This window comes from Drosophila rhopaloa, unplaced genomic scaffold, assembly GCF_018152115.1.
Source record: "Drosophila rhopaloa isolate 14029-0021.01 unplaced genomic scaffold, ASM1815211v1 contig_3, whole genome shotgun sequence".
In the NCBI taxonomy this organism is placed as follows: Eukaryota; Metazoa; Arthropoda; class Insecta; order Diptera; family Drosophilidae; genus Drosophila; species Drosophila rhopaloa.
Window position 1 is genome coordinate 21,580,277 of NW_025335123.1, and position 144,179 is coordinate 21,724,455.

Below are 144,179 nucleotides of genomic sequence, written 5' to 3' on the forward strand. Positions count from 1 at the left end.
AAAGTGCGTGTGTGCAGGTGCCATGTGGTGACATGTGGCCAGCAGGAGGAGCAAAACAGGAGCGGGATCCAAGTCCTCTGGTGTGTTGCCATTGAAGCTTTTAATTTGATTTTCGTTCAAGTGTCGTTTTCTGTGGTTCTCTGTCCTCGTCTCTTTCTCCCCGCCCTCTGTCCGTCTCTTTCTACGGACCTCCTGCCATCTCTTTCGCCGCTTGTGCGTTTGACCATGTTGATTGTAGCAAACTTGAGCCTTTGGCCAGACTGAAAGTTCTACTCCACTTTGGGCCGGGATTTCACTTGGGTTCCTGTATCGGTTGAGGTCTCCGTTTCTGATTCTCCTAATGAGGCATTCCTTTGCTCCCGAAAGTCCTCTAATTAAAGGCATGCCAGGGGGAATCGGTACTTTAAGCCTTTTGGGAAAAGTTCAAAATGGTAAGATAACTTTTATAATATTACTATAGCATACAAATATTTTGCTTCAAATCATAATAATATAATACGGTAAGTACTGAAACCTTGTTAATTATTTCTTGCCTTAAGCTATTTATAACCTTTTTATAGATTCTCTACAACAATCAAAATGAAACGGATTAATAAAGTCAATTTAAAAATGTTGAACAGAAAGATATTAGAGTCCTCAAATTAAATACAAATATTAAGTATTTATATAAATACTAACATGCACCTTAAAATTACTTTACTAAACTCAATAAATAATTCTCTTTCAAATTGAAAGTCAAAGGTTAAAAACCACAACAATTCAGCTTGTTCAGTGTCAACGCAGTGAAGTAAGTGACATTAAATAAACAAATTATTTAATTTACCAAATGGCAATGGCTATGGATAAGTAGAAGTACCAAGGACTTGGAATTCAGTGTGGTTTCAGCCGAAGATGCGAGTGCCACGTAATCGCCAGCAGGCTCTTTTTTGGAGCCAACAAAAACGCCCAAAGCCGCAACCAAAAACTATCCGCATTTCGCTGGCCACTTGGCGCCGAATCCTGTCCAGAAATACGGATGAGTTCTGTCGCAATACCACCATTCATGGATTGAAGTACATTAACAACAGCAAATTACGGAACAGTGATAGGTAAAAGGGAAAACTATGCAAGGAATTAAAGCTTAAATAATTTTAAATAATAAAAAGGAATTCAATCAACTAGAAATTTAATTTCAAAGTCCTTAAAAGCGTTTTAATCGTTTAAAACACCTATGCAAACCTACGTTGTATTGTACTTCGGTTCTCACATTCTTTAATTAATGGTCTAAAATAGATTAATATGAACATTTTTTATAACGTACATTTAAAATACCAGTTTACTTCTTACTGCTTTAATTTATTGCAGTAGAAATGCAATATATTTATGTTTATATGAACCTATAAAAATTACTATCAATTAAACACTGTGTTACAAAACTATGTTATAGCCAAATTATAATAGTACTCACTGATTTAATTTGTACTTAAAGGTTGTTTTTCGGCATAGCCCTGCTGGCGGTGCTTTCCTTCGCCATTTACCTGATACAGGACGCCTTCGATAAGTGGAACACCACTCCGGTGATAGTGGGCATCGATCCGGAGCTAACTTCCATTGCCAACGAGCCCTTTCCGGCGGTAACCATTTGCAATTTAAATCAGGCCCTGGCCCAAAAAGTCCAACACTTGGCCAACGATTCCATTGAGTTTGCCATGCTGCAGTTGCTCTGCCGACGTACGGTGGATGTCCAAATGGTGAATGGAAATGATCCCAACTGGGAGGAGTTTATACTCAATGTATGTAATATTTTATAATCACTTTGATTGTATATACATAATTTTATATTCTTCATCATTGAGGAAGAAAATCCTTAAAAACTGGTTGAATCTATTTACTTTTATCAAGTCTTTTCGATCTTTCTATAGTTCACCTCTATATATTTTGAACAAACAGATCTCACAACCCTGCAAGTCAATGGTGATTAACTGTCGTTTTGGCGCCGATGATTACGAATGTGGGCGTTTATTCCACCCAATTGTGACCGATGAGGGTCTATGTTGTGTTTTCAATATGCTGCATCCCAGGTTTATGTACCGGAAAAGGTGCGAAACTATTTCTTAACTTTTATCTTAAGGCTTTAAAATACCTAGTTTTTATTATAACCAACAGCCAAAGCTTTTGAAAAAGCCACAGATTTTGGTAAGAGCCTACATTAAAATGTATGAGAAAGACTTTTAGTCAATCGTGAAACCCAAAGCTTTGTACTTTTATTAAAAAAAAAGCGACATCCCTTTAAATATACTTTAGTTTAAGAGTTTTTAGCCAGGATAAATTGGCTTTAAGCCAAGTTAAAAAAAGCTCTATCTAAGAATACATCCTTGTCTCAGCTTAAAACCTACTCTAAGCTTATTAAAAGAAGGGCCTAAACGTTTTTTAAAAAAATACATAAAAGATACTAGGTTTTAACTATTTTGTGGGATATTATTTTTTTCTTTTTCCTCGAAAGCGTTCCCTACTCACATCGCAATATAAGCCTGCCCGATGGATTCCAGTCAGTCAACTGGCACGCGGAGTCGGGATATCGCAAGCGGGGCTCCCAGCAGGATGCGGATAGTCCGCTGTACCCACGACGAGCCCAAGGAACTGGGGAGTCGCTCGGATTATCGCTGACTCTGGATGTCCAGGCGGACGCCTACTACTGCTCCTCGTCCAGCAGCATTGGCTTCAAGATCGCCCTGCATAGCCCCAATGAATCACCTAATGTGCGCGAGACCGGAGTCCTTTTGGCACCCGGAATGGAGACCAAACTGCGGATAGATCCGGCGAAAATCCTGACGGAGAAGCACCTGCGCAACGTGGACCGCCAGAGCAGGCGCTGTTTATTCCGCAACGAGCTGAAACTGCGATGGTTTGCCCACTACACTCAGAGAAATTGCGTGGCCGAGTGCCTGTCCGGCTGGCTAATCCGCCACTGCGGCTGCGTGACCTTCTATATGCCCCGACTGAACAGGAACGACACTATTTGTTCGCTTCGCAAGCGGGACTGTGTGGAGCTGATCCGATTCAGGACCATTGTGGCAATGGAATCCTGCCTGGATGAATGCCTGCCCTCGTGCTTCGATCTCACCTTCAGTGCGATTGCCTACTCAACGAGGATCTCGCACGAAGGCTTCAAGCAAACGCCCTCGAACAGCGGCTGGAACTTTTCCGATTCCTATGTGGAGCGCAGCGTGGCGGTGGTGAATATGTACTTTAAGGATCCCACATTTAGGGCCAACAAGCAGACTGAGTTCATTGGCGTCTCCGATTTTTTGTGTGAGTTAATTACCCAATCGCCCGGGAGAAAAAAATGTAAGCTCGTAAACCATTTTTGCAGCTGCCGTGGGCGGACTCATGGGTTTGTTCTTGGGCTTCAGCTTTCTCTCCATTGCCGAGTGCGTGTACTTCGCCCTGATACGTCCCTGTCGCACTTGCTCGGAGATCCGACAGCTCAACCAGCAAACGCAGCAGGAAAATAACACAAAGATGGTCCTGCCACCAGCAGAAATCAGATACATTTCACCAGCCAATTGGTTTCGGGCCGAGTTGGGCCATCAGCAGCCACACAGGCCGCACTTTAATCCTGCTTAAACTTAGCATATTAAAACACTAATCTAGATGAACTCCCAGTACTTGGTGACGAACTCGTTTTTGGGCAGGGCCAAGTTGGCGGGTCGCTCATAGTTCAGGGCAAACTGCTTGGCCTTCGATTGCAATTCGTCGTCGAAAATCTGGCGGGGGAACAATAGTTATATATTAAGTAAAGTAATAAGGGTTAATAGAAACAATTTTCCGCCACTTACGTTGCACTCTTTCCTGTCCAAAAGCGGTCCCAAATCGAATTCCATGATGGGCAGCGAGGAGTTGATGAACCGGGCAGCATTGGCCACCTCCGGAACAACGTGCTTCTGCAGCAGCGTAATCTCCCACAGCGAACTATTGATGGCCTCGGATTTCACGGGATCCGTTTCCGAGTCGTTGTAAGGATCGCTGACTTCATCGATCGCGTGACTGGCGCGAATCAATTTCTGGAGCCCCGTGTGCCGCAATAATAGATTGCAAACGAAGCGGATCATAATCACGGCATCTTCGGTGGGCGACTGCAGGGCCAAACGGGCGAGGCGCTTCACAAATGCCGCCACCAGATTCTCCGGCAAGTGAGTGGAGGTCAGGAAGATGTCGGCCAGGTAAAACAGACGAGCCTTGTACTTGTTGAAGAACATCCGGGGATAGAACATATTGTACAGCTTCTCGTACACATCCGGATAGGTGATGTTCTGCTTTTGCATCAGCGTGAAGATGCCTTGGAGAGCTAGCAGGGCGATGGGGCCATCTGAAAGGAATGGAAATTGGCTTGTAAGTATGCAGAAGACTGGCTATGGTAAATACCAACCAAACTGATGCAGCGAGTCCATGAGAAAGTCAGTCAGCTGGATGGGATCGTTCAGGTGGTTGATGACGCGCTCTAGCAGAACCACCAATATTTGGCGGTGCAGCTTCTCTTCCACTTCGCTGCCTTTCGTCATTATAGCCAGCCAGAGGTTGTTTAATCTCTTCTGGTTTTGCTCCAAATTAAAAGCATGGGATTTCGCGCTTTCCACATGATAATCCGCAGTGCTTAGCACCGTTTTTCCAAAATCCAGAAGATTTACAATGGACAGGAAGTTCATTGCCTTCACCGGGATGTCCTTAAAGTCATCCTTGGGCACTAGCTCCAGTATTTGCTTGAGAGTAATCTCCAATACATCCAAATTTTTGCAGTATTTCCCGTAGTTTGCGAGCGCATTTGTGGGTGTTTCCTCGGAATTCAAGAGGGTGTCCAGAATTTCCCGGATCCTGTGGGTGGGCCAACCTTTTCTGGGTGCAATTGGATGTTTGGCCTCCACTTTGATGAGTTGCATGCACACTTTCAGGGCCACGGCACCCTCTGAATCCACTAGAAGGTTCTCCCTCAAGAGCAACCAGGTTTCCTCGTATAATTTGTGGATTTTCAGGGCCTGTTTTTCATCACCCTCGCGTGTTATTCGTTTAAGCAGGTTCTTGAATATCACCTCCAGGACATTCATCACTTCTCCAGCTGGCACACCATTATCAGGGCTATCCTTCTGCAGGGTAATACGTTTTGGGTTTGCATACATTTCATTAATAATTATAGCATTTAACTAAATTACCAGCAGTTTAACGAATCCCTCGAGCGTTTTGATGTCCACATTTTTGGCATTTAGCAGGGAATTCGCCTTGGCTTGCAGTCGCTTTTTGGCCAAGGGCTCCGCGATGTCCTCGTCCTTCTTTCCGGCTAATCGCTTCATTTCCAATTCCTTAAATGTATTTTTAAACAATTTGATTGCAAAGCAAAACAAATAATAAATGAAAACATGCGGCGTGCTCTTAGGGAGTTGCCAGACCGATGGGAAAAGATGGTTCAAGCGCTGCCACCTTTTGCCTAGCAATAATTATCGAATGCTATGGTCTCACTGTTTGCGCAGACTTATCGATATATCGCAGTCACTTGTAATTTGAAAAGTGTCATCTATTACGCGGCAAAAATTTAATTTATCCTCGTCAATTTTAAAATAAAATTAAGATTTCACTGTTAAAAAAGATACAAAGATGAGGAACCAAAAATAAGTGCAGTCATTAAATTGTATTATTATAAATTTAAGATCTTACCGGCCACTTTCCATTTCATTCATAAAAAATGCCACTCAAATTGAGATTCCACTCAAGTTCAACCATCCGGCTTATTTTGAGTTCGGGTTTTCTGCTTCTGCGCTCAATTTCGCTTTGTTTACAAATACTTTTATTCCCTTTGGGAATTTGCATGCGCGCCTGTTGCGTTCTTTTCGCTATCGATAAGAAAATGCTTAAACGGAGCTGTGCCTTTTTTCCAAAACATAACATTTAAAAGTAAACAAACCAGTTGTATAAACAAGAATAAAATATTTGCTTATTTTTTTCCAAATAACGGATTATAAAATAAAATTATAAAACATAAAATTATAAAATTTTTTCTATTTAAAAGTGTAAATAAAAATATTTGCCTTGATAAAAAGGATTTTATTAATTCATTTAATTTTTATCTCATGCCCATCTTAAAATAATATTATTTGCAAAAATTGGCGTCCTTAAGTTTTTATGGTCGATTTGAATTTGTCGATTAAGTTGCGGATAAAAAAAAAAATTTTGTGGAAAGACCAACTTTCAAAATATTTTTTAATAGTCCATACGTTTATTCGTATTTATATAGGTAAGGAATAATTAAATATTTTATATTCTCCTTTAATATTTTTTTATTTAAATTGTTGTACTGTATTTATGTGTATTGCATTTTTGTTTTGCCGTTGCATAATATAATTTTAAGTTAAAAAGTTTAAAAATATATCTCGCAGCATTTAGTCAAATGTTTCAGTATAACATTTTGAGTGCTTTTCGCAGGCGGCAAAACGCTCGAGTCGAGACGCATCCTTCGGATCCCTTGGATCCTTCGGCTCGGCCGTGTGTTTTGGTTTGTGCCCACTTGGCGACTGTTTCGCTTTGGATGGCGCGTAGTTCGCTGGCGAATGTCCTGACCGACGGTTGTGTGGCGGACCAAACTCGGGCTTAGGAAACCGTTTCAATTCAAAACAAATTTCAGTTCGAAATTGGTAGTTTTCAAGAGTGTACAAACCAGTTAACAATTTTTCTTTTTTTTTTACTGTGCGCACGAAAAGAACAACAATTTATCCCATTAATATAAACCAAGAAAAGGGAAAAAACGAATTATTAAAACAGATTTAAGGTGAAAGCGAAACCGTTTGAAAAACTTTTTTTTGTGCCAAAGTTTTCCCAAGTGTTTTTTCCGGTTTCTCCTTTATTTTTTTTTTAAGTTTCACGCTGACCAGCGACTTTAAAGTGTCAAATCAGGTGAGTGGAAGCTTCTGGCGGCGGAAATTGAGTCAAGAAGCCGGTAATTGAATTAAAACCACATCTCGGAATTGGGGATTTTATCCGTACAAGAAACGTTTAATTGGGCTAGGGATTTTCGCACTTTTCCTTCTAATGAACACCCACATCCGGACTGGGCTTAAATTCACTGGCCAGCGGTTTCTGTTCGACAATTGATTAATGAAACTTAAAAGGATTTTCAAGTAAAGAGAAAATGTTTAAAAACCGTAAAAGAACCAGTGAAAGTGGCAGATTTTCAGTGTTTTTCTCGGTGCTTTCTAAAAAAGTTTAATTATAAATTAATAAACATTAAGTAAAATGTGTGGGAAAAAAATTATAGAGTTATCAATGTTAAATTACACCAATAATTACTAAAATCGCAAATTGTTATATTATTTTGGCTCTTAAAATATGTATGACACATATTGAAAATTAAGTAATACAAATACTCTAAAATACAATATTGATTACCTTAAAAAAATAGTAAATTATAATTAAAATAATAAACTCAATAGTAAATAAATGTTACCCAACTAAGGTTTGAAGTTTATTAATGTAATTTTGAAAGTTTCATTATTGTAAATGGTGTGGAAAATCATATGCAAATTCAGCTTTATTAGCTTGACACTAGAACATCCACTCTTATAACTTTCCCACAGCAGTTAATTCAATTGTTTCCGTGACAGCATTGCACTTGCCACTTAACCCGCGAATTAAATATCCTTTTTTGTTGAGGGTGCGGCTAGTGCATCCGCTTAATCCGAAACCAAATCCAAATCAAAATCAAAATCCAGGTGATATCTGGCTTAAACACGCGATGCGCCGCATGCGACATGCATTTAATTTCAATTTCAGCTGACCGCCCAATTTACACATTTAATGTGTGTAATTTGCAGCTAAATTTAATTGGCCTAATTAGGTGCGACACGGCCGTGAATCTCGTGGGTTTTGGGGGGTATGAAATGCCAGGATGGTATGGGTTCGCCATTAAGTGTTTGGCTAAGGACCTGGCTCAAAGCAAACGGCAGTCGCGTCAATTCACGCGAAATCAACTGAAATAATTGCGACCTTCAATTGTCAAATTGCAATGGTTTGCACCTAAGGTATTTGACATAATTGCATCACTTACAAGGGGCTGAAAGAAAATTGTTTTGAACTAGGGAAATAAAAAATGCAGACAAGAATATACAAAATAATCATTATTTTTCTCTGATTAAAATCAACGAGAATTTTGAAAAACAAAAAAAAATCGTTCTTTATAAAAAATGTATCAACAACTTTGAAACTGGTAATTAAGTTTGTAAAATGTGTATTTCTAATGCATTACATATTACTATAGAAATGAATGAAATGAAATGAAATATTACTATAGAATGTCTATTCTTGTTTTTAATATTCTTTTTATAAAACATTTTTATAGCTCAGAATATTAAAAGGGTTTTTGAACATGATGAAAGTATTAAATTATATTGACATGCCCTCATTTAAAGCTTTCCTTTGGCAACCCTGAAAAAATCCAAGAGGCCTATAGGGAGAGATTTCTCTGGCTGAATTCTTTTTAAAGTGCAAAAGAATGGTGCAAAAAAGTTTTCCATAATATTTTAACAAGAATTTAACGCTGCAGGCAAGGGCAAGGCACACAAGTCCTGAAGTCTTGCAGATCCCACCCACTTTTTCACCCAGCAAACATTGTCCAAGAGACCAAGATGTGGCATTAAAAATGAAAAAGCAACTCAAAATTCTCTGTCTCGCAAATGGGAACGCAGCAGTAAAAATACCAAAACGCATAGTCACAAGACAAGGGGGGGCGGGAAAAAGTGGGTAGGGAAAAGTGGGGTAGTAGCTGGTTGGGTTAGATGTAACTGAAACCTTTGGCTATTTTCCCTTTTTCCAGGGGTCCAGGCCTCGACTCATCTGAGGCATGCAAAATGAACCATAAAGTGCAGTCAGTCAAGATGTTTTCAAGCCCTTTTTCCCCCCCAAACCCCTTTTTGCACCGCCCCTGAACTGATAAGCACTTGACTCGAAGGCTTTGACCACATTGGCCCCCCCTTTTCTCGGACATAGCCCCTCCCTCCCATCCTCCCCCCTCCTCCAAAGGAAAAATAAAGCCGGATAGCCCGGCGACGGGTTCATAAAGTCGGACTCATATCTCCCCTTTCAAAAAGGGACTCACAAATGGTCCCTCTCTGCGGGAAAATATTTCGAAATTATGTTACGTTTGAGGTGCAATTTGGCCAGATAGAAGCAGCCACATTTTCAGTCTCTGCCAAGGACAATTTGTAAATAAGAACGTTAAAGGCGAAATGGGGACAAATTTTTTGAGTAATTAAGCCCCATTTAAAAATGCATAGAAGACAGTTCACTCGTGTCAAAAAGCAATATGCATTGAAAGTGGGAAACAAAATATTGAAACAGCTAGTGAGAGGCTTAATCCTGAAGAGAATTTTAAATTATTTTTACACAGAAAAATTAGTATACAACTTGAAAGTAATTTAATACACAAGAACACTTTTTGTAATTTTAGAGTCCTTTTTTTTATTTTGTTATTTAGTCCTGAAAGTAAAAAACTATTTTCAGTGCTGCTTAAAATTCAAACAAAATCAGCAGTACCTTTAAAAAAAAACATTCAAAGTTCAAGAAGTTATAACCTACCTAAAATGTACAAATTTCGTTTGGACTTTGTCGCATCAAAATTCGCTAGATTTTCTAATGCCAATTGGCAGTAAGCAATTGCTAGAGTACTCGGAAAAGCCCCATTGTTTTTACCGACTAATCAGTTGAGCCATAAACATTTAGCTGGTTTCATTTGCTCTTAAAAGTCGACTAAATGAAATGCAGCAATTCCGGCAGTAATAATAATGCTTGCCATAAAGCTTAGGAATTACACCTCAGCCAAATGCAAATGTTATTGTGTTGTGCCTCGGTTCCCCAGTTTTCTTATTTTTTATTTTTTTTTTGCATTTACCGCCCAGCTTATCCTGCTGCCCCGCCCACTTTTCCACACACTTTCCCGCCCATCTAACCACTCATAAGCTTACTTTACACACACACAGAGACCAAAAAGACAGGGGCAAAACAAGATAAACACGTTTACAAATTTCTGCCGAAGCTTTTACGCAGAGGGAAAATCGGAGGGAAATGGGGAAAGGCAACAGAGCGACACACGCGAGTATCATGAAAAATGTACAAGGCGCCGCCACTGGGTTTTCCCAGCCTCCGTTATTTTTTTCCTCCTTTTTCCTGGTGTGTAAATTTAATTGATTGACATCACTTAAGCGTAAGGACAACAGCCCAAATAAAAGAGGAAAACAAGGCGAAAAACAAGGACGAGGGCGTGTAAACAAATGATTTGTGAATTGCCTGCCAAGCAAAAATGATAATAGAAAAAAACAAACGCACGTCTTAATTTGTTTTCAATGCAAATATTTGTCAAAACCGAAACGTTCTGTTGACTGTCGTTCCGCCGACTGAATTCGCCACTTAAACCCGGATTAGATGCCACTTCAAAAGTTAAGAGTGTGCGAAAACAGGACGTTTTCATCGCAAATTCATTTAAAATAAATTCAATTCATTGGCTGAAATTGTGGTTGGTCTGGGGAAAATTCTTTTCACCTGGAAGCTTGGAAAACTGAGATGAAATTCTGGGAAATGTTATTTAAGAACCTCCTGAAACTGAACCATAAAAATTGAAATGCATACTTTTCAAAATAAATACAAGGTTTTAAAATTGTATTGAAATGAATACGTTGAAGGTGAAAAATTAATCTATAAAAATAAGCAATAAGCTCATTAAACATTTTTCTTTAAGATTATATCTTAATAAAGCTAAATGTATACTCACGATTAAACTAGGAGAAAAACTAGACTTTTAAATTTGTCAAACAATAGGAACCTTCAACAATGCCTATAAGTTTTAAAAATTAAGAAACTAATCTTAAAAACTATTTAAATAATATTTACTTAGTATTTATAGAGGTTTTCACATGGTATTAAATTACCTTGGTGTATCTTAAAGGCAACCCAATTAACTTGACAACAATGAGGACTGCCGTTGAGGTTCACTTAACACACGGCAAATTCCAGGGAAATAGTTTGAGGAAATGCCTTTTGGCAGTCCTTTAAAGCAAAGTGCTATTCCCTGGAAATAGTTTAGCTGGTCCTTTGGGTGAAAATATGAAATGTGGCAAGGAGGCAAGGAGGGGGCGGTTTTCAAGAATGCCTTCCTCACAATTAGCTAATTAAGTTAAATTCGCGTTGTCGCTGGCACATCGGGCGTCATCTTGGCTGCTCATCAGGGTTATCAAGATGAAAGCACCCGGCCCGGCGTTTCTGGTTTCCAAGAAGTAAATGGATTCGAGGGGCCCTGGAGTTACTTTGAAGTGCTCATCCACTCCACACATCTCTGTTTTCGGTGTTTCTGGTAATTCTGGAGCTGCTGCTGTTCTGATGTTCTGCTGTTCTGTGGCTTTCGGCGATTGCTGTTGCATGCTAATCGAGTGAGATTCCGAAGTGCCTCCGCACTCGTAAATAATTGATTAATAAATTACAAACAGTTTCGCATCTAACACATGCTGTAATTAAAGCCTAATACCATATATATATATATATCCTGACTGAAAGCGAAAGTTTCGCCTGGTTCACATTTACAATTCAAATTTCGGGGCTTATTTACTTTATACCCGGGAATTTGTTTGGCAATATAATAACAAGGCAGCACATTTTAATTCCCAGGCTTTTTTCCAGCCCTTTTGAAACAACTTTGTATATTTTATAGCGGATCCACTTTAAAAATTTAATAAATAAATCTAAGCATAACATTTCGTTTGAACAATATTCAGTGTGTTATTTTAACGTTATATGTTTTGAAAATATGTTAAGCCTCAAACGAAAATTATTCAATATGTATGTTGAAATATCAAATATATAACATTTTGTAACATTTAATTTCCCCCTAAAACTCACACCAAATTTAAGCTCGTTTAAGTCAAATCTTCAATCGAAATCGAAAATGTACAAAATGTTCAGAAACTGACAACTATTTACATTAGACTGATATAATCTTGGGCATTCATCGAGAATCAAATTCAAATTCAATACGAGTCCAATTCATTTCAATTCCAACACATTCCAATTAGCTGCGATTCATTCTAATTTGAACACAACCCGGTTGCCACTCCGTTGCCATTTGCCACTTACCACTTACCACTTACCATTTTACCATTTTACCACTCACTTTTCATCCAACCGTGGCCATGAGTTTCCCGGCACTGGGGACCCGAAAATATAGTTGCTTCTCTTCTCGGCTGTCTGTTTGCCCAATGCGAAATTGCGCACATTCATTTCCGGAATCCTAAGAATTTTCTGCGGACAGTGTCCGTCGGGAGATAGAGATCCTGGTTAACTGGCGGGCCGGAGAACTATATAAGCCGAGGAGACCCGAAAACACAGCGACAGTTTTGGGATGGTATGGTGTCGGGGAATTGGGGGAATCGAGGAATTCCGGGGGCCAGCAGGAAGTCCATGATGTGTAGTTAGCCACTTGGGCACTTAATGAACTTTGCGGATTTTCTTGGCCGTCCCACAAATCGATGGACTCAAAAGTTGCATTCTAAAAAAGCAGTTTGTTAAATGGGAAATCCATGATTGTTGTTTCAGGAGATTTAAGAGCAAAACTTTTGGCGCCAAAAGTATGTACTAAAATGTTTCAAAGTATAGACAACATTATTAAGGACCTCTAAAGTTTGATTTTTGCAAAATTTATGGTTTTTATACCCTTGCAGAGGGTATTATAATTTCAGTCAAAAGTTTGCAACGCAGTGAAGGAGACATTTCCGACCCTATAAAGTATATATATTCTTGATCAGCATCACCAGGAGAGTCGATCTAGCCATGTCCGTCTGTCCGTCCGTCTGTCCGTCTGTCCGTCCGTCCGTTTCTACGCAAACTAGTCCCTCAGTTTTAAAGCTATCTGCTTGAAACTTTCCCAAAAGTTGTATTTCTATTGCAGGTAGTATATAAGTCGGAACGAGCCGGATCGGGCCACTATATCATATAGCTGCCATATAACTGAACGATCGGAAATGCCATAACTTTGATGTTTTTAAAGTTAGGAAGTTGGGATTTTCTATGGGTTTTATTTTTGGCCAATCAATCCGACCTGCCAAATTTCATAAGGATCGGCCGACTATATCCTATAACTGCCATATAACTGAACGATTGGAAATGACATAACTTTGGTGTTTTTAAAGTTAGGAAGTTGGGATTTTTTACGAGTATTAAGAATGCATCATATGAATAACCGATCCGGTTTTGAAGAATATAATTTACAGAATATTCTGCAAGGGTATATCAACTTCGGCTGCACCCGAAGTTAGCTTTCTTTCTTGTTTTTTACTGTTGTCATTAAGAACACAAAATTTGAAAGCGTAAAAGCTGCATTGAAACAACATCATAAATAACTGCTTAACCATAAAGGTTTTTATTTAAACCTCTGGAGATTAAGGTGTTTGCATAATTGAAAATATTCAATTTAATTTTGCAAAAGAAAAATGTTAGCCACTTGCTTGCCACTTTTAAGCTTCAATCAGGTATTCCATTAAACTTTGTTTTCCCACTCACATAACTGGCAGAAGTGAAATCAAATCCTAGCTTAAGAGGGGAATTTATTATGAGAAACAACAGTAAAGCTTTTCCTTTTTCACAAATATTTTCATTGAAAAAAAATTTCCATGTGAGTTGTTTTCCCTTTAGTTATCTTTGTTTTTCAATAGATTTTTCTTTTTTTGTTTTGCCATTTAGATGGCTATTACAATAATTCTCATTTAATAATATTCATAAAAAACTTCAGATATATTCTAAAAAAACGTAACAAATGAATACCATCATTTTTTAAGTCTCTGCAAACTACCTCTTGTGGGACGTAAATTAAAAATACCACAATTTCCAACGGACATATTATATTTTTTATGCGCCTTAAAAACTCTGAAAAGCGTCCCCTTTACTAATTTTTAACAACTTAATTTAAGCACTACTGGCTCATCATTTTTCGGCGAAGTTCCTAGACTTGATGTGCTGCGAATTTGTGGCTAATATAAAGTTTTATTTTGCCAGTCAACTATGAATTGCGACTCCATCACACATGATTAACCACGACTCAAGATAAGGCTTAGCATTAACGTGCGGCCCCATGTTTGCTTATTAAAATTTATGATCAATGTTCGTTGACTTCCTCCTTCCTTTTGCGGCTAAAAAGTTTTACAACTTTTGCCGAAAATTATAATTTTTGTGCGCCACCCAAGTAATAAAACTTTTACGCCCGCAAGTATGCAATGTGCATGTTACAGTAGTCAAACATGTCCTTCTCTGCAACTGTGTGGGTATGTCTGTGTGTGTATCTGTGTGCGGGGGTGAGCTAGTGTGGGTGTGTGCGTGTGACGAGTCAAATGTCACAAAGGATTGCTGGTTGCTTGAGCAACAACAAGGAAAAGCAGGGGAAAACCAGGGGAAAACCAAGGAAAGGTGGGGGATATGTTGAACAAAAGAAATGTGAAAATATGCCAGCGGGCTAAGCAGCAGCCGCCTTCTATCCTTCGGTTAGTGGGCGTGGTCCTGGCATTAAATTATGAAGTCAACAATGCATGTGTCGTGTATGTGTAGGTGTGTGTGTATGGGTGCGGGGGCGGTGGGGGCGTGGCTGGCCCAACGTAATTGTGGGTGTGTCTAACAACCAAGAACTTGGCTATTTCGGTTACATTTTTGCGTTCTGCAAGGGGAAAACTCTGGAAAATTGCAAAATTTGTTGGCATACCAAGTATATATTCCAGCTTGATTTAAATTGAAAATGTTTTTGCATGAGAAAATGATTTAATTAGAAATGTATGCTTATAATTAATATACAAATATGTGGTTTTTCTTTAGAAGTTCCTTTTTTAATGTTACTAGTCCATAAAATAAAATTTAGGAAAATACTTTAAATGTATTAGTGCACTCTTTTTTGTACCATTAAATAAAATGTAACTATTATTTATAAAAAAAAAAACTTTCTAGAGAAAAGTGTGTTTAGTGAGCGCTACTATGCTCTTCAGAAATACTTAGGTGATTTTCACTTTCTTATTCCTTAGAAATGTGTTATATATTTTTGGCGAATTCACTTGGCAGAAAGCCCCGCGAATAGTTGAATGCCACGCCCCCGCCCTCTCGTTAAACATAACTCCTGCTTAAATACTAAGTAGTTCTGCCCATAGAGAAGATTAATTTGATTTTATTAATGAAATCGTTAGTGGGGCAAAGGTAACGTAAGGGCAAAGGAAACGGAACGGAACGGAAAAGTCCACGAAAACCCGGGCGGCGGTTGAAGTTAATGTGGCATGTGAATGCCCGTAACTTCCCCCCTATAATTTTCCCTCCGATTTTCCCGGCCTCCAAGTTTTCTCGCTTTCATTCATTTGGAGGGTTTTGCGTGCCGGTTTTTTATACCCTTGCAGAGGGTATTATAATTTTGGTCAAAAGTGTGCAACGCAGTGAAGGAGACATCTCCGACCCTATAAAGTATATATATTCTTGATCAGGATCACCTCCTGAGTTGATATAGCCATGTCCGTCTGTCCGTCTGTCCGTCTGTCCGTCTGTCTGTCCGTCTGTCCGTCTGTCTGTTTCTACGCAAACTAGTCTCTCAGTTTTAAAGCTATCGAATTGAAACTTTGCACACACCCTTCTTTCCTTTGCACGCAGTATATAAGTCGGAACGGCCGAGATCGGCCGACTATATCCTATAGCTGCCATATAACTGATTGATCGGAAATGCCATAACTTTGCCGTTTGTAAAGTTAGGAAGTTGGGATTTTCTATGCGTGTTATATTTGGCCAATCAATCCGACCTACCAAATTTCATAAGGATCGGCCGACTATATCCTATAGCTGCCATATAACTGATTGATCGGAAATGCCATAACTTTGGTGTTTGTAAAGTTAGGAAGTTGGGATTTTCTATGGGTTTTATATTTGGTTAATCAATCCGACCTACCAAATTTCATAAGGATCGGCCGACTATATCCTATAGCTGCCATTTAACTGAACGATTGGAAATACCATAACTTTGGTGTTTGTAAAGTTAGGAAGCTGGGATTTTCTATGGGTTTTATATTTGGTTAATCAATCCGACCTACCAAATTTCATAAGGATCGGCCGACTATATCCTATAGCTGCCATTTAACTGAACGATTGGAAATGCCATAACTTTGGTGTTTTTAAAGTTAGGAAGTTGGGATTTTTTATGAGTATTAAGAATGCATCATTTGAATAATTTTGGAGAATATAATGTACATAATATTCTGCAAGGGTATATCAACTTCGGCTCCGCCCGAAGTTAGCTTTCCTTTCTTGTTTCTCTTTTTTTTTGTCATGCCGAGCGGCCATTTCATTCATTTTCGGGGGCCTGAACTTCCGACCCGCATGTGTTGACCACCGAGGACCTAACGGTAAACAAATGCACTGAGCGAATTAAAGTACAATTTAGTACAATACCAGTTTAACAACTATAAGAGCTTCGAAAAAATATTTAAAAAATGTATCGGTACATTTAACGCATCCTCGGGAATTGAAAAGTCTTAAGAGAAAATATTTTGTTTAACTAAACAAACAAATTAAAAATAATATTGTTACATATACAATTGTATATTTAATTGAGTAAATATTTCTTAAAGTTTTTAAAAAGTGCATGGGTTTGTCTTAAATTGAACGAATTTATTGGGCATTTATTTTATTTGAAAGCATCTTTGTATTTTTGCCACGTTTCAAAATGAACAAAAAAGTTCTATATAAATAGTTTTTGATGTATCAATTTAAGTGAAGGTTTATTTACATAGATGGCTTATTTTTATGAGTGTATAAGCGGTCTGCCAACGACAACGGATGTGGTCATTCACACAAATTAAATATTTGCTTACGCTGTTGTAAGTGAAGCGTCATCGCAGGACATCAACGACATGGACGACAAGGACTTTCACTTTCACTTTCGCTTTCTTTGACTCCCAACCCCCTGCCACGCCCCCTTATTCTGCGTTGAATTAATTGAAGCAAATTTCGAGTTTTACCTTCAGCTCGGGAAAGTCGAGCGGATGAAAAGAGACAACAGACAGCTGACAACGTGCCTCCCCCCGGAAACCCCCTTCTCCATTTCTCTAGCTGTTGCTTTAGGTCCTTTGATGGACCCGCTGAAAAGGATTCTCCTCTGGGTATTTCTTCGCCGGGCAAATATTCAAATTGACAGCCAATGAATGGAATTCAGTGTTCAAAGCCGATTTGAATCTATCGAGGAACTAGTTTCTATGCAATAAATATATATAAAATTGTGTCAAATGCTTAGAAAGGTAAAAAAGGAGCTTAAAGATAAAGATTAATGAATTGGGAAAAAGAAAATTTGATTAGCTTTGAACTCTTAATCAATTACAAGATGGGGAACCAAATTATACTAAAACAAATTTCAAATAACGTAAAATAAAGAAATGTTAAGGCAATCAATTGTGAATAATAATAAAATTATATCAAATAGAAAGATATTATTCTAGTACATATTGTGGAATACAAAAATACCATTTCTTAGTCTTTGATCTGTAATTCCTTTCTAATTACTGAAGAACTCGCCAGTTTACCAACTTTCAACTTGTCCATCAAATAAATGAACTCAATTGAGGCGAATTCTATCACTTGTTATCCCGTCGCACACTCCAATTCATTCAATTTCCTTTTACTTAGTTTTTTTTCTTCTTTTTTTTTGGGGATTTGGTAGGGTCGATTAAACTTTGATCTAAGCGCTTTCGAACTTTTCGGGTTGTATTTTTTTTCTCGGCGAGGCACACGTTTCTTTCAATCGAGTCCAAGCCTAGGGGCTAAACATTAAAATAGATTTTTTCTTGGTTTGCTTTGCTTTTCTGTCTTTGTCATTGAGTGGACACGAAAACCTCAAGGAACCATCAGGAATGGTGCCGTTTTGCTTTTCTTATTCAGCCTCCTTTGTGGCAAAAGGCTTATTGAGGGGCATGTAAATAGATTGGAACGCAACTGCGAAATACTTTTGTGTCCTGTTTGTTTGCCGCGTTGTTACCTATAGGCAAACAGATCTATCTATATGGTCTGCGGCCCACTGGAAATCAGCCAAGCGCGCATACATACATATACATACGTATACATATATCGTATATCGTCACCCACGCGGATTTCCCATCCATGCGAAACAAATCAAATGTGGCAAAGGCTGCGATATTGAGAAGCGTTGAGGCGCCAAACGTGCTGGCTAAATGTTAGTCCCCCCATCCGATAAATAACTAGATAAAGATACCGAAAAGCGGTAACGGTAAACGGGCTTTATCTCTTCCCCCCCAAACAAATATAAACCCCTCCCAGTGACGCCCCATTCAGAGCTGATTGCTCGATACTTGTGCAAACACTGAGAGAAAAATGTGACAAGCTAAATGGATTTGTATTTTATGCCTCAGATTCCCTCTACTCTACCTCATTCTTAATATGTGTCTTTATTTGGGTGTTTATATTATAGATAATACAAGTATTTTTTTTAATTAGTTTATTTCTTATATAAAGCTGGCCAAAATAGGTGCTTTAAAAATATTTCATATTGTTTCGATATTAAACTCATCATCACTTATGACTACCTATACTTTTGCTATACAAGACAGCTGTGAAATATCAAAATTTGTTTTACTATATTTTTGTTTTAAGTGTACGACTTCCGCTAAGACAATAACCGATGCTAATGTATTGTACGTGTCAATATGGCCTCGGCTTTTGACTGATATCTGTCTCCAAGAAGAACGAAATCGGTGGGAAGGAGATAGCCAGCCACTGTCGCTGTCGATTTGTGACAAATAGCATTTCGTCCTTGTCGTCGGAGTCCTTGCACAATGGGAAACAAAATTGCATGAGCCAACAAGTTGCCACGCCCCCACAGTAGCGCCCCTGCGGCCGGGACTCAGTGCTATCGATTAATCACGGCCTATCGATCGCCACTGGATTGATACCATTTGATGAAAAGACAAATGGCCGGCGTCTCGATTGGATTCTCCACAGCCATAAATTTACCGAAGGCTCGATTTTGCGAATTTGCTAGCCATAAAAATGGTGCTGGTTATCTAATAACCACTTTTGTCAATAAATCAAAGGGTTTTGCTACAACACAATTGAATATTCCCTGATTTAATTAATTAGGAAATATGTCTTCATATAGATTTTGGTAATACAGTATAAATTGGGTAAAAAACGAATTAAATTGCAGAGAAGTGAATTAATCTAAACACGATTATAAACCACAATTATATTATAAAAAAAAAAATTTTAAATTGCATAATCAAAATCTTTTTAAATAATACTAATTAAAGACGTAATTTTTTGTTTTGAAGTACTGGCTCTTCACCATTTTCACTGGTCTTAAGTTGACAAGTGACATTCTGAATCTCTGCCTATTTCACCACCCCCCACCCAACTTTATGTGCTCCTTTTTTGCACCCCCAGCCTTCCTTTTCCCCCCCTCCTGTTCACCCATCTTTTTGTGGCCCCCATTCTAAGCCTAAGTAAGAGATAAGCAAGTACATAGACACGTACATAGCCAGGATAGAGAGATATATGTGGTGATATATGGATATAGACACCTACGCAGGCAGGCAAACATTTATGGGCCTCCCCTATTTTGCATTATCCTTGTGTTCACATTTAAATTGAATCAAGGCTCCCTCGCTATATATATATGTTTGCCATTCTGCCGGGCCATAAGCCTTAATGAACCCGTTCCGGATTTAAGTGACACTTTCTCTATTTCACCCAACCAACTCTATATGTTTGATGCAATTTTCATAAAGTTGTCGAAAACTTGGTAGCGCCTTTCATTTGTGTTTATTTTTTATGCCGGTTTCATATACACCGCTTTTTTGGCACTGCCAAGTTTGTTTGGCATATAAAAAGCAAAAGTTTAAACAGTTTACAGCTTACAGCTGGCCTTTGGGGCAATTCGAGAAAAGGAGTTGGTGAAAAAAAGATGGTAAAATGGGGACCAAAAAAAAAAGGGGGGAGAGCACAAATTTATGTGGCCAACGCCCAGAAGGCGGCAACAGTTGTTGAAGGCCGAGGCCGAATGTTTGGCCACATCAAGCATACGCACTGTTGGGCGCCCCACTTTCCATTTCCATCGAATGTCAAAAATTAAACGAAGCAATAAATTATGGCCCTGTCGATGTGCGCGGGTGCGTGCGTGTGTGTGTGTGTGTGTGTGTGCTTAAATATCCCTTTATATATGCAGATTTCCCGAATCACTTGGCCACCATGTAAAGGGTTATCCGATACCCTGCCATGTGACCCCTGAACTCGGTTAACTTTGGGTGGATTAGGTTCGATGAGCGGATTGATTTGCCAACGCAGAGTTGTGGGCAAAAACGTGGGCATCAATCATTGGGACAGGTTTTCTGGTCCAGAGTATCGTTATCCTAACAGACCCTTAAATTGTCCTTAAATTCTTAAATGAATAGCCTAAGAATTTATTTGTTTCTTAAATGAGTGTCAAACTAAATAATTGTTTGGTTTATTTTTATTTTGAAAGTTTTCTAAACGTAACTACTTTATAATTTAATTTAGTATAGTAATATTAAATTTATCATCTTTGGTTGCTTTTAGTTAAGTCAAGAGTTAAGGTAATTCCAAGTCTTAACACTATTTTTCACTCAAACGATTTCCTTTTTTCTGGAATTCGATTTCCCCGATTTGCAACTATTTGGGAGCTGTGAAGAATGAGAGCTGCAAACTTTTGATAGTTTTGATAAATGGGTGGGAATGTTTAAGACTCCACCGCCCTTTGGCCATTTTTTATGGTGGTTTTGGGTTGACAAATTTCGGCTTGTTCAAAGGATTTGGCTTGATTAAATATTTGTCATAAATGCTTTGAGTGCACTGCCATTAAGGGCGGTGCTTTCCCCTTTTTTTATCAGACACACACTCGTGTTTGTCCTTATGTTAATGTCTTCATTTCATCCCCGATTGCCCCCCATATTCAAAACATAATTCGGTCTTGTTTAATGCGCATATTTATTCCACTCCCCCGTTTTGTTGTTTTTTCGGATTCTCATTTTTATTTTGTCGTGTATTAAGTTAATTAATGCGAGGCATAAGCCGTCGCTGCTGCCATTTAGCTCGTCGTCCTTGTTGTCCTTCGTCAAGTCAATCACATGATAACAGCGCTAACAAACATTTCTAATGTTTTCCCAACTTTATTTCGGTGCCGTTGTTTTTTTCGTTTTAATTAATTTTGCGAGGGATTTGTGTGCGGCTTATGAACTTAAAATATTTAACTTCGTTTTCTCTTTTCGACGGCAGCCCGAAAATGGAAAAAAGAACAGCGAAAAACCAGAGAGAAATCTGAAAAACAGAAGCAAAATGTCGAACCCAGGTGCTGTTGGTAGCAAATATCTGTAATATCACTCATACGACATGTTGAGCGATAAGGGTTGATCCAAATTAATTTTATTTTTGACAATCAAAAAAATGTCTAATTTGAAAGTATGCAGAAAACTTGTCTAGAAATTAGCTTAATATTTCTATTATTTAAAAGGCTAAGCAAAATATTATACGAGCGTTTTGAAAGAGAATGCAAAACACTATTTAACAAAACAATTAAGACTGCACTTTAATTATCTGCAACACTTCTATGTTATCATTCTAACCATCTTATAAGATGGCCTTTCGTATCAGAAATAAGAGCCACCGAGAGGGAAATACATTTTCTTGGCAAATGGAAGATTATCCGTGGCTTTTCTGCTTTGCATTTCCTTTCAACTTGCTTCCGTCTCTTCCGCCACCCGACTTTCTCCTCCTTTCTCCGCTTTTTGCCACCTCTTGCCACTCATTTCTTTCGCACCCACACATTGACAGCAAATGTATTCCACATATTAAAACACTGCCACTCAATAAAGCCAAGAATAAAGGCAAAAAATATGCAAAAACAAGAGGAATGTCCTGTTTCTTTGGCCAGCAGATATGTTGGGGAAAACAATAACAAATGTAAACAAATCACAATAAATAACAAATAGGCATTCGTCCTCGTTTTTTTTATATCCTGCACTTGACATCGTACGTGTGTGTGTGTGTTTATGTGAGTGGGCGTGGCTGGGGAAATTTTTTCAATTATATTGACAGCGGCAAAAGTTTTTCCCACACGCCGCCCCTTATGCATAAATTTTAAATCACAGAAAAGTTGGCTCTCTGTTTCTTTCCTTCTTTATTTTATACATATTTGTTACAAATGTGAGTAGGGGGCTGTGTGTTTGCGACATGTGTAAATTTGATGGGCGTGGCAAATGCTTAATTCAATACGCATCAACAAATAATTTATGAATTTTTATTGAAGTTGTGCTTCTGTGCTGATGATAAGAACGCAACCAAAAGAAATACGGATCATAAATTATCCGCACAAAAAAAAAATGAAGCACACGAAAATTCTGCAGACAGCATCAAGTATATATATATTTTTTGATGTTTCAGAGTTTTTTTTCAGGAGAGTGGGGTTCTCCTTGTTGATATTAATCCTGCCTGTCATTTTCTATCGCTTCCATTACCGCAAAACAAAAGATAAATTATTCCAAACACCTCAGAGACAAAAGAAGGAAAGCTTTAATAAGGTTCCATTGTTATCAATAGAAACAATCAAAAAAAAATAATAAGAGTCTACAAACTTGCAACAATCAAATCAAATAAAAAATAATTATAAAGAGTATACAAACTTGCAACCAAAAAATACCTATCAGTGTAAAATTAAACCTAATCTAAAAATAAATCCGAGGATAACCAAATTATAACTTCCCCTTTCCTTGAATTACACTTTTTTAATTGAATAGTTTTAGGAAATGTTCAATTAATATAATATATACAAAAATAACGGAGAATTTAATTACATAAGTCTCTAGCTTTTTCCCTTCTTCCTAAAGATATTTGTTCCGAGGTTAACATTTTATACAATAACAAGAAAGGAAAGCTAACTTCGGGCGGAGCCGAAGTTGATATACCCTTGCAGAATACTCTTGATATTATATTCTCCAAAATTATTCATATGATGCATTCTTAATACTTATAAAATATCCCAACTTCCTAACTTTAAGAACACCAAAGTTATGGCATTTCCGATCGTTCAGTTATATGGCAGCTTTAGGATATAGTCGGCCGATCCTTATGAAATTTGGTAGGTCGGATTGATTGGCCAAAAATAAAAGCCATTGAAAATCCCAACTTCCTAACTTAACAAACACCAAAGTTATGGCATATCCGATCAATCAGTTATATGGCAGCTATAGGATATAGTCGGCCGATCCTTATGAAATTTGGTAGGTCGGATTGATTGGCCAAATATAAAACCCATAGGAAATTCCAGCTTCCTAACTTTACAAACACCAAAGTTATGGCATATCCGATCAATCAGTTATATGGCAGCTATAGGATATAGTCGGCCGATCCTTATGAAATTTGGTAGGTCGGACTAATTGGCCAAATATAAAAGCCATAGAAAATCCCAGCTTCCTAACTTTACAAACACCAAAGTTATGGCATATCCGATCAATCAGTTATATGGCAGCTATAGGATATAGTCGGCCGATCCTTATGAAATTTGGTAGGTTGGATTGATTGGCCAAATATAAAACCCATAGGAAATTCCAGCTTCCTAACTTTACAAACACCAAAGTTATGGCATATCCGATCAATCAGTTATATGGCAGCTATAGGATATAGTCGGCCGATCCTTATGAAATTTGGTAGGTCGGACTAATTGGCCAAATATAAAAGCCATAGAAAATCCCAGCTTCCTAACTTTACAAACACCAAAATTATGGCATTTCCGATCAATCAGTTATATGGCAGCTATAGGATATAGTCGGCCGATCCCGGCCGTTCTGACATATATACTGCGTGCAAAGGAAAGAAGGGTGTGTGCAAAGTTTGAACTCGATAGCTTAAAAACTGAGAGACTAGTTCGCGTAGAAACAGACAGACGGACAGACAGACGGACAGACAGACGGACAGACGGACAGACGGACAGACGGACAGACGGACAGACGGACATGGCTATATCAACTCAGGAGGTGATCCTGATCAAGAATATATATACTTTATAGGGTCGGAGATGTCTCCTTCACTGCGTTGCACACTTTTGACCAAAATTATAATACCCTCTGCAAGGGTATAAAAAGGGTGATAGCTTCGTTGGCCCAATTCCTAATTCAAGGATAACAGAATATAATTAGAGTTGGTCTAGTTTTTTAATACGAGGCTAACATTGTTTGGCTACTTTTAATTATCACTTATTGCATCCCTTTTTCCTAATAATGATTTGGGATCAATTTCAAGTGAGTACAAGATGGGGCTCATTAAAATGGAAGGGGTTTAACAACGTTGTCCGCAAATCTTGACGAAAATAAAGCCATCAGAAGAATGAGGTCAGGGTCAGGACCTCGTAAATCCCGTAGGTCCGAAGGGCAATGAAGGGGATTTCTGAGGTCAGGCCGTGGCACAGTTGATTAATTCTCCATTTTATTTGGCATTTTTATGAGCAACTGCAGGCAAGCCGAAATCTTCACTCCTCCAAGAGCTCTGTTTTTATGCCACCTTCCCCTATTTATTTGCTTCTGCTCTCGGTTTCTGCTTTTCAAAATGTTGCGATTTCGTTTGCTTTGGTTTAGGGTTTCGCTTTTCGGTATGTTTTTATGCCACCTATCAAATTGCCACACGCAGCAATCAGGACACTGCTATAAATGTCCTTTTAATTTCAAACAATGAGGCTAATAAGCATTACTTTAGATTTTAGATAGCTTATAGATAGATTGTAATCTTAAATTGAAATTATTGATTTTATTTGAATTTTTTATTGTTCTTTTATAAAAAGTCTTCTTTTCTAAGACTAAATTATTTTTTGATTCCTTTTTTTTGTAATTATTATTATAATTTGTTTTTTTTTGATTAAAGTCTTACTTACTCGCCATGATTTGCCTGCCTTTAGATAAAATATTAATCAAAGTTCAGCATTTAATTCTTGCTATATGTTATCTTGATCTTTTTTTCTCCCAGTGTCTAGAATCCAGACTTGATTTGGTGGTGGGTTAAGGGTGGCCAGAGGTGGGTTACGCAGAGGTGGTTTTTCGGGGCCAAAACGATATTTTATTTCACCATTAATCGTAAAAATTGCTCGTTTTATTGCTTTGAAAGTGTTTTGCCGGGTGCCAGTCGCGAATTGAACTCATCTCCTTCCTTTGCCGAGAAACTTAGCATGTGCCCCTTCTATTGTTTTATTTTATTTTATTTATTCCGTTTCCAGAATGACAATGGAATACAAAACAAAAAAAAAACAAACAAACACAGAAAACAAAGCAAACATCGCCAGGTGGCGATATGAAGTTCGGGGGGTGGATTTGGATGGGTTCGTCCTGCCAAATGTTATGCATAAATCCTCGTATTTCTGTGGGCCGTGTATCCTTGTCCAGAGTATTCTATATGGGCCTTCGGCATCGCCTTTGACTTTGACTGATGGCTGACAGAAATATGGGAAAGGCAGCTGGTCCCATTTATATATATCATTTATTTTTATCATTCACTAAAAGCGGCTAGGTCTCATTTTAGGTGGTCCGTCGGAAAATTAAGCAATAACAAATAAGAATAAAAGTGGGAAATTCTAGCTAACACATCCATACCAATTTTAAATAAATGTTTATAAATATAAATAAATGCTTTTTAAGAAACACAATTTGAAAAATATTCAGTATTTATTTGTTAAACTAAAGCAGAAACCAAAAAACTCTTTTTTTGAAAAACAAATAATTAAATTCATTTAAAATGTTAGAAAAAATTTGATAAAGAAGAAAGGGCAGAAATTTAAAAACCCGAAGGAAGGAAAATCAATTTCCATAATTACGCACAAAATAGTGTTCGTAAAAAGTGCAAAATCAGATGTTGGCACTATGTAAATAAAGCTCCGCCCCATTTTCGCTGCCCGAAATTGAGGCAACAAATTTATTTATGCATTCAATTAGCATACAATAAGGGGCGTAATGTGCGGCAGGGGCGTGGCAAGTTCGGATTCGACCGGTGATTGAGAAATTACTTTAAAAAGCAAACAGCTGGCGTTGGAAAAGAAAAAAAATGCTGCTGTTCTTTTTGTTTTGTTTCCTTATTTTCCCGCCCCCTGAATTTCCACCCTAGGAACCTAAACAAATTTCATGGTGAGGTCTTTCTTAAGAATGTGGCCCCCAACTTCCACGTTTTTTTTTTTTTTTTGGCCTTATTGGAGTACTTGGCAGCCGCATTTATTACTCATTTACAGACATTTTCGTCTTTGCTCCCTGGTCCTTTTTTCCTTTTTTTTTTGTTGCTTTGTGTGGGCTCTACTTTTGTTATTTACTTTGGACTCTGAAATGAGCAAAAGTTTCAAATCTTTAAATGAATTTAATATGCACAAAGTATGAAAATATTTTCCAAGGGGAATTTTTTTCGGGGGCTGGTTGTGGATGGGCTCCTCATCATGGCCAACATCATCGTCTGACGGGTCGACGTATATATGATTTCTGGATTATGTTTATTAATATGTTGATATAATAACTTTGCACCCCCCCTTTTGCTCAGTGTGTGTGGGTGTGGGAGTGGGAGTGGGTGTGGCAGCTGCTATATGGCGTCGTCCTGACGGCAGCCACAAAAACCGCAGAAAGGGTTCTAGAACGGATATTGCAGGAATATGGGGTCCAATGGGGGCTTTAGGGGGTACAAGAGGAGGCCCGAAGGGGTTTTGGATTTTTTGAAACGCAGTTCTGAGGTCGCTTTGAGCTCCTCTGCCAAAGATACACCTCCAGTTCCCCCGTGACATGGGGATATTGATTGAGGGATTGCCGGATTGATGGCGAAGTCCCGACTGAGATTGCTTAGGCAAAAATGCTAAAATGTTATCTGTTTCAGATTTGGCTTACACTAGAGCCTAAGTAATTATTTTTAACAAGAGTTTTTAAATCTATTATGCTTTTTTTTTTAAAACATTACATTTTATGTTATACTCTGAACAAAAGGGATGCTTAGAATATTATTTGTGTAAGCCTTTAAGTCAATTATGCTTTTAACTGGCAAATATTTTAGATAATTTTTCAAGAGAAGTGGAAATGCATAAGTTAGTTGCTACTTTTTGCAATAGACTTAATAAGAAATAATAAAATTTAGTAGAAAAGGAAACCAAACTGATTAATATTGATCTTAGTTACTTGCCACTCTGCCGACTTTTGAAACGTGTCCGACTTGAAGGACTTGATTCTAATTTATTTCCCGTCCATGTTCGTCCCTTAGTGCTTTAAGCAACTTAACCTTTGACCCAGCCATTCTATGGCTCTATCATTTGCCTTGAGTCGTCGTCCTCGCGTTGAAGAACTTTCACATCACTGCGCATTAATAAGGCATTAAAACCAGATAGAGAGAGAAAAGGGACCAAGACGGGTATTATTGTCCAGATTTAACGAATTGTGAAAAGGCAATTCCAATGAAAATGAAATATTTATGGCATCCACCGTCTCCATCAATTCGGGGGCATATTTTATTCAACATTTTCACATGCGGCCACGTGGCGTATGAGCAATGCACACACACACACCCACACACACAGACGAATAGGTGGGCAGTTTGGTTACACGGAATGCTGTGGCTGCGATTACCAATCAACATTGAAATGCGAGTTATTTGGGGGACGGGGACACAAACATATCCCATAACAGGCCATGGCTAATCGAAGGAATGTTAATCTCCAGGCCGAAGGGAAGCTAATTTTATCCTGTGCAAAATAACACGGTTGACATTTGCAGAGCTTTAATTGAACATTCTTGCTTCCACTTTACAAACACTTTTGCCCCCTTTAAAAATGCAGTTCCTGAAATCGCATATTAGCTTGTTAGTTTGTCCTAATTTTGAAAATATTAAATAAAATCAAATGCAGGAAAGAAGTTTATGCAAGAATGTTTATGCATGAATGCCTTGAAAAGTGGTTCAATTGTCTTCAAATTGTATGAAATGTTTACTGTGCAAGGATGGACTTTGCCTTTGAAAGCGTATACGTGATTTGGACTCCATGTCAACTATATCACGTATACGCCACCAGCAGTTCACCGAAAGGTCTTTAGCATGCCTTTTTGCTCTCTTCACAATTTGACCATTTTGCGAAATGACTTTAGGAATTTTTCCCGTTTTCGCTTCGATTTGGAACTTTCTGTTTTTGGCGGATTTTTAATTGGCGAGATGAACTGCAAACGAGGCCCTTAAAAGTTCGGGAAAAAGGCTGCTGGGGAAATGTGTGAATGAAAAGCCGCAATTTGTTCCCATTTGTTCTCCCCATTAAAATTATTTCAGTCACTTTTAAGGCGGCCTTTTCTTACTTTCTCCTACTTTTCTCCATTTCCCTTCGCCAATCCCATCTCCATTTCAGCTTAGCCGCAGCCAAAGCCGCTTAGCAAATTATCAAACATAATTTGACATTTTGCCCAAAAACCCCACGCAATAATAAACCAAAAGAAAGAATAAAAGAAGCAAAGACGAGAAAAAAAATCAGTGAAACCCCCAGATTTTCTACGAATGTTGAGGGCAACATTTAAAGAATTAATAAAGACATTTGTCTCAGTTCTCTCAGTTTGTGCCGCCTAATTTATTTATTCTTTTCTTTTGGCCTCGCAAAAGCCGCTTTTCTGTGGATGTATTTTTGTGTGTTTGCTCCACTTGGCAGTTCATTTGGCTTGCTGCTCTTTGAATTTTAGTTCTAAAGGATATGGATGCGGGTATATTAGTTGAAGGTTTGTTTAATGGGTATTTTAAAGAATTACAAATAAATCAGAAAACTTTGTTAGCTATGTTGTTAATAAATCATTGCTGATTTAGATTGTTCTAATATATTATACACATCGTTAAAATTTTAAATAGTGTAAATTTATTAAAGACTCAGAAATACTAAGCATTTTAATGATTATAGTTAAAACTTTTTAAAAAATGGCGAAAAGGTAAAAATTGTTTTACAACTTTTTTTTTATCTATTTTACAAGTAATTTTTAAGCTATAAAATATTTAGTTTCTGTCTTAAACAGTATTTATGTAATAAGAATAGGGTTTTTTTTTTTTATATTATAAATATTATTTTAGGGACATTGCATATTATTATTATTTTTTCCATATGTCAATGCTCTTGCGGAAAATCGTGCAGTCCTTGAATAGCTGTTGAGCACTCTCGACTATTTGCTGGCAGCCTAAGTAGCTTTTACCCCCACACACGTACACTGAGGGAAAAGAGGCTGGAGAAAGGCCGGTTTGTCTGCCTTTCTCTTGCACGCTTTCTCCAGCTTTCTCTTGGCTGTTGATGTAGCCTAATGTGCTTGTATTTACTTAAACGCACAAACGACTTTCTCGCAGGACCTTCTCGTCCTTATTGTCCAGCATTAGCGCCCAGTTTTCCCTTTCTGAAAACTCCCACGGCTGATGAGCAGCAAATTGAATTTTATTGACTTGATTCGCGTTCGCTGACCATTTGTGAGTGTGTGTACACACTCAATAAATTGATTTCTGATTATCATTGCATAATAAAATGACAAAATCCGTGAGAAAAAATAAGCAGGGAAAAGCGCAAAGGAAACTGCGAAGGAAAGCGCGAAGAGCGCGCGTAGACAGAAGTTTTAATGAAGCGTATTAAAATTTAATTAAATAACAATTTGCACAAATGTAAATAAACATGGCGCTGCTTATGTAAAGCAGCCCAGGACCAAGCAGCTCCTGCAGGACACTCGCCTGCCAACTTAGAGCTGGCAAATGGCAACTGGCAACGCCCAGTGCGGCGAACTTTGGTCATTAAATTAAGTGCACGAGACGCCGCCGTCGATGGCGCGACTGAAGATGGTGGAAAATGGCCGGGAAATGCGGAAAATCGGAGGTGGAGTGGTGGTCCTGTGATGTGAAGACGGCGGCCACAGGTAAGCCAGGCAAATACGAGGGCAGTTTCATATATTAGTCTGCTTAACAGATGATGAATTCTTAAGGACTATACTTATACTATACAAAAAAAAGTGAGAACACAGATTTTTAGGGCCTTAAACCTCAATTATTTTGAGGTATGCCACTTTGAATTGGGATATCTGTAAGAAAAGTTATGGGCTAAGAACTGCAAGATTTTGACCACTTTTCAGCAAAGCCATTTTTTGAAAATTTTGTAAGGGGTTACATCATTAAAATGTCGAAAATATCGACCCAAAAAAACAAAAAAAAGTGGGAACACAGATTTTTAGGGAATTAAACCACAATCATTTTGAGGTATGCCACTTTGAATTCGGATATCTGTAAGAAAAGTTATGGGCTAAGAACTGCAAGATTTAGGTCACTTTTCAGCAAAGCCATTTTTGGTAAATTTGGAAATGTCGAAAATATCGACCCAAAAATAAAAACTAAAGTGAAAATTAAAGAATTAATCACAATCATTTGATGATGAATACCACATTGATATCGGATGTCTGTAAGAAAAGTTTTGGGCTCAGAAAAATCCCAAAAAAATCGACACAAAAATACATAACAATACTTAAACGCAGATATATCAAATAAAACATTTACTTTTATTATTTTTTTTCAAAACTCTTGGTCTTATTAATCTACATTTATATTTAAACCTTTTTGGCTACCTTCGCAGGTGCTGAATAAGTTTAGGAACACCGCTTCCTTTTATTTTTACACAGCATTTAATGTGATTTTTAATTTAGCAAACATTTTGTCATACACCGACACACAAGCAGGTTCAAAGGAGTGCCACGCCCCCGCCCATTTGTAACTGTGCCACCATCGGATCGCATCACTCATACGCAACGTTGAACGCGCGGTTTTTTCGCGATGCCTGTCTGTTGCTGTTCTGTGTGTATGTGAGTGTGTTTGGGCATAGGCGTGTATGGGCGTGGCAGGCAAGGTCTTAATTGAATTTACTTTTTTCCAGTTGCGTTGGCCAGGTAACCATCCCCCCACGCCTCTTCTTACCGAATTTTAACCCACCCTCGTTGCGATAAATTCCAACTGAGCCTACACATACGGCATTTTTGTTGTTAAATAAGAAAATTTATTAAATTTTATTTAATTTTCTTGGCTTACGCAATGTGTTCCGCTATTTTCGTAGTACATGGCATTTTTTATCGTGTACTACATATATATTTAAACGTTTTTCATTTATTTTTCAAAAGAAAGTATTTCAAGTGGAACTGCAAAGCGGCTTAAAATAAAATCAGAGTGCACAGTATTATTTCATCAATTTGGTATTTATTCGAGGGAAATATTGAGCTTCATTTAAATATTTTGTTTCTCATTTAACATTTATAATCGTTCATTTAAAAGTCTTATAACTTGACTTTATAGGCATTTTAACATAAAATCACTGTGGATTTTAATTGCATTTTGGAGAACCTTAATGGACAATCTTTATTCCTTTAAAAATAATGAATAATATTATTATCAAACGATTTGGAGAACTTTCCTTAAAGGGAAATTAAAAATGGTAGGCGAATTTTTTGCCATCTAAGCTTTTTTTTCGTTTTCTGTCTGCTGTGAAAAGCTCGTAAAAACGAAGAAACCAGCGAATTTTAAGCGGCTTGAGGTCAACTTTTTTATGGGTTACCTTTTGCTGTCACAGATTTTTCCCCTACAAGCCAATTTCTTATCAAATGTTTGCACTTTGTTTGGAACTTGACACCCTCTTGAAAAAAACCAAATAAACGTGGCTTAATTTCTATGCGATTTTGCTGTAAAATACATAAATAAAAAAATAACAAATAACAAATAGCATGCGTTTGGGCGATTTGTCATGAAAAAAAGAATAATCGCGTAACATTGGGAAAATCCCAACAAAATAATATTAACACGCTAATTTCATACGTAACCTTGGCAGTGTTTAAGTGTGTGTATGTGTTGGTTAATAGCCAACAAAAATGCCGATTAAATATGTTAAACTTCAGCGGGGTTTTTCCCCAGAAATTTTCATCCTTCGTTGAAAGCCCTACAAGTGGTTAAAAGTACTGAGTACATTCTCAACTGAGAGGCTCAGAGTGCTCTTAAACATTTTCTTAAAATATAATCAATAAATATAAAATATATTTAAAGTAAAAACTTTAAAAACTAATGTATTCACCTCCTCACTGATCCTGTAATGTTGATCCCGATTAGCTGACACTTGCAATCAGTCGGCGGTATATCAAGTGACACACGACTCAAAGGATTCTAGGCTAATGACTGTGTTTCGTGTTCATTAGACGGCCTAAGCCAAAAGATAACGACCACGTTAACTAAGGTGGCCAAAAAGGGGGGACGAAAAACCGCAGGAGCGGTGGAAATAAACGAACTTTCAACTTGTCGCCATGAAATGGAAATGGGCGAAATCCCTTTGGGTAATGGCTGGTAATTATCCTTAATTAGTTGTAGAATATTGAAGTGAAAGTATTTCGGTTTTTTGCCATTAGCAAAAACTTTTTTAGACCCTTTTCCATAATAATGATAATCATAATAATGGCATTATGCTTGGTTACAAAGTAAAAATGCGATTACATCTGCTCCTCAGCTTTCCATGATGAATAGTCCTTGTTTTTTTTTTTTTTGGAATTTCCATAATGTCATTTTTCACAAGTCGAAAATTAATTACCACACAAAATTTATTACGGGGATATAGTGTATAGTTAACATTGCTTTTAGCCTTAATGAATTTTGCCGGATAATCACCATCATCTGAAAACGCCATGGACCATTTTAACTTTCAGCTAAATTAAATTTGCTTTTAGTTAGTTAGCTGAAATAGATTGACAAAGTTTAATATTCTGCTTATTTAAGTGGTGAGCATAGTTTCGTTTTTTTATGATTCAACTATTTTCTTGTTTAATTAGGTCCCAAAGTAGAATACCAAATTTAACATCAAAGTTATTATTTTGACTTTGTTAAAAACGATTTATTTTTTATATCTTTTAGTTTATTTTGTGTGTTTTTTTACTATAATCTTGTATTAACCAAATTTGGACAAGTTGTTTATGGTGGAAAGCGTTGACCGGAACAAAGTAGTTCCGCTTTATTTTTTTGGCGCGTTTCCCGAAGCTCTCTCATAAATTTAATTAACGATAATATCCACGCCCGCTAACGCTAACGGGCAATGTTTTTGGTCACAGGACACGCAAGTGGGTGGTTCCTGGGTGGCTGTTGGGTGGTTTTTGGGTGGCGATCCAGGTGGTTGGGTGGGTGTGGTCTGCCAGAGTCAACCTGCTTAAGTGACATGCAAAAACAAGAAGAAAGTGCGGGGAAAGTGGTGCAAAAGAAAGCGTGGCATGCTTTTAGGAGAGAGTCACGCGTTGAGTGGGTTCCGTTTGTATCCCCCTCACTACATTGAACAAAATAACGTACACCTGATGTTGGGTTTATAATTTAAAAATAAAATTTATATTTATTTGCATACAAATGTAATGAGTTGTTATAAAGTTTATGTGAAAATTAGTGAGAAATTATGGTTAAGGAGGGATACTTATCTTTCATTATTTTGAGACTAACTTAAAAACAACCTAGGCTAATTTTAATTTTGCATATTTTTATGGTGATTTTTTTCAGTGTGGTGCAAACCCATACTCTGGCTGTACGTCACTTGTTTAGCTGAACTTTTAGCCCAGCAGCTGCTTTTCCCGCCAACATGCTAAACGGGTGGGAAAGCGACAAAGGTTGGGGGTGGTGAGTGGTGCAGATAGCTGGCAGGCCGACGACATCATCGTCATCATCATCATCACAATCATTAGCATCTCGGCCAGCTTTTCCTCTTTTATTTTTTTTTTACTGCCTGAGCGACGGCTGCTAATTAAAATAGTATGCAGGCAGCATCAGCTTAAGTGCAGTTTTGCCAAGGAAAATGTTTTTCCTTCTGGCCAAAATGGGCCGCCACAAGTCAGCCGTGTGACAGGAAAAGCCGAGTGGAAAGTATTAAACGTTTTGTGAAAATAGATGTCATGGGGTGAACTCGCTGGATTTTATATGATTAGATTAAGTAAAATAATGTTGATAAATATATTAATTCTCTCTAATATTCAAATATTTAAAATAAATATATATATATATTAATATCTTTTAGAAAATTTAGGGAACTTATAAATCATGGAGCTATTATTTTATTATTTAGTTAGTTAAAATTAAAAGAATAAAATAATAATAAACAATAATAATGTATTCAAAAAATTGTAAATAATTTTTAAAAGGCAGTTAGTTTTGTTTGTGTTTTTAAGCGCCTTAAAAAAATGTTATTTTCAATTTATTTTCCCTTTTAAGCCCATTTCAAATTGCGTACTTCATGCCTTGATTTCAGGGAATCTCAGGTGCTTGTGGTCATTTCCCAGCTGACTGTTTTCTCCATTTTCCGTGAGAGGCTTGTGACTTGCCTTAATTGCATTTTCTTGTAGTTCAGTTTTATCATCCGCTTTTGTGCCTGCCACTTTTTGCCATTGTTTTTCGGGCCGAGAACTAATGCCAACTTAATTTTCCAATTTGCACGAGAGCCGAACAATGGGGAAAACAGTTGGCGGGGAAAGTGAGAATGTCTGCATAATTTGTTAAACGAAAGGGAAGTTCGCCAGAGGGGAATGCTAATATATTTTAATTTAACCAGGGGGCTTTTTTATTTTGTTCCCCTTCTTTTTTCCTTTTTTCTCACAAGTGCACGTGACGACTTCCGTCTGCATTTATTATTACTACTTTGCCAAAAAGTCGTCTACTATTTTCTTGTTGCAGCTTTTCCTCTGGCTCTCCCATTTTCCTTGGCTGTGATTTGAGCAGAATGCACGCAACTTAGCTTAGCTGCGACAAATTTATTGTTCCGAGTGCATTACATTTCCCCAAGACCCCCGGAAAATTGCCAGCACTTAAATAAATTTATGAAAATATGCATTGTGCGGAGCGTGTTGCAGGCAATTCTCGGTTTTTCCCAGCCAATGAAAATGCAAATGCCGAAAAAATGGAGAGAGCAAAATCAGTTAAAGTGCCGGATTAGTTGGTCAGTGCTCGGTAGCAGTATGAATTTCAATTTTCTCTGGAAAATAAACGCAATCGAGTAAAATACAATAGCCAAGGGGTGGGCTTTCCGAAATTGCAGGATATTTATCACACTTTTTTGCCTTGATCAGGGGCTCAAATGTTGCAACTAAGTTCGTAATTAAGTTGTTTACCCTGCACTTGAAAAAATATCCGAGCTTAGAATTAGAGACTTACAATTTACAATTGCTAAAAAAAATTAGGCATACAAAATATGAACAGTTTTTCTAACTAAAAGTTGGCGAATATCCCAAAATGTAAACTTATTTCTTAAGCTAAAAGAAATCTGTTGCTAAAGACCTTTTTACCGCAAATTGTAAATGGTTTGTATTTTCTTAAGTCCCTTTATAAGTCAGCTTTAAGCTTTGACATTTTCCAGAACAAATGCCTACTTAAACATGATTTTTTTAACTCTAATTTAAACATGTGACGCAATTCGCATGCGTTGACTATTTTGCCAGCGAAAAGTCGCTATTTTTCATCAGCTTTTCCAGCCAATTGACTTGTTTGTTTGAACTTTGAACGTGCAAATTTTCCATTGTCATGTGTCAATGGCCCGCCGTCAGTGTTACCCAACACCGTTTTCCTCCAGCCCCATTTTCCACCCGATTTTCCGTCCCCTTCCCCTCGGTTTCCCCCTGACTTTTCCCCCTTTTTCTAAAGTCTTTGCTCTCTGCTGGAGCCTGAGCCAAATCACTTGCAATTTGACTAGACGATGTCGCGACAATTTTTGTTCTTCTAACGCTTTGTTTTTATTTGCTATTTTCTCTTTGTATTTTTTTTCGGTGACAAATTTCTACTGCTGCGTGCGGGTCACTTGACTGGATTTATTTTAAACTTTTCTCGGTTTTTCTTTTTCTGTTTTTTATTTTTCTGTTTTTTTTTTTTGGTGATCCCGACACCTGACAGTTTTCTTATTTATTTATTTCGCTGAAAAATTACATAGAAAAATGAGGGCTTTTCCGCCGCGGGGACCTTGTGCTTAGGTTAAGCCAACTTTATCAACTTAATTTGTATACAAATTCGGATATTTCATAATTTTTTTCCAGCGGCTTTCGGTTGGTTGTTTTTCATTTTTCACTGCCATTTATGGCCCGCGGAAAGTTTTGCGCTGTGCTGCTTGCTTTTGGAAAAATTGTATTTGAAACTTTTGTGAAAAGTGGCAAATGTTCTTTGTCAGTGGCGCTGGCACTTTTCCTGGAAAATGACGGTAAGGGGGCGTGGCATAGGCACGTGCCATAAGCCATTTGTCAACAAGAAAAACTGATTGGATTCCATGACTAAGTGCGGTTTTTGGCCCTCTAGTTTTGCCGGCAAAACGCTTAAAAGCAAAATGTAATCACACTTGGTTAACGCCGCCATTGAGCCAATTTGCCTGTAAGTAGAGCTCGGCAAATGAAAATGAAAATGAAGCCGGGAAAACCGGATAGACAGTTGGTCGGAAAACAAAAGAAAAAGCCAGGGGAAAGCCGTTAAAAGGAGAGCATTTCAATAATAATTGCATAGCCCCGAGAGTTGTTTAGGGAAACTTTGCCAATTAATGCGGAAAACGCCTAGGGTCAATCGAATCGTTTTCAACAGTGGCCCAGAAAAGTAGCTTAGAATAAAGCATACCTATCTTAATAAGGCTAAATTATGAAACAAAATGTTAAAATAGTATTCAATAAATGTATACATTTTATTTTTATACCATTTATTTTATAGATTTGCATTGCAAATGCATATCATTCAGGAAGAAGTATTTTTGAAAATTTATTTCATGCAATAAAGTTTATGATAGAAAATTAAATAATATTTTGATGAACCCAAAAGTTAGCTTGTGAGGATTAAAATAATTCAACAAATATCTTTATACAAATTCTATAAATACGAGTACCCCGCAATTACCAGGTATAATGATCTCAACTCTTATCGCATTGTTTGTTCCACTCAGTTTGAGTCGTTGCCTTTTAGCAAACATTGGCAAAAATAAATTTGTTTGGATTTGGAGCTGTGCAAAAAGTTCATCATTTTAAGCCTTTGTTTTTGATTTTCTTCCTTGGAGCAAGCGATTCGCTTTAATTAGCTTTTCCTCTTCCGCACAAAAGGGTTAAGGAATTGCGTAAGGAACAAGATTTTGGCAGTATGGGATTAAGTTGCTGCTTTGCATTGTTGGGAGGAATTAATTTAAGAAAGGCTTAGAGCTATAATAAAATGTAGAATAAATTGTAATTTAATATTTCAATCACTGGTTTTGATTTAAAAAATATGCAGTTTGTAGGTTAATACTTTAAAGAATTTTATTCTAATTTTATTAAACCATTAAAAATTAATTTACCATCACATAAATATGGTTATATAATTTACCTTGTGTTCTGCTGATTTACAATATTCTTTCAAGGAATTAAAAAAAGCCTGTTTAATGCTGGTAAACTGCCGTTAACATTTAATTGGATGCTGTTTACCATTATCAACCATTTACCAAGTCCTCTCATAATTTCTAGAAAGTAATCACACATGGATTACCTGCAGTGCCATATCGATTCAAAATGCCTTTTAATGAGCCACTCGGATTGCGAGGTCCTCAACTGGAAATGCAGGCCACACACATTAGCCAGAAGTTGGACTTCACTCCGTTTTGGGTCACCGAGTGGCATACGGGGCGTATGCATGATGTAACAGAGTCGAGTCCTTTGCAGCATTTGAATGCTGTTCTTTGCGTTTTTTTTTTTTTTTTGCTTCAACTGGGAATACACACGGTGAAGGGACTGGGGAAAGTGGGTACGCACTTTCCCCGAACGGTAAACAAGTGAAAAACATTTCCATTTAGTCCACACACACACATACACAAACACACACACGGGAGAGGAGGGAAAACACGACCGTGTATTTGCCATGTTTTTAATCCACTTGAAGGCACTTAAGGCAGATCACTGCCAAGCGTAAATGTGCCAAGTGCGATGGGTGGGGCGAAACAAATTGTACAAGTTTAGATAACTATGGAGCACCCACAACCCTCCTTTGGAGCTTGTTCAAATTCATAATTCCGATAAAAAACCGGGGAAGAAGCTGCGACAGCGCAGACAACAAATGAATGGTAAATGGAAAGCAGGAGGCCAAGGGTCAGCATAAATAATCGACCCGAGGGATACTCTAAAAAGGACTAAAAGATTTCAATCGCAAACATGTCGGAAAAAAACGTTTTAATGTGTGTGTTTTCAAGTATTATGGAAAACGCTCACATCAATGGAATTTCTAACCATTCACAGCTTATAAATATAACAGCATTTTTAAGAATATTATCTGACGAAAGTTAGCTTACAAAATTATTTTAAACTATTAATAATAGATTTACTAAAATTTAATTTCAATTTTGTTTTGTATTTCCAGGTAATGTTTTCATCCAAGACTTTTGTGAAACTCCAAAAGTTGAAAGGCAAGTTGCAAACATGTTCTATAAATAGTGGGCCCCATATGATTACTGATACCCTGTACTTTTGCCATGAATATAAAACAATGTATCATTCGGAAAATGCGTGTGTGTAAACTATAATAACAGTAATAACAACTAAACTCAATGGCAAATGACAGTTCTCAGTTCTCGCTGAAAAACCCCATTTCCCCAAACCCTCCCCACAGTTTTTCCCCTCCCCTCGCCACTGGATAGTGCATAGATTACGTTGCCATTTTCCCTTGCTGACTCAGCGGAAAAGGAGAAACAGCAAACTTCTGACAACGACACACGTCTAAGATTACAGTCGGAAAATGGGGGGTCGGAAAATCGGGGGCCGGGGGGGCGAAATTGCTTGCCCCTGATCGAAGGCATTTTCCATGAAGGGGAAAACGGAAAATGGCGGGGCACGTTCGCCGCTTCACTTAATTAAGCGCCTTTTTGTCTGCTGTAAGTTGATAATTGAGGTTTTGCCGGTTTTGCGGCAGGCAAAAGTTAATCCCTCCCACTCATCGAACGGCCTTTTCCCAGCCCATTTCCCATTTCCCGTTTTGCGCATTTCCCAGGCCCACAAACGAGAAAAGTAGTAACAAAAGGCGGTCAAAAGAAGCCGCCAAACTACGCTCAAATTGCCCACAAATAATAAAGAAATAATTCAATTTCAACTCTGCCTTTTCCCTAATTCTTTTTTGGCCATTTCAATTGAGCCTTTTTCCTAATTTTTCTTAGCATGGGAAAAGAATAAGAAAAAACGAGAAAATCAAGCTTTGTTAGAAATTGAAATACATTTAAAGTAATTACGATTTAAGTAAAATAAGATTTCAAATAAGTATTCATCTCACAATTACATGTAACTTATTTTTGAACTTATTAAAAGTAATATTCATATTTGCTTACATTTATTGCATCAATTTAAATCATAAATTGATATAAATTTGCACTGGTACCACAAAACCGTATTGTTTGAGCTAATATTTAATTATAATTTGGCCGTTTTCTATATTTATAAATGCAATTAAACAGTGGTACTTTTTCTAACTTACCCTAATACATAGAGTGCTTTCAGCAATCATTTCTAATTTAAAACTTTGTTTGCTTACAGTCAACAAATACTTCAAAATATCTCAAATTTGTTGTGGTACCACAAACACTTATTGTTTGAACAAACTATTATTAATCTAGTTGCTTTTTTCAATTATGGCTTAAATTTGCATACACTTTTGTACTATTTATATCTGCTTTTAAAAACTTTTACTGTTAGTACTTAAATCTAAATCATATTGTACTTTGAACCATTATTTATAAAATTCCCTTTGTTTAAAGCTTTAAATAACAATTTAATTCTAATTAAAACTTTGTTTGCTTGCAGTCAACAAATGCTTGAAAATATTTTACATTTTATTGTGGCAAAAAGTTTATTTCATGGCCAGGACACTACTCTTTATTATTTGTTAAAATTTTCGTTTAATTTTGTGGTCATGTGTGGGTGCTTTTAATAGAGGTATGTGTGTCTTGTTGGGCTTATATAAGCCGGGATTGGGATTTCCCGTTTATTCCACCTTCTCGCAGCTTAAGCGTACTGTCATTGTTACGTAACGGACACACAAACACACAAACACACGTGTGAGTGTTGGTTAAAAGCTTTATGTGGATTATGTTTTTATGGCGCCTGGTCAGGAGTGGAAATCCCGGCGATCCAGGTCGAACTTCTTGGCCCTCTCGACTCGGCAAATATTTGTATTTGCTGCCATTTTCTGCAATCTTCGGCTACCTATGCTCCATTTTCCCCATCCATTTTCCCCTCCTGGGAGACACAACAAATATGCCAAGAAGTCAGACTTGCCCAACTGAATTAAAGACTAAATTAAGTTTGCTGATCCAAATTTGATTACGGACCAGCAAGGCAAACACTTTAAATCTTTAATTCTTGGCAACTTTCGATGGCGGCCAAGTAACCATACACTGAATGTTTCAAATATTTATTGAGCTTAAGTATTGTTTAGCCAAAACTATGACAATTTATTAAAAGAATTTCAAGAATAAGCTGTTGTATAAAATAGAGGAAATAGAAATATATTTTAAAAATTTGTATATTGTGTAAATTGATAAATTAAATGTAATTTATATTTAAATTACTCTTAGCCCATATTGCTGGGTGAATTCATTAAAAAGCCACTTCAAATAACTAAACTAAAACTTCGCTCTGAATAAAATATTCGCATTTTTTACGGGTTATGCTTACACTTTTGCTCGCTTCAGTTTCTGTATATTCTTTTTGGGGCGCAACTTTACCAACTTCATTTTGGAGTCCAATAAACGAAAAGAGGAGTTGGAATTTTTTGTGTGAAGGGGGTTTTTGGGTTTCGCATTGATTGAGCTACGTGCCGATGGGCGATGGCACCTGATCGTTCCCCAGTTTTTCGATAAAGTGCGCAATTTTTTGGAACAAATATTTGCAAGACACTTTAATTTGGCCGACGCGCACTGAGCGAAAAAAATCGAAAAACCGAAACTAAATATGTTTTTTTTGGGCCATTTTTTGGTGGCAGATGAAGGGAAGCGGTCGGGATTGATGATGATGATGGCGGCAAGGGGCTTTTCATGCTCCGTGCGCCGTGAAACGAGATACGACACACTCACATGGGTCCAAGTATGTGGAAAATGAAACAAGTTTCGGAAAAGTCGGGGGAAAAGCGGAAAACGGGCGACAGCGTTGGCGAGGACAAAGTTACTCGAATGACACAGAAGCAAGCTGCCATTAAATATAGACAGCATACAGTTGTCTCAAGTACAGGCAAGGTTAAGAAAGCATTGTATTATTTCAAATTCCAACATTGCACAGACAATATTAAAAATTTTTGGAAAATTGTGCATTTTAAGGAGCACATTACAGAAATATTTGAAATTTAAAAGTGACACTTAAAATTTGACATCAAAATTAGTTACTTACACAATTTATATTTTGAATGAATTACATCCTTTTATTTATTTTCTTTGTTAACCATCCTACAACATTATTTTTGATTTTTATGATTTGTAATTGTTATTGAAATTGACGTTTGTTAAATGTATTAACTTACAAAAAATAAAAATATGTCCCTCTTAAAATGCCACTAACATGTTGACCTCGATTGTAGGCCCCATACAAACAGTGACATGTGTAACACCTTGTTGCCGGTTATAAAAACCACAACAGACTGAAACGCCACTCACAAATCGCCTTCGAGCGTGAGATCCTTGCACTCCCCGGAGTGTGAAGAAGTGCAACAGGGGTTAAGTGGGTGGTTTTAGGGGGCCGCTTAACCCTCAACAGCCCCCCCTTCCCCACCTCCCTTTTGTTGTTACAAATTAGCTTGACAACCGAGTTTTTCTTTCTTTTCTGTTTGATTTTTTCCAACCTGCGGTTTGCTTTTAACTTGACAGCCAACGGAGCAAAACAAGATAAAGGACAAATAAAACTTGTGACCACCCTCAGGTGTAAATTGTTTTATTGACATTTTGCGTTGAAAGCTTGTGTGCAATTTTTGCTTGTCTTGAGAATTTTAAATGGCTAATGAACTGAGTGGGTTAAGGTTAAACAACTTTGTCAAGGAGTGCAGATAATATATTAAGGATTTAATTGAGATATAATTAAAAATAAAATAGTCACTAAAATGGCAGTGCAAAAATACAAAATTGAATGCATAACTTACATATTTTTAGGGTAACCGCAGCAGAAATAATTTGTTGGGAGACTTTATTTGTCAGACCCTTTAAGTCACTATAAATATCAGAGAGCCAATAAGAATTCCGCTGCTACCCCGGCCAAATCGCACCCAAATCTTGCCTAACTAAATTATTCAGTGTTATTTTAGCCAAACGGAACGACAAGCTTGGAAAAGGGGGAAAACACATTGAAAATACGGCGATTTTCCAACTCCCTCGACTACAAACTTTGATATGGAAAACTTTGCCCGACATTTGCTGCTGTTGATGCTGTTCTTTACACACTTTACGTGCATATTTGGACTTCCCCCGAATATATTTTTATGCACTGATAGTGGCCCTTTAGTCCTCCTCCGCCAAAGAGTTGAAATTTCCAACTTTTTGCCTGACTGAACAGAAAGTTGTTTGCTGACTCTGATGCTGATGTTCCCTTCTGCATTTTATGAAAGAAAAATGTTTTGTTTCTGTCGATCCACTTTTTTTTGTTCTTGCAGCTGCCCGCTGTTTTGTGTGTTTTTGCTATTTTGTGTTTTTCTGCTTAATTAGATTTCGCATTTTGTAGCATAACAATAACTATATATAAAGCCCGTTGATAATTGTTGGTATAAATCATGCGGGCCACGCGGCGTATGCGCAACGTGTGAATGTGCAAAATGAAAATGAAACGAAGCAAACAGAAAAAGCCGCTTACAAATTGCGGGGATGGAGTTGGCCAAAGTATTAATAATAGTCTGGAGTTGGTCTCATCGCAATCTGTTTTCGTTGTTACAACCAACAAAAGGTGGCACATTGATTCGGGATCTATCGTAAAATAATAACAAAACGAATTTGTGAATTCGTAAATATTTTTGTTATTTGTTTTACTTGGTACCTTACATTTTTTTCAATTGTTCAACTAAGAGAAATCTTTATATTTTTTTAACATTAATATTTCCTTTATAAATTTTATATTTTCTTTTTTTGGTTAAATACATTCTTGTAATAATACAGCTATAAGTTACTTGTAAAATTGAATATAATTATACGAATTGGAATGAAACTTATAAACTTTTTTAGTTATGTTAGCCATGAGTTTTTAATGTTTAAGGCAAATGGATTTCGACCCACGGTTTCGTGTTGGTGGCTAATGAGCCTGAGTGCAAGCTCCGTTCATCGCCTGCTGTGATGCTTCGCTCTACTTTGCTTGGCTTTTTCCGCCGTAAACGCTTTTCCGGGCATTTTCGGTGGCTTTTGGCACCGCCTTGCTGGAAGAACACTGTTTACCATGGAGGGAGAAGGGGTCATAATTCATTTCCACATAATTTGACTTGCACACGCGCGCAGCGTCAATGGCAAAGATGCCAAAGAATGGATGACTGTCGCAGGGCACTAGGAAAAAATCTTTATAAAATGGTTCGTAATACACTTGTTCAGAAAAAAAATTAAATAATTAACTTAATATATTTTAAATATTTAGTGACAACATACTACCAAGAATAAGAGTAGGCTTTTATATTATCATTAATGCTCAATGAATTATGAAAAATATAAGAAACTGCTTTACGAACTTATTTAAATTGATGTCAATAAGCAAAGCTGTTGATTATTTTTTGGCTCAAACAATTAGTTTTTAATAAGGAAAACATAAAATTGTATATTAAGAAGTTAATTTTTTATCTTAAGATTGTGAAGTGAATGAAAATTTGAATGAAATGTGAATGTAATATTTTCCACAGTGCAAAAAAACGGTGGAGGGTGCCGTATACAGGGTGTGGTAAACACAGGGAGTGGTGTCCAGGGGGCGTGGCACCTGTTTCCCGCCCCCAGCGTTGCCGCAGACAGCTGTCACTTAAATTCACTTCTCGACTGACAACTGCGTCGAAGTGGCATCCTGCAGATCCTTCACAGGTTTTTCGCGGAGCAGGGGCGTGCGGATGGGTGACCCCCCTTTAAAAGGGGGCATTTCTTTTAGCAAAGGGTGCTCGTGAAATGTTAAAAGCTTTTCGCTTTCAATGAACGTTGACTAGGCGATTTTTCTTTATTTTTCTCATTTTCTGCTGGTGAATCAATATCAATATAACTAAGAGCAGTTCAAATTGAGGGATATTAAGAAAAACAAATGTAAAAGAAAATTTATAGACGCTTTATAAAAAAAATTAATAAAGAATATGAAATTTAAAATAAAATTATATAAATTATTATTATGAAAATTGTATAAATGTTCATTAAAACGGCAATCGGAAAATACTAAATTAAACTGCAGAGTAGAACAAAATGATACTTCCGTAGCTATGAAAAATAATTGTTGTGCTTATCAAAAGTATATCAATAGAAGGATTTAGTGCAGAACCAACTACTGGTTTAGGACTTACAACACTAGCTCTTCTGGGAATTTTCGCAAACCGTTTTGCCTCTCAAATCCTCACTCAATTTGCCTCAGTTTGCCTCTTCAATTCACAAATGGATATTTCTGCTCTGCATTTATATACATTTTTTGTGGGGCAATAGGATTGCATACAAATGTTGCATACTTAGCCCCCCTTTCCCCCCCCGCTTTTCCCGATTTTCCTCCCAACATTTTGCCATCCCCAAGTTTTTGATCCGTTTGCGTTGTGTGCGAAATTCCAGTGAATTTTCGCATTAAATGCTGTGCGTGCTCTCTTAACAAACGAAACAATTTAAATGGAAGCTCTGGTCGGAAAGAGATGGGACGATTGTGTCAGAAAGAGACGGAAATGCAGCGGACAAAAGAGACAGGGATAGGGTTGCATTTGGTGGGCATCATTGGAAGTGTCAGAAGACAAAGTGACTGCACAATTGACCATCTCTGGCTGTTCTTTGGATTTTTCTCATCACAGTTCACTCAATAAAATTCATGACTCGCCGTCGGCGATATTGCTAGAAAGGGCCAGACATCCGAGACCAGAAAGAGACAGACTGAGCCGTGAACAGTTTCAAAAGTCTCGCAACTTATCTATAAAAAAAAGCATGAATAAATGACACCAGCATATTAAATTATTATGCATTTGTCCCCTTATCCATCAACAGTTTTTGTGGCACTGCATTAAGGATAATGCTGATCATCAATATTTTTTATCGCTTTATGACTTGGACTCACCTGAATAATCAGTTTAATGACAGTCATAAACCACTGAAAATGAAAAATGGCGAATGAAAGTCATTAAATTATTCAATTCAAAATTACTGCCAGAAGTGACTTAAAATTATCTCATTAAAAATTAGAACTTAAAAAAAGAAGAACAATTTAATAGTAATAAGCTGCCCAACTTTGACCAATACTACCGAATCTCGAGTTTTGTAGTTCAAGTTATTTTAGATAATGCTTAAGAAAACATTATAATCTAATAACATTTAAATGTCATTCATTGCACACATTGCAATTAAGTTGGTAATTAAATTTTATTAAATATCATTCCGTTCTCGTGCAAAATTTCGAGGGCAGAAAAGTCAGTCCCTGTCGTCTTCTATTTTTCTCCAAGCTGTTGCCCCATACATATATATTATTCTTTTTCTCTATTTTCCCTGGGACCCATCGATCAAATAGTCCATCAGTCAGTCGACGAGTTTAGTTGAGTGAAGTTTTGGCTTTGGCCCGGGACATTAGTCAAAATGTTAACTAAATATGGCTTCAATTGTTTAACTGCTGCTGACAGCGGTTAGTTGAGGAAAATGGTGGAAAAAGGGGACAAGGAGCCGCATTTACTCATGATTGAATTTTGTGGAAAGCGAGGGAACACGAAGCGTTTATAAATCATCGGATTAAAATATAAAAAAGGGAAAACAGGGGAGGCTCACATTTATTGGCATTAGCCTCGAAGTTGTCGACGTCCGTGGCCAGCTCATTAATCTTAGTTAGCCAAAGGATGCTATATACTCCTTCTATATAAATATATATATATATATACCTGACCTTAACCCCTTAACACCCACCGCTTAACCCGCTCTCATCGCTCAAGAGACTCTCGCTCACAACTTTACACAATTTTAATTCATTTTAATTTGTTGCCTGTTTATCTTTGTGACTGAGCTTCACAGCCTGGTTAAAGGACCCTCCTTCTGGGTGTCCTTCACTTTTTAAGTTGGTTTAAGTAGCCGTAAGCTTTCCATTTTCGTCGAGTACCTTACTCTTGCGTCCTCTCGCTCCGACAGTCGCAGTATTAATGGGGCCAGACAGAGAGAAAAGGCACTTTGTAAATCATTCGCGAAATGATTTCTTAGCTGGCTGCTGTTGATCTCAATCATAAGTTTTTCGAGAAAAAGTGTAATAATAATTTTTCTTGCAAGCAACATTTTAAATTTGTTTGAAAAAATATCAAAAATTGTGAACATTATTGTAAGACTGCCTTTAAAAAAACAAAGAAAAAAAAATAGAAAACTGAATTTAATGGAAGCCAAACAAGAACAAAAGTCAGCCAAACACGAGGTAAAAAAATAAATGGAAAAATATTGGGATGAAGTAAACTAAGTAATTGGTATTTGTATTGTGTTAGCGGCACGTGTCCTGCGGAAGTTGGCTATCAATCAAACCATCAAAGTGGCTAATCAATGAAGCTGGTCAAAGTCAAGGACTCGTCACTAAAAAAACAGGGGAAAAATGTACATTCAAGTCAACATAATTTTCTAGTTCATTCAACTCAATCATTTTAATGAGTGTTTTTCTCCGAGTCCGATTCTATTAAAGATGTGGCCATTTTCCGCCTTCAAAATTTTGTTTATCAACTCCCGCAGATTGCAATTGTTTTGCAACTGGGAATAACTTTATCACTAAATTGGTTACCAAATCGCCTCCCTGTCTGGCCATATTTTTTGCTTGTTTTTTTTTTATACAATTTGGCAATTTTCCATTTGGGTTTTTGGGTTGCTTCTATTTTATTTGATTTTATTTTTGTTCATTTCCAGGGCTTATCATTTGTATGGGGATCAGAGAAAAAGCCAGAAGATTCGAGGGGGAGACGAGGAAAATCCTATAACGGAGGCTACTGCAATTTTTTTGTAATTATTTGTGGTCAGAAAGCCACCAGTTTCCTCCTCTTTTATCGCGCCAAAACAAAAAGTGCCCTCCTTTCATTTCGTACCCCGCTTCCCTTCGCCTTTCCGACTTTTTCTCTGCATTGGCAATATATTTTCTATTTTTAAGACTTGTCTGCTTTTGTCTTCATGCCGGCCAAGATAGACAATGGGTATATAAGGCTCAAAAGGTTAAGAAGTCCTTGAAACATTAAATAACCTAACGTCAAATAACTTAACTAATTGCATATAATCTTTGCAAATTATTCAGATATATAGTAATATTATTTACGGTTTAAATACAAAAGAATGCAATAAAATAGTTTAATTATTTTCGATTTAAAAAATACTTTAAGAACTATCAGATTTTTGTATAAAAATTTGAATCGAAATTTCTTAAAGAACCTATTTTTCTTACATATTAATATAATTTCCTAATATAAATTAATTAAGATTTATTGTACTTTAACTGTTAAAAAGAAAGAGGACATTCACATGTAAAATCATATTTCTAGCCACTCTGTTAGTGACCATTAAATGGCATGCGATTTTCGAATATTTTCTGTAATTCTTAAGCAAATATTTTAATTAAATTAGCAATTTCCGAGCAACGTTAAGCTGCGAAAACCATTCGAACGGGGAAACCCCTTGCTGTTTGCACCCTTTTCGATTTCCATTAAACTTAAGTTTATCGCTGGGAGGTCATCGGGCGAGTCGACTCCCGGGAAAACTTCTGTTGACTTTTCTTATCCCCGCGTCATCGTTTGCGGGGCATTAGCGGCACATATGTATGCTCTCCACATATCAAAACCCTCCTTTGTTTCTTCTATTGGGTTCGGGTTGGGTATTTGTATTTTATGGTTATGTCCGCATATTGAAGGCCATAAAAACGGGCCAAGGAACTAAACTAGAATAGAGATATGGCCCTTTGTCGAAGCAATTTACATTCCATTTTCGCTTAGTTTGTTGCGACAAATTAAAGCAGGGGGTGCTTAAGCGATATTAATCCGACAGTCAATTCATATTCAATTGAAGCCCTTTTTCCCCCTATCGATTGCTCATTTGCCTTTGGCCCGGATTTTCGCACTTCGATGTATCAATTGGAGTGGGAGGGAAGGGGGGTTTCATGGGGCTTTGGGAGGTTTCAGGGGGTAAAAATAACCCTGGGGACCCAGGTCCAACTCATTTATCCACACACATCCCCCATCGCACCCACTTTGAGTGGCTCAAGTGCCACTTGGAGCGAAAAAGGCGAATCGAAATGAAATGCGAATGCGACCAGTGGTGCCAATTTATCCTTGATCCAACAGATCTGAATTTTTGAAAGTCACTTGGCCCGAAAATATGTCAAACTTATCCTTATATTTGTTTCAAATATGAATACTGTGAAATAATTACCTTTTATTTTTTGTCACCTGCTTAATAATTGGAACCTTATATGTCATAATTAATATTTGATAAATATTATACCAAATACTTAAAATATTCAAATTTTTGTTTTGATTAATAATGAAAAATATTCTCTATTTTACTAAATGTTTTTTCCCCTAAAAGGTATCGTATTAATATTTTGTTGACAACACTGAGACACATGGGGCCAAGAATTCATTCCCCTTTTTGGCCATTTTCATCTGGCTCTCCCACAGCTCATCAGGAAAATATGGGAAACGGGCAAGAGTAGTCGCTTTGATTATTCAAATATATATAGAGACGTTCGACTGATTCGATTAGTCCACACTACAGACTCCAGACTCTGTTCGAAATGTGAGGGCATAAAAAATAATGAAACAGCCGATGAAGGGCCTGATTTTCCCTGTTCTATTCGCCTTTCTGATGACATAGGCAGAAATATTTTGTTACCTTTTGTGATATTAGGTAGGCCCATAAAACCTGGCAAGTACTTGATCGAAAATTGAATTTAAGTTGGAGAAAATTGTGTATGAAACCCATAATTGTGAGCTGTATATAATTCAGTGTTCAATCGAATACAAGTACACAAAAGTCTAACAAAAATAATAATTAATAACTAATAAATAAACTAGTAAGTAATTGAATAAAAGTATGGACCAAAACTATTGCTTTAAAGAATTTATACTCAAAGACCAAAGCTTTTAGTTATACTTTAAAAACAATATTTTTGCCTTCACCATTTATGTGCGACCCACTTTGGCCTTCACCCTCTTGGGTAAAATTTGTATTGCCAATTGCATTTTGTCACTTTTTCATCAGGCGCAAATATTTTGTTAAATATATTGAAAGCTTTCTGAAAATATACCCTCAAAAGGGGCGAAAAATGTAAAGTGAGAAGAGATGATGGGATCTAAAACGGGTATCAATGGGACCAACTTCCAAGTAAGCAAACAAAGACCGAGCAATTTTAATAACATTAGAGTGTCAGGGGCGAAAATGGAGGTCGGGGTGACTGGCAAAAAACTTTAGTATCCATGAGCTGCACAGAAAAAATACATTTAATTTTCAATTGCAATATTTATAAAAAATTAATATAAAAGGCGAACCAAAGCCGGTCTTTCAGAGACTCCACCCGCCATAGCCCGAATTAAAAACAAATTTGTAACATTTTTCTAAAAATAACCTGCATTGTTGGCAACTTTTTAATTATATTTTTATTTTCTGCCAGTGTAAAAGCGTGTGTGTAGCAGCTGCCACGCCCCTGCACTTTATCCTCCGGCCTTCATTATTGTCCGGCTCACTCGGACTCTACTTGTACGTGCACTCATATCTCACAGCTGCCACATTTTATTCTAATCATGGGGGGGTCCTGCCAGGATATGGGATAATTCACAGGACGACGTGTGCAAGTCATTCGACGGACATGGCCAAAAACACATTTTTAGGCAATTCTGCGCATCTTTGGCCAAGGCAACTTTCCCCATTGCGTTTCGTTTCGTTTTGTTTGAGTGGCTTTTGCCAGACTCGAGATTGTACATTATGAATTTGCCGCCTAATTGAAGCAACTACTTGCCAGCCACGCCCACAAAAAGCACCAGCAATCACAAACAGTTGTACTCAAAATTATATAGGCTATTTTAAGTTTTTAAAAAGGGTTAACATTTATTTATAAAATAGATTGTCATATATGCTGACTGAGAAAAATTAAATTAATATTAATAATGGTAGTTATAGAAAAATACTATTAAACAAAGGTTTTAAAGATTAAATTTCGGATTACTGATGGAAGTGCATACTATTTGTTTTTCATATTTTATTTTACTATCAGAAATTGTCGAACTTTATTTAATTTAAAATTTAAAAAAAAAGAAGTAGTAGATGTTCACTAATATTTTGAACATCACTGTGTGAGCACGCAGAAAATTGGCATTTCATTTGCATCCGTTGATGGAATTTTGCGGCTGCAACCTCCCACTTTCTCTCCATTCTAATGAGCTGCACAATCGTTACCATAGCCACAAAATGCGGCCAAGATTGTTGCCGTACATGTAGATACAAACATATATAATACCCACAGAGGCAAGAACACCAGTTAATTGTGGCTTAGTTTCGCTTAATTCCAACTTGCCATCTTTTGAGCCCACACACCAAACGCTATTGCGCATTTCATATTATTATTATTTGATATCATTGTGGTTGCATTTTAATGGCACTAAAACTATAGAGACAAATAGGACTTCTTGGAAGCAAAATTACTTATGAGCTGAGAGGATTTTCTACTTGGGTGCCTGGGAATGTTCCCCTCAATGCTTTTAAGTTAATGCAAGAGTTACTTAAAGACAAATCCAATTGTGTGCCAAATAGAAGTAGGATAAAGTTAAATACAAAGTAGCGACGTTTTCTTAATAGCAATAAGTAAATAGCTGTCGTATCATTTTCAGTCATTAAAGGATATGACCAGAATATAGTTCGTTTTCATTGTAACCGAGAAAATCGAAATGAATTTCTGCGCACTTTTCGCCGGGCCAATTTCAAAGAAAACTGCAATGACAACGAGCACAAATGGCTGTCATAACTGTCAATAAAAACATAAGCGAAAACAACATAAACAACAAGCTGCCAACAGCAACAACAAAATAAATAACAAACAATGGGCGGGCAAAAACAACAGCAACATTGCCAACCATGTGCTTTTGGATAATAAAACTCATAAAAATCAAGCAACGACCAAACAAAGCCAAGAAAAATGTTAACGATAATATGCCCCCAAGAAAAAGACTGAGAATGCGATAAACCAAAAATGAGAATCCGAATTTTTATGCCGAGAATCATAAAAAAAATAATATTAAATTCGCTGCTTAATTGTAATTTCTTTTTATTTGGGAGAAAGTTGGCTTCGCAAAACTTTATGGGGACCTGCAAAATAAAAATCAGTTTCACAATCAGTTATGCAAGTTATACTGGCAAAATTAAATTGATTCTTAAATATCAAAAACTATTATTTAAAGAAATATTTATATGTTTTTAAAAAATTTAATTGTGTAAAGTCTTTGCATAACACTTCATTAACTTTAAATTCGTTTATCCTATTTTAAAATCGTACTTTCTTTTTAACAAATTTAACTTATTCAACAAGAATATGCTCTGTAAATGATGTATTAAAAATAAAATATCTCAAACGGATTTTCAGTTTAGTTATTTATGACCAACTTCTCTTTTGGCACCTCAATTTCCGAAGTTCATTTAGTTGATGTATATCCACATGTTTGCCCACACTCGATTTGTTATTTAAGCCAGGTCATTATTCATTTACCAGACTCGATTTTTCACCCATTACCAACAAAACTATTGATGGTTTTTCACCCCGTTTTCCACCATCAATTATGATTGGCAAATGCTACGCGCAATTAAACGAAAATCAATTTTTCACAGACTTCATCAGCGATCTGGTAAATTTTTGATTGGCCGCGTTTATGAATAAATAAATGGCTTATAATTGTGGAAATGGTTCCAATTCTGATTACAGATACGTTTCTCATTTGGTGCCTGGAATCACGGATTTCGAATTAGGCGGTGAGTGAGCGAAACTAAACTCATTTTTTCCTGGGAAACTTGCTTGAATTCCATTGTTGTCCCTGCTCATTTAACACGGCCAAAACAAGGGAATTAAGCCGAGAAAAGGCAGGAAAAGCGGTAGCGGGAAAAAGGGGAAAATCCAGGTTGAGATGAGGACAAAGCCAAGAGGCATTTTATGGTTATCCTGCCTCCTGTCGCAAAGGTGTAAAACTTTGAACATGAAATGACATGCCGATTAAATTAATGTCCCTAACTGCGCAGAAGGGCGCTCAATTGGAGAGAGGGAGACAGGTAGACAGGGACAGAAAGAGAGGGCTAATAAAGCGGCCTTGGGTCCCATGAAAAAATATCATAAAAATAAAAATAAACAGGATACACCTGCTTAGAGCCCGAACACCTGATATCCTAGCTTCTCAAACAAATACAATATTTAAATTTTTAATTGCAAGTATAAAGGTAAAACTAAAAAAAATGTATTAGAAATTAACTCGTTAAACATTTTTATAATTACTTTCCTTTCGGTTTATTCATAAATCAAATAAATTTGTAGATATACCTTAAGAAATAACCAAAGTTGTAGGTCCTTTAAATTTATAACTAATCACATACAATATTTTAGCTTTTGATTATATATTATATTTTATTAAAAACTTACCGTGTTTCACCCATAGTTTCTTTTTTTCACAAGAGTAAAAAGCGCTAAGTTTAATTCCTCTTAATCCCTTTCAACTTATATAAGGGGAATATGGGAAAATCTGGATTGCAAAGGCCATTGACACCTGCAACGTGCAACAATGCGAGGGAGAAAGAGATGGAGGGAGGTCAGCAGAAAGAGAGGGGTTTACAGACGCCACATGGTGGTATCATTAGACAGGGACACCATGTGCACCATATAATCACAATAAATGACAATGGCCGACAACCTGGAATCGTTCCTCTGAAATAGGGAGAAGCTGTAAGAAGATATTTCCATTTAATCATGCCCCAACGACGATGACCCTTTAGCCTTATTCGTTATTCGGTGACAAGGTCAAAAAATGAGTGGCAACTGGGTGCTAATGCTCTTCGCTCTTTTCCCAACCCACATTTACAAAAAACTTGCTAATTAAATTAACTAGCACCCAGCTTTGAGTGCAAATTAAATTAAATATGCAACACTAAATATTTATAGTAAAATGATTCAGAAGGCAAAAATAATGCCTTAAAAAATTACATATTTACGAAACTGAAACTAATAATACCAAAAACCCTTTTAAATAACCTAGTTTTGTAAGGACTTAAACTAAAACCCCACCATGTAAGTGCTTAATTCTCGTGGTGTTATTGCAACCAGATTTTGTGGGGAGGCCAAAAGCCAGAATCCCGGCAAATAGAAATATCAAAACAAATTACATTTGCCCCAAACCGCAGAAATTGCAATCAACACAGGAATTGCATATGAAATGGTGACCTTCCGTTATGTTTTTCCACCCACCCAATCCCATCGACAATCCCCACCAAATTTTTGCGCCACATTTTTCCAGCAACTTTACAACGTCGTTTTAATATTTTTCCCGCACAAACTAAAAGCTGTCCAAATAGTTGGGCAGTTCAACGAGCTCCTTGCCACAAAAACATTGCCACATTAATGTCAACACTAAAATGAAAATTGAGCTTGCTCGTGTTTTAATTTCCCCAACATCCGATTTCAGACCAAACAGGTGAGGCATTAGAAAGCACTTTTAAAAATTTCTTGCCTTACCCTAAAATATATATAAAAATTTTATTTAACATAATTGCGTTTATTATTAAGAAATATATCATATTTTTAAATAATGATAGAACCTAAATTTTACAGTTTTTCTACTCCCTATCTTCTTTTTAATTAATGGTATTTAATAATATAAATTAACATAGACTAGAGTCTCCAAAGCATTTTTAAATCAAAACATTTGTAACTTATACCACATCATTTAGTATGTCACCAATTCTTTAAGTGTTCAACCTGTCACTGTTTTGCCATATAAATATGTTTTGAAAGTATTCAGATGGCACCTCTCCAGTACTTCCACATTTTCCTCTGCCGAAGATCCCATTCACCAAAAAAAACACACCAAATCCAATGCCAGGGTCAAAACCTTTCACCGAGGATTACGGAATATAAATAGACGGAATGAAAGGAAAATTTATAACCAAAGGCGAAAGAACTCAGCTGGCATTCTTTGAATGGATACTAATATAAAATGTTAAAAATATTCCAAAGCTGTCTGATGGGGATACCCGTTTTATATATATAACTCATTGAAGGCGGACAAGGATCTGGCAGAGATGCCGCTTTAATTAAAAACTCAATTCAAGATAAATATATATTTATGCATATATATATACGTAAATCAGGGTGTGTGAGGCTTTGGAATTCCCCAATCGAAGCCGAAAGCTTTCCCTCTTTAGATTTCGTATAAAGGAATTTTCCTAAATAAACTTGGCCACCGAAGGGACCAGAAACTTGTTGATGGCGGGGGAATCTCGTCCTTCTTTCTGGCAGGACAACAGCTGTTTGCAGCTTAGTCCAGCGTTTCTCTATTATTTAATGAAAGCACATGAAAAATTAAATACAAATACTTGGCATGTGCGACAAGTGGCTAAGCAAATTGTGGAAAGGAAAGCCATTAGCAAGGAGGGCCACAAACGGATGGAGTTGTGAGGCTGAGGAAAACATTTAGTTCCTCCTTTTAAATATGCAAATGGATACTCGAAAACTATTTTATTCACACACGCACATTACGCCCAGTTTCCCGGAAGACAACTTCTTATTTTTCTATATTTTGTGTATGTTTTTCTTTGCTGGCCTAGAACCCGCCCTTTAGCAGGCTCTTTAGTGTTATGTGCTGTTTACGAGGCCATAAAAGAGGGGAAAACGGGACGGGAAAGAGAGCTGGGAAAGCGCTTGGGGAAAATGGGGAAAGTCCTGAAAGTACTGAGTTTAAACTAACCGATGCTAGGCTTACCCTTCCAAAATGAATTGATTTTCCTTACATTTTTAAATTAATTTAATTCATCAATCAAATGTTTTGTCATTAATGCTTTTGTTTGTAGTGTTTCATAACACCCATATGAATATTACAAAATATAAAACTCCCTTTAAATTCTATACCATGGGCAATTAAAAAAATGTCCAATGCCAAATTAAGTGTAATAAATTGAGCTAGTCCTGGTTTTCCATTTGCCATATACAAAAACAGATTTCCCGCTTTTAAATGTTTACCCAAAAGCTGGTGAAACGATGGGCAGAGGAGGTGGAGAGTCGAAGGTCTTCTGTCTGACATTGCGAAAGCCTTTGTACTGGCATGAAAAAAATGAACCTGGCCACGCAGACAGACAGTAAAAAAAAGGAAACGAGAAGGAAGCCCTCGAACATGGACATTCCACATGAACACCATCGACATCATCGACAAGCTCTGACCAATAAGCCGCCTAGACTCGACCGGCTGCCAACCGTAACTGAACCCGGCTCAAATCATGTCAACTTAGGCCACCAATGCGAGAACTCGCCCACATGTTTTGATACCCTGGAAATAGGTATTTATGGGTTATTAGGTTTATTGAAAAACAGTTATTAATACATATTTATATAATAATATATTAACATTTAATACATCTGGAGGAAATATATATCTTGGGACAAGATAAACTAAATAAAAATAATTTCTACTTTAAAACATATAAAACCATAATTAAAGCAAATCTTAACCAAATCCTTTGGCAATCAAATTTACCACAGAAACCTATTTTCCGAGGTATTTGGACCTCCGATTCCGGTCACTTTACAATCCTTTTGCCCTCCGCCCCTGGATTTTCCCCTCCCTGCTCGCATATTTGCACAGGAAACGGAAAACGGAAACTGTTCTGTCCTGTCTGCCCGGGGATGTTATAGGGGCTATTTGGGGGTATGATATCTGGGCATCTGGGGTTATGGAGCCATGGATCTATGGGGCTACGGGGTCGGTTATCAGAAGTTCGGGTCTGAGTCGCATTCAAGCAGCGGAAATTATTTGCCTTCTTTTTCGCTTGGCCAAAGGTCGCGAAATCTTTTTGATTTTTGCAATTCAAAAAGAGATTTTTCCCATTCATTATTTATGCTTCGCTTTGGGGTTTTTTTCAGCTGTTTATGGTAATTGGATAAATACTTTAAGTCCACTCATTTATTCATTTGGTGGGCGAATCATTCAGCATCTTAAATGCACCTGAGTTGAGTTGAATGGAATGTTTGATTAAGGCTGAGAAAATTAGTTAATTTTTTCAGAATTTATGGATATTATAATAAAAAAAAGAAATATTTCTATGAAAACGGCAAACAGGTCGTTAAATACATTAACCAATCAACATTTTTATTATTATAAAAAAATAATAATGTTATTATTTCTGACAGTCATTAAAAATTGCCTTTTATTTACTTCCTCATTTAACGCGGCCATTGCATCGAATTTCTAACAAAAGCAACAAATTTTAATTTGAATTCTTTCCAAAACAAATTTTATATAATTTATTAGTTCCATAACATGAATTCCTTCCAAAGTCTGCTTTAGTTAGCTTTTCTTTTTCTTTTCTTTTCGTTGCTTTGATGTTTACTCTTTTAATTTGCTTTGATATAAACTAACGTCTTATATTACCGTAGCCTTGTCCCCACGTATTTAATTCTTAAATTTGAACTTTAGCTTTGAGTAAATAACAGACCAGAAAAATTAAACCAAAGCAAATAAAAACGACATTTTATTTGTTTCCCATATGTGCGGAGTTCTTTCTCCCTTTAACTTTTTTCCTCCCGTTTTCTGTTTGTTTTTATTGATGACACAAATGGGTCATTGGTTTCTTACTTCTGCTATCTTCTTCCACTAGGATTTCTTTTTTTTTTGACCAGGATAAAAGTGGAGATGGATGGGTCATTGCAGAGCCATAATAATAACGTGCGCTGTGTGTGAAAACAAGAAGCAAAAATTAAACAGGCCAAGAAGAGGTCGTCCATAAGCCGCGCCAACTTATCCGCAAATCCAATTGGTATATATAAAAATCTAGGCAATAATATCTGCGATGGGGGAGACATGGGGCTGCCTTATTAAAAAGCTTTCAGCCAAAACAAAAGGCGGAACAATCGTTGCCTTTCCTGTAATTTTCCAATGAAAGGAAGTGTGAAATTGTGCCGTTATTCATTATATATATGTACACACAGAGTCGAAACAGGCCTATATATAGCACATATATCCACGTAGCTGGCCATTTGGCCTAGACCAGGAAGGCGGCTCGTTTTGGCCCCGGTTTACCTCGCCTCGCTCATTGTAAAATTGAAATTGAAAACAAACAGTCGTAGCCCCACGGCACAGTGGGTCCAAAAAAAAAATAACTGCAAAGATAGCAGCTTCAATTTATGAATTTTTAAAGGCTTCTAGAATATCGGTTCAACCTTAAAAAGTAAGTTGATTTGAACCCATTTAATTTGCGAACTTTATTAGGTTGTCTTACGGAACTAACCCGAAATTGTCTTATTTTTGTTAAACATTTTATTTACATTTATATAAATAATTTAACAATTAAAAATAAAAAATAGACTAAACTTAGCATTGCTTAAAAAAAATGTATGGCTTTGGGGTACTTTTCAAATCATCTTATAAACAATATAAAGGGTTTTAAATAACGTTAAGCTAAGTAAATCTATTATAATACAATTACATAACATAAACAATATTTTTCAAATTCTTGTTTGATCTTGTTTGAATAAATTATAAATTTAAGAGATATATTTGTACAATTGCAGACCTTAAGTCACTGTGCTGAGTTACGTTAAACCAAAAAGACAGATGAGCCTGAGAGCTGCCGGCAATGAGGGGTGAGGGGGTTCAGTCGGGGGTGGCACTTCATGGGTGGTGAGCAAGGGGAGGGGGGTTGCCTGGGCTGCCAGGAAAAGAACGCCCCTGGCCGACTTTTGACTTGTGTTTTTGCAGCTGCTCAGCGTGCGCGTGTGTAGGTGTAACGCCTACCTACCGCCACCCACTTTCCAACCCCCCAACCCGCATCACCCACCACCAACCTCCAACACAATTTTCACCATTTTCTAGTGCGTTGGAAAATTTATATGCGTTGACAAGTTGAGCGCAAGGCCCACGAACTCGGAAAGGTGAAAACACTCAGCAGGAGACACAAAACGCTGAGTTTACACTGGGAAAAAATGCCTGCAATGTGTCAACAAAAGTTAGCTTTTTATGCCCAATATACATTTCAAATAAGAACCACCTTGAAATAAACAAATTAAGATAAGAGAGATGATAATTTCTAATAATATTTACACTTATATTTTTTCAAGGTGTATTTTATTGACCATTGCTTTGTGAATGTAAAGCCAAATTAAATAGTAAAATAAACACACAAATGGATAAACCACCACTTTTGATTTTGGCGAAATAGTTGTGTGGGTTTAATTTTCACTGATTTGACATTATCGCATAAATAAAAGAGAAGATTTACCAGCGAGGATGTTGTGTAAAAAGTTTTATGTCACCCAAAAAAACTTAGACCACTCGTACATAATCGAAAGTTCAATCAGCTTGATTGGTCATCACCTAGTTGAGAATTTGCTCTTAGTTTTCCTTTTTCACTATCCTCATCCTGCTCCTTAGCTTATTTTTCTAATATCTATCTCTGCTCGAACTTATGAACTTCATGTCGTATGCGTAATGTTAATATGCATAGAACTAAAAAGTTTTTAAAGCTGCTAAGTGTTTGTTGGTAAGAGAGATGGAGTGCGGTTAAAAAGGGCTGGAAAATAGAAGGGAGGGGGTGGAGGGTAAGAGGAAAACCGGGGTCATAGGTTGAGCTTGGAGAAGTGGGCAAGAAAAGGGCGATGAAAGTAAAACTTTCGGATTTCGTGGGCGACATCAATGTGGCCACAAAATTGTGTGGCGCCAAAGTCAGAGGGCCAGAACTAAAATCAGACGTTGCACGACACAGAAAGAAAATTCAATCATTTTAAATATGAGTTAAGAATTTTTATAACAAATTTTAGTACATCATACCATAGAAATATATGCAACAGGGAATAACCTACTTATTTTTATAGTTACACTAATACCCAAGACATTTATAATTAACTTAATTTTTACTTACATTTTTGTATGTAATCAAATATTATATAGTTTTAATCGTTTTACTGAATTTTTGTCTGTGGAATGGGCAAAGGTCTAGAGAAATGACAGTCGCATTTGGCCTCCTTTTGTTTGTTATTTCCGTTGAAGAAGAACATTTACCCCATCGCGTCACAAAAACCGCATCCTCGATTTTCACCCCGCATTTTCCTCTGCTCGTTTAGTTGCCATTTGATTTGTTACATTTAAGTGGGCAGACACAAAAAAAAACTTTTCCAATATAGCGGCACAATAGCCCCACAATTTCCACCCGATGCCCAAACATTTCCCCGCTTTTCCCCCGCCCTTTCCCCTCAACAGGTAACCGCAAAACTGTCAGCAGACAGAAAACTTTTCCATCTCCGCCTTTTTCGTAGTTGTCCGGTAAAGTTTTTTCGTGTTTTTCTCGTCTCCGCAATTGATTGAGTGTTGAGAACGTCATTCAACGTTTAACTGCAGGTCAAGAAAAAAATCGCTTTTCGGTTTATTTTTCTCAAATTTTTTTGGGAGAAACTTACGGTTTTTTTGACACTTTGCCTGACAGCTGAAAAAGTCGTTTAAAATCAAAGGGAATCGATAGGCAGACAGGTCAATTTATAGGCAATCGTTGACTATATTAAACCCAAAAAATACATTTTTAATTTTTTCAATATTAATATTGCTTTTTATTATTTCAATTTATAATAGTACATTTAAAAAAATTCATAAGAAAGCGCTACATTTTGTAATCAATATGTATTTAACAAGCAAAATGTTAAACTGAGTAGTAATCAATTATAAAATGTTACATAATTAGCATCTCTTTGAAATTCCCATTTTATTTTCTCTCAAGCTTGGGAAATTATTTCACAAAATATGTGATTGTCCAGTGACTTTTACTTTTGTCCAAAAGTTAATTTGCCAATTTCTAGTCACCGCACCTGCACCAAAAAAAAAGGACAATGGTCGAGAAATACATATCCGTTGTGATGGCATTTTACAATCAAAACTCCTTGCACGTTTTCGCCTTTCGGACACATTTTAGTCTTCGCCTTTTTACATTTTTTGGCCATTTTATCTGCACATTTCGTGGTCCATTGTCTGGCAAAAAAAAAAAAAGAAATGCCAGAGAACAGGGAACAAAGGCAGGTCCAAATTAAAATGCAGGCCAAAACCTAAGCTGCATGTGATGACATTTCTGCCAGGACTGCCAGGACATGTCCAGGATTCCCAGACACTGAATGACGAAAGACAGACAGGACTCCTCACGAGGGAATTGCGATTGAGCCAGGGAAATATAAGTGAAAAAGAATGAAAAAAAATTCATGGAAAATCAAACAAGTTCGCCGCAGCACTCGGAAATGCATTAAAAATAGAACACCCCGCCGCTCCTCGCTGAGAAACCAATTTTATTGAGCGATTGGGGTACGGAAAATTCCCACATGGAGTTGCCCATTCGACTGAAAAGGTCAAATTGATTTGGAACTAGGGGAGATATAGTTTAGGAGGCCATTAAATGGGATGCTTAATAATTTTGGTCAATGAAAATATCATACAAATAAACGACAAATACGCAATGTAATATTATTTTCTTAATTTGATTGAAAAACTCATAAATATTAAGTTCTTGAATAACTTCACTCTTAATTAAAATTCTAGGAATAAAACCAAATATTGGTGTGGATAAAATGTAAACTAACATAATAACAATATTTATCTATTATATTAATCTTTATATAAATAAATTAGATTTTAAACATAATTTGTGATAAGAAAAAAATCAAGCAAACCATGTTTATAACTATTTATTTAAGTAAATATATATATAATAACTTTTTCTGCAAGATAGTTGCCCACACTGTCATTATCGCTTCACAATACAAAACCAATTGGCCACATCTTGTGCGGATTGAAGGCCTTTGATTAACCGAAATGCAACCAATTGAAATGCAACCCAATAAATGGAATCCTTTTTATGGACTCCGGCCACTCAATATGAATAAGCCACATAAAAAAGCCGGCCAAGGAGTCGGAATATTGCGAAGACGAGCGATAAGTGCAAAAAGGATCTATATATATACATGGGGTAAAAATCAAAAGAAGGAAGACCGCCGCATCCATTCATCCTGCCATTCACGCACGACTGAGCACACACGACAACCCTGGAGCCTGGGGAGTAGGGTTACCATCCTAGCAGAAACTTTGATTTTCCCATCGCTCTTTCCCCGCTTTTCCCGCCACGTTTCCAATTCTGTTTGCCAGCGAAAGTGACTTTCCCCCAAAAGCCGTGCTAGCGAAAATTGGGCAAAGGAAAAAGGACACGTTCTCATCGCGTCTAACTTTTTCGGGACGAGTGCTCAACTTGGCAGATGTGTACCAAAAAAAAATATTAAATTGTAACCACAGCTTCCGCAGTTTGTAGTATTTAAGAGGAATATATTAAACTAAGTCTTCATCTTGGCTAAATTTGTGTTAATAACTCAACTTTACATCTCTAGATAAATCACACATTTCAAGATGAGAATATTCAATAAATATTACACCGTAATGTTTAATTATTATTATAAAATAAACATCCACATCAATAAAACGTTTTGTAAATAAGTCCTCATTGAACCTTTCAATAATTTACCCCAGAAACATATCCAAAAAGAGCGACTTCTCATCACGGCCATTAAGTTGATCCCCAATCGCCGAAGGCTTTATGGTTTTATGACAAGAGTCATATCCACATATTCAAACCAAAATCGTGAAAATGCGAAAAGCAGATGGAAGTGGGCAACTTTGAGGACCTCAACGACTCTTTATCATAACAATTAGGCAAAGTGCTTTGCAAATTTGTGCACTTTATAGGGGCTATCGCCCATGGTGGCTGCGGCGCATATGGCTGCCGTTATGAATGGACTCGACCACTCGACCACCCGCTTTTCCGCATTTCCGCCCGCTTTTCCTAACATTTTCCCTACAATTTTCCCAATGCTCACATGAGGGTGAGTGTGCTTTTGGTTGGCGGGTGTTTGTGCTGCGCTTTAACCAATTAGGAAATTACTTGTGTAAAGTGTTTGCCACAACAGCAGTAACACAAATACAAATAGGAACTTTGCCTTTTCCACCGGGAAAACGACAACGAAATGCCCGGCAAAACTCTGGGCTAAAACCCCCGGGCTTAAAGTTCAACCAACGATCATTAGCCATGTTGGCTTCAAGCGACTTTCCGTCTCCCCAAAATCAATGGAAATGCTTCAAACTTTCAGCCAGTTAAAACAAGAACTAATAAAAAATGTATATATATGTAAGCTAACAAACTATTGGGGGCAATTGCTCACTTAACCGCTGGGATTTTGAGATTTTAAATGGCAAAGCCATAAAGCTTATTATACTAGTTTACAGCTCCAGTTTTTGCAGAAAGTTTCCGCAAAGATATCGAACAGCTAAAGTAATTTAGGCATTAGTAATAACTTCGAAAACAAAAAGTATCTTGAGCTTTCTATTAATATTGGTTTTGATTAATAAATTACTTACATTTTTATAAACTATTTTTGACACATATTTTTATTAGTTTGAGAATTCTTAATTTATCACCTACGTTGAATTTAGTTTATTTTATTTAAAACATTATTTTCTTCATACCTCTGTTTTTTGAGTTTCCTATATGCGTTACTCACTTCATTAAATTTTTGCTCCACATTTAATAATCCCACTTGGGTTAATTCACTTACTTCCTCTGATTTTAATTATCCCATTTTTATTAATTACTCTATTTTTCGAACTTTTTCCTCTCAATTTAACAGCCACTGTAACTTTAGCCAGCGTAACACAAACTTACAGTTTATTTTAAAAGGCGAAGATGGAAATCCAAAATCAAAACCAGCGAAACCAACGACCGTTGGGAATTTGTTGCCATAGCCGAGAAGCAGATTAAGTTTTTTAATTAATTCTTTCCAGCATGGGCGGTGGTTTCTGGTTTTCTAAAGCGGGGGTTACCGGAGGGTTGTTGCCGCCTTTAAAGTCAATTAGTTTCATAAATCCGCGTTGACACATATTTGATTAAAAAGTTGTGCTCCCGGCAACCCAAAAACCAAGCCAATGCCGGAAAGAACCACGCTGACGGGTAAGAATTAAAGAGGGCCCAAATGAAAAGTATGTACACAAACAAAATTTGATTTTAATTACAGCTAGTTAAAAGTTTTCTTAAATCAAAACACCCGTTGCAGGACACACAAAAATAAAATTTTGCAGTAAGCTTGTGCATTTACTAATTTATTTTTAATGACTTTCCATAGGAGTATTGATTGGTAAAGAAAAAGAGGAATGAAAAATGGACTTACTGTAGATAAGTGAATTTTATACGTAATTTGTGTTTTAAATGGCAACTATTACGTATTTTTGGTAGCTAATTAATGCTACTGAGTTGGGCCATAAAAGAATGATTTAATATTTTAACAAACATTTCTGCTGACTGAAAATCAGTTTTCTCATTGCTTCTCTGACATTTAATTATGGAGAACATTACCAAAGCAAATTATGTAATCTGTTTGATCGGGATGAATATTAAGTGGGTGTTTGTGTGCCAACCTTGAATTGTTCTATTATTTTAATGAATTCAGTGGTTGCATATTATGGCTATCAGAGCGTTGGACTTTAATTTGTAATTACATTTTTGTGGCTTTTTGCCGTTGACCATTCCGTAGGCAATTTGATTGAAGCATCCTTTTGACAGTTGAACGGCAAATAAAGCCGGGGCTCCTCTCCGCACAAATTAAATACGGTCAATAATAACGATATCAAGCATACGCCATGAGAGCCCGCCCTTCGACAGACACCTTTCCGCTTTTCCCGTCCCGCCTTTTCCTGCAATTTCCCGCCTTTTCCTGCTCTTTCCCATCTATGCAAATAGCTCAATGACAAACATATTTAATTTATACACACACACACTGCACTGCACAAGCGATATTTTCCTCTAAATGCGAAATTGTTTGAAGGGCGAAGGGAAATGAGCAGTACGTGGTAAATATATTCGATATGGCGGGCAAATAAGGACAGGGAATGTCAATAGAAGAGGTAGCTTCTGCCATTTCACTGAGGTTATCAGACCAGCCAAAGCTTGAGTGCGGTATATTGTTTAAATTTAGTTATTTGTTGATCAAATAAATAAAAATAAAAAATATTTTTTCCTTTGTTGTACATTGCAATTTTATATTAAACTAAAGGGGTAAAATAGCTAAAGCTAATACAATCTGTTTCCCTTCTTAAATTTTAAAGTTGCTTTTCACTTAAAGTTTTAAAGATAAAGTAGTTTTTTCTATACCATATTTTCCATTTTTTTTGTTACCCTTAAATGGACTAAACATATTCGCCCAAGGAAAACAAACAAATTGCTGGGATTCATGTGCGTTACTCATACGCTACCAAATTTAAAATTGTTTTTTTTTTGGTTTTGTTTTGAACTTGGCTTGCTTCATCCGCTGCTTTTACCGAGAGTTAATTAATTATTAATATTTAATTTACGGCAGATGTTGCCTGTGTTTGGCTTCTAATTTAATGATGATGTTATTGTTTTGCCGCCTGCCTTCAGATGTTTTTGCTTGGCTGGCTTTTATGATTCGCACTCGGGCCATAAAAACGCAATTAGATTGAACGCCACATGAGCGGTGTCCCCCCTTTTCTTCTAATTGAAATAAATTGAATAATCAGCGGCTCACAAATAATTGACTCAAACCGGAATCGCAGCCGGGCGAAGGGAATTTGCATTTGTGGTGCACAACCATTGTGCGGAATTCCATGGCCAAAGGGGTGCTCTGCATGTAGATAACAACGTCGCGTATACGCACTCTCCGCAACGCTGCGTATACGTAATCTAAGTGAATCAGCAATGCAAGCGACTGACTTAACTTACCAAAATGAACACTGCATATATACATATATTAGATTATTAAATTTTAAATTGTTAAGCTTTATTTTTCGAATCAATATCAGAATAGATAACCGCTATTCGCTTTTTATTTTATACAGATCAAGAAAACAAAACAAATAATGTTTGTTACTTGACTTTATTTATTGTTTAAGGCCTGTTTACCAGGTTTTTTTAAACCAATAGTAAAAATGCAATTAATGCAATAAATTAATTATTTTTCCTTGTGTAACGATTGCATTCTGTTGCGATTTATGCAGAACCATAGGCTGTCATGAATCGACTGAAAAGGGATAATTGAAAAAGATCCCCATTTCCGCTGCGACAACGATTTCATTAACAAGTGATGGGTGATAAGTGGATTAAATGCAGCCACTACACTCACGAATATCAATTGAAGTTTGTGGATAATACAATTATGGTCTTGCCTTGTAAAATTAAATTCCTTTCTTTTATGACTGAACAGAAATAATTAAGTATATTTTCCTTTTTTCTGGGTGACTGCCAATTAATCAATACATTTTAAGTTTTTTTTCCATTGTCTTTACGAATATCAATCTCAAAATTTGATAAGCTGCTTAGTTTCCCCATCTAAAATAAAGTTACATATAATTTATGATAATAAATTGTAGTAGCCAACATATCTATAATAACAATAGTTAATAAAGCAGTGGTTCCCTTTTAAGTTTTTGTGTCGTTGCTAGAAATAACTAGACACTTTTCACTCGTGGAACTAACCAATTCAATTTCATGGCCTCTTGCCCTCGATGACTCAGCCCCGATTTCGGGCAACGGAAAAGCGAGAAAAAGCCGGGAAAATCTCAAGGAGGAGCCACTTCCGGTCGCTCTTTTATTTGCCTCTTAATCCGTAAACAGTTTGCCACAAAGCGAAATTTATCTGGAAAGCCGTAAATCAAAACAGCTTAGAATGCTCAACATAAATCGTGGAGTTTAAAAGACGTAAACCATTAAATCGCGTTTACCAGTCCATAATTCCCCATCACAGATTGAGTCGCCGAAAAATGAGTAATAATATCGCCGATAAGAAGAGACAAACAGTTCATAATTATTGCTTGATTTAATTAAAAGTACTGCGGAAATAATTCACCCAGTCGCAGGCAATTTGTGACAACAATCACAGAAGTGCCCCCGATATCATCTGCATAATTTATAGATGGCAATTTATTGGATGGGTCTGCCCTTCGCAAATTCGTATGCATACGATGCCAATTTGATGCCGTCTGCTATATTTATTTTTGTCTGCCACATATTCCGCCAACATCGTCTTTGGAATTTAATCCCAAGGAACAGAGTGTTCTCGCCACGAATTTCTGTGGAAACAACATTAGATTTCGATAGCTTTGTATAGCCTCAGAGTTAATCATTCATTCAAACCTATCACACATTTAATAATTTAGTTAAATTTTTGCTATTTTTTATATTAACATTTAATTTGCCAAATTAAGTACTTAATAATTTATTAACATGTTCCTGATATGATTTTTAGTAGGGTAACATTTGATTTCATAGTTTAACACAACTATCTTTTATGAAATTTATTTATTTATTTAATATTATCCTTACAGTTTTATTATAAAAGCAATCTTATTTATAAAGTTATAGAAGCACTTGACAGTTCCTGTCCCTGCTGTTTTCGGAGTTAAGGGTTTCTGGAACTCTGTCAACGGAATTCCTAGATCTTCAGACGCACTCAATTATGCCATTTCGTCCTTCTATGTCGTAACCGTTTGTCAATCCCCCAGCTTTTCCCTCTTTTTCTGCCCCTCTGCTCCTCTGTTCCTTAGATTGCTGAATTTTTTGTGTTGCTCGCTTAATAATATGTTAATTGACAGCTTAAGCCAACTGTCAGCGAAGGGTGCGTGCCATTTCAGACACGACATGACAGCACATATGTCTCCTCGATTAGTAGTTAAAGTGTAATGCTATTGGACAGCAACACAAAAAAAAAGAAACATGGAAAAAAAGCGAGTTACATGTTTACAAGTGTTATCCTTAGGCGACTAATTGATGCTGCGCACGTGGCGTATGCGCTATATCCCATCCAGGATGTTTGGCATCGATGTTATTTATTTAACTATGCAAATTTGATGAATTGCTACCAAGGTCCACTGTCTGTTTTCCGAAATTTTCCCCTTGTTTCCTTGTAATGGAATTAAATTAATTTTGCATAATTTGTACACGGTCATGCAGATGATGGACTATGGTACAGTGGAATTATTTGAGTACAAATATATTCTAAAGCTATTCAACAAGCAAAGTACCATTTTGTACCTTAAATTTCGGAATAAATAAAACCAAAATCTCTTTTAAGCAAACACAATATCTATGAGACAATAATACTATCAGAAAAAGAAAATGTTACAGTTTGGCTTGTGATTTGATTCTCTACTAATTTGATTTAATTCTCTACTTTCTGCTACTAATTTCTAGATTTCCGATGAGTTGTAAAAAGCTGACCCACAATTGGACTTCTCGAGTCCATAACTTTACCAAATTAAATCCGATCCCAAAGTGGCATACCTCTAAAGACTTGTGATTTGATTCTCTAAAAATCTGCATTTAAAATTTTCATTTCAGCGTTGGTCAAATTTTTGACCCGTTTTCATGTTACTTATTTCTAAGTTTCCGATAAGTTGTAAAAAGCTGACCCACAATTGGACTTCTCGAGTCCATAACTTTACCAAATTAAATCCGATCCCAAAGTAGCATACCTCTAAAGACTTGTGATTTGATTCTCCAAAAATCTGCATTCAAAATTTTCATTTTAGCGTTGGTCAAATTTTTGACCCTTTTTCATGTTACTTATTTCTAAGTTTCGGATAAGTTGTAAAAAGGTAACCCACAATTGGACTTCTCGAGTCCATAACTTTACCAAATTAAATCCGATCTCGAAGTGGCATACCTCTAAAGACTTGTGATTTGATTCTCTAAAAATCTGCATTCAAAATTTTCATTTTAGCGTTGCACATTGGGCCAGCGAGCCGATTTTTCGACGAAAATTCAAATTTTTCATAGCAAGTAAACATATTTTAATAATAAAATTTGAATAGTATATACTTTGACTAAAATTAATCAAAATATTTTAATTGTTTTAATGCATCCCTGAAATTTTGGCAGCCCTTCAAAGTCAGTTGTCTGATTGCATGCGCGCAAAACTAAAAAGCGCGGGAAAGATTTTGTTTACTTGCGAGCGTGCCAATATTGTTGTGGTTTAAGCAATTTTCACTAAAATTATGGAAACGAAAGACAAAGGTATATAGAATATTTGTATTAAAGAAAATTTTGTTCATGTTTGATAATGTGTTCTTTGTGTGCGTTTATTGGTGTTGTCCAAGAGTAGAAAAAAGCTAACCTGCTAACCCGTCTGTTGTGGATTATAACAAATTTTGTGCCAACTTGTGCCAAAAAGTAACTATATGTCATTAAAGTGCAAAGTGTATATAAACTAATTTTATTAAGCTTTTTTGCTCCATTTTGCACCGATATGTATAAATCCCACATATTGTAGCTGTTGTTGAGTTCGCCTATGAGCAACTGCTTGATATCTACATACAAAACAATCGTAGCTCATCTGTCGTTTCGAGTTGGATTTATGATGAACTGAAAGAATTCGACTTAAGCACAGAGAAAAAGGATGAAATCAACACCAAAGTGAGAAGCTTTCACCTTTACATACATAAGAACTTGGCAAAATGTAACAGAAGCATGACCAGATTTAAGACAAAGCATACCGAATGGCTTCTGTCCAATATGGCTATAACAGTAAGTTCATTCTTGTCTTCAAATCCAAAACCGTCAACATCAAGACCAGTTGGACGCCCACCCATTGGATATGTTAACGCCGGTCCCCGTCAGAAGAGAAAATTGGCATCCGATTTAGCTGTTAATCAGGGTCACAACACATCTCTTCTTGTGCATGCCGCCGCAGTTTCGGCCGAAAGAACGAACGAGAAACATACATTCCTTGTATTAAAAAATACATTTCTTACTCCGAGTGACCCCAATAAGGCTAGAAACCATTCTTTTACTCAGAAAAATGACTCGGTTCAACTAACGGAGGATGAAGCTTTAGCATATCTGCTTGAAAATTCATTGACTAAAAGTCAGTACAACAACTTTCGCGAGCTCAGCATTTCCAGATCTTGTCAACTTTTTCCTGCTTACAACAAAGTCAGAGAAGCTAAGTCAAAATGTAGACCTTTTCATATTAATGTAACCGAGTCAGTTGCTGAAGTTCCACTGCAAAGTCTTCTAGACCACACTAGTTGCCGTATAATTCAAATGCAAGAAGATATTTTTAACCAGCTTGGCAATACTTTAAGTCTGACCCTTATTGCAAGCTATGGATTTGACGGAACAACCGGACAAAGCAGCTATAAGCAACACTTTTTGGATGTGATTCTTTGCTTTCTGACGACTCGCTTTTTGCGACAACAATAATCCCCCTAAAATTAATGGACCATATGGGAAATGTATTTTGGATGAATCGTACTCCTCAGTCGATTAGATTTTGTAGACCAGTCAAGCTTGAGTTTGTTAAAGAGACAAAAGACCATATTCTGAATGAGAAAAAAAATTTGGATAGTCAAATAAAAAATTTGTCTTCATATGTCTGCTCCGTTGTAAATGGAAAATCAATTTCAGTTAAATATGATCTTCAAATGACACTTTTAGATGGAAAGGTGTTAAACATTTTGACTGAAACCAAATCTTGCCAACTGTGTCCGATATGTGGAGCGAGTCCAAAAGTCTTCATGGAAAATGCAAAAATAGACTCACCAAAATTTAAGCCAAGATATGAAGCATTAAAATATGGCATAAGTCCTCTACATGGTTGGATTCGATTTTTCGAATTCGTTCTTAAAATTGCATATAGACTGAAACTTAAAAAATGGCAAGTGAGAGATGAAAATGGAAAAAAAGAAATGGCGAAAAAAAAAAAGACGATTCAGATGCAGATGTGGAATGCTATGGCTTTACATGTGGATAAGCCTAAGCAGAATGGCAATGGAAATACCAACGACGGCAATACAGCAAGGAGGGCGTTTGCACAACCTAAGCTACTAGCTGAAATCTTAGGTCTTGATGAAATTCTCATTGCATATTTTAACAATATTTTAATTGCTATTTCTTGCCACCTACCAATTGATCCAACAAAATTTAAAAAATATTGTCAGAAAACCATATCACTATATATGGCCTTGTATCCATGGTTTCCAATGTCAGCATAATAGAAGCATCAATCCTTCCATTAGGTGTTCTCGGCGAGAACGCCTCAGAGGCTCGCAACAAATACTATAAGAGTGACAGAAGGTTACATGCTCGAAAGAGTACACGGCAGAACAACATGGCAGACGTTTTCCACAGAGCAATGGATTCCTCAGATCCTCTTGTGTCAAGCATTTATTTAACAAAAGATTGGGTCACCAAAATAAACTACCCCTACCAGCAGACGTAATCGAACTTTTGGAATCACCAAACTTGCTATATTCTTGTAACATGAACAATAATAACAATGTTCCCGATTTTGATGCTAGCAATAATGATAGTGATTCAAATTCTGACTCTGAAAATCCGTTTTCAATAGAAATTGATGTAGAAGACGACTGTAATTTTTAAATGTAAAATACCCATTGATAGTCACTTTGAATGCATTTTTATTTTTTACTTATTAATATTAAGGTTAAGTGTTGAAAAAATGAATTAAAAACATTTGTTGAATTTAACGAGTGCTATAGCATTATTTATTACCGTACAAGTATCAATAAGAGGAAACCTATCTCATATGGGCGGCTAGGGAAGGCGTGGTCAGATGAGTCTGAAACTTAGATATATTTTTATGTGCATCGACACTATCATATGTACCAAATTTGAAGAAGCTAGCTTTAATACTTTAATTTTCGTCGAAAAATCGGGTCGCTGGCCCAATGTGCGTTGGTCAAATTTTTAACCCATTTTCATGTTACTTATTTCTAAGTTTCCGATGAGTTGTAATAAGGTGACCCACAATTGGAATTCTCGAGTCCATAAATTTACCAAATTAAATCCGATCCCAAAGTAGCATACCTCTAAAGACTTGTGATTTGATTCTCCAAAAATCTGCATTCAAAATTTTCATTTTAGCGTTGGTCAAATTTTTGACCCATTTTCATGTTACTTATTTCTAAGTTTCGGATAAGTTGTAAAAAGGTAACCCACAATTGGACTTCTGGAGTCCATAACTTTACCAAATTAAATCCGATCTCAAAGTGACATACCTCTAAAGACTCGTGATTTGATTCTCTAAAAATCTGCATTCAAAATTTTCATTTTAGCGTTGGTCAAATTTTTAACCCATTTTCGTGTTACTTATTTCTAAGTTTCGGATAAGTTGTAAAAAGATGACCCACAGTTGGACTTCTCGAGTCCATAACTTTACCAAATTAAATCCGATCTCAAAGTGGCATACCTCTAAAGACTCGTGATTTGATTCTCTAAAAATCTTCATTCAAAATTTTCATTTTAGCGTTGGTAAAATTTTTGAACCATTTTCATGTTACTTATTTCTAAGTTTCGGATAAGTTGTAAAAAGGTAACCCACAATTGGACTTCTGGAGTCCATAACTTTACCAAATTAAATCCGATCTTAAAGTGGCATACCTCTAAAGACTTGTGATTTGATTCTCTAAAAATCTGCATTCAAAATTTTCATTTTAGCGGTGATCAACTTTTTGACCCATTTATATGTTACTTAAGTTTCCGTTCGGCTGTAAAAAGGTGACCTACGTTTGGACTTGTAGAGTTTGTTTGCATTCTTGTGTTTTACAAAGAAAATAAAATGTTTCCTTGCCCAACCTTATGTATATTTGCATAGGATTTTAAAGTTATTCGTTAGACTTAGCCCACTGTGCAACACTTTTTACTTTCCTTTATTGAGGCGAAACAAAAAGGAAAACTTGTCACAACGCCCACACATCGACGGCCTTGACTGTCCATCTATTTTGCGACGATATGGGGGCGATATGGATGTATATTTATTCACTGCCCTATGCCCACGTATCTGCATCTGCCAGTTCATATCTAAAATATTTATTACAGCACTTCAATTTGTCTTTTTCAGGGCGATATAACTCACGGATATGCAAATGCCGAGGTGGGCGTGGCCGTGGGCGTGCCGAAACAAATAATAGAAAGACAGCCAATTAAAAAGCCCCTACATAATCGAACAAGATATTGGAGGCATACAAATATATAAATATATATTTAATATATATATAAACGAATAGAAATATCTGCCAAGATGGCTGACCGTCGGTCGGTGGCTCTTCTGTTAGCCATGTTAATTAGCAGTTGGCCAAAAGCCTCCTTGGCAGCCACAGGAAATGCTAGTATTATGACCGCCAGCAACAGCAGTGGCAACAATTACGCATTCACCTCGGAACACTCTGACCACAACGCCAACGACTCCATGGAATACGATGCGGAGAGTGTGGCCCTCGAACGCATCGTTTCCACGATAGTTCCGGTCTTTTTCGGCATTATCGGCTTTGCCGGACTCCTGGGCAATGGACTAGTCATACTGGGTAAGTTTACCTCTAGGAAAAGTCTTAAAACTAAATAATAATTTCACCTCAAAAATACCTCTTAAAAGGGTACACAACGATATATAAACTATAACAATAAATGCCTTTTGACAATGTCCTATTTATTACAGCCTCTATAGATTTATGTGTTAATACCGATTTACAAACATATTTCCAAAAAAAAACACTTAAAAAAAAGTGTGAGGTCAAACCACTATTTTTAATAATATTGTACTTAGTCAGTAGAAGGCATATTCTAAACATCTTCTTTCTGAGAGTTACTTTGGAATAAAGCAAAAAATATAAATTGACCAAAAATAAAGTGTGTCAACGAATTCTACGTATTTTTACATATGTTAGAACGATTTTCTCCACAGTGTAGGCCCCCTTCTCGCCATAAAAACTCGGATTCGCATCCAGCGAAACGCTTTCATTAGCGACCTCTGGCAAATTATGCGTAATAATTGCAAATGAAGCTGCAAAGGACGAGGAGCCATAAGGATGAGGTGCTGGAGAGCCATAAAAACATAAAAACGCCTGCAAGTGCTGCGCATTCAGGCGGAAGCTAATTGATTTTTTATATCCCATTAAGGGACGGGGCAAATGGCGAGAGGTGTGAGGCTGGGATCGTTAAGATTGCAATTTGCAAGTATTGCAGAAATTTAATAGACGAGCAAAAGCAGAAAATCGCATATAGAACAGTGCGTTTCATTTATATTTAATTAACCAGAAGAAATATATTACTCATAAAATTATTTCAAAGAATTGAATTAGAAATAACAATTATGATATTCAATGCGCTGAATTATTGTTAAATAAATTATTTGATTTACTGATCATACAAAATAAATCGGGTGACTTAAGTACATCTTTCCTATTAAAAGTAGAAGAAGTATTCAATTATAACTGATTTCGAATAACTAGAAATTTCTTTTTCCCTCAAATAGTTTCTAAAAACAAAATAAAACGTTCAAAAAATTCTAAAATTGTATGTTTTAATACATATTATACAAAGAAAATGAGAATAACCTTATACTACTTGCCTTAAAATAAAGCTACGTTTTATGTCGTCTAATTTAATTGAATCATTTCTCAGCCCCAAAATGTAGGCAATGAAAGAATGTCAGGGAGCAAAATGGGTTAAGACAAAGAAGGAATTTTACCTCAAACACTTGAGTGCCTTTATGTGTGCGTGTGCTTGTGTGTGTGTGTGTGAGTGAGTGCACAAGTGTGTGTGCTCTATCACAGACGCAGCAGACTAAATCTCAACAGGCAAACTCATTTTGCATGCAATCTTTTTACTTTTTTTTCTACGCTTTGTTGTTTCCTCGTTGCAACCTTGGTGTGAAATTCTCAGAGGCCATCTTGCCTCACCTGGAATTTCCACAGGTGTGCATGTGTTGGTGTGTGTGCCCAGGTGTTGGCCACGCCCACCCGCTTCGCCCAGAAAACAAAGCAAAACAAAACAGGGAAACAAGCTCAAACAGCTCGAAGAAAAAAGCTAAAAATAAGAAAATCGCAAGGCAAAAAAAACCTAAAAAAAAAGAGGCGGCTGCTGTAAGTGTAGCGGTAAAACTAAACCCCTGACGTCAAGCACTAAGAATATAGTTTTTACACCAGCCACCTCTTGACTATAAGCTTCCGTTCAAGCCTTTCCCTTAAGCTCAGTTTCGCCATAAAAGTGAAAATGAAAACAACTTGCAGTGATAAAGATACGAAAACTCAATTAGAACGAACATAATTGTCTACCATAGAGTTCTGTAAATATTTAAGAATAAACTTGGGCCCTACAAAAAGGCTTAAAGATTTTGCAACACTTGTCATACCCTTCCCTTCTTTAAGTATTTCTGCACCAGTTTGTATTTATAAAATAAATAAGTAAATTTTACTCGATTGAATATATATATCTTTTTGCAATAAAAATCATTGAAGACATTAAATAAAAGTTGAAATATTAAGTTTTAATAATATAAAAATTTTAAAATTTACAAATTTTATCATCTAAAATGAAAATACTCATCTTATTTTCAAGTTGTAAGAAAGCCTCAAAAATTACTTAATATAAATTATAAGCATGTTAATTCAGGAAGAAACCTACATTTTTTTGGCAAAGTGTATACTTTAAGTTTGATTTTGATATACTCTTCTTTAGTTATCTTAGCTGGAATTGAATCTCAGGCGGAGACAAATATATCCGAGGACCCTTGAAAGTTATCCCAGAAACAAATGTGGGGGTCAAAGTGCAGGCGTTGGTTGGCCACGCCCACTCAGGCCGAGTGAAAAGTGTTTTCCATGTCGCTTTTCCCGGTTTCCTATCGCATTCTCGGCGCTGTCAGGCCAAAGGAAAAGTTTTATTAAAGTCGCAAGTGGCATCCAATTGCCCACGACAACCGCCCACAATTTCCCAGCATCCTCCTCAATTTTCCTCGGGAAAATGCTACTATGTGGAAAAGCCACTTTGTCAGCTGCGTTGGCGGCATTATGATAAATGATTTGTAAATGAACGTGTGGATTTTATGGCAAATTATGAAGGCGAAAATTAGAGCCACTCGAGTGGGAGAACTTAGTAGTTTGTCTAGTGCTGCAAGGACAACTCGAGTGCAAAACAAAGCCACAGGCTTCAAGGATATCCATACCCTGAAAGTTCTACATGATTTCGGGGATGTTTCTTGGATTTTAAGAGTTCGGAAGAAATACATGCAAGACCCATCGGATTTAACAATGCAATTGATATTTATTTAGAAAACTTTTTCTTATTAATATATACGAATTAGTTTCTAGATCTACCATTAAAACCATAAACCTTTAGTTTATTCTCTTTAATAAAAGATTATAAAAACAAGGTTCATTTTGATTACATAAATATTTTATTAAAATGTCAAATTATGTATAATTCAGTAGTGACTTCTTTTATTCAAATATTAATATCATTTATAATATTTCAATGGAAATGTTTAAAATGTTTTTAAAATGTTGTAAATTAAACATATAAGCTGGTGTTACAATATAATCGCAAAGAAATAAAATAAAGGTATATTTTTAGTTTCAAGCCTAAACTAGGTTTCTAATTTACACTCGATTCAATAGACCCGACAATCCAGAAGTGGCATCTTAAGATTTAGCTGCCTACGGTGCAAAGTGCAAACGTTTATTTATGGCTTATGGAAAGATAATTTGTCAAAATGCCATTACACATGGCCAGTTCAAAAAAAAAGGAAAGGCCGGCTGACATCATCATCATCGTGAGCATTATTATAACATTATCCATGTGAGAGATAAGGTGCTGCATTTTATGGCAGCTAAGTCAATTTTCACACCCAAACACACTTGACACATTGATAGATGAAGGGCTTTCCCTTCGTGGGCATTAAATTTAAATTTATTTAATAAGCATTGCCATCACCGCAAAACTATGGCAATTTCCCAGAACTCAAATGAAACAACACGATATTCGGCAAATATATGCATAAGTTTCCACAAACTCTGACACAAACTGTCAACAGCAATTTGTGTAAATCTGCCAAAGGCAACAAACCGCAACACGAATCCAAAACTCACAATCCTTTATGTTTAATTATAATTTATGCTTCAAGAATATTCGGGGGCCGCATTGTCACTTCAATTTGCATTGGCCTTTGTCAGAGAGCGGTTCCATTTGACAGCGTTTTTGCCACGATTTTAGGCCCCTCCACTGCTGGATTTAATCCAGCCGAGTGTCGAATATATATCCCTGTTTTTGGGGGCCGACAAATTCTGTTATAAAATTGTAATTGCCTAGACGAACAGAAACGTGACTCTGTTCCCCAAGCATTATCCTGTCTTTCTGATTCCCACTAGATGACCCGAAAGGCTATATGGAAAGTGAAGGAAAAAAATCTGTGTTTTAAAAAAAAAACTAGCAATGTACCTTAATAAAAAATTAAAAGTTTTTCATTTTTTATAACACAATTTAGTCGTTAAGGAAACTAAAATTTTTTAACTAATTTTAATGTCAAGTTTTTAAAATAAAATAATCATGTCTAAGGACAAATTGCTAACAGTTGTAGTGTTATTATTTGTAATACATTTTTTTTAATGGAAAAACTAAAACTATTTCCGATAATAGACATTTTTATATGAGCACATACAAGAATAGGTTTTTTTATTTTTTTCCTGAAATTGTATTTTTATTTGTAAAATACAGGATACATGTTAGTTGGAATGACCCCACTATAGTTTTGTTACTTCTTTTTTTCTGTTGTCCTGACGGGGACTGGCAAATTTGATTTGGTCCCAAACCCAAAACATGTTTCTCATTCAACGCAGTGTCCTTTTTTGTTTCGTTTCGCACCCCATCCTTTTTTGATTCGCCTAACGGACAGATGGAACCGCAAAATAAACTTAAATGAAAGCGTAATACAATTTCAGGGTAGATATGGCCAAAAGGGTTACGGATGGGATGGATTGCGCGATGATAACATGAAGTGTGGGAGTTGCGAATGCTGTTTATCCACCTGCATCCTGGTATCCTGTGAACTTGTGAAGGCCACGCCAAGGACACCGGCCATAAATTGTTTGCACTTTCGCCATTGTTATTATGGCTTTTCGCTGGAAAATGCATTTACCATTTCACCCATTTACGTGGTGGCCCCCGACCCCATTTCTTCTCGAATTGCATGAAATTGCATTGTAGTCGGAATTTTCGATTGGTTTACTGTAAACAAATTGTTAAAGAGGCCACACATGATTTGAAATAACAACACGAGTGCTGCAATCGAACGTTTTAATCATTTTTTTTCAATAATTCTTTAAATTTTTTAAAATATTTTCATATTTATTTTAGACAACTTCTGCCGATTTTAATGCTTTCAATATTTTAAATGTGTTAAATAGCTAATGTTTTCTTATATTTTATTTCGTATAGGTATCTTAAACACATATTTGAAAATTATTTACCATATATATTTTGAATGGCCACAAACATTGATAACTTAAAATGCCCTACAATAATATAAAGGGTGCTATAGAATATGGTATATGGTTGTAAGGCTGTTCAAAGTATGGGACTTAAATGCACATATGTGGGTATAAGCTTTTAGCCCTTGGCCTTCATTCCTTTAGCTCATCTTTTCAGCTACAATTTGGCCAAATATCCAAGCAATTTGTTTTTGTTGCTTGATTATTTTCTGAAAAATTTTCGATCATAAAAGCAGTCATACAGGAATGGGATAGGCTTGTGCACCTGGCGAGTCCTAATGCTCAGGATACACCTGTTTCTATGCTTCGAACACTTTATTATCGAAGGATGCCGGTTACTTCACTTCCTGGACTAAGCCTCAATCTTTCGAGAGCTTCACATTTTCCCTGCAGAAAGCACATATTTTTCATTTTTTTTTTTTATTTTCCTACTTGAAGGATGTGATGCAGGCTGCACGTAGTTGCAATTTGAGGGAACACATGCGAGTATTTTTGTGTAAAGCCCCGTAAAAACGTACGCACAAAAGTATGCAATGAAAGTAGCATTTAAGCGGCATATGGTTACATGTGTGTAGGTGTGAGGGTGTACGGGTGTACGGCTGTGCGTGTGTGTGCGTTGGGTAAATTTACACAAATCCACAAGGCGTACGAATTTATTATCCAGCGTTGATAGTGATAAAATTTATAACCAGCATTGAGTACAGCGCCTAAAAGCGGGCAATACAAACACAAACACGGCCGCACACAGGCAGACAAACAATGCCCAAGTGGGCCACTCTCACACTCACACACACTCATACACACGCACACATAAGCACACCCACACACAGACAGGGGCAATTGTGCGTGGGTGAAGAGGACACTCTATATCTGTCTCCCTTCCCCTCTCTGTACATTCGTCATATTTATGCTTTTTTATGGGCCATGTACAATTTTATTGTTTTACTTTTCAATGCAATGTCTGTTGGGGCCTGCCACACACACACACACACTCGAAATTTATACATATATGTTTTCACAGCTGTGGTCAAAAGAATAGTACGCCGTTTTTACAACGTTATTTAAATATCAATGAAATATTTTTATTTTTCTTGTACTTTAAAACTCATTCATAATATATACAACTTTTTTACATTATATAGGGTTTGAGTTCTTTGTTTTTGTTATTCATAAGGAGTTTCTGAAAACAAATTCAAAGTTTAATAAAAACGTACAACATTTGCATTCATTTTTCTAGAATAAAAAACCTTACTATGAGTAATATTTTAAACATTGCACTAGACTTTTTTAACAGGAAAATAAATGTTTTTCTTCAAACGCGTTTTATATTTTTGTTCACCACTGTTTATAAGGACATCAGAAAAAGGGGAGATACCAACTGAATACCGGAATACACGTGTATCCCAGAACCCCAAAACCCGATTCGCTCGGTGAACAAAGGCAGCGAAACAGGTATTAAATGCCAGACAGCAGTTTGTCTTTCAGCTTTATGCATAAAGTCTGGACCTTCCGGCTTACATTATCTTGAGATATTAAATAAATTTGTTCTTACTTCAAACAAAGTAAGGGTCCATAATTTTGAATGTTATTTCTTTTGCTGTTTGGAGAAAGAGTAAAAATATTAAGTTCTTAAATTTTATTTCAATTTTGAAAAACAAATTAATTTATTTATAAATGTGTAATATCTTAATAATTATGTTTTTCCATTACTTAAAATTTTTTTTGGGTTTGCTTTATCAATAATATGTATGTTTTGAAATCTCGTAAAAAAGTTTTGAGACGCTTTCGTTTTTGTGAACTCTTTCCCTTAGTTTTTATGAACCAGCTCTTTTGTGTGCATTTCCCCACGTCCTTTCTGCTTTTCCATCCCCGTTTCACCCCCGTTTTTCACCCCTATTCTCGACCCCTCGATGTCTCCATCGTTCGCACACACTTGTGGCGCACTCTTGTCAACACATATGCGTCCATGATGGCCATATTGCCATATGGCCAGGTGTCCCCAGATCCCACAGACACAGCCACAGCCACATCCTCGTCCTTATCCATATTCGCATCCCTGGTCGTCCTTGGGCTTTTTGGCCCCCTGGCAAGTGGCCATAGATTTTTTTGTTCGTCCGCTGACTGATGCAAATCCCATCAATAATCCAACAATGCAGTGCCGCTCAAGACGAGATGGTGAAATTCAAAAAGAAATGATAAGAAGAGTAACAGAATGAAGAGACACACTTTTCGGCTGATTTAGAAAAGCGAGTTGCTTGCTAAACATACGAACACTGTATACTTTAAAATTTTAAAATGATAACAATCATTATATAACATATTAATATTCTGGCGGATATATTACTTAATTTATTAACTTATCCAATGTGGGGAATATATATTCACTTCGACATCTTTTTATTCGAAAAATAGGATATAACACACTAAAAATTTGTTCTAATTATATTTTGATCTTGGTGATTTTGAACATTAATATTGTGTTTTTAAATATAACGAACTTGGAAGTTCTTGAGTATTCCCATCATAAAAAAAAATTAAACACAGTCTTAAAGCACTTTCCTCAACATGATTGACTGACTGCTGATTGATTGATTCACATTTGTTTGTCAATGGTAATGATGCCCCACGATGTTGATGTTGATGTTGATTTTCATGCCGCTGCCATTGTTGTCATGGTAAAGGGTAAAATGGCATTGTTAAACAGAAGTGTCTGTCCCTTCTTCACAGTACATTTACCATACATACATGGCATATATTATATGGCCATTCAAGTGCCAAGGTATTTAAATATATAAACACTCAAGGCAGAATGTTGCAGTTGCTTTAAGTTTTAGAGTTTTAGTTCATATTAGGCCTGCATGCTGATCAATTGGGGATTAAAAAATATAAAGTTGATGCTTGGAATTATTTACCACAAAACAGTTTAATTGAAAATACTTGAGCTTGTCTAAACAATATATTCGTTTGTTGAATCTTTTGATTCTGAAGGACGTTTTAATTTACTGCCCAAAGGCTGTTCAATTCAATTTAAATGAACTCAAGATTCAAGATGCATTTGATTGGATTAGTAATGTAATTTGATTGATGATTGACACTACCTAAGAGAAATGTCCACAAGCCATTTACTGCTGAGAATTTATCTTAAAATTAATTAACAGACCACAATGGCACGACTGTGACATTTTACAAATGCAAATCAAATAATTAGTGTTGAGCTCAAATGAGTGATTTCAAACTTAGAGAAAATCAAAGTGTTAAGATTTAGAACTTTGATACCTAAACAATAACACTATACTAAATACCTATCAAAACATTTCATAAATAATTTTTAAGTAATTTATTAAGCTTTTAATCATAATAAATTTTCTAGTGTAAATATAATTCTTTGAGTTATCGTGAATAAATAAACCCTATAGTTCTATTAATTCTTTACAATTGTAAATGGTATACATTTAAAATACTTAAACCAACAAGACGACATTGCTCAATCCAATCTGCCCTTAGCCAAGTTTTCCATGGAAAATGTCCTCTTCCTTTTTCTGATTTATCCGGGTTTTTCGCCCCGACTCCGTTTTCCCTTTGTCTGGCATTAAATATGTATTTGTATAGGCTGGCAAATGATGCAAATAAAAGAAGGGAAAACAAAACAGAAATAATGAAGGCTGGACACCGCCGATTCCAGAGAGTCTGAAGATTGCAGAAGGACCAAGAAAAGGACAATGGACCAAGGGTCCTTTGTAACCGGATATTCATGTGCCAAAACAGGATGTCTTTCTGTCTGTGCTGTGCATTAAAATTTAAATTAATTGCCATAGTCGAAGGGCCTGTATTTTGGGTGTTTTCCCATGGCAACAACTGCAGGCTCAAAATATTCCTGCATATCCTGCATATCCTAGAAGCCATCATTTATGCACTTAATTGTCCTAACCAAAAGCAGCAAGGGCTTAAACCCACACACTCGGCCGACTTTAATTGGATCATAAAACAGGGGCCTATGCCGAATATCTAAGCTCGAACGGAACTGTAACTTTGAGACTGCAAATTTTAATTGAGAATAAAATTCAATGCCATTAAAATTATGTCTCTCGCAATGAGTCGTGTCCAAATAATCAGCCAGTGTGATTTCATTATGCCCCAAAACAATGGACTTAAAACTCGTAAATTACTCCGCTCACTTTACGGCTCTCCAAAATAACAACAGAATTTCTGATTACTTCACTGGGGAAATCCTGTGAGTCAGGAACTTAAGTCAAGTCCTCAGTAATTAAATCGCTGCGCACTTGGGGCCTGGAATTTGCCCACTTAACTCCTGAGCTGTTGGTAATTTTCAATTATTCAATAAGCGATGGCCAATTAGCTTCATCGCAAGAAAAGGCTGTACATGACTTTTTTTAAGTTTAGTACTAGAACTAGAAATAATTCAAAGCAAACGAAGACAATAGTTTATAGTTTAGTTAGATCAAAAATTTCCTTAATATTATGCCAATTCCAAATATTAATTTTATTTTATTTATTTAAGAAAACCTTTTGATAAATATTTTTAATTTGCATTTCAAAGAGCCATTTTTATAACCAGGGCGAACTTTTTGGTTATGGGTAGTAAATAAAATGAAAATATTACTTTTTATAAGTAGAAGGAATGAAACAAGCTTTTCTAGAAACATTGAAAGCATTATTACTTAAACTTTAGCCTGAAAGTTAAAACCTTTCCACACTTGTGCCTACTAAATCAGTGCTCAAATTGCGTATACGCCGTGTTGACTTGAAGTGCATCAATAACAGGCTAAAAGAGGAAGTGAAAAGCAGGATGAAGAGGGCAAAAAGAGGGCTAACGAAGGGCGATGGAAATGGGCGGGCATTAGAGTGACATTAAAGTTCAATAAAAGTGAATTTATGCCCCCGATGCGAGTGAACAGGAAATCCTGTCTAGAACACACACACACTCATGTGTGTGTTGGCTGATTATTTGTTTATTTGTAAGCTGCTTCGGAGCCAACCTGACACGCCCCCATTTTTTTGCAGCCTGGCATTAAATAACAAGCGTTTTTTGCGCTTGAAGAACTTTTGCCGCTTTCGCTGCCGTGCCCCATAAATTATGCTACACTTTATTATTTTGTAAAATGCCAGCCAGACAAGAAGATCGCAAAAAACTGGCACACTTTTCCCTTTAATGGCGGGGAAAAAGTTAATGCCCCAACAAAAATCCCAGTCTCCCTGCCACCGAACTCGTTTTTCGGACCCTTTTTTTGTGTGAATCCTTCTCGTGTGTCAACAGTGCCCGCAAAAAGTTGGTTAACCACAAGGACTAGTGGGTGTCTAGTGGTCTGTACCGCCTTTTGTTAATTGATAATGCCCCGGCACAAAGTTGCCAACTGAACCCATTTTAACGTAGCCAAATGCAAACGAAAATGGGCGGAAAATATGAAATTTCTTTTGTTATTTTGTGTGTGAGTGGCAAACAAAAATATATAAATATTAATAACGAGTTGATGAAATACATAAAACTTCTCTTTTCTTTGTGTCTTTATAAGCCCTTTGAGGTTAAATTAAATTAAATTGAACATTTTAACCATAAATGTAATAACTTATATTCAACTCATTTGATTTAGTTGATTTTAAAATATTTGACCAGAGATCAATTATACTAATTAATCATTAACTTTTCTTAAGAAGCTATTATTTTACAGCAAGATTATTTGGCTCATCTGATGTCCTAGTTTTTTTTATAGGTAATACCATTTAATTTTCTTGCCATATTTTGGCAATTCTATGCAAATACTTATGCCAAAATGGCAAAAATTTGCTACCAGTCTGTTGCCAAAAACTATTCAGCAATAAACAATGAAGGAAAGAAACTTTTGGCATGGGTTTAAACGGGGTCACAGTTGAAGCACCTTATGGCGCACATCTGCTGTCTTCCTGTACATATACAGTATACTAAAACATAAATTTGCTATATATATTTATATTTTTACATGCAACCCGAATAATTTTGTATTATTGTCACCGGTTTTTCTCGTTGCCATTACTATTGATTCGCATATTTCTTTTCCTGCTGCTACTTATTACTCTATTGCCTGTTTTCTGTATTCTTTTCTTATTTTTTGGGAGGTTTTGCGCTTTTTGTTTACCTTGAAACATCCTGCGCTAAATATATATTTGAAAAGGAAATTGATTTGCGGGCGCGCCTCGTTGTTACTGATTTTGCACTGGGAAAATTTTAGTCTATAAAATTATAAAGTTATAATTATTTAGGGAACAATGCCCACATACAAACTATATCTTTAAATAACCAAAAAAAATTAAAGAAATCAAATGTATAAAAAACAAATATAAAGGCAAAGAAAGATTTGTTATGTGTCTTACATTCTTCAAGTAGATTTCTGAGTGTACTGCGCGACATTTTCCATTTCCTTTGACTTTGCACCTGAATTGCTCTACTTTTCCTCTCTTTTTACTCTTAAATGATTGTTGTGCTTTCGAGTTTTTATTTCCTTTGGCTTCGTGGCCCACATCAATCCATTGGCATCTTCTTTTGGGTCAAATAACATTTTGTTACAGTTCAACACCGCTGTGACCCCCTTTTTAGAGTCACCCACTTTTTTTCTATATTTTTTCCCTTTGTCACGCTTCTCTTGTGTGGAGCTACATAAATTGTTGGCTAATTGCAAGTGGCTCCTTTGGCCAAGAGAAAAAATATAAGAAAAAATGCTGAAAAAATAGAGAGGTTTAAAGAAGAAAAGGGGGACTCTAAGGAGAAAATTGAAAGAAAGTAGAGAAAGCTGGGTTCGGGGAAAGCGGGTAAAAAAAGTGAAAGTAGAGAGCGACAACAAAGAGTCCAAATAGTAACAATGAAAGACTCCTGTTTTCGCCACCCCCCTTTTTTTCGGAATTCAGCCCTCCACCCATGTCACACACACACACACTCACACCCGCCCACAAACACACATACTCACCCAAACATCCTTTACAGAAGTGTGCGTTGTTTGCTGCCTTTTGTCCGCGTAATTGGTGGAAAAGAAAAGCTTCAAGGGCAAAGCCAGGGGCGGGGGTTTTCCAAAGGGGGAGGGGGGCTGTGTAGCGGAAAATTGTTGGAGGGGCTCCACCCACTGCAGTAAGTGAAAGCCGGACCATTGCCATGGCAGCGAGATTCTTAGCATTATGAGTTTTCATTTTATTTAACAATTTTCAATGGGAAGAGAGCTCACACCAAAATGGGGACTTGAACATATGAAGCTAGGCTAAATTTAAAAAGCGTCTTTCATTATTATTACAGAATCTAAAAATAAAATACAAATTCAATTTCAAAATTCTATACAGAAACAACTTTTAAAGAAAGACGACATTAAAAATATACTGGGTAATTTAAAGTTTTTAAATAATAATTAAATATGTATCTTTATGGTTTAACACAACAATTTACACAAAAAATCGATTTCACCACAATGACGTATTCAAAATGGATATTTTCAAATATCCAAATAAAATCGAATGTCTGGAAAATGAATAAATTGATATAGTTTTTAAGTATTTAAATGTAATTGTGTACAGAGTTCCGTGCCTGATATAAACCACTCAATTTGCATGTCCTTGCAGTGGTTGTGGCCAACCAGCAGATGCGCTCGACCACCAACCTGCTGATTATCAACCTGGCCGTCTCCGACATCCTGTTCGTCATCTTCTGCGTCCCATTCACGGCCACCGATTACGTGCTGCCCGAGTGGCCGTTTGGCAATGTGTGGTGCAAGTTTGTCCAGTACATGATTGTGGTTACGTGCCACTGCAGGTGGGTGTGCCCCAGTCCCACCATATCCCATATAAGCATATGTCCCATATCCTATATCCTATATCCCTACTTGTGACTTGCAGTGTTTACACGCTGGTCCTGATGTCCTTTGATCGCTTCCTGGCCGTCGTTCATCCCGTGACGAGCATGTCCTTGCGAACGGAGCGCAATGCCACACTGTAAGTGCCTCCTTTAAAGAAACTTCCTTCGATACACTTAGCTTATTTGAAATTTTTATTGATTTAAATAGATTTCACCAATCCTAAAATTGTGTCTTTTAAAATTTTACAAAATCAAAAAGAAGACTGAAATTAAATTCTATTTAATCTAACTTATTATTGAAATCATTATTAGAGAGACACAATTTTTAAATAAAATAAAAGTGTTACCAAAAGCACAATCATTTGTAGTTTTTACTATTTTCAAATTTTTATTAGTGAGTTAGGCAAAAAAAAAAGAGTTTTGCAAGTTTTTTAAAACTTTTAACAGGTTTTTATCAGTTTTCCATCGTTCTTTTTGTTCAGATATTTATTATTGACAAGGAGTCAATACTATAAATTCAAAAATACTTTTTCTAAAGTGTAGCCCACCTGCTCCCCGTATCCCACATCATCTAGAGTAATTGCATCAATTTGTCCGGGCTTTGTAATTAGCTAGCTTTGCCTACCTGCAAGTCCTGTTCCCTCTGACCTCTGACCTTTTGTCTTCTGTCTCCTGTCACTCGTCTTTGTCACATAAACATGTCCGAGGATAGCGCTTTCAAGTTCACAATGGAATCTTTAACAGACGAAAAACCTTTAAGGCAGCAAAAAACTTTAGCCAAAGAAAGTCGTCAACAAATTTCTGGGCCAACCGAGAAAGATTTGCAAGAAATTAAAAACCACAAAAAGCGTCCGGATATCTCGTAGAAATTTTTTCCCCTAAAACAAGTTCAAACTTTGTTGGCAGCTTCCTTGATTAAAAAACTTGCAACGTGTCTTAAGAAATTCGAGGTAGGAAAAGAAGAGTATGGCTTAAAAAGTAATTTTTTAAAAATAGTACAAAATGCAGGCATTAAAAGAACATGTGCTCTTTATTTAAAACTTAACTATCGAACAAAATAAATAAAAAGTACAGTACATCTTATTACATTTTTTTTGCTATTAAATAAATATTATTTAAAGACACTTATGAACCAGAGATCCCGTGATTACCCGGTTTTATTTTAAGGTCCGAAATATATTGAAACCCGTTTATATCTGCCCGTTTTTATACATTGTTCTCTTCATTCCCTTAGGGCCATCATGTGCGCCTGGATAACGATTGTGACGACTGCGATTCCGGTGGCCCTTTCGCACTCGGTGCGAATTTATCAGTACCAAGGAAATGCCGGCACCGCTTGCGTATTTTCCACGGAGGAGGAGGTCTGGAGCCTTGTCGGTTTTCAGGTTAGTTCCTCCCCCTACACCGAAAAAAACAACGCGTTTTAAACATAAATAAGATTTTTTACAAGTAAAAACTGGCCTAAAAAAATCTAATATTCTGTAAAGATATGATAGAACACTATCAAGTATAAAAAAGGTATCTTATTTAACATATATGAATTCGGAAATCAGACATCTTATTTATCCATAATGTTGATTAATATAAAAATGTTGGTTGAATATTAAATTGCTTGGTTATATTATGTATTATTTATCATTATTTATTTTTAAACAAATAGATTTTTTTCTGTGTACAATCCACCAACTTTGTTGTGCGCAAAGCTCGAGTGAAATGGCGAGAAATCGCTTATTGTTGAAATCAAGTCATATTTTCCAGTGCTTGGCCGGCAAGACTGCAATATATTTGCTACTTAAGGACACTCCTTCACTTCGCTTCCCACCCACATTTAGTCCTTTTATTCCGAAATGCGAGGACAACTTGTCAAGATGTGTAACATATCAGCGCAACCCAAGAACCAGGGAACATATATTAGTTCAGAAACAGTGGGTCGATAAACAAAGATCATGTTTAAAAATGTAGTTAAGATTGTAAATATTTATATATTTAAGTTTTCAATTGAAATTAAAGTAATGTGTTGGAAAAAATAAATGTTTAGCAAAGCATTTAAATTTAATCGCTCATACGCAGTGCTGTACATATTTTTATTCAAGGCAAAAATTTAACCAAAGAAATACAATGAAATCCAAAAATATTTATTTTTCACACACCATTTGGTTTATAAACTCCAGGACATCTCCAAAACTATTGTTTTGAAATAAATAGACTATTTTCAGTGCGGCAAAAGCCATTCATTTTAAATTCATTCTCTCAGAAAGACAAACCACGAATTTAATTATTTCTCCCACAAAGGCGGCGGGCAGATGTGGAAAATTTGGCTCTAAAAATAGGTTAGCCCAAAATCCGCAATCAAAGCGAATTTTCCCTCCACACTTTCCCATTCATTTCACGGCAACCAAGGGTTTTGGTCGCTGATATATGAAGCGCATTTATTAGCACTTTTCCAGCTCTCAATCAAAAGTGAAGACAATGCCTTTGACTTGATTAAACCACTGTCCATCCACACAATGCATTTTTGTTTGGGCCAGGACAAACGAATCCTTTCAGATCCAGCAAAATGCCAAAAAGCTGCAGAGTGCGTCCAGTGCTGAATTTTGCAATTATTCGCCAGTTTTCGGATTGGGGAAAGATAGCACAATTCCATCATCATTATGGGTCTATTTTTCCCCTCATAGATCAGCGTTACCCCAAATCGCTTTTCCGTCCGCTTGAGTTGCTCATATTTTTTCCCCCGACTTTGTTATGTTTATTACTTGAACTTTTGTCTATTAATCAATTCGGGGACTGCGAGGGTCTTCGAGTGTAATTTCATGCCGGAAGGATGTTACACCGGAAAAGCCACAGTTGTTTTGGCCCCGAAGGGCGCCAAATGAAGGGGAGTGGAATGAATGAGCTTTGTCGTCTATTTCCATTCACAGAACAAATGAATGACGCCCCGAATAGCTACACTGAGAGAAAAGAGAATGAAATATCCTGATTCTTATTTTGATGATCATGTAATTTGAATGTAAAAGTGCAAATATAATTTACTAAACAACTTAACAATTTGTATAGCATTTTTTCATGCGACTTTGGTTAAAAATTTATAAATTGTTTGGTTTCCTTAATTACCAGATATTAAAAGCTTGCCAATTAATTTTATTACTTAATATATAATATTATTTATATAGTGACAAGTAAAAGGTATCAGGAAATAACTTCAGAAGATGGGAATGGGTTTTTCAACAACAAGACCAGAAGATTCGGTAGCTTTATGCTCAGTGTGTCCAGGTGACTTAGTGACTGACTGACTACCAGAGCCATTCGGTATCTTCAGCTAATATGCACCCGTGAAGTTTCCTCGACACTCGTCCTCTGCCCCCTCCTCCTCCCGAATTTTCCCGGCTCACCTTTCCACTCCAAAGCCACCTGGCACCAGGCAAATTGCACAGTTCGCTTCGCTCCGGGTTTTCCGACACTGACATGGATAAGGATACGAATGCGGGGACATGTCCTTCGTCCTTCTGTCCGGGTGGCACCACGCCCCCTTTGCCACACCACACCCCTGTCGCCTGTGCACATAAATCGCAATTGCTTTGGAAAACACGAAAAGGAAACCACAACTTGGGTGCTGAGTACAAAGTGTGAATGCTCTTTAAGGGATTTTCTCGTAGACAATCAAAACTTTGGCAATTAAAGCGGATCAAGGATTTCAAAGGTATTATGGAAATTCTAGAACTGTAAAATTGGATAAGGCTAAAGGACTTTAGGATTTACACATCATTTTAACCGTTTTTCTAGTTATTTAACTATTTTACAAGCTTATGATTATTTATACAAATTTTCACTATTTACTCCACTCGAAAGAGCATTGAATCTGCCACATCGCTTAACTATTGAAAAGGAATCTCACTTTTAGTTCGAATTTGATTTTCCGCCCCTGGAAATAGTCATTGTCAGGGTCAATGTATATTTATATATATATATCGTGCGTTAGTTCGAGCCTTGTCTGGCAATAAAATAAAAATGGATCAAACTTGTGCGACGCATCAGTCAAAGCAAAGCGAACAGCGAAACTAACGACCGAATTGTTGTCATCGTAAAGAACTCATAAAACTGAAACAAATAGTCTGGAAGGGGACGGTAAAAATAGTGTTTATCTTTCAATACTCCCCCAAAAAAAAAAGAAATAACGACTCTTGAGATGTTCACAACGTTTATTAAAGTTGACTTCTGTTATTTTTACTTAATATTGAAGAGTTTTATAAACAGGATGAAGAATGGACTTTCAAGTAACTTTAAATAATGTTCAAGCTACATTTTTTAAAAGATTTATGAACCAAAATCTGGCAAACAAATATTTATATTTATACCAATATATACTCATGGATAAACAAGATCTTCGAATGATTTCAATTCAATATAGATATTAAAAGAAATTTTAAGAGAATTATTTTTCCACGTTATTAAAGCTGTTGTTAAAAGTGCCAGCGTATTATATACCCAATTTCGCAGCCAATTCATAATTTCAATCATCTTTTTTTGGTATACATATATATCCTGGGGATAGTCAAGGGAAATTGCTGGGGGGAGGGGAATACTCATCAGAGCCTGTGGCAAGTTGATTAATTTCGCTGAGTGTCAAGTTGCGTTTATGGACAAATCCCAGGCGCAATTTTTAGGTCATGCCGAATATTAAGTATACGCCCCCGACCATTTATCATACGGCACACACTTCAGTTTATGGCTTTTTATTAGGACCCGCATAAAGTTTAAAGGCTGGCCAAAACAAAAAAAAAAAAAACAAAAAGTTCGCTCAAGTTTGGCAACTTTTATTTATGGCGATGGTGCTGTAAAATTTCATGGTGGATATCCATCGATTCGGGTATCTATGTAGCTTTGTTTCTAGTACATTTTGCATCTTTCTATTTCCTAAGTGGAAGTTTTATAACCCCCATGGCAAAGTTTATAGTTCTTCAGATGTCGAGATATATTATACGCACTTGTTTCGGCCCATTGACAACACAAAATGACTGGATCATCCATTTGAAAATGCAGTTGGGCCCAGAAAAAAAACCCATTTGAAAATGTTTGCTAATCATTTGCCGAGAAAATGACTTTCAGTTTTGTTTTTTTTCCCAGTTTTGGACGACAACTTGGCCAAAAGCAGCTGGGACCATTTTTGGCGCAAGTTTTTGCTGATAACTATTTAATTTTAAAGTGAGCATGAGAAGTTGAAAAGTTGTTTAAGTCAAAGTTTCTTCTTTTCATTTGAAGAAAGTTTTATCTTGATTTACCAGAGTTGAAGAAATTTAAGTTAAATGAAAGCTGAAAAAATCCTATTATATGTTGGCAGTACCTTTTTTCCGCAATCTCAAATAGCCCTGAATAAACTGGAAAATTAAAATGTTTTATTTAAGGTCAATTAGAACATTTTAAGCTTTATAAATACATTAAACAACAGGCTCAAAAAAGTTCCATAAGGCCAAAAAAGTTTTCGATAGTCCGCTTCACTGACTGTGGTAATCAAATTGTGCCACTTACCACTCGAACAATAAATGACAAATAAAGAAGGAGAAAGGAGAAAGGGAGCCAATAATATTCACAATAAATCCCTTTGTCTTGCGAATGTGTCATAAATTGCAGCATTCAGTCGAGATATCGTTAACATCATTGCCACGCATTACAAACAATTTCCTTTGCAATCAACACTTTAATTAATGCATCAGTAATCCTCCTTCATATCAGAAAAAATAAAGATAAGGGAATATGCCAGCAATATATATACGATTTACTGATACTCCTTTTTCAGATCTCATAAAATAAATATCATAATAAATATAAATCATAATAAATATTTATAAAAATAAAGGTTAGGTTAATATACTCGTTCCATAACTTAAATGAGTATAATTACAAATCGCTTTGAGTTTTTTTAAATTATCATTTACTAATGCATTTTATAAATTATTTATTTAGTTTTTGTTAACTCTACTTACTTATTACTCTAGTTATCTTATATTTTTGGATAACTACTTACCTTGTATTGATATAAAATTACTTGGAGTCCATTACTGCATTTAAATCCAACATACCTTTAGTAATGGGTGAAAAATCTGGCGAGTGCAGAAGACGATATTCGGGCATCATTATTCCAGACCCAGAATGCGCACTCGGATTCGTATTTGGAGTCGGATTCGGGGATTCGGGGATACGGATACGGATCCGGATCCGGAGAAGTGTCAGCGCGGATTATGTCACTCGTCCTCGCCGTGATGTCCTTGTTTGTGTTGCCGTTGTCGTTGTCGATAACAAACGACATGTTCATTGGCCATGGCCATGGGTAAATCCCAACAAAGTGATTTCGATTCCATAGCTGACAGGCATTCGCCACCGCCCTCCGGAATATGAATGTGGGGGCGTGGCAACGATTATTAACCATAGCGGTATGCGCGATTTAATCGATGCACTGGCCAAAAATATATACACAATTCAGGGCTTTAAAATCACTAAGAAAGGTTTCTAAAATTATGATAAAATATTTTTTTAAAGCGGAAGTCTGATGGAAAAATGCCAAGCATATACTAATATACTTTTATTTAAGATCAGTTTTATTTTAAGTTAAACAAAAAGTAAATACATCGTCTACCAGTTTTCAATATTAAGATGTTTTCCCTCCGTGTACTTTTTGCGTTTTCTTTCTTTTTCCGATTCATTGCTTTCGAGGCTCACAATTGATATATTTACATATATTTTGACTTGCACCTTTATGCATATTTGGCTGGTTCTCATTGCCTGTTTTCCGCTTTTCCGGCAAGGGGAAAGCTCCTTAATCATTTACACTTGGCTGCTGGCTGGCGCCCACAAAGAAAACCGAATCCACTCAAAAGTTTGGGGCGCCGCCAAATGAGTTTTAAGCCAGCAGCTCATTTGGATATCCCAAAAATGGATGCACGGCCCCAGAAAAACCGAAGAGCCCAACTCAATTCAGGCCTCTGAATACTTTAAATATCAATTGCTGGCGGCTCTCGAAAGTTGGTAAAAGCCCCAACTAGCTCAACAATTCATCGAGTTCATAAAAGGGCAGGAATTACTGCAAATTAATAAGTTGATTTCCACCCAGCTGGTTTGAAAAGTGGTTCCAAAAAGGGTGTTTAATTTGACCTTTGATAGAAAATATATTCAATTAATTGACAAAGTTCTTGCTTACATTTAAGTTGTTTACATAATAAACAAAAGGGATTTAAAAATACATTTAAGACAACTTCTTCATATATTCACAAACTTATTTCCCTCAATTAATGCGATTTTCTTCTCAGCCAAATACTCTACTTAAAACACAATTTATAGCAAAATAAACCCAATTCATTGCCCATCGGCCTAAACAGATTGATTATCCTCTTAATAGGAGTATTCATTATTTTGGTTTATAGGCAATTTCGAACCAATTCGTTTTCGTGGAATTTCCACCAAACAATACACGGATGTTCAACCAAAAACCAGCATAACTACGAGTATTTTCCGCCAGTTTTTCCAACGCCACTATCTCATGCACACGCGTATTTCATGGATATAAATGCATATATCTTTTTGCCTGTTTGGAATACGGCTAAGCGGCAGCTGGTGGATGGAAATGGGGGTTTCTCGGGGGCTTCGGGGGCTTCGGGGATTTCTGGGAGGCTGGCAAGTGTCTGGTACTCATATCTGGTATCTGGTCAGCATTACGGGTCAGCGCTTCTGACAATTTCCATGCAAAAACAAAAGCCGCTGACATGGCAGCAGATGGCAGAGGAAAAACCTTCGACCGAAAGCAGTCGCAAAAAAATGGAGAGCAGCCTTGCAAAAAAATTAAAATTAATATATATTAAGAGTAACTGAAAAACATACAATTAGCAAGTTGATGGTTTTATTAAAACATTTCATTGATAGCAATGCCAATTTATATTTACTGCAGTGGGCCGATCGAGAAAAATGTATAAAATTGTGTCTTTCCTTACTTGAAAATTTGCTAAAAGAAATTTGGAAAATTTTTCTTGTTAAAAGGGTGGTAACGTAATTTTTAGATTTTTATCATCTAATCTATATTTTGATGATTTTAAAAATATTTACACAAATGTTGGCAAATGAGTTTAAGCTTTAATCTTATGCTGATTCTCAAGCCGGTCGAAATATGTGTTAGTCTGAACCCAACTCAGCAGTTATTTATTATTTTCCTTTCCCTATTTTTGTATCCCTTTCAGGTCTCATTCTTTTTATCATCCTATGTGGCTCCGTTGACGCTGATTTGCTTCCTTTACATGGGAATGCTGGCCCGTCTGTGGAAAAGTGCTCCCGGCTGCAAACCTTCCGCCGAGTCACGGTGAGTATATACTATGTAGTGCTGCTGAAAGTAAAATCCCCACAACCCCAGCATGCAAATATCGCGTATACGCAGTTGGCGAGGGAATTTTCCAGGCCATGTTTTTTTTGGTTGTGTAGCTACGCACCTGCTGCCATGATGAATGCCTTTTTATTAGGCTGCGAGGAAAGCTCATGAGCTTTGGCTCATGCATTTTTAAGTGGCCGGGTCAACGAAACCGAGCCATAAGTACAAATGTGAGCGATATTCCCCCGACATTTCCACACAGGATTCAGGAAAAAAATGCGACTGACAAGGTCCTGTTGAACAATTGTTGTTAAACTCGGTGAAATGGTTTGCCAAAAACAGCTAGACTTTGTACAAAACTTATAAAATGAATTTTTGTAGAATTTATGACTATATTTTTGGGAATTTGTAAGAAATCTAAAATACAATTTAACAGAGCTTACTGAAATAAATATTTGTCTTTATATTTTTTATATAATCTTTTTTGCTAATAATTTTATGATCAAAGGAATTATCCCAAGATATTATTAACTTCTCAGAAAAATGTAGCATTTTAATTCAGAAGACGTAAACTTTATAGTAAAAGCATCAATGCAAGTAACTTAAATTATGCTTTAAGGCTAAAGTAAAAAGTAAAGTTACCCAAGTAACTCAGACGTGCTCGGGGTCACCAACCATCAATTTCAAGTAGAACTTGCAGCTTCTTTAAACTTCGTAAATACTTTGGCAAACTTTGGTTTTATCATAAATCGAATACTATTAAATTGTACTCACATTCAGTCGAAGAAAACTTTCAGATGGAATCAATAAAATGTTAAAGAAAACAAAAAGTAGTATTATGCAAGAAATGCAATAAAATGCAATGGTTGTCAAGTAAATAAACTAGATAACTAAAAAAAATAAATGTGAGTAACTTTAAGCCATATGGAATCGAATGCGTTGGTTTTCACCCACATATAATTCATCCAGTATCCACAATCTTTTCGCATATATCTTGTGGAAATCTATGTTTTAGGCTGCGTTTTAAATTTGAATGGAAATGAAGTTGCGACGAGTTCGCAATTCGCACGCAAAGTTCATAAATCACCGAGCAGCAGGCAATGCAAAATTCACAAACTGAACTGCGGCATAATAAACATGCACCCCCGGATCCATGTCTTTTGCATATATAGAATATATTGCTTACTAACTCTCCGATTTTCCGTTGTTGTTTTTGTTTTTGTTTTTGCAGGAAGGGAAAGCGACGCGTGACCCGAATGGTTGTTGTTGTCGTATTGGCTTTTGCGATTTGCTGGCTACCCATTCATGTAAGTAAACCACCCATCATAATTAAAACTAAAAATGTGCTACGGAAATTTGCGAATCAGCTCATTAGTGTCAAATTCGCAATTTTTGATAGTGGGATTCGCCATTTAATTGACAGCCAACCAGAAAATCATCTCATGTATTTTTGGTTTAACAATGATTGGCATTGAACATTGAGAATCGAAAATAGGTAATTGAAAAACAAAATTAGTGAGAATTTGAACATAAAGGTTAAGGGTCAGTTTGAATAACGAGTTTACTTTAGTTTATATAACGTTTGTGCGTCACCTAATGAACGTAAGGGATATATATTACAACTTTAAAGATACTAACAATTTTTTTACAGGCTACAAATGATAATAGAATTACAAATTAAATCCCAAACTTCACAAAATAAATTTGCTTAAAGTTCAACCATCAATTTGAGTAAAAATTGGCATCCGCAACAGCTGCTGGCAAATTTTGTTGGCAAACACAGCGGATAGTTGCGATAAATTGGCATCTTCGCTATTCCGGCCCCCTTTTGAGACCTCCCCTCCCCCTCATTTATTTGCTGAAATGTTTAATAAGCCAGCAGCTGCTGCTCCTTGAGCTGCCAGCACTCAAAGTATTTGCACAAAATCAATGCGCTGACAAATTACAAACGAAATTACAATTACACAGACACTCGATGTGCAAGATGTGCGAATTGCATTTGTCAATGCAAGCCATATGGCATTCATGTTTGAATTGCTAAATTTTATACGTTTATAACGCGGAAAGGGATTTTAAATAAAAGGCCTATTGTTAAAGGCATTACAAAATCGTATAATCATAATTTTATAAATAACAAGAAAGGAAGCAAACTTCGGAGGGCCTAAGCTTCTTTATACTTGCAGCTGTTATAATATGAAAGTAACGAAGCTAGATTTAAATTGCTAATTAGCACACACCATTTTAAAATCTGATTTAATTTAGATAAATTATGGACTTAAAAGTGCAGGTCTTAGGTCAGTTTTCAGATTTTTCCAAAATGTCAAAAAATCTACCCAAAACTTTGAACCAAGGTATAAATGCAGATTTGTAGGTAATTAGCCTACAAGCTTTTTAAGACATGCCATTTTAAAATCGGACTTCATTTGGAAAAGTTATGGACTTAAAAGTTCAGGTTTTGGGTCATTTTTTGACAAAGCCGTTTTTCGGCAATTTGGAAAGGGTAACCACCATAAAAATGTGAAGAAAATCGATCCAAAATTACAAACCAAAGTTTGAATGCAGATTTTTAGGTAATAAGCACACGATCATTTTAAGACATACCATTTTGAAATCGGACTTCGGATCGAAAAGTTATGGACTTAGAAGTGCAGGTTTTGGGTCACTTTTTGGCAAACCCGTTTTTCGACAATTTGGAAAGGGTAACCATCATAAAAATGTGAAGAAAATCGATCCAAAATTACAAACCAAAGTTTGAATGCAGATTTTCAGGTAATTAGCACACGATCCTTTCAAGACATAACGTTTTAAAATCAGACTTCAGTTAGAAAAGTTATGGACCAAAAAGTGCAGGTTTTAGATGATTTTTCTGCATAAACAAAGTTTTAAAAGTACAATATAATGTAATATAAAACTATATAATAATTTATTATAATAATTTTTCCAGGTCATCCTTGTGCTGAAGGCGCTGAATCTTTACGGCGGCAGTCACTCATCAGTCATCATCCAGATTATATCTCATGTGGTGGCCTACACAAATTCCTGCATCAATCCCATACTCTATGCCTTCCTGTCCGACAACTTTCGCAAGGCATTCCGCAAGGTGAGCACATGGATCCTTGATAGTTTTCACAATTTTTTAACTATGATGTGTACTCATTTATAATGATGAATTCGCAGGTCGTTTGGTGTGGCAGCCCACCGCCTTTGATGACAAATCAACAGGTGACCAAGACCACGCGAACTGCAACCGGCAACGGAACGTCCAATATTGAAATGCTATAAGCGAGTAGGTTAATTTTGTTCAGTAAAAGAAACTTTTACTTATACATACGAAACAATTTTAATTTAAAGCCAATCATCTTTATAAAAATACTAAAAACACGTATTATAATTTATAATTATAATTTCTGATCTCAATTCTTAATAAATTTCACCTTGAAAGTAATTATTAAAACAACATTAAAGCTAAACAACCATTTTCTCTTTACAGTTCTTGAGAATGAATGAATGGGGATCGTCACATCATTTTTGAAGGCGATTTTCAAACTCAAAACGGAAAATGTGAATTTAAAGCTAACAAACAACACAAAAAACTAAATTTAAAATTAAATCGCGGCGCATATAAGTTAACTATATACATATATTATATCCAAATATATGTCTATAAGGAGAATATAATTTTCCGAATTATAAGATGTGATTGTTTTTGATAGTTTAAAAGAAACACACAATTTTTTTTTCAATGAAACGTAGGAAGTTTATTATATGTTTAATGAATCTTTTTAATTTTTCTTAACTATAGACGCCGTATGATTTTTATTTGAGACTATAAAGTATAAAAAAAATGAATAGTTTTAAGAATTTAACATAAATCTAAATTTTATAAAAAAGAAAAGATTACAATTTAATTGTTTGAAATGAAATTTTGCATATAAAATATTAGAAATGGCAACCAAAAAAAAATCTGAAACAGATATGCTGTAATTTCCATTTAACAGAAATTGATGAGAAATTACAAAAAAAAACCAATGAGTAGTATTAATAAACAAAGGAATTCCTGTAACAATGTGTAGATTTTTGTGTAATATGCATACGTGTCATTTAGTCATTAAGCGTTAAATAGCTGAAATTTATATAACAAAACAAAAAGGCCACAACAAAAGTTATTATAATATTACATGACCAGATTGAACAAAAGGATTTTAAGGTTGGAATGTTGGAATTTAAGTAAAATATTTTTTAAAACTAATTGTTTCTTGCATTCCCTATTGAAATATATTATATGGAAGAATAGCAAAAGGATAACTGAAATTCTTATTATACTTAAGACAAAATGTATGTTAACAGAGCTGTAATTTCTAGACGCAGGTAAATGTTTCAGTAATTCATTATCGATTTAAGGGAAAAATAAAATGTCTCTGATACTAGCAAAGCTCAATTGAATATGAATGGCACATACATGTAATCTCGTCATCCCTTTTCTTTATGCTAATTTAATCAATCAACAAAGGGATTTTAAAGCCCGTTTGATGATAAAACGTTTTCACCCTTTAAATTAAAGAAAGATTACCAATAAGCCAACTAAAATCCCCTCCATTTCCTATTACATTTAATTAATTTATAAATTTACCGATTGTTAGCCATGCAAAATGTTTTAGTTATGAGATAAATTAATCATGTAGTAATTAAATACACATTACAATGTTTATAAGCATTCGACTATTAGATAAGGCAAATCGATTAAATATTAATATTTTTGTTGACATTTTTGTTTGCATGGCTTCGGCCTTGCCGAATTTTAATGGAACCCAATAAACACAGCTAAATTAAGCTATGGCATCAAAAATTTACGGAAATGGGAGTATGTGATTCTGGGGAAATTTTTTTTTTGTGACTTACCACAGAAAACCATAGAACTCCGCAAAAAAAATAATACAATTAATTGGTAAAGTAGATTTTAAAACTAAGTAATCTTACTTAATGGAGTTTTTGCAGAATATTGAAAACAGTAAACCATAAATATAGCCACTTTGCGGTTAAATTTCTCAACTTTTCCAAGAACACCTGCTCCCTTCTCAGTACACATTTTATATAAGCCAGTGTATTTAAATAAACTATTGTATCTATATATCAAATGAATATTTATATATATAGTAACATAAATGCATATTTATGTATTTATATTTGTATTTGTAAATGTATTCTACTGCATTCCTAGCACAGTTGTGGAATTGAACAATATTTGAATTTAGAAAAGGAAACAACCGAAAAAAAAGTCAAAATTGAACAGAGGGAAAATTTAAATATTCTAGGGTTTAAGCTTAAAACTAAACAAGTTTTTTTTGTGGACCCAGAAGGGTATTCGCTAGCCGCCTAGCCTCAGAAAAATTGAACAAAACTAGCGAATAAAAAATGCATTATGATATGTAATCATAATTTTTTATTTCCAGTTATGCAGCAAATAGTTTAATAGCGTAAGGTAAAAAGCAGAACTTATTGTATTTATATATGAATGTATATGTACAATAAAATTTGTTCATTGTGTTAAATAAAATTGATGACTCTGTGTACACAATATTAACGCAATTGTTTATGGGCATGGAAGGGACTTTTAAAAAGCTTTTTAGGAAAAAGAAAAAATGTTACGTGACACAAATAAATTATTTAAATGCAACTTATATAATGTATTTGTATTTAAGTTAATTAAAGCGAAACATGGGTTTTAATTGGAATGCAAAAATTAAATCAGATTCTGCATTAATTTGACACATTATTTGTTTGCTATTTAATTTCAACTGATGGTCTGTTCACCCAAAATAAATGGAAAAGGTAGTAAAATGTGACAATTAATAATTCAGGTTGGAATTAATACAAGGCAGTTATTTTGTACTTATTTTAAAATTTAACTGATATATTAGCACTTTAAAAAAACATAGCACCTTTGGAGCCTTTTAACTACTAACGTTTGGCTAAATTAAAGCTTGGCAAACACTTACAAAAAATTATAGAAAAAAAACGCTCCTCAAAAGCAACCAGCCACCGGCAAAGTCATCCAAGAACTGAGCTCGAAAAACAAGCAAACGAAAAAGGTCTTGGACTTGGAACCTGAGGAACATTGTGGCCCGGAAAGGTGCATCATAAATTCGCACAGAACGTGTAAACAGTGACATTATTTAGCTAAACCTATTGTCTGCGTGTGGGCGACGGGAACACACAATGTTCACAGTGGGTTAAGGAACTAAAACTATAAAAAATAATTTTAACAAGAAAGGAAAGCTAACTTCGGGCGGAGCCGAAGTTGATATACCCTTGCAGAATATTCTATAAATTATATTCTCCAAAATTATTCATATGATGCATTCTTAATACTCATAAAAAGTCCCAACTTCCCAACTTTAAAAACACCAAAGTTATGTCATTTCCAATCGTTCAGTTATATGGCAGCTATAAGATATAGTCGGCCGATCCTTATGAAATTTGGTAGGTCGGATTGATTGGCCAAAAATAAAACCCATAGAAAATCCCAATTTCCTTACTTTACAAACACCAAAGCTATTGCATTTCCGATCAATCAGTTATATGGCGGCTATAGGATATAGTCGTCCGATCCTTATGAAATTTGGTAGGTCGGATTGATTAGCCAAAAATAAGACCCATAGAAAATCCCAACTTCCAAACTTAAAAAACACCAAAGTTATGGCATTTCCGATCGTTCAGTTATATGGCAGCTATATGATATAGTGGCCCGATCCGGCTCGTTCCGACTTATATACTACCTGCAATAGAAAGACAACTTTTGGGAAAGTTTCAAGCAGATAGCTTTAAAACTGAGGGACTAGTTTGCGTAGAAACGGACGGACAGACGGACAGACGGACAGACGGACAGACGGACAGACGGACGGACAGACGGACGGACAGACGGACAGACGGACATGGCTATATCAACTCAGGAGGTGATCCTGATCAAGAATATATATACTTTATAGGGTCGGAAATGTCTCCTTCACTGCGTTGCAAACTTTTGACTGAAATTATAATACCCTCTGCAAGGGTATAAAAAATAATAATAACTGAATCTGAAATCTGGGAATATGTTGAAAGGAAAAGATTATGTCAGTATGCCAATCTTATTTGCAAGATCTATATGATTTGTATACAATCTTAAAACATATGATTTCTCCAAAAATGTCAGTAAATGTTTCAAAACGCTTAAGCTGTGTTGATTTGCCTGTTATTTAATGATCATTCTAAGACATCTATATGATATAGTCTTAAAATTTTTATAAAATTAAAACTATTATTCTGAGATTGCTAAAATTTACTATATCTTGGAGTATATGGAAATATTTTAGGAAACGACAAAGTTATAGTTACGAACTGACGGAAGATGTATTCGAATCGCCTGATATAACAATGAAGCTAGGTCGATTTTACTCTCAAGTTTTCGGTCATTTCTATGAAAGCTATATGATATTATTGTCCGATTTCAATAAAAATTAAAACGTAAATCTAAAATATTCAAGATTTACTATATCTTGAAGTATATTTATTTAAATTATTAAACATCGAAGTAATAATTTTTTTCTCATTTATTTCATATAATTGTTCCGATTGTTCCTATGGGAGCTATATGATACTGTCATCCGATTTTAATAAAATGAAAACCGTAATTCCATAGTATTTAAATATTAACAAATCCTGAAGAACAAAAAAATTCTTAATACTCATAAAAAATCCAAACTTCCTAACTTTAAAAACACCAAAGTTATGGCATTTTCAATCGTTCAGTTATATGGCAGCTATAAGATATAGTCGGCCGATCCTTATGAAATTTGGTAGGTCGGATTGATTGGCCAAATATAAAACCTGTAGAAAATCTTAACTTTCTAACTTTACAAACACCAAAATTATGGCATTTCCAATCGTTCAGTTATATGGCAGCTATAGGATATAGTCGGCCGATCCTTATGAAATTTGGTAGGTCGGATTGATTGGCCAAATATAAAACCCATAGAAAATCCCAACTTTCTAACTTTACAAACACCAAAGTTATGGCATTTCCGATCAATCAGTTATATGGCAGCTATAGGATATAGTCGGCAGATCCTTATGAAATTTGGTACGTCGGATTGATTGGCCAAATATAATACCCATAGAGAGTCCCAACTTCTTATCTTTAAAAACACCAAAGTTATGGCTTTTCCGATCGTTCAGTTATATGGCAGCTATATGATATAGTCGCCCGATCCGGCTCGTTCCGACTTATATACTACCTGCAATAGAAAGACAAGTTTTGCGAAAGTTTCAAGCAGATAGCTTTAAAACTGAGGGACTAGTTTGCGTAGAAACGGACGGACAGACGGACAGACGGACAGACGGACAGACGGACAGACGGACAGACGGACGGACAGACGGACGGACAGACGGACAGACGGACATGGCTAGATCGACTCTCCTGGTGATGCTGATCAAGAATATATATACTTTATAGGGTCGGAAATGTCTCCTTCACTGCGTTGCAAACTTTTGACTGAAATTATAATACCCTCTGCAAGGGTATAAAAAGGGACATTTTAGAAAATAGTACAGGATTTGTTACAATAAAATAATCAAAATTCCTGGATTCATAAATCTTTTAAATTCATTTAATATAATTTTTCAGTAATTTTATCAGTATAACAAACAAAAATGTTGTTATGGATTTCTTCAAACAAACAAACTTTAATGAAATTCAATTCAAGCTTAATTTAGCCAGTTAAAATCAAAATATAACAAATGCACCTTATGCTTTACAACTAACTTTTCCTGTGTTTTCAGTATTTGACCCACTGTTTATCCAGCATGGGCCGTGTTGAAATTCGTGCAAATATTGGAAAATTTATGCCAACTTCGAAATAAAAACAAGTGCTCGGCGTTCGCTATGTTTTTACGAGGCAAACAGCGTAACTTGCAGGATTTTATGATGTTTTGTTAACCGGGCAACAGGTTGCATGTGGGCCTGATGGCGAATCACAGGTGCCAGGCTGGAGAAGTGGGTCCAATTTGGACCCGCAGATAAACAAGGCAATAATGCGGGCAACGGGCCGCATACGCAATTGCTGCCGTTGCTCTTCATTAGATTGGATTGGACGAGGAGTGTAAGTGTAGCAGGACCAGGACACCGGCCCTCATTACTTCAAATAGAGCGCTGACCAACCGATTTAATTATGCCGCCGACGCCCGACAGTTGGCCGCCAATCCGGACGGAGCCCGGCTCCGGATATATTTCAAAACCGGACAACACACCGGCCAGAGCATTCAGTCGACACGCGTCCGCCGTGTGAACCACACCAGGATCCAGGATCCAGGATCTGAGCCTCCAATATTGTGGACTAGCATGTCCAGGATGATGTTACCCAACTCGGGCAGCTGGACGCTGTGCGGCGCTGTCCTCCTGTTTGTCCTGCCGCTGATCCCCACGCCGGAGGCACTGCAGCACACGGAGGAGGGCCTGGAGATGCTCTTCCGTGAGCGGTGAGTTGAGCTCCCTTTAATTTGACACCTCTCTGGCTAAAAAAGCTTAACTGGGAGCTGAGTTACTTGAGGTGGTTCCATACTAGGGGGAAGTTTTAAGTGGTGATAATGATACATGAACTATGGGATTGATGTATTATAACGGAATACTAATGTTTAAAAGAAAAACTATTAATTATTCTGGATTTTTATGTGTTTTTATGTGTTTTTATGTGTTTTTGTATATTTTTGCTTTTAATAATGTCATTAGAGTGGAACCTCTTCTTTTCAAGAGTTGAATTGATTCGACGAAAATGTTTAAAAAATTCGCTTTGCATTTTGGAGAATTTAAGATATAAATATACAACACATTAGAAAATCAATCCATTAAATATTGGTATTTTTCAGCTCCCAATCGGACTGGGAGAACGTGTGGCACCAGGAGACGCACTCCCGCTGCCGGGACAAGCTCGTCCGTCAGCTTTATTGGGCCTGCGAGAAGGACATTTACCGCCTGACACGGCGCAACAAAAAAAGGACAGGCAATGATGAGGCCTGGATCAAAAAGAGCTCCATTGACCGTAAGTTCAAACATTAAATTATTATAATTTGTATAAATTATAAATGATAACTGATACTTTGCCAGCTGATGGCTCCACCTGGCTGCATGTGAACTATGCCAACATGTTCCTGAGGAGTCGGCGCGCGGACGGTCATGCCCCATCGATCTCAAATGAATGCTGCACCAAGGCGGGCTGCACTTGGGAGGAATACGCCGAGTACTGTCCTTCTAACAAACGACGCAATCACTATTGATTCGCCAGCAAAGTTGGATCTGCTTAGATATATAAATCCCTATATATATTCGCTTTTTTTTCGTGGTTGTTGTTGATGTTCTTGTTGTGGTGAAATAAAGTCTTACTGAAAATAAACTTGTTTTGGTTCGAAAAAAAAACTCTTTACTAATTTTAACTACATACTTCACATTATATAAATAATCAGCATACAATTAAATTTTTGATACAGGTCATTTCTTTGTAAGATTAGTCTAGAAAATTCCAAGAATAGGGGAACATTTAGATTAGAACTATTTTGTAATAGTTATAAACTTTTTTCTTAGGGCAGTACAAATCTAGGGCAATATATCACTTAGTCAACAATATCCTCCTTATCCTGCACATCGTTCTCCTTGCGACTCTTTGCTTGACCCTCACCCTTGGCCGCTTTTCTCGGTCTCTTCGAGGGCTGTCCCTTTTCGTAGTGAGAGTCCAGCATCTCGAGCAGGGTCAACTGGCGACTTCCACCTGTTGCTCCTGATTTCGTGGCGGAGCTACTGCTCTTGGCCGGTGTGCTGCTGTTGCTGGCTTCCTCGCTGTTTTTCGCCTCCAAGCTGGCGGCTTCCATCATGGCATTGGTCTCCTCATCATCGGACAGCATGAGAATGGCTTGCTCTTGAGAGGAATTGGAATCATCCTGCGATGATTGGGGAAAGAGATCGGGACTCTGTTGAGTAGTAGTGCCTTTCGCTTGGGCCGGTTTTTTGGTAAGTTCTGGCGAGGTTTTCGCCGATGTTGTCGAGGGTTTTGCTTCCGATTTTGCTTCTCCCGATCCTGATGATCCGGATTTTGATGTTCCAGCTTCAACGGGCGCCTCTTCTCCGGGCCCATCTCCGACTTTCTTCAGTTCTTCCTTTATAAATTCGTATAGCTTCTTTTTAGTTGCCTTTTGCTCACGCGGCTCCTTGGAGCTTTTCTCCTTCATTAATTTACTATAGGACCTTAAAATACCCCAAAGCTGCTGCACAGTAGTCTCCTGACTTCGAAATAACAGCCATATGTCATGAAAATCGTCCCTGAATTCGGTGTTACCAAAGGTGTAGTAGGCCAATGGTCTGCCCAGTTGAGCGCAGACCATGAGTTGCAGCAGGGCTTTTAGGTAGGAATCTCCGCCGAATGCACCACATCCCCAATTGCCGGTGGCCACACCTGGAGGCGGCATGTCCATCCAGTGGACAAAACCAATAAACGCCTTGTTCAGCTCCCTTTCCATCAGATCCTCGCGATATTGATGATGCGACTGGGCAAAATGCAGTGCATCTATGGCCACAATGGCCGTTTGCCGACGGCGAGAGCTGTCCCTCGGCGTGGAGTCCTCACAGTTGCCCGACCAAGCGAAGGTTCCAGCATATCCCGTATAGTTACTATATCGCTCGGCGCCCAGCATAACCAGTGCCTCGAAAGGTCGTAGACATTCCGTGAAAAGTTTGCTCACCAAAAGCTCCGGACAGATCACAAAGCGTATCTCCTCCTGGACGCAACCGTGTCCGAGGACACCGCCACCCAGATATTTGTTGGCAAAGTCCACTTGCAGCAGTCCGATGCCCTCGTCCTCGATCGTTCCCTCGGCATCAACATGCAATGCCACATCGCCCAACGGCGCCGCACTCTGGCTCCAGTCGACCTGATGTTCCGGCAGCCCGCTTCGGCGGACAAAGGTCACAGTACCGATGGGCACATTGCTTGCGTCCCGCTCCGTGGGACACACTCGCCGAAAATAGTGCATAATGCACTTGAGCTTCTCCAGAACCGCTTGACCCGTAGATTGGTAAAGGCTGCGAAGAGATGTGAGTGGAATTAAATTGCCTGCATTTAGGGATTGATTGATTGCTTACCGGTTAAAGTTGATGTCCGGGAAACTGCTGTACTCGGACTTTCTTTTCAGGGTGTTCCTGCGAGGAAAGGTGCACAGAAAGGCGTTGGCCAAGAGACAGGCAATCTGCTGCTGACTCAGCGTCAACGAGGCATTCTTGTGCTGCTTGAGCAGCGGAACCGGGGATTGAATCAAATCCGGTAGTCGCAATGCCAGCCGAATGATCCGGGGCAATAGATCCTCGAAGAAAACCCTCGATTCGCTCTCGTCCAGCTCTTCGTCAAACAGTTGATGAAGCGCTCTGAAGTGCCATTGATCCCGATAGGTAGTATTGTAGGATAGAATCGCATTTTGGAGCTCCTCACTGGTCTCTATGGGTTGGAGGAGGGCTCTCTCTATCATTCCCCATCTGGAATCGATGGTGGTGGTGCCATCCGGGTTTTCTCGGGGATATTTCGACTCCGGCGAACATGGCAGACGCACATGTTCCGAATCCCACTTCCCCGGTGATTTATGTGGGCGTGGCGGAGATTCCCGGATGGGCAGTTGGTACAACACCCGGTGAAGATTCCCAGCGATCACGGATGGCAAGTGTTCCAATTCAAAAGGCTGGAGATGACGATGTATGACCTCCATGGGCATTCCACGCCAGGATTCCTGCTGGGGGTCTGCCGGATTTTCCGGCTCCTCCTCCGTTTCCATTTTGGAAATCCCGCCATCCGGTGACTGCGACATTTTGGCGGATTTATACCAAATCCTATCGCCCAGTCGGTTGGTCAGCGATGCACTTGCTCCACAACAATGTGCCGGTAAGCGGTAAATCCGATGGATTGCTCGCAAAATGGTTAAATGCTTAAGTTTTCCAGTTTTTCCGCTCGAAAAATCCAATTTGTCAGATATGGGAGCAGTGTAACCAGACTCCGTGCCGGCCGGTTTGTTAGGGATGAGCGATAGTTATGCAAGCTATCGCAGTACGGAAATAAATTTATTTTCAGGCCCCGTCTGGTATGAAGTAAACATATTAAAAATAATAAAAATTCAAGGGAAAAGTGCACACTTATTCACAAAGTGCCAAATAAAACCATACTAAGGGTAGGGAAAAATTTAAATGATGCTTTAAATTAAATAAATTAGTTAACGTTTTTTTAATTTAAGGAATTATATAACAGTAAGGAACATTTTCAACAAAATGTACATTAGTAATAATGGTCTTCAGCAGGACAAAATGATTACTGATGGGTTCGAACGATAGTTGTGTGAAAATTCTTGCATCATGATCAGAAAAACAGAAGCATAGAAATAGTACGCAATTTTGATCACTGATTACTGATCAATCGGTGATCAGTGATCATGTTGTTCTGCTGAACATGGCCAATGATAATAACTTTGGCGCTCAGAAGTTTGGCCATCTCCAAGTGGAATTTATCTAGTATTTAAATACTAGAGGAAAAAATGCCAACAATGAATGCGTTGCAATGTGAGTGGCGAATAAGAACCGGGCAGAAAAAAACCAAAACAGCGAAAACAACAACAAATCGGTACAAGAATTTTCTACTATTTACTCTCTATTTTTTTTAAATACAAAAACTAAAAGAAAAACTAAGGTAAGCGACACTATAAAAAGATTTTCTAAATATTAAATGAAATAGTTTTTGAAGCTAGCCATACGTTTTGTTTGGTTTTAGTTGACGTCAGTGCCAAATCGCGGTGTTGTTTTTATATTTTTTATGCCGCTCTCACTCGCACTCATGTCGATTTATGTATTTTCCCTCTCTTTCGCTTAAGCTTACGTGTTAAGAAGAAGAAGAAATCGCTGCATACACGTGCAAAAATTCTGAGAGTAAAAAAGAGAAAGACAGCAAAAAAAAAGAGAGAGCGATTTTGTTTGTTTTGAAAGCGTCTCAAAAACAATATAAAAGAGCTCATAAAAATAACTTGCACACACACACACAACAAACATATTCACGGCTAGCTAAAAACCAAAATAAATATAATTTATTGAATGTACCTTTGCTAAAAGTTCAACATACCTTTATCGTTAATTTTTGTCTAATCTTGCTGAGGAGTAAACAAACGAAAAAGGCTACAAAAAAGGGGAGCAGAAAAACAACAAAAAAGAAAACAATATTTATCAAAAGAATTCTGCACAAAAACAAAGAGAAACGCTATAGGCGAGTGTCCCGGCTATAAGATACCCGTTACTCAGCTAACCAATAAATAAAAATGGTTCCAGCTGATGGCGCTCCTCGACAATTTTAGGTGGCGCCATCTGCCAAACTGCACTTGTTGATTAATAAACCAATTCAAAATATTAAAAAAGTACATTATTTATCGGAGTCAAAAAAAGTTTGAAATACCAAAAAGGAAATAAAAATCAAAGCAAACGAAAAAAGTATACAAATACAATGTCATCCTCCGCAATGCCGCATTTGGTTTGACGCCCCAAATGAGAAGCTATGGTTATATCCAACCAAACTTTTTCCGCAAGCGGTCTGCCTCATTGGTGCTCCAACTAGCCATCAAACTTGCTGCGCAATCGAGTTTCCTGGTTGCTCCGCTTTCCTGCGAACTTTTCTTCCCCGGGATAGCGTTCTCCATATCACTCTGCTTAACATTCAGCTGTTTTAGCTTGGACCCCACCAGTTTGGGTAAAGCGGGTGATTCAATTGGCTGCGGTTTCTCCACAGTTTTGGGTTTCACTGCGGCTCTGCGTGTACGACCGGCCACCGGGGAGAAGGTATCCCAAGGAGCCGTCCTCGGTTTCTTACCATCGCCTGCTTCAGGAATGGCCTGAGTGGTGACCCTGTTCTCCACAAATTTGGGTTTCACTGCGGCTCTGCGAGTACGACCGGCCACCGGGGAGAAGGTATCCCAAGGAGCCGTCCTCGGTTTCTTACCATCGGCTGCTTCAGGAATGGCCTGAGTGGTGACCCTGTTCTCCACAAATTTGGGTTTCACTGCGGCTCTGCGTGTACGCCCGGCCACTGGGGAGAAGGTGTCCCAAGGAGCTGCTTCAGGCGGAATGGCCGTGACCTTGAGAGGCAAATGGGTCTTGTTGTTCAGCTTTAAGTGCACTAACTGGCCACTGGGCTTGCCTTTTTTCTCCTTGCTGGGGAGGAGTTAGAACGTGGAGGTTAGTGGAGGATTTTCCTATTATTTTCCTATTCCATACTCACCCCCTTTTGCCCGATGGTCCGCTGGATCCAGCTATTCTTCCCGCCGCCTGCAGCTCATCTAAACTGACGTAGGATGATTGGCAACCTTCTCCGGGAAGTGTCATTGCCTCATTGTCCGGCATTTTCCTTTGCTTTGCGTTTACTTCCTGTCCAGTTAGTTGGGTCCAGCTTTTCCTCCTATTTAGACTGCGTTTCAAAGGAAATCAGGCCAAAAGCAGAGACCGAGAACAGTTCGTCTTTGACCAGTGTTGAAGAATGCACCTATTGCAATGGGAATCCATTTTAATACCCTTGCAGAGGGTATTATAATTTTGGTCAAAAGTGTGCAAGGAAAGCTAACTTCGGGCAGAGCCGAAGTTGATATACCCTTGCAGAATATTCTGTTAATCATATTCTCCAAATGCCTTATTAAAACCTAATAATACCTAATAATTTGTTATTAACGATGGATAAGTGATTAATAATAGTAATATCAATTACTAATTTGGTGTTATTAAATTTGGAATCCAAAGGTCAATAAAAAAAGGTTTTATAGTGAAAAAAATAATTCTAAATGTGTTTGTTGGTGAATTATTGAAGCTCCACTGTACCTGTATCGCTATCTCTTTTTCAATTTGCGTCAGCGTGAAGGCGACGGAACGAGAGAAGGTGGCGTTGAGGGGGTGGCAAAAAAAACAAGCAACAACAAAATTGCATACAGCCAAATAATCGCATAGAAAAAGCAAGCAAAGAAAAACGCCAAAAAAAAAACATGAAATGTTATTAAACTTTTTCAAGGTCAAAAGCTTGAACCTATACTAATCAACAGCTGGAAGAATAAGACCACTGCAGTTTCATGAGTCATTATCAAAAATTAACCAATCAAAAGGGGAGAAAATTAATTATGTAACTAAAATATGAATACTTATTTACATATTTAAATAAATGACGACAAAGAGATCTTCGGTTGCAATTTTACAAGTTACTGTCTTACCCCGAAATGTCGAGTTTTGGAATTTATTTAACCATAATTGTTATTTAAATATGAACGTTAAATATTCAAAATATTGCAACGCTTTGAAATGTTTGGGGTTAAAAGCTAACGTGAAAACATCTTAAAGGATTTTATTTTACGTATTTTCCATATTCAATTTCTAGTTATCGAATCAGTTCTGTCCTTTTTTCGCTCTTGTCTGGTTTTTTTTTTTAGCTGTTTTCAATTGTATGCAATAAAAAAACTGAAATGATAAATAAAATTGTTTTTGCTTGTTTGTGTTCCGCTCATTATTTTTTTTTCGATTTAGTCAACGCGACTTGGCTCACGTTGGCAAAATAAAGTGCAAAACAAAGAAGAGGAAGATGAATGAGAATAGCAAGATAAAGTGGGAGAAAACCTTGCAATTACAGTGCAGATTGCATATGTGCAACACGTCTTAAAATAAAAATAGTCAGTGTAAAATGGAGATTCTTTTAGCTGTCTGTTTTTGCTGCCCTCAATATTCATTTTCCTTGTAAAATTATATTTAAATATTACATTTTATCATTATTATCAATCATTTTTCAACTTTTAAGAAATTAATCTAGCTTCGATTTATTCAAATAAAAAACACATTAAATTAAACGTTTGTGTGCATTTCTAAACATATGTCTTTAATGGATGGTATAATATATTTAATAACTCTAAGCCTAAGAATTATATCATTTTTGCATTTGTTACCATTGAAATACCTACTGCAAACAGGTGCAAACAATTGAAGAGAGAGGCAGCTAGATAACTAGAAAGAGATGGCACACCCCACGTGTTGCTAAGGAGGGTCGCTCAACTTTATTACCCATCTCCCTCCCCCTTTAAAACCCCCATTTGTTTCGTATGTTGTCAGAAAAAAAATTCACACACTCTCACAAACAAAAAAAAAACAAAAACAGTGCAAAACAAATAATTCGCATTCGCGGGTGACCTTGAAAATTCTATAAACGCGAAAGGCGAAGACTGCGACGCCTGCAATGCGAAATGAGGGGAAAAAATCACGAGCAAGAGCAAATTTCTTCTTCAAGAACAAAAACAAATAAAGAGCGATTCTGCTGGTTTAATGGGCAAATTCTAAATGGAAAAATATGCACACACTGCAATAAATAAAGTCAATGCGAAATATATAAAAAAATGAACAAAATATGTAGATGAGCATCTAAAGAAAGAAACGAAAAATTACGAAACAAAATCTGCAGTTTAAATATGTATATAAAGTTAATATAAAGATGGGATTTTTAAAAATTGATATAAATATTTATCTTTAAACATTAATTACAAAAAATTAATACAAATTTATTACTAACTCAAATTTGATACATAATAAATTGAATTTAAAATCGTATTCAAATTACATATATTGAGAATACGAAACTAGCTAGTGGGTATGAACGTACATACATATGTACATACATTAAATGCAACAATTTTCTTTGAAGAGAGAAAGAGAGAGTGTTATGCTACCTGTCAGCGTTCATAACAAATTTTTTTATTTACCGTTAGCTGCTAATGCAAAATGGCCCGCAGAAATTCATATTTTTAGGTATTTTATTTTGTTTTCTTTTGGCAATGTTTACGCCCTCATCAGAGCAAAAAAAGAGAAATCGGTTTTGTTACCTTTTTTTGTACGTTTTCAAAATAAAACACAAGGCAAGTTAAAGAAACGAAAATATATAATAAATAACAAAGAAAAGTATATATATTTAAATCTGCGAGAAGCAGCAATAAAAACCATAAATTAAACAAGAAAGGAAAGCTAACTTCGGGCGGAGCCGAAGTTGATATACCCTTGCAGAATATTCTATAAATTATATTCTCCAAAATTATTCATATGATGCATTCTTAATACTCATAAAAAGTCCCAACTTCCCAACTTTAAAAACACCAAAGTTATGTCATTTCCAATCGTTCAGTTATATGGCAGCTATAAGATATAGTCGGCCGATCCTTATGAAATTTGGTAGGTCGGATTGATTGGCCAAAAATAAAACCCATAGAAAATCCCAATTTCCTTACTTTACAAACACCAAAGCTATTGCATTTCCGATCAATCAGTTATATGGCGGCTATAGGATATAGTCGTCCGATCCTTATGAAATTTGGTAGGTCGGATTGATTAGCCAAAAATAAGACCCATAGAAAATCCCAACTTCCAAACTTAAAAAACACCAAAGTTATGGCATTTCCGATCGTTCAGTTATATGGCAGCTATATGATATAGTGGCCCGATCCGGCTCGTTCCGACTTATATACTACCTGCAATAGAAAGACAACTTTTGGGAAAGTTTCAAGCAGATAGCTTTAAAACTGAGGGACTAGTTTGCGTAGAAACGGACGGACAGACGGACAGACGGACAGACGGACAGACGGACAGACGGACGGACAGACGGACGGACAGACGGACAGACGGACATGGCTATATCAACTCAGGAGGTGATCCTGATCAAGAATATATATACTTTATAGGGTCGGAAATGTCTCCTTCACTGCGTTGCAAACTTTTGACTGAAATTATAATACCCTCTGCAAGGGTATAAAAAATAATAATAACTGAATCTGAAATCTGGGAATATGTTGAAAGGAAAAGATTATGTCAGTATGCCAATCTTATTTGCAAGATCTATATGATTTGTATACAATCTTAAAACATATGATTTCTCCAAAAATGTCAGTAAATGTTTCAAAACGCTTAAGCTGTGTTGATTTGCCTGTTATTTAATGATCATTCTAAGACATCTATATGATATAGTCTTAAAATTTTTATAAAATTAAAACTATTATTCTGAGATTGCTAAAATTTACTATATCTTGGAGTATATGGAAATATTTTAGGAAACGACAAAGTTATAGTTACGAACTGACGGAAGATGTATTCGAATCGCCTGATATAACAATGAAGCTAGGTCGATTTTACTCTCAAGTTTTCGGTCATTTCTATGAAAGCTATATGATATTATTGTCCGATTTCAATAAAAATTAAAACGTAAATCTAAAATATTCAAGATTTACTATATCTTGAAGTATATTTATTTAAATTATTAAACATCGAAGTAATAATTTTTTTCTCATTTATTTCATATAATTGTTCCGATTGTTCCTATGGGAGCTATATGATACTGTCATCCGATTTTAATAAAATGAAAACCGTAATTCCATAGTATTTAAATATTAACAAATCCTGAAGAACAAAAAAAATTCTTAATACTCATAAAAAATCCAAACTTCCTAACTTTAAAAACACCAAAGTTATGGCATTTTCAATCGTTCAGTTATATGGCAGCTATAAGATATAGTCGGCCGATCCTTATGAAATTTGGTAGGTCGGATTGATTGGCCAAATATAAAACCTGTAGAAAATCTTAACTTTCTAACTTTACAAACACCAAAATTATGGCATTTCCAATCGTTCAGTTATATGGCAGCTATAGGATATAGTCGGCCGATCCTTATGAAATTTGGTAGGTCGGATTGATTGGCCAAATATAAAACCCATAGAAAATCCCAACTTTCTAACTTTACAAACACCAAAGTTATGGCATTTCCGATCAATCAGTTATATGGCAGCTATAGGATATAGTCGGCAGATCCTTATGAAATTTGGTACGTCGGATTGATTGGCCAAATATAATACCCATAGAGAGTCCCAACTTCTTATCTTTAAAAACACCAAAGTTATGGCTTTTCCGATCGTTCAGTTATATGGCAGCTATATGATATAGTCGCCCGATCCGGCTCGTTCCGACTTATATACTACCTGCAATAGAAAGACAAGTTTTGCGAAAGTTTCAAGCAGATAGCTTTAAAACTGAGGGACTAGTTTGCGTAGAAACGGACGGACAGACGGACAGACGGACAGACGGACAGACGGACAGACGGACAGACGGACAGACGGACGGACAGACGGACGGACAGACGGACAGACGGACATGGCTAGATCGACTCTCCTGGTGATGCTGATCAAGAATATATATACTTTATAGGGTCGGAAATGTCTCCTTCACTGCGTTGCAAACTTTTGACTGAAATTATAATACCCTCTGCAAGGGTATAAAAATAAAAACATAAGGTGATGGCCAGTCAAGAAGGCCTTAACCTCAATAAATGTGTAAAAACAATTATAAAGCAACGAAAAGCATGGACAAAAATAAAAAACAATACCAACAACATCAAAACAAACAGTGGCAATCAAAATAAAACCAAAAATTATAAAAACGTTTTATTTATTGCGATTCGTGGGTGGTGAAAGTGAAAATACTTAAGATTGCCGACAGATGGAGCTACGCAAAAACAAATAGGAGACTTAAAAAAAGTTAAATTGGGATAATTATATAACAATTAGGTTGACTGCAAAATCTATTTTTAAATAGACATAATAATTTCATTCATTCTATTTTTCTCTACGGTTTAATCGTCTTGAAAAAATATTTAAAGACATTACATTATTAATTAAATTAATAATACAAATACATGCGTCTCATTTAAGAATTAATGCAAGTTCAGTTGCAATTATTGTGTAACCAACGGGAAGACAGAAAACCTTGAGACAAAAAAATTTAATACAAGTAGTCAAAATAAACAAAACAAAACAAATAAAGCCAGTTTTTTTCAGGCAATTCCAATTATTTCCACATTAAATCACATTTGGGTGCTGCAAAAATTAATTCGTTTTTAATTTGTGCGAACATAGGGCTATGTTGCTATCTTTTTTCTGCCTTTTGCCAAATATCTTTTACCTATATACACTATATGGTCCCCAGGAAGTAGATAATAATGTGTGTCGACCCGATAAATGCCCAAATATACAAATACTTGATTTCGTGCGCGTGTTTTTTGTGTTTAAAACTTAAATTCATTTTTTTGAATTTGCATAAATATTGTTTTTTTTATTACCCTAACTTTTGTAGTTTTATTTTGAGATTTTTATAGTTTTATTTGGAGTTACCTAGGGTTAGAAAAGTTATTTATCAAGTAAATTGGTAATATGGGCATACACATACATATCATAGTTGAACATATTTTGTATTTTTTTAAATCTATAAACACTTATAAAATTTTTAGCTCTTTTTCAATTTATATAAATTGATAACCGATTTTACTGCGCTATAGATAAGGTACATAATTTATATGTATTTACTTATAAATAGATGTATACATATTATTTTACTTAAATAATGTACTCATTCCTTTTACATTGAAATGTAATTGTAAGGATTTACGAGTAAACCAGAAACTTAAAAAAATATAAATAAAAATGTTGATCAATATACATTTTACTATTTAGATATTTTTTGAAATTGAATTACTTTAATGCCATAAATCATGTTAGTTTATTTTGAGTTCAAGATCTTTGTTGTATTACTTATACATATATAATAATTGTACCATTTAATTTTTGTACGCTTTACTCGTAGTTTTTTTCTGTAAACGTTACGATTTAATCCATTTCGACAGACGATTTTGTTAATTATCTAAATAATAACTAAAAGTAACAAATAAGCTTAAGAATTGTTCTCATAAATTTAACGGTTGTAATTTCATCATGTGTAGTCGGTTTTTCTTATTGGGTTGACGTCAGTGCTATAACAGAGTTTTATTTTATGGGGGTTTCGGGAAAAAGGGGGCATTAGTCACTTGGGACAGTCACAGACTAAATGGCACTTGTTGTTCGCTCCCAAGCAAAAAAGCGGGGAAATAGAGTGGTAAAAATCGAGGAGGGGTCAGGGGGTTTTGGGGCCCCTCTTTCCACCTTTCGTTGACTAGCACAAAAGTAAGGCGAAGCAAAAGGCTGATAAGCTCAGAAGTGAGTAATAATCACACAACACAAAGTGACAAAGTGCAGGTGTCGGTAAAAAAAATAAAATATATTTGAAAAAAGGGGCAAAAATAGCTTAAATTCTTAGGAAATTGCTCCACAAAAATTCAAATGCATTTTAAACTTGGCTCATTAAAAGGTCGCACATTGACTTTGATTAATAAAAAGTGTGTGCAGCGTGAAATAGAAAAAAGATACACTGGAGGAAAAAATGCATACATCTATGGTGATCAAAAATTAAGAATTTTTATACTCTCTCATTGGAAAAAAATAATATTTTTTGATTAGAATTATTTATTTTGAAAATAATAACATTTTAACAAGTAAAACGAAAATTATCTCTGACAGTAAATAGAATTTAAATACTCAAGTAAAAAAAGGAAAAAACAAAACAGGGAAACTTTAACCGAAAAATTATTTTCTATTGGACTTCAAAGCAAATACAAAGTCCTAAATTTTCCCACACTCTTGTTAAATATTAATCAACAAAACCAGCAGCAAAACAGCGAATGGCCGAAAATTATAAATAATTATTTTTGTCACATTTTCAATGTCAACGTTTTCATACAATTTTCAGCACACAATTTTGCTCCCGAATTTTGTTTTTGGCTATTGCACTCTGAATTTCATATCTGTTTTTTGGACTTGCGTCAAAATTAAAAAAAAAACTTTCGTGTGTATGGCTTGTATTTGGTGTTATTTTTTTCTAGAGTGAACCAAAATGTCGTGTTTTTTCTTTCTTGTGTTTCTCATAACACTTTCTTCCTTGTTTTTTCTTACGAGTTTTTTTTGTTTTCGTATGTGTTTGCCTTGTTTCAAATTTGTTCCGTGTTTTTGTGTTTATTTTTTGTTGCTTGTGTTTTTTCGGTGCGTGACTTATTAAATCTTAAAGTTTAATTTTTGGTGTAGTTTCTTTCTAGCTTTTTTGCAAGTACATACATATATATGTACATACATATATAAGTTTCCTTCGGAATACATTTTTTTTCTTGGAATGCTTATTTAGTATTTTCTTCTGGTGTATTTTTTTAAAATTTATTTAGGTACATATATTTTTTTTCAAATTTTGTTGTTGCTATAGTTTTTTACTGTGGCAAGTTTTTGTGCTATTTTTTTTTTTAATTTTTTAGTAATATTTTTATTTGCCTTTTATTATACAATTATTTGCATCAACTTGTTGTTGCTGTTTATCGTCGTTCATTGTTTTGTTCGTAGACCAAAAGAGAGTAAGAGAAAAAGAGAGTATATTTATTTGACACATTGCACATGTTGTTTGGATGTGTGTGTTTTTCGTATCTGACATCAGCGACAACAATAACAAAGCAACGTGCGCCCGCAAAAGCAAAAACAAAATCGAAAACAAAAAAAAAGAAAGAAAGGCAACAAGAAAAAGCAAACCAGTAAACGTAAACACGTCAGCTCAGCCAAGTCATTGAACACAAAAAAAAAGCGAGAGAGTAAGAAAAAACCGGCTAGTAGTAAACGCAATTACAGTGCGAAAGGAAAGAGATGGCGAGAGGCAGGAAAATGGGGAGCAAGAGAGAGAGAGTCGTTTGCGTGGCAGCCTTTTGGTTGTGGCAAAAAAAAAGGCAAGCAAACTGACACGTGAGCTTACGAAAGAGAATTTCTAAAGAGAAAGTAAAAGAGAGCGAGTGGTATTCAAAGAGTGCAAGCTGCGCTGTTAAGAGAGTGTCAAAAGAAATACACAATATTTTTTAATTTCATTAAATTTGCTTTAAATCAAATCGAAAATAAAAGAAATGATAGGAAATAATAGTAATTAATTAAAAATATTTTGAAAAAACCAAAATACAAAATATTCATACGTATTTTCATAAGAGAAAGCAGATAGTAATATAAAATGACAGAGGCTTAAAACTTAATAGCCAAACAAAAAAATTCTGTAAAATAAAACACATCTAAAAACAACAAATACAACATACTTAAAATTATCGTCAAATTTACGAAATCTAAAAAAACATGTCAAAATGATTTGCTTCTCTTAAAGCTGAGCAAAAGAGAAAGCGAGAGAGGCACATGCACATGTGCACTTTGCATTTGCAATGACAACACCCCAAAATGCACACACGCGAATGTTTTTGTTTTTGTGTCGCGTGATTGAGGCAAATCCGAAATAGCGGTATAGACAACGCAGCGATAACACGAGCACACACATACTCAACTCACCTTCCCCTACTCTCCCACGCTCTCTTTGAACCACCCACTCGGTCTCCCGCTCTCTCTTAGCTGTGTAAAATGTCCATCTCGCTCGCACTCGCTGCCATTGCCCGCCGCTTATTATTGTAGGTCATAAATGCATGCACATGACTGCACTTGGACTGAGCGAGAGGGGAACACAGAGTTGGGGCCCGGGAGAGCCTGTGTTAGTGTGTGTGGTTGTGTTTTGGGGCTACGTGTACAAGTTAAATGCGCTTCTTGAATTTTTTCGTGTTCTCAAAACCCGCATATGAATCATGCTGACAACAAAATAAATTATACCAGATAAAATGTTATGCATAATGCTGTGGGAATTCTGGAGAATACGGATAGGGGTACGGAACTCCTAGTTTACTTCTAGGAAATAATACATATCAACTTGAAATGATTTTCGTATAGAAATTTGAGTTGTGTTTAGTAAAGAAAGTTTGTATTTAAATCCTATCCTGTTCAAATTCCGTTTGTTATAAATTAAACTTAAAAATATAATTTTGATATTTGAAAATAAGATAAAATATCGTTTTAACTTTTTGAATATATTATTTAAATCTGGATAACAAATTTATCACAACAATGAATGTGATAAATTCATATTTTTATTCTGGGCAAAAAAATACAAACTTTTTTTTGACTATTTTCCCCTTTATTCCCATTTATTATTGACAAATCCTTTTAGTTTTCAAATTGAACTTTTTATTTGAAATTATTTTTTTTAGGTTGTAGAGAATTCATAAATTCTGCAATGTCCGCTTCAAACTGCTCTGCTTTTTCCCTTATCCCTGCTGCTTCCTCTTCTTCAACCGCTGTCATAATCAAAGCTAACGCTCTGTAATTAACAGTGTGTCTGTCGGTAAAGAAGGGAAAAGGGGGAAAGCACGGAGCTGAAAGAGAGTGGGTGGCAGAGAGTGGGCGTGAAGGGGTCGGAGCCAGGGAGAAAGAGAGAGAGACTTTTGTTTTGCTTGTGTGGCTTTCGTAAAACGTTTGTTATTGGTATTAATGGCAAAAGCAAAATCTCTTTTCTCGCTCCGATTTGTCTCCTCTCTCTCTTCCTCTTTAAATTTTTGTTTCTTCATTAACTTTAAATATAAATTCATATAAAATACAAAGTTTTCATAGAAATATAAATTTTAAATTCCATATTAAGGAATAAGTTACAAATTGATAACAATAGAAAACTGGGAAATAAATTGGAAGTGGTGTCAACGTGACGTATGCGCAATGTAAAATGCAGTGGGAGAAAAAGAGAAAATGGGGAAAAGAGAGAACGGCAAGCAATAGAGATGAATACAGCTACTGCACTTTGTTATTGTTTTTCATGCGTCTCAGTTAATTAATTTTCATTTTACGCCTGATCATGGTCAATGTCTCTCTTTATCTTCCCTTTATTTATTTACTCTTCTCATTTTTTTCCATTTCGGAATTTTAGTATTTTGTTTTTTGCTTTATTTAAAATTTTTGTACCGATTTAATAATTTGTTTAATTCTTTTATTATTTTAACTTCATGTATTCATACATACATACATATGTACATGTACATTTCAAAATTTCTTAAGTTCATAAAACAAACCCAAGAACTCCGAACAAAGAACTGCATTTCCCATGGCATCAAAACTGAACTGATAAGTAAAAATTGAAAATCTAGAAATTGCGACAAAGAAGTCAAAAAAGGAAATTGATAAAAAAGGCAACTATGTATGTACATAATTAAGGTAGTCCATTATTGTTTTCCAAAGATTAGAACAAATTCGATAATTGTAAAAACTAAAAAGAATGAAAAGGACCGATAGTGGAAACATAAATTTAATGGACAAAATTCTGTGGGTTGCGATAAAAGAAAATGTTTTACTTCTTAATAAGATATATTTTACATACACATGTATGTACATATAACAACAATGCATTCATTCTTTTAAAAGCACATTTTCTAGGTTACAACATTAATTCTATAATCTATAGTCGAGGCTAAACAATATTTTTTTTTAAATAAATTAACCTAAATAAAGGGGGAAATAAATGTGCTTATCCAAATTTCGTCCAAATCTTGACAAATTTCAATAAATTAGATTACCATCGATTTCCTCTCTTAACAAAAGATAAGAGCACCTTACAATTCGCAAACACTTTTCAACTTGTTCTTCTTGCACCAAAATAAACAAGGAGGGCAGAAAAATAAAGAAATGCCAGCGAAGAAATAAGAAAATGAACTCGATAAAGTGGCAAACTGGTTGAACGTGCCAAATTCCAATTAGTTGGGCACTTTAGTGGCTCCCCACTGTCCTTACTCCACGGTAACCCCCTATCCCTATCCAACCATTTAAAAAAAAACATGGCCCAAAGACAGTTTGTCTTGAAAGCCAAGTTTACTGTAAACTTTTTTAGTTTTGCTCTGTTTGGCCTGGCTTATGCTACCCTAGTTTTTGGGGTATATATAATAAAAGGTTTTATTAGAATAATCTTTTAAATTAGCTTTTTTAATAAATTATTATAAACTATTTTTGTGGTAGGTTTACTAGAATAAAGTGAGTAACATTATATTTCTTGAATTTCAAAGTTTTTGACAAATTTGTTTAATTATTTTTCTATACTTTGGTTTTATTCCAGAATTAAAGGGTAAATTTATTATATTGCCAAACTACACACTTTGTATTTGTCTTGTTTTCCTTCAGTTGCAGCTTTTGTTCTTCAGTTTTCGTTTTTATTTTGGCCATGAAAGAAAAAGGGGGAAAATTCTGAATGGTCTTTATCTCCTCCGCCCATTTTTCTTGTTGTCCCCCACCTCCCCTTTTGTTGTTTTTGCTGTCTTATCAACGAGAACAACAACATCAGCATCTAAGACACAGCTTGCTGATTATGCTTCCGTCTATAAATATAAAAAAATGCAACAAAAAATAATTCAAATAAAAAAAAAATAAAAAAAAATAAAGGAAAAGGCAAGAGATGCAGACAATAAAGAAGAAGAAGCTGAAGTAGAAGGAAAAATACGCCCTCATTCAGCTCTCTTTTTCTCTCTTTTATTCCCTTTATCTTTATCTCTCTTTTTTTGCCTGATAAGTGTTTGCATTTTATTTCTTGTCTTTGTTTTTGTTTTGCTTGTGTGTATTTGCAGTTTGTTTAATGGTGTGCGTGTGGATCAGCTGAAGCTAAACCCCGATGCATTCTGATTGGAAAATCACAAAGTGGACTTCATAAATACAGTTTATACTTTATTTAAAATAATAGGTACAGCTTTTTTTTTGAAATCGCCAATGCTAGAAACAAGATAGTAAAATATTTCTCGTAAGGTGTAGTCCATTACAACCTCGCAATAATATCAAAACCCGAAGGAAGTCAAAGAATTCCAAATGCTCCTAGATAGTTATGATTACTTTTTTCAAAACCCCAAAAATGTTGAATAAAGTAAATCAAATGTTATTGTTAATTGTCGATGGCAAACAATTAAATTCAAACATTTTCAAATAGATTGACGTAGCCGATAGACTGTGGGCCTACCCTGCCATATCATGTGCCCGCAATGAAGAAGCATCAGCCGAGACAGCATTTTGAAAGTGAAAAGTTCAAAACAGCTCAAAATGCAACCCCCTCACCCGCAATTAACCCTCATTTTCCACCCCCTCTTAAAGGTTTCGCCACTTTTGAAATTTGTTTGCTGCTAATTAGAGTGCGGCACTCTGATTACACACACACATGTTCACCTTGTGGGAAAAAAGAAAAAAAAAACGAAGATACTTTGTTGATAAAAACAAAGAAACAAGAACAACTTAAAGAGAGAGAAAAGTGTTTGCTCACGTCATGCTAAAACTGTATAAAAAAAAAGACAAAATAAACATAAGGGGGTTAAGCCCTAAGAAGAGAAACATCTACATACATAAGAAGAAACGAAGACACAGAAAATATTATTCGTATAACAAAATTATATTTTGATATGCAATATTCACCTTAAGTCTTAAAATTAGAAAGAAACAAATAAAATTAAATTTGAAATGCTTTTTATACCCTTGTTTTTTATATTCTTGCTTAACGCAGATTTGGTTTTATATTGTAAAGTTTCGGATAGCTACATATGTATGTATGTAGACAACGGTGTTATACAAATGAATATCAAAAATATATTAAACATCTCAAAAATTACTAAAAGGGTTCCGAATTCTTTGGAGTTTTACTATCATAAATATAATTAATTTAACATGATAACCTATTTATTTGATATAAATGTTTAAAACGCCTCGTAAAACAAAGATCATACAAAGAAATGAGGGTGCATTTTTTCTGCACTCATCGTCATCGACATTAGACGTTGGTTCACTTGGATAACCAAAAAGTGGGCGCTGCATTTTACACTTGAACGCTTTTGTCATTCGGGTTAGAGTGCAAAGGGGGAAAATGGGATGGAAAAGTGGGAGGTTGCATATAAAAAGTGGAATGGGAGGTGTGTTGGCTTCCATTTTTTTTCCTCCTTTTGTTTTTTGCTATATGTATATGTATGTATGTGCAAACACTCAGCCTGATTGATTTATGCATGCAAACTACGAGAAAAATAGCATCAACAGCAGAACCAGAATAAGAGGTTTCAAGAAGACAACAAAAAACAGGAGAAGAGCAGCATAAAAACTGTATCAGCTCTTTATATTTTCTTCTTGCGACTTTTGCTATTTTTACCAGGAATTTAATTAAGTTAAGAATCATCTCATCTTTCCGCTTTGCAACGCTTTTTCCGGCCAAGCCCTTTTAATTAGAGTTTGTTATCGATAAGCAGAACTTGATATCGCAAACTGAGCAGCAAATCACGATTATTGATTACTGTTTTTCAATTGGAAGCTTAAACATTTGTTTAATTTGGAACGAACACCTTATAAATTAAACTTTTTAGTCGATGGTATCTTTTTAAATTAATGCTCTGAATCTTCCCAAGTTAAATTAGATCTTGAAATACATTATTTTGAAAAAATATCTTAATTTTCTTTTTGTATATCCTGTGATCACATTTCTTTTATAGATATACATACATATATTTCGTATTTATTTAATTACTGATTAATTCATTCATGGTTCGATAATTTTCGTACTTGGAAAATTATAAACCAAATCGCAATGACGTGGAAAGCCGAAAAATGAAAATGAAATCGAGCCAATTTGTTGCGTTTCCCTCATTCTAGCGTTTCATTACTTCTCTATCTAAATCTCTCACTCTTCTCCATTTTCTATCTGTCGTTCGTATTTTTCAGCGCGTGCTGATTGCATTTATGTCAACGTTCGTTTTCAATGTTAAAAGTCGGACTTAATTTAAAGGGAGGGTGGCAAAAATGCAGGGGCGTTGTAAAAATATATATAAAAAAAAGGGGTTGGGGGGGGGGCTGATATATATATGTGTGGAGAATTAGGGGGCTTAAATATGCATACAACGAAACGAAAATTATGCATGAAAAGTGGCATAAAAGTTGCATTTCATTGCCTCTACGATTCTCCGTATCTCTCTATTTCCCTCTCTTTCTTTCTCTCCATATGCAACAAACATGTCCAAACACGCACACATGCATAAGCTGATTGCATTCGCCAATGTGCATGTGTACGTGCAATGTAAATGGAAAACGCAACAACAACAAAATACATAGCAAGTACAATACACAATACGCCTGGGACAGTGGTTAAAAAAACTACGACTTTATCAGCAAAATATAAGTTCCTAATCAGATTAACATTTTTCAAAATTCTCTTATTTCTAAATTAAGTATGAGTTATCGAAATAAATACATATCTTGTTTAATATCATATCGTTACAAATCTATCCAAAATGAATCGATGTTATTGGCATTATATCGGAGATATTTTAAAAATTGGTTGATATCCTTATCGATTTAAAAATCTGGAAAAAATAAGTTTATTCAGTATATTTAAAGTGAATAAATACCATTTTAAAATCGAACGCCTTAAATATATGTTTCAGCTAATAATGCATGAACAAATAATTTGGAAAACATGGGTATATTAAATAAAATCAAATAGTTTCGTGTGAACAGTTTTACAAGCGTGACCCAATGTGCCGTAGGCCCTCATAGTACCGAAAGCAACAACACGTGAGCAACAACAATCAGACATTGATGATGGGGCAAGCCCATATAATCAAAGTCGGGAGAGTCAGAGTCAGGGCTTAGTGGCTGGGCAATCAGTCAGTCAGTCCGTCAATCAAGCAGCTATATATAGTCTCGAAAACTGCATTCACACACACTATAGAGCCGATCAGAGCGGGACGGTGATACTTTTGGGGGTTGGGGGATAGAAAGAGAGGGCGAATAAGTTGACCTGTCAAGTTCATGCGATATTCATTGCATTCAATTGAAGTCTCGCAATGTAGGAATAATTTTGAGGCAAAAAGCTAAATAATTCAGGCAGAATATGACACTAAATAAATTAAAATGTGCTGCTTAAAAAGCTTATTAAAATGTGCAAGTACCCATTTTAATCAGTAATATTCCACATTGTTTTCGTACTTAAAAGAGCCCCAACACGGATTTCATGACATTTTCATTTGTAATGCTGTGACAAAAATGTAAAATTCTTTTTTTTTCATTTCGATGCTTAAAAACTATGGAAACTTTGGACGGAAATTATAACACTCTGCAAGGGTATAAAAATAAAAAAAATGGAACCAAAAATACAAACCAAGTTGAGAACACAGATTTTTAGAGAATTAAACCACAATTATTTTGACGTATGCCACTTTGAAATCCGATGTCTTTAAGAAAATTTATGGGTTTACAAGTGCAAGATTTGGGTCGGACGGACGGTCGAACAGGACAGGCCAAAACGTACTTACGAAAATGGCTAAATTAACACACCTGGTGATGCTGATCAAGAATATATATACTTTATAGGGTCGAAAATGCGCCCTTCAATGCGTTGCAAGCTTTTGACTGAACTTACAATATCCTCTCCAAGGGTATACAAATGTTGGTGTTTTAAAATACCTCCTTATCGGTTACTTCAACATTTTATTTATTTCTTCCGTTTATGTTATTATTGCAATTCCAAAATTGCAGTTAATAAGCGTTCGACCTTAATACATTTATAAAATAAGTATATTAGAATATACTTATGTATATACAATAGTAATACAATCCTATAATCGTTTGACCTTCATAGTTTTTTGTAATACGTTGTTTATAATTTATATTGACCCTGTTTTATTATGCTTATCTGATATAATAAGCTCAAGCTTGCATTATCTCACAAAATCTTATCTTATTTGTAGTATCTTTAAGATTAAATCGGGAAATCTGTCAAAATTTGTATTTTCTGTTGATTGATTGCTGCGATTACAAAGCTCTCACTTCTGATTGATGTTTAACCCCTTTGACGCCCCTCCCTTTATTTGTTGTATCCTTTTAAAAACCATTTTTTAGCAGGATTTGGAGGGTTTCCGTTTTTTTTTGTTTTTTGGGGATATCTTTGTTGGCTTCTTCAATTTAAATTTCATTTCCCGTTTTTGTTTTTGGTGGCCAAGGGGTTAAGAATGGAAACCAGCTTTCGCCTTCGGGGGTTATCAAAAGTGTTTGGTTACTCCTGTTTTTTGTGTTTGCTTACACTTGTAAATATTTCATGTGCACTTTACTCATTCTCCGTCTCTTTTCCCCATTACAGCTGTCGGAAGAGGAGGAAAAAGAAGAGGAAGCAGAAGAACAGCCAATTTGTAGACGACTCTTCTGACCAGTTCTCTTTGCTTTCGTTTTTCGGCTCACCCTACATTTCTGTTTCTTGGCTAACGTATTTTTATAGACACTCTAACAAGTCAGGTTAAACTAAAGAACCTTAAAGTGCAAGTGGCATTTTTAACAGTAACACCTTTTTTAAAATTCGATTTAAATATATATAGTTTAGTTTTCTATTTCTATAGTATTATTGATATTATTTGTTCTTATATATTGAAATTTCAAATGGGCTATTTTCTCAAATCACCAATTAAAGGGTATTTCGCAAGCTTTGGGCTACCTTTCCTGTCACTCTTGTTTGCTCTTGTTTTTTGTTTATTAATTGAAATTCTCTGGAATGCCAGAAGTTGAAACACTTGCATCGTAACCTGGCACTTATTTCGCCTGCATTTGTTTGGGTTTTATATATGTATGTATGTACATGGAGTCTACTAAAATGAAAGGGCGAACAAAAAGAGAGAGGAAGGGTTGCATTACTCATACGCCACGTTATGCAGCCGCTCACTTTATTTACTTTTTTCTTAGTCCAACGCTTTTTGGCACGCATTTTTTGTGTGATTTGTTGCCAACTGAACTGTTTATGTGTGCTCTTTTATTTTTTGACTCAGTCAGTCGTTATGTGGGCTTATATCAAGGGATTGACGGCTGAAAGGGGATTGACGTGACTGCGGGGGTCGAATGACTAAATTTGAGTTGCACTGGCACCTTGAGTGATAATCATAAAACATCCAAATGTTATACAAATTTCAATTACGTAAAATAGCAAATTAGGTTGCCTTGAAAGCAATCGATAAAGATTTTATTTTGGAAGACCAAAAATAAAATGTAATAGTTTGAGAGTAGTTTTCCCTACTTTTAGCTTACAAAGAAACGGACCTTAATGTGTTCCCATTCTTTTAATTTTAAAGAGTTTCACCATATTGGTATACATTTACTTATTTGCAAACTGGTTAAAACTTACTAAAAAACTTAATATGTTAGCTGGCAGAATAACTAAAACGATTACGAATCAGTTATTAAACGTGAATAAATTGAAGCATGTTTTTTTTTTAGACAATAGTATAAGCCAGTTATTAAACGGGTAAAAATCGGTAAACAGTTCAAATCTAATTAATTATAAATAAAATGAAAACATTCTGATGAATCGGCTGTGAAACGGTTTAGTTTGCTTCCTGTCTCTCCCTAACTTTGCCGTAATATTGCTAAGAGTGCGTTGTTATCCCCGGATGAGCTCACCTCCATTTGCAGTGTCCCTAATTGCCTTTTGACCACATTTAAGCTTTCACCCACAAAACACGTGTGGTTATCCCCAGTTGCATGTTGCAGCATCTTGGCCTTATCCTTTATCCCGAAACCAACTAATTAGCCCTTGGCCCAGGCTGCAAATGCAAATAGATGGCTTTCATAATGCGCTTTCTAATTGCGATGCCATAGAAGGGCCAAGAGGGATGGAAATCAGGGGCTATAAAGCTGGCAGGAATCTCATGCACAACTGTGTTCGCAATAATTAAATTTTAAATTTTACAAAATATCTTTTATAACAAGCAAAACTATTAGTTTTATTGAAATATAGTTTTATTAGTTAAAATTATTAATTTGAATATGCAAAGTTTTTCAATTAAATTTTTAGATTTGAGAGTTGTATATAAGTTTTTTTTTTATTAGAAACTAAAATACAGTAGTAATATTTATTATTTAATTCTTATTGTGTAAAAACAAATCTTACATTAGTTTATAGTTATGTCTACTATTAATATTGGGTTGTAAAAGGGTTGGGAGGGGTGGTGGGGAAATTGGGAGGAAAAGTCATGTAAATCATGAGCGAAAAGGAAGCCCAGGGAAACTTTCTTTTTTTCTCTTTCTCCCTTTCTCTCTCTATCGTTGTGTAAACATGTTGCGGCAACAAATTGTTGCACTGCTATTGTTGTTTTCATTACTTTGTTTCTCCTGTTTTCATTCACTTGTTTGCTCGTCTTCTCTCCTTTGAGCCCGGTTTTTCTCTCCGCCATGTGCTCCCCTTTGCTTTCTCTCTCTCTTCCGCTCACTCTTGGTTGCTGCGCCGTCGCCTTTAAACATTCGTCTTCCGGTTTTTTCCACTTGCAGCTTGTTTCGAAATTTATTTATATCTTCCTGTTTCCTGATACCCTTTAAATATACTTGCAAACTATTTTAATAAAAAACTCAGTTTTCTGGTAAATCCAATTCTTACTAACTAACTTTGAAATAGAAATTATTATTAGTGACCTGAATGGCATTTTCATAAACTTTTCCAAATGTTTTTAAGGACCAAATCTTGAAAATTTCTATACCGAAAATGTATTGCAATTATCTTATTTGTGTCTTTAGTAAGAAGACCCACTTTTTTAAATCATTGCTCTGCCTTTACTATATTTTTAATGTACATATATTTGACTATATTATTTATTTGCTGTTACTTACTTTCTTCTACGTCTTTTGCTCACGCACACTAATACCATAACATCCTGGCATCGCACCTGCGCCTTATTTTTTTGCGTCGCACTTGAACTTTGCACTCTCTTTCGGCATCCTGCTTGGCTCTCTTTGGTCTCTCACCCGGTTTTCTGCAAGCTCTCTTCTCTTTCTGCTCCTTTCTTTTCTTTTTTTTCAAAATCGCCTACGCTGTTTGTCTCAGCTTCTTCTTCCTTTGCCTTGGCTTCGTCTACTCCTTCAACTAGGTTTACCCCTCCTCTTCTTTCCGTTTGGACTTTATTTCCGTTTTGCGCCGACATGCACTTTGAACTCTTTCCCTTTTTATTTGCACCTGCCCCTCCTTTTTCTTCAGACTCCTCCTCTGCATCACCAAAGCTACTAACTTCCGAAGGAAACAAGAAACACCAGAAGGACGAAACGAGGGGTGAAGAATTGAGGAGAGGTGTAAGAAGAATTGTAGAGGGGATGAGAAGAATTGTAGAGAGGTAGAAAGATTCCAGAAGAAGTGGAAGAGCAGAAGAATCGGAGTAAGGGTAAACAAGTTTTAGGACCTTTTCTTGTCCTAGTCCAAGTATATCCAGTTGAAGCTATCACAAAACAAAACAGTAGGAAAGAAGAACAAATGTGCGTCTTCAGTGATTCTCCTATTCCTTCTGATTCTTCCCATCCTTCATATGTATCTTTAGTTGTGGCTTTTCTGTCTTTATCTCTTCGTGCTCATTTAGTTATTCCTGAAATATAAATCGGCTGATTTTTGAGAATATGGTATTCAATAAAAATTAAGTAAGATGGTTGAACTTTAAAGGAATATTAAATGTGTTGAAAGATAATGCATCTGATGTTTTTAAAGATTTGAGAGTACTTAAAAATTTCCTTAAAAAACCCTCAGAAATATTTTGTATAAATTATGGTTGATAACGCAAGAAACTATGAGTCTTTTTCTTGTTCCTGTGCAGAGCAAATTAAAATTTCAGCCAAAAGAATGAAACATTTCCAAATGTCATATAGATCCTATCGGAACAATCAAAAAATAATACAAATAAATTCAACAGACGGATATACTCCGAGAAAGAATTGTTTTTAACAATTTTACAACTACGATTTAGTTTTATAAAATATCATTTATATCCTGAAAAATTTTTCAGAGAGTACAATTTTTTTTAAATGTATATATGTATTTAAAACACTAACTTTTTAAATGCATTAATAATGTTTATTTTAATATATAAGTAACAAACAAAAAAAAATATATACTCTTAAAGGGAAGCAGTAGAATTTCCATATTTATCAGTCAAGTTCGGAGTTCATCTTTTACAGGATTTTTTTGCGGAATAAGGAGGAGGATGCTATGATTCGTTTAAAAAACTCTTCGGAAAGAGGATTTAAGAACAGGACTTCTATTTTTATGGTTTGAGATACCAAATCCGGTGATGAGGTCTTACAACATCCACTGGGGCTCTCCGCAGACGCATTGCCTGACCTTGCGATCCAGATTCTTAATGTCATTTAACAATTCCTGGCACAAATTGTCGTGGGAGGGACATCCTGGGCAAGTTTTACCACCGGGTCCACATGATTTGCAACCGCATGGTTTCGAGGGTTTCGTGGTGCAAGGTTGTGCCGTAGTGGTGGATTTAGTTGTGGGTACTGTGGTGGCTTTAGTTGTTGCTTTAGTTGTTGCTTTAGTTGTTGCTTTAGTTGTTGCTTTAGTTGTTGCTTTAGTTGTTGCTTTAGTTGTCGCTTTAGTTGTCGTTTTTTCAGTGGTGCAAGGTGGTGCTGTGGTGGGGTTTTTCGTGGTGGCTTTAGTTGTTGCTTTAGTTGTCGCTTTAGTGGTCGATTTTTCAGTGGTGCAAGGTGGTGCGGTGGTGGCCTTAGTCGTGGTGGCTGTAGTTGTCGCTTTAGTTGTCGCTTTGGTTGTCGTTTTTTCAGTGGTGCAAGGTGGTGCGGTGGTTGCCTTAGTCGTGGTAGCTTTCTTGGTGGTAGCTTTCTTGGTAGTAGCTTTCTTAGTGGTTACTTTCTTTGTGGTAGCTTTCTCGGTGGTTCTTGCTGTGGTGCCTGGTTTTTTAGTGGTGACGGGCTTGTGGGTTGTAGGTGCATTACAAGCCGGTGGTGCTCCACAAGGCGGTGTTAATTCTTCACAAGGCGTAGACGAACAGCCGATAAGCAGGACGCTCGCTAACCGAAACACAATAACAAAATTAGTCAAAACGTATAATAGTACTTTTAAGTTTGATTACCAATCAGAAAGCCAATGGTAATCTTCATTTTGGTCCTGGCCCGATTCTTTAGCTAGATGGCTTTCCACTGGATGGTGCTGAGCCCCGAACTGAATACTTAACAGGCGATTCCAACCCATTATATATAGTCCCTATGGATCGCGACAAGTGTCCTGGTATAAATAATCATGGCTTGTTCAAATAAAGCCAGTTTCCAATAATAGACTAGAAAAAAGTGCTATTTGCCTTAAATATTAATGCTACACGTGCGCTTTAAGAACAGTAAAATTTATTTTTATTGCCCTTTGTTTAAAGAGATGTTTTAATTACAGTGAACCTGTAATGTAAGACAGTCACATAAGAAACTTCATGTAATTGGCATGAGACTTAAGTGTTTTGAAGACAATCTGGGTAGAGCTTTGGGACTTTTCATACATACATACATTAGTCTTCAATCTAAAATTATATTGAAATCCTAATTTGTAATTCTTTAGGATCATTCCTGAATTTTTAAAAACACAATTTGTACTAGATTTTCAATTAATATATTAATAATTTTTATGTTGCGACCTTTCATATATGTATGCAATGCTTTTTACCGAAAAGTTACAACAATTAAACACTTAATATTCTAATGAAATTCTAAACATTGTTTTATTTTAAGTTCTTCCTCCCGAGAGCTGCACTACAATAAAATAATATACGAAATTGTTAATTTTGACCTAGAAATGCGAACGCACAAAAGCCGAAACAAAACGCAGATGATAAAACAGTGGGGCAGATAGCAGAATGATGAATGAGGATGGGGGAGGAGGAGGATGGAAATGGGAGAGGAGACAAAAACGCAGAGACCCAAAAAAGTACAATGAACCCTCCGACAATTGCTGTTGTTGTTAGTGCTGCTGCGTCGGCAACATTGTTGCTGCCCCGCCCAATCCGCCACCCCCGCGCCATTCAACCACCTTCTTTTCCCTATAGTTAACAACTTCTTCCAGAAGGAAAAAGAATAAAATTATGAAAACAAACAATTTGCTGTGGCAATGTTGCTGCTGTGCGCGACGATGATGTTGCTGCTGCTGTGGCACGCTGCAACTTTTGCCCGGGGCCCAGGTTTTTGGACAGCCAGAGAGCTGCCCATGCATATCAAAACAAGTTCCGTCCCACACAAATGCCAGCACGTTTCGAAATTGCCGACGTCGACGCATCATAACAATAACAAAAGCCCCAACCAGACACACCAGCAATAGCAACAGCAACAAGAGCAGCATGAGCGAGCAAACAATTTGGAAGCCAATGAAACTACAGTAGATATTTCCTTATATGCTCAATAATTAGAGAGGTTGGGGCAAAACCGTCACTCAAATGACTATCGTAATTTTATGTTTTATAAAATAGTTTTATCAATAATATAAAATTTTTTAGTAACTTTAAAATGCAATGCTTAATAAAAGCTACTTTAAATAGGCTCATAAGGGAGAAAGGGGTGAAATTGACTCCAAAATAAATAAAGTCAAAGTCATTCAGTCAAATTGTTTATCAATTTAAAATGCCGATTAGACAGGTTTATAGTATGCTTTGTAAAGCGAAACCAAAGAAGTTACTTTTAGACATCAAAATTTTTTCTTTTATAGCCAATGTCTATTGTACATGTGCATGAAGCAGTGCATAAACAGTGGCAGCGACGTCGACTACGGCAGAGGAAAAGGCTGCCTAAGAGGGTGGCAAAGGGGCGGATAAAGTTGGAGAGAGAGGAGAGTAGGGGGCGGTATAGGAAGCAGAAAAAAAGTTGCCGTGGACGAAACAATGACGCAGCAACAGCGGCAAAATGCGAATGAGAATCACGATGAGAATGCGAAAGAGAATGTGGAGCTCAGGAAAGAAGAAGACAAGAGCTTCTGCAGCATCTTAAGGTGGTCCTTAAAAATATGTAAAAAAAACAATATACCATTTTAAATATAAATAAATATGAATACAGTCAGTGGTGTAGCAAAGATTCCTCTAAATTTGGTCTGTAAAATGCGGCCATTGAACTACATACATATCTGTAAAAGGATGTTTGATGAAATTATTTCAAAAAGAGTTTTTGGGTTAGTGAAAGTCGTTTGTCTCTGGTCCGCCCTAAAGTTCTTGCACAGACATATCGACAATTACACAGATCTGTTGTTATTATTGTTATTTTCTTCCTGTTTCGCTATGCACAAGCGCAAGAAAAGCAACAGCAACAAACGAACAAACAGTCACAACAACACCTACATACATATGTACTTATGTACGTTCAGCAACCAAACAGGCGTGCTGGTAGACAGTTGCGGTTGATAAAATAGTGGCATATTATGATTTTTGCTTGTATTGTGAAATATGTTTTTATTCCATTTTCGGAAAAAAAAACCTTGAGTTTTATGAAAAACTGAACGATATCTGCCTAACTTAAAGAACGACTATACACATAGCAATGATATAGAATGACTGCAAGGGTATTAAAAAGTTGGTTTGTCAAATGAAGCTTCCATTGTTGTTGAATTTAATGTAAACGGTGTTGTAAGAAGCATGTTAATTATACAATCCATTTGTTTACACAAAAAATTAATGAAAATAGTTGTCATTGGGCTAGTTGAGTTAAAAAATTGTTTAAGCTGGACATTTTTTTATATTAACTTTAAAGTTTCTTTTCTGGTTGAGCTCTTTGAGACAATGACTGTATGAATATTAAAAGAAGAACATGTTTCTATTATATTGACCGATGCTGTACCTGCGCTCTCTTCTCTCTCTTGCGGCTGCATTTTGCCATTGCTTTTGCTTCTGTTGTTGTTGCCTTGCGAATGCTGCGACTGTGACGCCGGCAGCGACGCCGACTGCAGCAGAGGCAGCGCAGTCGCTGTGGCAAAAAGTTAAAGTTAAAATTGAGCGGCCGCATTTAGTTTGCTTCTGTCATTGCATTCGGCGGGTAGGAATCACAAGAAACAAGAATCGAGAATAAAAGAATAAGAAACACCATAAAACACACAAGAAACCGAAACAACAAACAAAAACAAATCTAGTAAAATTAACAATAAGAAGAAAAAAAACCACAGCTTGCCTTTATTTTTTTCACGTTTAAGTGCAACCAAAAAGAAGAAGCAGAAACAAGAAGAAAGGAGAGGAGAAGCAGCAGCAAAGTGCTTAATAATTCTAACGGTAAATAGTGAGCGAAATTTCTCGGTGTAAAGTGCAAAACGAAAAAGTTTTCTGCAAGTGTGTGTGTGTTGTTTTGTTTCCATTTGCTTTGCATCTGTATTTTCATGGTGAACTTTTTTTATTTGCACTCATATTTTTTTTCTGGTGCTATTTTTTGCTCTTGAAATAATATTTGTGGGTATTTTATTGGACATGCATTAAGTTTTTCTAATATTTTGTTTTGTTCTGCATTAATTTTTAAAATTGCATTAATTTATTCAACTGTTTTTTTTTATTTTGTTCAATTTAATTTTGTATTCGTTCTGATTTAATTAATATGTGTTTTAGTTTTATGTATGTTCACTTTGCGTTTACCTCTCAAAAGGTGTGCGTTTGTTTTTATTTATATATGTACATGCATCTATTTTTGCACGTATTTGCGTTCCTTTTACATTTTATTTAGGGTTTTTACTCTTACACTATTCAAAACTTTCAATTTATTCATTTGTATTTTAATTCTTGCTTTAATATTGCTGGTGGAAAAAAATTATGTAAAATAATCAAATGTGACCATCATAACTTAAATTTTTTTTTGTGTATTATATTTAGCATTTTGTTTTTTTTTTTTTTAGATGTTTCTTTTCTTTGGGAGACCCGTTCTTCAGCTTTTTTTTCTGTTGTTTTGCTTTTGGCTTTGTTTTTAGCATGTGCCCTTTTTTGTGAGAGAGAAAAGGAGAGAGAGAGAGGGTGGGGTTTTCTTTTTTCTTGCCTCCACACCATCTGCCATGCACACAAAAATAACAAAAACAAGAACAATTTAACAGTGGAGCGCGTGCTTTTTCTGCGTCTCGCTAAACACGCCATTCGCCCACACAGACATAATTATGGCTCTCTTAAATGGCTCTTAAAACATACGCCTTGCTCTTAAGTCATACTTTTTTGCGCTCACCTCTCTCTTCTGCTGCCTTGGCATTTCGTTGCCGTTCCCTCTCAATTTTCATTTCACATTATTAAGCCGTAGCGTGCGCGTCGCAGTCGCCGTCGCCGCAGACGTCACACTCTAAAAGTTGCGTCAGTTCACGAAAAAAATTTTAAGAAATAATTTTAAAATAAATATTAAAAAAAGGAAACAAGTACTACTACGCACTTTTTTTTAAGTTTGCAACCAAGTTTGTTCAAAGTGCATGGCAAAAGTTTATAAAGTATGTTGAAATACAAGAGAAAAATAAGAAAAAAATTGTATGCGTGTTAGTGCTAGCTCGTCAGCTCTTTTCATATATGTAGTAACTATAAATTTGCGTGTGTGCGATTTTGTTTGGTATTATTTAATGAAACATTAAATTTGTTGAATTTTATTAATAAAACAAACAATAAGTGATGCGTTGCAAAAAATTAACATACAAAATAATCAAAAAAGGGATATGTCTCTTTTTAAGCTATTTTTCATAGTTTTAAACAACAACTAAAGCAATGACAAAAATACAAAAAAAAATAAACCCCTAAAACAGGGTTGCCATGCCCCCTAAGAATGAATACGAAACCTCAAAGAAAAAAACCAAGTAAAACTAGAAATACACGTTCATAGTCCAATTGGTTTTCGAATTTATTCGTTTACTTTGTTAAAAATTGAACAAAAAAATCACTTATATCAAAAGAGTTTCCAAAAATATTTAATTTAATATTTTAATTTGTTTAAAAACAGGTTTTATTTTATTTGTAAGCACTTAAATTTTATATAAAATCAAAAAGAAATAAAAAAAAATGTTAAAAATAAACATATCTGTTTCCTCCTTTATAAATTAAAAACAAATCTATAATATATTATGGAACTTCAATAAATTAAAGAAAAATAATTCACTGAACAAATAAGAGATTTTTCTTTTTAATTTTTGCCTATTTTTAAACGGGCAAAAAGGAATTTTTTTTGCACGCTTCATCACTCTTCATTTCAAAATTAGCAACAAAAACACATGACGAAAACCGCCAGAAAAACGGAAATTCAAAGAAATTGCGTGAAGGGGGAGAGAGCGATAAAGAGAAAGAGAGAGAAAGGCAAAAGAGAGCTTTAAAATTCACAGGGGATATAGGAACTTTTTTTGTTATTGTTTGTCTGTTGCTTATATTCTTCCTTCTGTTTGATTTTTACTTTCCCAGAGAGCTTTTTTTATTTTATTCAGTACTTTTTTTCTTTCAAAATTTATTTTTATTGTTTGCCTAAAGTGCTTGAAAAATTTTTCCCAAAAAAAGCTTAAAAGTTGTTTAAAGTGAAGTTTATTTTTGGATTTTAAGTAGAAAAAAATTGTTCATATTTTTCTTTTTTTTTTTTTTTTTTTACCAAAAATTGCCCAAAAAGGATTAAATTTCCTCAGGACGTTTTCTCAGATTACAGACATCCATTTTCTTCGGCAAAATGAACCGCAAAATGTTTCATTAATTGGTTTGCTTCTTTTTCATTTTTCCCTTTACCTTTTCAACTTTTGCATTTGACTTTTGAGTTTCAGTTCAGTGTTCCATGCGATTATCGAATGGTGAATCCGAATCTCAATCTCTTCTCGTGTGTGCAACAACCCCTCTTTAAGTCCTGTTCCGGTTTTTGTCCCATTAAGAAGGTTTCCCTTTGATATTCTCATATTCCTTTTCGATTTTTACATGCACAGGAGAACCTCGCTACAAGTGAACTTTCAAAACACGAATTTGGTAGAAATACTTTCCCGTAAACTTCGGAATACCTACTTCAAATGAAAGGTTTTTTCCTGCTAATCACAGTTAGATTCATTCTTATTTAGTTTATGAAAAAACAGTAACAGTATAAATTAAATTGTAAATTTGTCAATTTTAGAAAGCAAAATATTAGTATTATTGTTTACATAAAAACGAATTCTTTAAAATTTTAGGACATACTTTACTAAAAAATATAATAACAACAATTTCTAAAATGTTTTGTAAATTTTAAGCATGATTAAACAACTAGAAGTAAATAGTTAATACCAAATTCTCATTTTGTTTCTTCAATAGAATTTTCCGTTATTCTCCGGTTATTCGTGTTAGACAGGCCCGACTGTCTTTGATTTCTTTCACACGCTGGCCATGAAAGCTGGCGAAGAAAGCCTGACAATGGGCTATAATATAGCCTATAGGGTATTTTGGGAAATATGATGACGACCCTTGGCCCTCGAGCTGCGACCCTTTGGGGTGGAATATCCCTCCCCCGACCCACTCTCTTCGGCTTCTCTTCCTTCATTCCCTTTTCTGTTTGGGGTCGATTTCTGGTTTGCGTTTTCAGGTACAACGTACCTATAAGATATACATGTTTTTTTTTTCAGTTGTGTTCTCGAGTTACCGAATTTTGTAGATGCAGTGTGAGGTTGCGTGGGTGTCTCCGTCAATTACTGCGATTTTTTTCTTTTTCGTTCCTAGTGCCATTTTAAGCGATTTCGATTTGAATATTTAATAGAATTTGCCACGCGCCGCAGGTTTTTTCTCCTTGTTCTCATCCTGGCTCTCTTCATCGTCATTCCCTTTGTTTTTCCTCTCACCGTAGTTGACAATTAACATGTCACCCCGTAAAGCAAAACAAATCGTGATATAAAAATGGGAACAAAGCTTTTGGTACCCTAGTAATTACATTTTTCCATATTCTACCATCTTAACACTTGTCTATTCATATATGTATATTTCAGTGCATTTACATTTATACTCTTTTTTTTCGAAATAGTACTTTCAGACATAGAATAAAAAAAATATAAGATAAAAAAAAAACTATAAAAAAGTAAATGGTAATATTTGTATCTGTTATTATTATAAAAATCAAATTTTAATTGAATTTGTACTTTTTACACGTACTTGTACAACTCTAAGAGTTTTAATAAGACATCTCCTTTTGAACAGCGTTTAGATCAATTTATTGCAAAGTGACTTTTGATTAGGATAATTTTTATCAAACAATTTGAACCCTGCTCAAAGCTCTCTTCAATTATTATTCCTAATTTCAGGGAGAGAGAGAGCGAAATGGAGGGAGCAGCTGCCAAAAAAATAAAGCATTAAAGCCGGCTGCAATTTTCTTTCAAGCCATCTCTTTCATTCACGCGACCCTTGACCTTCTATATGAAATATGACAACAACAAAGACACAATGCAACATTAGTTTCTCTTAATGCTTTTCGCCGCTCAGTTGAATGCCCCAAACACCACATACACGTAAAACGCACACATGAAAAACCAGCAGCTGATGGAAGATGAAAAAGAAAAAAAGGACTAAGAGAGGGGCGAAGGATGGGGACAAGAGAAAGAGCACAGCCTGCGCGCACGCGCCAATCTTAGTTTTTTCTTCCTCCTCTTTTATTATTTCCTTTTAACTTCCCCTTTTACAGTAAAAACCCTTTGAATTAAAAACAAAATTACCAAAAATTTCAATATAAATTTTACCTGGGAATTTTAATTTGCTTTTGTGCTGTTTTTGAGCATAATTTTCTTCAAGAAATTCATTAGTTCTTCTACGGTACTGGTCCACCGCGTCGATGGCATACTGTATATTCTGTTTTTGCCCCGCAATCCCCGTCCCTTTTCCTTAGCTGCAACTTGTTGGTTGGGGCTCTCTCCCTCTCTCTTTTTGTTTGTTATTTTTTCAGTCTTGTTTTTGTTTTTCTTGTTCTGTGTGTGTGTTGCTGCCACGCAGCTGTGCACAATTAGCGCAAACGCAACAGCTGCTGAAGTCGGCGCAGAGAGCGCTGCCCAGAGGGAACAAAAACAAAAAAAATATGTAGTTAAACTTATTACCAATTATAGATGTCAAACTAACGTTATTTAATGCCCTCTTTTGTGACCTTTTAATAAGGTTAGGAAACAGGTTTTCAAAAAACGTTTTCATTTCCTTTCTGTAACTTTAGCACACTTACTTTGTCTATGCTATAATTATGATCTTAATTATCTGATCTTTTATTTAAATTATTTATATGGCTTAAACTCTGAAAACTAACATAAAGATCCTATTTTTCTCTTTTCAGTTTATGCAACTAAAACAAAAATATAAGAATCAATATTAGCAACTATATAGAACAGCAAGCCAAAACCACCGAATAATCAACAACTTTAAAAACGTCAAAAAACTCACCAACTTAAACAATAAAACTCAACAACCAACAAGATCAAACACAACAAACTCCAATCGGCACATAGAAACAAAAACGTCAATAAATTTTAAAAATATATTTTAAAAGCAGTTTCAAGTTTCAACAGCAATTTTCACCAACAACTCAATATATTTCCAACAATTTCTAACAAAAAAATCTTTCTTTAGAAAACCTTTTTTTTTGACAAAAAATATAAACACTTCAAAAATTTTGTTAACAATTTTCGCGATAACTTTCAAGGTGTCGGGACTTAAAGCTGCCTCTGTCCTGCTCTCTCGCGTGTATTCGTCCTATTTCGCATTGGTGTACGAGTGTTGTACTATTTTTTCCAACATATATTTTTGTTGTGTTACGTTTTCGTCCTTGCCACGTGCGAGTGTGTCCTGTGTGCGAGAAGAGGGAGTGCGCTAGTTTGTGTATGCTATGTCAGGGATCGGGGGCATTATGGCGCTCCTCCAGGCGGCTAAATTTATCGAGCAGAATGAGACGCTCCCGCAGGCGGGAGGCGGTGTCGGCCTGGGTGTGGGCGTGGCCCTGCCCCAGAATCAGCAGCAACAACAGTCGTCGGTACACTGCAAGAGCATCTCCATTATCAACAACAACAATAGCAGCCAGCACAATAGAAATAGCAGCAGTAACGGGATTATTGCAACGCCACCGTTCACGAACGGAAATGGCAACGGGATCGTCAACGTATTAAACGTGACAGGCAGCGTTAAAGTCTATGCGAACAGCAACGGTCACAGCAGTCCGCGCAGTCAATTAGCCGCCGCTGCCCACGACTACGAGCTTACCGCCGTAAGCAGCGCAGTCGCCAACGGACACAGCGAAGGTCGCCCCCTCATCTCGGGTAAGTTTCCTCCCCTTTGACCACCATCCCATTAGTGCTCTCTAGTCGGAGTTTTCCCATCACAATTAAATTATGTTTTTGGCGCCCATGGGTGGACATTTGAGTTCTACTTACGATACTATTCACAAAACAATTGAAGTTCTATAATTATAGCTAAGTTTTACAGATGTTTTTAAATCATTTAAAATACCTATTTAAACGGTTTTGAGTTCTTAGACATTCCGAATTAAATTTGTAAGCGTTTTTATACAATTAATTCTACTACTCTACATTCGTTTTCAAAGCTAGAATATTAATTTTATAAAAGCCATGATTTTTAAATTATGAGCCTATATTTTAAAATAGATGTTTTTACCTAAAATAAGATCTTTAAAACCCAAACTTGAAAATCAATTTTGTTTGGAAAACTCTGACTAAATTTAAATCCTTATCACTCATCGTCATATCATTTCGAATTGTAAGTGTCACGGTGTTGCTAACTAATTGCCCACTGCTGTGTGAAAGTCGTCTAACACTTTTATAGTGCAACAACATCAGCTGTCTGCTCCCCTGTTAAGTCTAGTTGGTCTTTCGTAAGGCGACAACAATTTTAAAGCAAAAATAAATAACACTGGCTAAGTTTATTCGACAATTTAATCAGGGGGTCCACCTTTTCAGGATTTTGTAAGCTAGTTTTATTAACACAAATATGCTTTATACTTTAGTTTCTAATTTTGTTTATAGCCTATGCAACTTATTTGTCCGGCGACTTGTTTTTTACCTATCTAGCATTAAATGCTTTCTTTACTATAATGCCTGGGAAAATTCATTTTGTCGTCTATTTTGTCGGCAGTGTGGGTGATAAAAATATCTCAGATAACGTCGCACTGTTCTAAACTTGATTGATTATGATTGGAAGGTGTAGGCAACAGGGTGATTGTGGGCGATAACCTCTATTAAACAATTAGGATACATATATAAACAAGAAAAATTAATATATACGGTAAAACTTTCATAGCTTTCAGAGCCACCACGACTTGCCGCAAAAATATGTTTGGGTATTGAGGACTTACAGTTTTTGGGAGTATCACAGACATTATTCACACTTCGGTAGAACTGTAGATATGATTTACAATAAATGTTAAATTTATGAAAGTTCGACTGTAGCTACAAAAAAAACGAAATATACATATGTAAAGTATTCAAATTTGAATCTTCTATTGCCTTGAAACCAATCATATTATAATGTTTTTGGAAGGTCTTCGTAAAACCCCGAATATGACCCTAAAAAAGGGAGTTTAACCAAAATGTTTAACCAACACAGATTTAAAACCTACCCAAGGTTAATTGGAATTTAGGATACCTGGATTTTTTTTTCTACATATAAAATAGTTAAACCTCGTAACGCTTCTCTATTTTGAAATAGACAATTTTGTCGCCTTTCCAAACCGAAACAGTTACTGCTCTTTTTTTTCCCCCATTTGCTTTTGCTGCATTTAAACTTGTTTTGACCTTGTTTGCGACGCCGACGACGACGCCGACTGCATTTTGCGTGGGCGCGCACTGTACCCAAAAAAAAAAAATAATTTTGAATAAAATAAAACCTCAAAGCGCTCTCCCCCACTCTTTCGATCTCTTTTTGGCGCAGGTTGCAAGCGTGGCAAGCAGCAGGTACTGTTATATTTTTAGCACTCTGCTTGCTTCGCGGTCGACGTCGACTGCACTGCCCTGGTCGCTGCCGGCGTCGCTGCCCAATTGGCATGTGCTAAATTGTCATGTTTGCCTCTCATTTTGCCTTTTGTTTTTGCCTTGACTATCGGATACAAAAATTTGCAACGTCAAAAATACAGTGAAAACGTTTGTCAAATATTCCAGTTTTAAAATCAACTTTGAAAAAAGCTTACATATAATTTAACTAGCTTTTCTTGTATATTAGTCTTCAAACATACATTGTTAAAAAAAAACTTAAAACTTAAAAAGAAAAGGATAAAAAGATTGTTTAAAAAAATTTTTGGCTTTGTGGATTTAGATCTTATAAAATTATATACTTAACAGACTGAGTGTCAAAATAAAATTATGATTTTAAATGTCCTCAATATAACTAAGATAGGGCATAAAGCTAAAACCTTTTGTTTTCAGGATTTCACTGATAATACTCTTGGATTACTTTGAAAAGAAAATATGGTTTCTTAATAGAAAAAGCTCGAAAAGCAATCAAATTGGGAAGAAAATTGTATTATAACAACAATATTATACGTTAAAAAAGATTACCACTGTATTAAGTATTTTGTTTTCTTTTGGCTTTTGCTGTGCTCATTTCGGTTTTTTGGATTTTTCGCTTTTTTGTCAACATGTGTGTAGTTTTTGTTGTTCATCTTGGCTTTTTTTCATCTGTTTTTTTTTGTTTTGTTTTTTTTTTCTTTGTCTTTTTTTTCGCTTTTGTCATGCGCTTCGTATTTTTTCGCACGTACGCTCGTACTTGTTGCTGTTGTTGTTGTTTGGGGTCACGTCATATTGCGGCTCTCTTCCTTTTTTGCTTTGGTCTCTCTTTAAAAAAATTAGTCATAGCTCACAGAAAAAAGACTCCACGTGAGCAGTGGTTCTCTTAAGTTCACTATACTTTGCCAGCAAAATTACTCTTTTGTCCCCACTCTCTTTGGTCATGTCACTTTTAGCTCTCTTCTTGGCTGCTGGTGTAAAACAAAGTCATTGAACTTTGTACGCATTTTTTGTTATTGTTGTTGTTTTTGTTGTTGTCGGCCTGCCTTTTTTTCGTACCCATTAAATATTATATTTTGGCCTTTCTTTATGGTTTTATGTTTTATGTTTGTTTTCTTCACACTTACAAATTTTAATTTCTTTTTTTCTGTATTGCGTGTGTAATATTTGGACAGCTGTCTCTTTTGTTTTCCTCTCTCTTAGCGTCTCCTTTTTAATTCCTCTTTTTGTTTTTCTTCTTCCTAGTTTCTTATTTTTTTGTTATTTTACTCCATTTCTCTTTTTTTTTTATTTAAATAATGTTGTTTTAATCAACCAGATATTGTTTTTGGGGGGATTCTATTTTTATGTTGAGAAAGTTCCCCGAAAATCCAGGGCCTTTGAGGCTTATCATCTTAATTGGCTCAAATGTGTGTGAATTTCGAAGTTGGCAAATAAATGAATCACTTTGCTTCCAAAATTATACGTAAATTTGTATTTAAACATTTACAGTTATAACGAAATATTTGGGGCACGTAATTGTTAAAAATCAAAAGAATTTAGACAATGATTTTTAACATTATATTAGTAAATATTAAATTCAGAATTAAATTTTCTTTTATTCATAAAAATAATAATATATGTAATTTTCAAGCCTTAAATAATAACAAAATTTAAAACGATCATAATATTGAAAACCACTTTTTAATAGCGCCAAAAAGCGGGCCATAAAATCAGGCAAATTCTAAAATGTTCAAAGAAAAACATAAAATGCCAAACTAAATTTTTTCCCGTTTTCCTTGGTGAATCACGGTAATATGGAAAAGGATGTTGTCTGTTTTCCATCCGATTTGCATTTCTCATAAATGCAAATTTCCGGTGACTCTTTGATTTCGATTCTTTAATATTCTTGTGCCGGACTTTTTATTTTTCTTCTATCACTCTTTGAGTCGCGGACGGAAAAATTGCATTTTCCTCCCGTTTTTCAGTGGATAAATTATATTTTACTGCACAAAACGACAACAAAATCAAGTTATCGTAGAGGTAATGTAATTTGAGTGCTGTGCAAAGTTGACTGAAGTTCCAGCAACATATTGCTGCGCAACAGCAACATCAAACGCAACGAAATGGATATATCCTCATTATGGTTAAGGTTCATAGAGATGAAAATTGCTTGACTTAATGGTTTAATTAAAAAATAATGTTTGTGTTTAGAAAAATGAAAAGAAATGAATGTGGAATCAAAATCACTGTGTTACTGATTTTGTGTAATGTGTAAGTCATTCTAACTAAATATTTCTATTTTATCAATTTTAAATTTGAAAATGTACTTACTTTCACATTGAGCCTAAAACATATTAATTTAAGTTTATTGGAAGTTAAGCCCATTTTTCCTATGTATGAAACCCAAGTGTGCGTGTGTGATAACGTGGGTTAATAAGTGTGCAACCGATGTTGTTGCAGGCCACGTGCGCTTTCGTCACGTGGCATTGTGTTGTGGGTGTTAAATAATGTAGAGTACGAGGGCAAAGCGGGGAGAATACATGTGCAAAGAATAGAGTAGGAGAAACTTTAGAGAGAGAAAGGGGGCATTGATATTCCGGCCCGGAATTTGAATGTGTGAAAAGTATGCTATGCCGAAAAAGTGTACCATATCACTTTATTTTAAATCCCTTTAATGTAAAATGCTGTTAGCATTACAGGTTAATATTGA

General features: G+C 36.0%; 8 protein-coding genes across 15 annotated transcripts in view; 4 read left to right on the forward strand and 4 right to left on the reverse strand.

Moving 5' to 3' along the window:
• Window positions 1-891: 891 nt before the first annotated feature.
• LOC108039355 (pickpocket protein 28) lies at window positions 892-3,606 on the forward strand. The gene is made up of 5 exons (XM_017116336.2): window positions 892-1,088; window positions 1,469-1,772; window positions 1,930-2,078; window positions 2,483-3,291; window positions 3,353-3,606. The coding sequence occupies exons 1-5, from the start codon at window positions 892-894 to the stop codon at window positions 3,604-3,606; spliced, it is 1,713 nt and encodes a 570-aa protein (XP_016971825.1).
• On the reverse strand, window positions 3,546-5,412 carry LOC108039356 (nucleolar complex protein 4 homolog B). The gene is made up of 4 exons (XM_017116337.1): window positions 5,187-5,412; window positions 4,409-5,120; window positions 3,819-4,348; window positions 3,546-3,746 (listed from the first exon to the last, which is right to left on the reverse strand). The coding sequence occupies exons 1-4, from the start codon at window positions 5,322-5,324 to the stop codon at window positions 3,630-3,632; spliced, it is 1,497 nt and encodes a 498-aa protein (XP_016971826.1). The 5' UTR covers window positions 5,325-5,412; the 3' UTR covers window positions 3,546-3,629.
• Window positions 5,413-6,765: 1,353 nt separating this feature from the next.
• LOC108039336 (allatostatin-A receptor) lies at window positions 6,766-97,533 on the forward strand. The gene is made up of 10 exons (XM_017116298.2): window positions 6,766-6,918; window positions 72,345-72,807; window positions 85,360-85,549; window positions 85,633-85,728; window positions 86,826-86,976; window positions 93,811-93,929; window positions 95,167-95,242; window positions 96,880-97,035; window positions 97,113-97,221; window positions 97,426-97,533. The coding sequence occupies exons 2-9, from the start codon at window positions 72,525-72,527 to the stop codon at window positions 97,215-97,217; spliced, it is 1,176 nt and encodes a 391-aa protein (XP_016971787.1). The 5' UTR covers window positions 6,766-6,918; window positions 72,345-72,524; the 3' UTR covers window positions 97,218-97,221; window positions 97,426-97,533.
• A 5,722-nt stretch (window positions 97,534-103,255) lies between these two features.
• On the forward strand, window positions 103,256-104,257 carry LOC108039349 (probable insulin-like peptide 7). The gene is made up of 3 exons (XM_017116326.2): window positions 103,256-103,448; window positions 103,836-104,008; window positions 104,074-104,257. Exons 1-3 carry the CDS (start codon window positions 103,312-103,314, stop codon window positions 104,241-104,243), a joined length of 480 nt encoding a protein of 159 aa, XP_016971815.1. The 5' UTR covers window positions 103,256-103,311; the 3' UTR covers window positions 104,244-104,257.
• A 106-nt stretch (window positions 104,258-104,363) lies between these two features.
• Window positions 104,364-107,003, reverse strand: LOC108039348 (poly(ADP-ribose) glycohydrolase). The gene is made up of 2 exons (XM_017116325.1): window positions 106,099-107,003; window positions 104,364-106,038 (listed from the first exon to the last, which is right to left on the reverse strand). The coding sequence occupies exons 1-2, from the start codon at window positions 106,809-106,811 to the stop codon at window positions 104,577-104,579; spliced, it is 2,175 nt and encodes a 724-aa protein (XP_016971814.1). The 5' UTR covers window positions 106,812-107,003; the 3' UTR covers window positions 104,364-104,576.
• A 584-nt stretch (window positions 107,004-107,587) lies between these two features.
• Window positions 107,588-144,179, forward strand: part of LOC108039342 (uncharacterized protein DDB_G0271670) — a 43,468-nt gene continuing 6,876 nt past the window's right edge. For 4 of the 8 annotated variants that reach the window (XM_017116309.2, XM_017116314.2, XM_017116315.2 and 1 more), the window contains exons 1-2: window positions 133,582-133,832; window positions 138,814-139,789. In XM_017116309.2, the coding sequence (XP_016971798.1) occupies window positions 139,363-139,789 (427 nt within the window). In that variant the 5' untranslated portion in view covers window positions 133,582-133,832; window positions 138,814-139,362. The other 4 variants (XM_017116311.2, XM_017116312.2, XM_017116313.2 and 1 more) reach the window with 4 other exon arrangements.
• On the reverse strand, window positions 108,386-109,521 carry LOC108039344. The gene is made up of 2 exons (XM_017116317.2): window positions 109,253-109,521; window positions 108,386-109,185 (listed from the first exon to the last, which is right to left on the reverse strand). Exons 1-2 carry the CDS (start codon window positions 109,372-109,374, stop codon window positions 108,537-108,539), a joined length of 771 nt encoding a protein of 256 aa, XP_016971806.1. The 5' UTR covers window positions 109,375-109,521; the 3' UTR covers window positions 108,386-108,536.
• On the reverse strand, window positions 129,881-130,921 carry LOC108039345 (salivary glue protein Sgs-3-like). Its single transcript, XM_017116318.1, has 2 exons — window positions 130,680-130,921; window positions 129,881-130,617 (listed from the first exon to the last, which is right to left on the reverse strand). The coding sequence occupies exons 1-2, from the start codon at window positions 130,705-130,707 to the stop codon at window positions 129,881-129,883; spliced, it is 765 nt and encodes a 254-aa protein (XP_016971807.1). The 5' UTR covers window positions 130,708-130,921.

Coding starts and splice junctions, on each gene's coding strand:
- LOC108039355 (XM_017116336.2), top strand. CDS start 892: ATGCGAGTGCCACGTAATCGCCAGCAGGCTCTTTTTTGGAGCCAACAA. Junction 1,773..1,929: donor GGGAGGAGTTTATACTCAAT/GTATGTAATATT, acceptor TTGAACAAACAG/ATCTCACAACCCTGCAAGTC. Junction 3,292..3,352: donor TGGCGTCTCCGATTTTTTGT/GTGAGTTAATTA, acceptor CCATTTTTGCAG/CTGCCGTGGGCGGACTCATG.
- LOC108039356 (XM_017116337.1), bottom strand. CDS start 5,324: ATGAAGCGATTAGCCGGAAAGAAGGACGAGGACATCGCGGAGCCCTTG. Junction 5,121..5,186: donor AGGGATTCGTTAAACTGCTG/GTAATTTAGTTA, acceptor ATTACCCTGCAG/AAGGATAGCCCTGATAATGG. Junction 3,747..3,818: donor TGGACAGGAAAGAGTGCAAC/GTAAGTGGCGGA, acceptor TTCCCCCGCCAG/ATTTTCGACGACGAATTGCA.
- LOC108039336 (XM_017116298.2), top strand. CDS start 72,525: ATGGCTGACCGTCGGTCGGTGGCTCTTCTGTTAGCCATGTTAATTAGC. Junction 85,729..86,825: donor ACGGAGCGCAATGCCACACT/GTAAGTGCCTCC, acceptor TCATTCCCTTAG/GGCCATCATGTGCGCCTGGA. Junction 97,036..97,112: donor TTCGCAAGGCATTCCGCAAG/GTGAGCACATGG, acceptor ATGAATTCGCAG/GTCGTTTGGTGTGGCAGCCC.
- LOC108039349 (XM_017116326.2), top strand. CDS start 103,312: ATGTCCAGGATGATGTTACCCAACTCGGGCAGCTGGACGCTGTGCGGC. Junction 103,449..103,835: donor GAGATGCTCTTCCGTGAGCG/GTGAGTTGAGCT, acceptor GGTATTTTTCAG/CTCCCAATCGGACTGGGAGA. Junction 104,009..104,073: donor CAAAAAGAGCTCCATTGACC/GTAAGTTCAAAC, acceptor ATACTTTGCCAG/CTGATGGCTCCACCTGGCTG.
- LOC108039348 (XM_017116325.1), bottom strand. CDS start 106,811: ATGTCGCAGTCACCGGATGGCGGGATTTCCAAAATGGAAACGGAGGAG. Junction 106,039..106,098: donor CCGGACATCAACTTTAACCG/GTAAGCAATCAA, acceptor ATCTCTTCGCAG/CCTTTACCAATCTACGGGTC.
- LOC108039344 (XM_017116317.2), bottom strand. CDS start 109,374: ATGCCGGACAATGAGGCAATGACACTTCCCGGAGAAGGTTGCCAATCA. Junction 109,186..109,252: donor GGACCATCGGGCAAAAGGGG/GTGAGTATGGAA, acceptor ACTCCTCCCCAG/CAAGGAGAAAAAAGGCAAGC.
- LOC108039345 (XM_017116318.1), bottom strand. CDS start 130,707: ATGAAGATTACCATTGGCTTTCTGATTG. Junction 130,618..130,679: donor TACCATTGGCTTTCTGATTG/GTAATCAAACTT, acceptor TGTTTCGGTTAG/CGAGCGTCCTGCTTATCGGC.